This window comes from Peromyscus californicus, unplaced genomic scaffold (genome assembly GCF_007827085.1).
Source record: "Peromyscus californicus insignis strain IS unplaced genomic scaffold, ASM782708v3 Scaffold_14__1_contigs__length_90479793_seg_2, whole genome shotgun sequence".
NCBI classification, from domain to species: Eukaryota; Metazoa; Chordata; class Mammalia; order Rodentia; family Cricetidae; genus Peromyscus; species Peromyscus californicus.
In genome coordinates this window covers 62700515-62844693 of record NW_026294436.1, presented here as the reverse complement: position 1 = coordinate 62844693, position 144179 = coordinate 62700515, and the positions used below count along the sequence as shown (strand labels likewise).

Sequence of the window (144179 nt, the reverse complement as noted above, 5' to 3'; positions counted from 1 at the left end):
GTGTAGCTTTGCGCCTTTCCTGGGACTCACTTGGTAGCCCAGGCTGGCCTCGAACTCACAGAGATCCGCCTGGCTCTGCCTCCCGAGTGCTGGGATTAAAGGCGTGCACCACCACCGCCCGGCTCTATTTCACTTTTAATCAAGAATATTTTGCCAGGCGGTGGTGGTGTACAACTTTAATCCCAGTACTCGCGAGGCAGAGGCAGGGGGATCTCTGTGAGTTTGAGGTCAGCCTGGTCTACAGAGCGAGATCCAGGACAGGCACCAAAACTACACAGAGAAACCCTGTCTCAAAGAACCAACCAACCAACCAACCAACCAAACAAACAAACAAACAAACAAATAACAAAAAAAAAAAAAACAGAAAAGAAAAAGAAATTTTTATTCCTGTGTACCTTCCTCTGTAGTCACCCAGGACAGTGTTTTTTCCCAGATGAGGGATTAACCCCAGAAAGAGTGGGGTGGCCAGAGTCAGGAGAGAAGATGGGACATAAGAAGGGGCAGGGGGGACAGCACCAGTTCAGAAGGAACGGGGCCAGGGTTCTCCTGCAGGGAGCAGAAGAACCAGGTAAAGCCTATTGGTGTTTGCCCATGTAGAAAATCTCCTGCAGAGAGTTCCTCAATCTGGCTGGAGAGTGTGGAAATAAATAGCAACAATGACACAGGAAATTGAGCAGATGAGAAAGAAATTCAGAAGAGTAAGTAGAGTGTGGGGCTGGTGGAGCTGAGGACAGCCTAGCGTGCATGAAGTCCTGGGGCAGTCCACCCCCACAGCACTGCCTTAATTCGGAACTGCTGCTGTGTGCCTGTAATCTCAACACTTGGAAGATACAGGGAGGATGATTAGAAATTCAAGGTCGTCTTTGGCAACACAGTAAGTTTAGGCCAGTCAGCACTCTAAATGAGGACAGAGCTATGGAGCTGGGAAAACACGGCTCTTTCCAGGGGTGCTCAGAAGTAGAAGCAGAAGAGCTAGGTGACTAATCCAAGGTGAGGGGACAGGGAGGTGTTAATAGGAAAGTCAAGGTTCCTAGTATAGGACCTTACTCATTTCTATTATTAGGAAAATGTGGCTTTCTAATGCTGCTGTAACAAGTTACCACAATGTAGTATTTTGGCACAAATATGTAAACTGACAGCTCCAGGGGTCAGAAATCTGCTATCACTTTCCTGGGTTATATCCAAGTCATGGAGTATTCTGCATGTAGTCTTTTGTTTGTTAGTTTGATTTTGTTTGGTTTTGTTGGGGGTTGTTTTGGTTTGGTTTTGGCTTTTTTTTTGTTGTTGTTGTTGTTGTTTGTTTTTCGAGACAGGGTTTCTCTGTGTAGCTTTGGAGCCTGTCTTGGAACTCGCCTTTTAGACTGGGCTAGCCTCAAACTCACAGAGATTCCTTTGCCTCTGCCTCCCGAGTGCTGGGATTAAAGCCATGGGCCACCACTGCACAGTCTGCAAGTAGTTCTTGTTGATGTTTTTTCCAGAGCTGGGGATTATCACCACGCTAGATAATGCTCTACCACTGAGCTACATCTCCAGCCCCAGGACCTTCTGGAACAATCTAAGGACTTTATGGAATAATCTGCTTTCCTGCTTTTTCCAGCTTTTAAAAGACTGCCAGAATCCCTTGGCTCATGGCCTCCTTCCTTCAGATTCAAAGTCAGCAGCAACACACTGAGTCTTTCTCTCTTTTCATTCTTGACTTTTCTTCCACGGTCACACATCATCCCCTGTTCATAGACAGGAAAGTTTCCCTGTTGTTTAGGATTTTATCTAGTTTTGGTTTTTAGACATCTTTATGGTTCTCTATGTTTAAGGACTCAGGATTAGACTCTCAGAGAATCTACACATTCCAAGGACAATACATTCATTTCACCAGTAGAGTCCCTTTTGCCCTGAAAGACGTTAGTACCCACAGGTTCTGGGGGATTTACTCATGGATGTCTTAGGGAGCTTTTTTCCTGTCTATCCAAACTATCTCAGAACAGGGTTGCAAAGATCATCTTAATAGGTTTCAATCCTTTTCTTTAAAAGGGAGATGAAAAGTAAAGAAGTATAAGGCATACAGTAAGGGTGTGAGTACTGGTGAAACTCCTATTATTTTTTTGAAGATTTGTTTTATTATTTTTAATTATATGTATATGTCTTTGTGTACATGAGGGAAGGTGTTGATGGGGTAAGAAGAAGGCTTCAGATTCCCTGGAGCTAAAGTTACAGGCAATTGCAAGCTCCCATGTAGTTGCTGGAAACTGAACCTGGGTCTTCTGCAAGAGCAGCAAGTGCTCTTAACAGCTGAGCCATCTTTCCAGCTCCTACATTTGCTTTTTTATGTACGTGTGTGCTGGACTGTGGTATAAAATGTATTTCTTACTGATCAAAAATGTTTGAAGAGGCCAGGTATGGTAGTACATGCCTTTAATCTCAGCACTTGGGAGGCCGTCAGGCAGATTTCTACATAGAGAGTTTCAGGCCAGCCAGCCAGGGCCACATAGAGAGAGACCCTGTCTCAAAAAAGAAATACACATATAAATAAATAAATAAATATTAAAAAATGAAAGCTGTTGATTTACAGGACTATAGGAGAGGATGATGGGGGTGTTCTACAAAGTAGAACATAATGCTAAACTTATATCTTTTTATTTATTTCTCTTTTTTTCAGGTTCCCCCCACCCCCCCCAGTACTGGGGATTGAATCCAAGGGCCCGGTACATGCTAGGCAGCCATTCTACAATTACTACATCTTTAGGCCTTTTGTTTTCAAGAGGATTTCACTAAGTTGCCCAGATAGGCCTTGAACTTATGATCCTCCTGCCTCAGCCCCTGGTGTATCTGGGACTACAGGCTTGTGCCACTAGGCCTAGCTCACAGAGCTGACGGTTCCTGGATGCTCACTGTGATCCATGCCTGTTCTAATTGCTTTCCATGAATTAGCCCACGCAGTTCTCAACAGCCCCACCAGGTCATTCTCAGCACGTTAAAACCTAGAGTGATTAACTGTCTTGTCTAAAACCACACAGTTAAAAAAAACATGCTGCTGGGATCCAATCCCACAATCTAGCCATCATTCTTAGACCTGGACAGACCTCTCTGCAGCTTCTAGAACCACGGAGGAAGGTGTACTGTTTCACTCACCTAACTTCCCCAACAACCAGGGCTTATGCATAAGATCCTATTCAAAATAGGAAATACCAGGGGCTGGAGAGATGGCTCAGAGGTTAAGAGCATCGGCTACTCTTTCAGAGGTCTTGAGTTCAATTCCCAGCAACCACATGGTGACTCACAACCATTTATAATGAGATCTGGTGCCCTCTCCTGGTGTGCAGGACTACATGTAGGCAAAACACTGTATACATAATAAATAAATAAAAAGGAAGAGATTAAAAAAATAAAATAGGATATACTGCAAAACTGAAAACAAACTGCTTCCTATCTCCTGAGCCGAGAGTGTCAAAAGGTGGGAGAGACTCAATCCAGAGTGCACCCTTAGGTCCACCGCCTGAACTACCCTAGAAGTCACAGTGTTACAGTCACCGTTATGGCTAATAGGTGGGAAACCAAAATTACCTAAAGGTCCTTAATAGGTTGACATCCTTAGAAGAGAAACAAGCATATATACTATATATTATGAACATGTATATACAAACTATATTTTCTTTGGATGGGTGGTATTCTACTTGTTTCCATAGTAACCAAATAACAAGCAGGACTGGAAGTGTCTCAGCAGTTAAGGGCACTGGCCGCTCTTGCAGAGAATCTGGGTTCTATTCCCAGCACCCATGTGTTATCTTACACAAATCTGTAACTCCGGTTGCAGGGAACCTGACACCCTCTCCTGGCCTCAGACACACATGCAGCCAAAACAACCCATACACATAAAATAAAAATAAATCTGTAAGAAACGAGTGACTACCCATCATGCTTTTAGCCATGGAAGCAACAGTTAGCACAGCATTATCCCTCTCCCTCAAAGAAGGCATAGCAATAAATGAAATGATATGAATTGTTCATTTTCCTTTCTGACCAAAGGGCTAGGGCTGTAGTGTGGCCATATATTGTTTGTAATCTAAGAAATAAACTTGCCTGAAGATCAGAGGACAGAGGCAGCCACAGAATTAGCCATCGAGGTCAGGCAGGGGTGGCACACACCTTTAATCCCAGCACTAGGAAGGCTGAGACAGGAAGTGATATGGCTGGGCAGGGAAAGGAGTATAAGGCAGGATGAGACAGGAACTCACTCTCTTTCAGGCTGAGGAGTTGGTGAGATAAGAAGTAGTGGTTGTGGTTTGCTCTGCTTCTCTGATCTTTCAGCTTTCACCCTGATATCTGGCTCTGGGTTTTTATTCTAAGATGTTGTTTGAATCATAGATGGTCTTTCAATAAAAAAAAACAAAAAAACAAAAAAAACAGAACAACCCGGTACCAGATATCAGGCTGAAAGCTGAAAGTTCAGAGAAGCAGAACAGCCAGCCACTACTAGTTCTTACCTCTACGAAATCCTCAGCCTAAAGAGAGTGAGTTCCTGCTTCCTCACACCTTATATAACTTTCTCCGCCCTGCCATATTACTTCCTGGGATTAAAGGTTTGTGCTCTTCCCAAGCAAAGGCATGAGATCTCAAGTGGTGGGATTAAAGGTGTGTGTCAGCACGGCCTGACCTCTGTTTCTCTCCTATACTGGATCAATCTCTTGTAGCCCAGTGTGGCCTTGAACTCAGAGAGATCCAGATGGATCTTGGCCTCCCGAATGATAGGATTAAAGGTGTGTGCCCCCACTGCCTGACCTCTATGTCTAATCTAGTGGCTGGCTCTGTCCTCCGATCCTCAGGCAAGCTTATTAGGGTACACAATAGATTACCACCATACGACAAATTAGGATTCATATAACACTGTAGCTCACTGGAACATAAGGTTAGCATATGTGAGGCCCCGGGTTCAATTCCCAGCAGTGCCAGAAGAATTATAAAGGAAAAGGAAACCTTGATTTCAGGTTGCCTAAATAAATATTCTTTCTGATCAACCTTTCCCCAAAGCCATCAACTCAAAATATTTTTTTTTTTTGTTTTGTTTTTTGAGACAGGGTTTCTCTGTAGTTTTGCGCCTTTCCTGGAACTCACTTTGTAGACCAGGCTGGCCTCGAACTCACAGAGATCCGCCTGCCTCTGCCTCCCAAGTGCTGGGATTAAAGGCGTGCGTCAAAATATTTTATAAAGTTAATGGCTTTGGGGGAAAAGTCAATACAGTGGATTTACTCAAGACCTGTGAGAAACTGAGGAAAAAATGAATGCCAAAGGAAATTTGTACACTTGTATGATGTTAAGACATGAGTCTGTTGTATTTGCCAGTTAGTGATCTGACCCTTCCTAGCTGTGTGCACTGCTTTGCAAGGATTTACTTAATATAAAAACTCTATGTGACCGGGCGGTGGTGGCGCACGCCTTTAATCCCAGCACTTGGGAGGCAGAGACAGGCGGATCTCTGTGAGTTTGAGGCCAGCCTGGGCTACCAAGTGAGTTCCAGGAAAGGCGCAAAGCTACACAGAGAAACCCTGTCTCAAAAAAAACAAAAACAAAACAAAACAAAAAACCAAAACAAACAAACACCAAAAAAACCCCACATTTTTTTTTGTTGCTATTTAAAAAAAAATCACTATCTTTCAGGTGGTGGTGACACACACCTTTAATGCCAGCACTAGAGAGGCAGAGGCAGGTGGATCTCTTGAGTTTGAGGCCATTCTGGATTATAGAGTGAGTTCCACGATGGCCAGGGCTACACAGAGAGAATCCTTGTCTCAAAAATAATAGATAGATGATAGATAGATAGATAGATAGATAGATAGATAGATAGATAGATAGATAGATAGATATTCCAGTTCCAGGAATTCACACTTACTTCTTTCTCCTTTTCTTTTTGTTTCTCTTTGTCTCTCTGTTTCTGTCTGTTTCTCTCTTGTGTTTTTGAAATTGTGTCACGTACAGCATTCAAGAGCCCTTGAACTCTGTGTAGTGGGGCTGATCTTGAATTTCTGATGTTTCTGCCTCTACCTCTCAAGTACTAGCACTATGTCACCGTGCCCAGCCATATTTCATGTCACCATGCCCAGCCATATTTCTTTAAGAAAATAGTCTAGGGGCTGGAGAGATGGCTCAGTGGTTGGGAGCACTGGCTGCTCTTCCAGAGGTCCTGAGTTCAATTCCCAGCAACCACATGGTGGCTCACAACCACCTGTAATGAGATCTGGCACGCAGGCAGAACACTGTATACATAATGAATCAATCAATCAATCAAAACCAACAACAACAAAAAGAGAAAATAGTCCAACCAGCTGCTGAAGACGTGACAAAGGGAAAAAGTGAGAACTGAGTCCCATTTTACAGCCCATCAAATCTCTCCCAGGAAAGGAAGAAATTACAGCTGGTCTCCGAAAGAGTCAAGTCTATGCTTAAAGCTTAACTGGCCTCCATCTCTCAACTTGTTACTTCTTGTCCTCCCCGGAGGCAAGAAGATAAATTCCCTCTGCTCCTCCCAGGCAGGCAGGAATGAAGATGCTGTTTACAAAGTACTTAATTAGATGGTGATATTACTCATCTTAATTTGAGAGAATTAGCTTCAAACTCATCCGCTGTAGGACTACTGGTCTACCCTTGTTAGGCAACACAGGCCAAGTTCAGAGTTCAGTGTCTGATAGGGAAGAATAGATCAACCGAACTCTTCCAAGGTGAAATTTCCTTCTCTGTCCTAATACCTGCCACGCATAGTGCCTTTCTGCTGGCCATTTCACCACCCAAGCAGGAGTGGACAATCATGCCAATTCATTCCCTTTACTAGAAAGAAACGGTCTTATTTGATGGACAGCTAGTGATGTTATCTTCCTATTTTAAAGCATTAGAGTGATGGTAGCAGAGACGACTCAGTGGTTAACAGAACACGCTGTTCTTCCAGAGGACTCAACACCTACCATGGACAGTTCACAACTGTCCGTAACTCCAGCTCTCCACAGGCATCTGCATTTACACACACACACAATTGAAAATAAAATCAGGTTTTTTTTTTTTTTTTTTTTTTCCGAGACAGAGTTTCTCTGTGTAGCTTTGCGCCTTTCCTGGATCTCACTCTGTAGACCAGGCTGGCCTCGAACTCACAAAGATCTGCCTGCCTCTGCCTCCCAAGTGCTGAGATTAAAGGCGTGCGCCACCACCGCCCGGCAAAATCAGTTTTTTTTTTTAAAAAATATTTTATTTGCTGACTTTTGAAACAGGGTCTCTCTACATAGCCCTGGCTATCCTGAAACTTATTTATTACACAGATCAGGCTGGCGTCTTACAGAGATCCTAGTGTCTGTGCCTCCCTGGTCCTGGAACTGAAGGCGTGCGTTGCCACACCTGGCCCACTCCTTTTTATTTAAAACTAAAATTGTATTACATGTCTTGGTGTATATGTTTCCGTGTGTGGTGGAGTGCACTCACCATTGCATATGAGGGGAAGCCAGAAAACAGCTTTCAGGAGTTACCTCGTCCCTTCCATCTAGTATGTCCTGGGAATTGAACTCGGATTATCAGGCTTAGTGGCAAGCAACTTTACCCACTGAGACATCTTGCTGGCCCCAGTTTTAATTTTTTTGTGATCTACAATAATTTCAGTGCTTCTGCAGAACTAACATGAATAAGGAAGCTGGCTATCTATTTTCTTTAGAAAAAAACAGTGCTTGAATCCTATGCAAAAGATAAGCACCCAAGAGTCAAGAACTTCTAGCTGGGCTCAGTGGCACACGCCTTTGATCTCGACACTCAGAAGGCAGAGACAGGCAGCTCTCTGAGTTCAAGGCTAGCCTGGAACACAGAGCAAGTTTCAGGACAGTCAGGGCGACACAGAAAAACCCTGTCTCAAAACAAAAACAAACAAACAAACAAACAAACAAACAAAACCAAAAACCAAAAACCAAGCCAAACCAAACAAAGAATTAAAAAACAAACGAAGACTGAGACGGCTGGAAGCAGGTTTGCCTGAGGTTTCCTGGCAGTGTCGGCTGAATGACCTGGGATCCCTATGGGCTCATTCTCCCCACATCTGGGGTCCTGAGCCCTTCCCTCTGGCAGTTACCCACTATGAGAAGGCCAGTCAGAGAGAAGGACAGACACAGACACAAATAACCGCAAAACTATGGACCAAGGGTATTAGGGAGATCATGGACACTCCCTATGTAGCAAAGGATGACCTTGACTTTCTTCTACAGCTCTTTGTCCTTACCTCCCAAGTGCTGGGATTACAGGTGCTTGTGCCCAGTTTGTTGGGTGCTTGGGATTAAATTTAAGGCTTCATGTGTTTGAAGCAAAGCTGGGTACCAATTGAGCTGCATCCCCAGCCCATGAGTTGATCTTTTTTTTTTTTTGGTTTTTCGAGACAGGGTTTCTCTGTGTAGCTTTGCGCCTCTCCTGGAACTCACTTGGTAGCCCAGGCTGGCCTCAAACTCACAGAGATCCGCCTGGCTCTGCCTCCCGAGTGCTGGGATTAAAGGCGTGCGCCACCACCGCCCAGCGAGTTGATCTTTTTGATATAGGAAATAGAACTTGAGCAGAAGAGTTAGGCGATCTCAGCTTCATCACTGAGGAACCTTGGGCCAGTATTTTCAACACTCTGGTTCGGTTTCCATTTCTGTAGATGGAGGTTAATATTTCCTGTCTTGCAGATTGCCATGAAAATCAGAGCTGTTTTGTATAAAATGCCTGGCACAGTGGCTGGTCCACAGCAGGTCCTCAATTACACCAGGTAATAATCACACATTAATCGACTGGGACAAAGCACTTACGAGTCATTGCTGTAGAGTGTGATTGGTGTGATTGGATGGAGTGCAGGAGAAGAAAGAAGTCCCACAGGTGCAAGGGTACACAGTGCCTTGGCAATTAGGACAGAGTTCCATTTTACCTCCTAAACCCCAGGCAGCTTCTCCGTGTCACTGAACTAGGCATGCTTAACTACTGAGCAACACCAGTAGCCCCTCTCCCCCAGCTTTTGATGAAGCACTTACTTAATGACCAGCTAGCAGAAATCCACATATGGAATAATGAACGTATGATATGATCTTGGCTAATCACTGCTTACAACGGGCTTCATGAGGGTGTTGTGAGGTTTGATCGAGTTTTGGTTTTGAGCATGTGGATGTTCATGTGGGGCGAGCGTGTGTACAAACCTACACCATGGAAACTATGCAGCTGGTCAAGAGGCCTGGCTTCTGTGTGGCTGTCCTCACAGCATCTTTGTTACAGCATGTCTCGAGCTGGCACTGTGTTGTGCACATCTGTTTTGGCTGCATCCAGTACAGTATTGGACACACAGCAAATGTTCAGTCAATATCTGTTACACAGATAAAGTGGAAATTGCAGAGACATATGCTGTTCTTCAGATATATACATATTTGTCTATCTATGTATCTGACACACTTTTCTCCCCGTTCCTGGGACCAGTTTCCCATGTAGCCTATCAATAGAGTCACATCTAACTACTGCTCACCCTTTTGGTTAAAATCAAGTGTTGAGTCACAGCTATGTATAGCTGGATCTTTGGTCTAACTGCTGTTGTGAGGAAGCCTGGGATGGAAATATTCTATATTACACAGTACAAGGCTATTGGTTATGAAGGATATTGAAAAGTGCTTAGAGTGACTGAAGAGTGAATTTTGGCTTGTGTTTCTATTAATTTAGATTAAAATAGCTACATGTGGCTAGTGGCTATTGTATTGGCCAACTCTAGTTAACAGTCTCTTTGAGGAATGGTGAGAGAAGATCTCTTGTAACCCAGGCTAGCCTTAAACTCTCTTATGTATCTGAGGCTGCCTTGAATTTTTGGTCCCAAAGGCTGGAATTATAGATGGTTCTATACTCTCTCATGCTGGCCATCTCTTGTACTTTTCTACACAGTCATCTGGTAGATGACAGACAGTTCTGATGCTGTTTATAATTGGAAGGGCTTCTCTAGTAGTCTTATATCACCTTTTGAAAGAATATTCCTTTTGAAAGACTTATTTTTATTTATGAGCATGTATGTGGGTGTAAGCCACGTATATGAGTGCTTGTAGAAGCCAGAAGAGGATTTCAGATCCCCTAGAGCTGGAGTTATAAGCAGCTGTGAACTATCCAATGTGGGTACTGGGAATTGAACTTGGGTCTTTTGGGAAGAGCAGCAATTGCTCTTAACTGCTGAGCTGTCTCCACCAAGCTATATCTTCAGCACCCGCCTTCTAAGTTCTTTTACTCAGCACTCAGGAGCCAGAGACAGTTGAGTCTGAGGCCAACCCGGGCTACATAGCTAGTCCTGGACCATCGACCACTGTTACACGGTGAGATCCTATCTGAAAAGTAAGCAACCAAGAAAAAACATATATGTTTGAATACACACTTACATATGAATGAAGTGAGGCTAAGATACAGTTCGGGGGGGGGGGGGAGTACAAGGCCCTAGGTTTGCTCTCTCATGTCATATACATCAATTAATATATAATACAAATATATATAATATATAAGCAATATATATGTTTTCATGTGTGTAAATAAACACACATATATAAAGTAAAAACTCACTATAATTAAGTCACCATTTAGAGTTTTTAAGTGGTAAAATAAAATGTGGAGTGGTAACTATGTTTAAAAACGAATGGTCCTCTGAGCACTGAGAAACCTGTTTTCCTTTTCAGTTTAGTCTAGGACAGCACAAAGGAACAGGTAGTGCTGGTGTGGTGTGGGCATGAAGGTCTTAGCTTCTTTGGGCGTAGAGTAAACAGGATGAAGAGGATCTGCTGCCCCATTGAGCTCTACAAGTCTGAAAACCTCTTGGATATAAAACTGTGGATTCAGCCGGGTGATGGTGGTGCACACCTTTAATCCCAGCACTTGGGAGGCAGAGGCAGGTGGATCTCAGTGAGTTCGAGGACAGCCAGGTCTACAAAGCGAGTTCCAGGACAACCAGGAATGTTACACAGAGAAACTCTGCCTCTAAAAACAACAACAACAAAACAAAACCATAAAGAAACAAACAAACAAACAAAAACCCAACCAACCAACCAACCAAAACCCAAAAAACTGTGGTTCCTTCTGTGCATCTAAAATTGTATGTCACATTCATTACTGAAACCAACAATGTTCTAAGAATGGTTGTTATAAAAAACATCTAATATTATTAGCTATATAAACCTTTTTAGCTTAGTGGGGTTTTATAGCTATGAAGCCCCGATGGTCTCAAACTCACTGAGATCCGATGGTCTCAAACTCACTGAGATCTGCTGGCCGCTGTCCCCTAAATACTGGGATTAAATGTATCCACCACCACATCCAGCTACGGTTTAATTTTTACTGAGTTAGAGATTATTTACATGTCATTGATATTTAAAAATGCAAATATCTGAGAGCACATAGAACCATAATAAAAAAATTGTATGCTACCTGATTAAAGGACTAATAATCCAGTTATGAACTTGTAAGCCCCTATAGTTATCTTCCATTTTTGAACAAGAGTTTAAATTCTAGTTTGTGGTTTATTTTGGAGCCATTTTGAAGGTTCCCCACCACCTCCACTAATGAGAATTACCAGACTGTACTATATCATTGATTTCAACTCAAATCATTTTATAGATATTAATATTTCCTATTTACTCACTACTCCAGAGTAAGATAAAATGCCTTTTAAAAATGATTTCATCAGGGTGTGGTGGTGAATGCCTTTAATCCCAGTACTCAGGAGGCAGAGGCAGAGGCAGGAGGATCTCAGCCAGCCTGGTCTATATATTGAGTTCCAGGACAGCCAGGGCTACATAGAGAGACCTGGTCTCAAAAACAAAAACAAACAAAAAACAAAAACAGCCAACCAACCAAATCTTTTTATTAACCAGTTAAATTATATTAGCCAAATAGGGTAGACAATTTCTGTACCTCCAAGTTTCAGATGCACAGGAAAAAGACAGAGCCAACCATAGCTTTACTGCCAGAACACTGAACAATAGGTATAGCTTAACATTTCAGTGTCCTTGGTTTTTGTCTCAGGTAGCCCAGATTGGCTTTGAACTTTTTTTTTTTTTTTTTTTTTTTTTTGAGACAGGGTTTCTCTGTGTAGCTTTGCGCCTTTCCTGGAACTCACTTGGTAGTCCAGGCTGGCCTCGAACTCACAGAGATCCGCCTGCCTCTGCCTCCCGAGTGCTGGGATTAAAGGCGTGCACCACCACCGGTGGCTTTGAACTTCTTAAGTAGCTAAAGATAACACTGCCCCCTCCCCCCTCCCCCAGACAAGGTTTCTTTGTGTAGCTTTGGTGGTCCTGGAAATAGCACTATAGACCAGATTGGCCTGGAACTCGGAGATCCACCTGCCTCTACCTCCCTAGCGCTGTGATTAAAGGCCTGTGCCACCACTGCCTGGCTGACACTCAATTTTTGATCATTTTGCCTGCATCTCCCAAGTGTTGTAATTATAGATATGTACCACCAGGCCTAGCTTAGGCACAATCCGCACAGGATGGCCCCTGTGTAGAAATTAAATTCTATTTCTACCTAAAAGTTTCAAGAACATAATATGTTTTTAATTATAGAGAAAAAGAGCAACACTTTTTCTTTCTTTTTTTTCTTTTTGAGATGCGGTCTGGCTATGTAGCCCAAGGTGGCCTGGACTTTACTGTGTAGCCCTGACTGGCTTTCAACTTTTGATACTTCTGCTTCAGTCTGCCAAGTGACAGGACTAAATCCCAAGCTTTTACTTTTACAAGTTTGTAGACAATTCAGCATGATTAAGTTTAGAGTGTGTTTGACAAAACAGAGAATCAAAGTGCACGATCTAGCTGGGTGTCCCTCTCATGGTTAACTAAGGGATCTCCAAACCGGCGGACTAGATCTGCTGCCGGACAGACTTAAGTCCTGCAAGAGGCCTGTCTTTGCAGTACGTCTAGGGGAAACTTCCATGCAATTCCAAGGGTTACTCAAGGGTCACTGGTAAACACGTTGAGTAGTGTGCAAGGCCCACTCTGTGCGCTGTGCGGCACGGAGCAGTACGGCAAGCCTGTTCCCCAGGCCTTGCACCACTGGATATGGAAGAGACAAAAGAAACGCTCTGGCCTCGCCCTTGCGGAACTTAAAAAGTCCGATTGGCAAAGGCAGGGCGTGTAAAAATTAAACTGCAATTAAGTGGAGGGAAAACCAAACCAAACCATTTCTGTATAACAATCGCTCATTTGTGCTCCACAGAGCAGCAGTGGAAACTTGAAGGACTTTTTAAACCAAGAGCCGGAGGGACAGACAAAAAAAAAAGCCAAACTAAGATGGAAGAAAGGAGGGCGTCCTCGAGTGGGAAATGCCAGGTGAGGACCGAAGGCGGGTGGAGGAGAGCCTCCTCCGGGCGACAGAGGCAGGCCGCCACTGGAGCGCGGCCAGCGAAAACCCGGAAAGGCCGGTGGCCACTGCGGCCGGTCCGTTTAACCGAAAGGCGGCTTCCTGAAGCCTCCATTTGCGCGGCGGGGCCCAGCGCGGAGGTCGCACCGTGGGGGCGGGGCGGGGCGGGGCGGGGCCTGCGCGCGCAGGCGCCCTGGCGGGCGTCGCCTCGGCAGGGGGCGGGGCGCCTATATTACGTGCGCGGCGCCGCCCCTGCGAGAGGACGTTGCGTGCTCGCTCGCGCCAGGCGAGTCTCCGCGTCTTGCCTCGCGAACTCGGTGAAAGGAATTGGCGCCGTTCGACACCAGGCGGGTCCGCTCTGCAGCACTCAGCCATCTCCAGCCGCAGCCGCCGCCCGGGCCGACCAGCAGCCGCCGCCGCCGCCGCCACAGGCCGAGGGAGCCAGCAGTCCGCGGTGAACCGGGGCCCTCACCATGAGTTCTTCGCCTGTTAATGTCAAGAAGCTGAAGGTGTCGGAGCTGAAGGAGGAGCTCAAGAAGCGGCGCCTCTCCGACAAGGGCCTCAAGGCCGATCTCATGGATCGACTCCAGGCCGCGCTGGACAACGAAGCCGGCGGCCGCCCCGCCATGGAGCCCGGGAACGGCAGCCTCGACCTCGGTGGCGATGCGGCCGGGCGCTCGGGGACAGGCCTCGAGCAGGAGGCCGCGACCGGCGCCGAAGACGACGAGGAGGAGGAGGGCATCGCCGCTCTGGACGGCGACCAGATGGAGCTGGGCGAGGAGAACGGGGCGGAGGGGGCTGCTGACGCGGGAGCGATGGAGGAGGAGGAGGCGGCGTCGGAAGACGAGAACGGCGACGACCAGGGCTTCCAGGAGGGGGAGGACGAGCTGGGCGACGAGGAAGAGGGCGCGGGCGACGAGAACGGCCACGGGGAGCAGCAGTCCCAACCGCCGGCGGCGGCGGCGGCGGCGGCGCAGCAGCCCGCCCAGCAGCGCGGGGCTGGCAAGGAGGCCGCGGGGAAGAGCAGCGGCCCCACCTCGCTCTTCGCGGTGACGGTGGCGCCGCCCGGGGCGAGGCAGGGCCAACAACAGGCGGGAGGTAAGAGGAAGGCGGAAGGCGGCGGCGGCGGCGGCGGGTGAGGGCTGCGGGCTGGGTGCGCGCGGCGGGAGGCCCGCGTGGGGACCGTGCCCCCGGCCGGCCGGGGCCCCCCCGCCCCCAGGGGCAGGCGCCGCGGGAGGGGGGGGGCGGGGAAGCCCGGGGCCGCCGAGAGGATCCGCTCGCCATGCCGGCGGCGCCTCCATTATGTATGTCGGGCGCCGGGGGGGGGGGGGGGGGAGCTGCAGCTGCCGCGGTGGGGGGGGAGGAGGAGGCGGGCGGGCGGGAGCGCCGGCCGCTGGAGCGCTGCGTGCGCGCGGTTCAGGCACATGTCTGAGGAGGGGGGGGGAGGGGGAAGGTCCCGGGGCGGGCGGGCGGGCTTTGGCGGCTCAGCGCCGCGGTATTGTGCAAGGGAGCGCAGGGGCTCGGTGTGACGTCACTTCCGGCGGGAGGCGCCCGGCGCGGGGAGTGGGGCGGAAGCTCAGTACAATGCGGCGGCGGGGCACGCGGGCTCGGGAGGGGGGGGAGGGGAGCTGGGCCCACGCTGCCCCTCCCCCCCCCGCTGGAGCGCGGCGCGGCGCACGTGGGCCCCGGGGCCGCACCGCGCGGTTTTTATTCTGTAAACGCTCTCTTAACCTGAGGCTGGCAAAATTAGCGTCTTTCGACTGCGTCACTGTCTCCAGTCCAATTCCGGACTGATGAATATATTTATATGTTTTTAAAATTCCCATTCATTTCGTGGGTTAAAAAGTCACCGAACCAGTCTGGGAGAAAAGCAGTAACAGCTCTTGAGGCTCCAAACAGAAAGGGGTGCTTTTCTCCATTATTTAGTCTGCGGCCTGATGTCTTAGGGCGGTGTTGTGTGTCGTTATAGGAGACGGCAAAACAGAACAGAAAGGAGGAGATAAAAAGAGAGGTGTTAAAAGACCTCGTGAAGATCATGGCCGAGGATATTTTGAGTACATTGAAGAAAACAAGTACAGCAGGTAGAGGATCCTAACCTAGCTTTCATTTGTCACCCATTCTTTATGCATGGTGGGAAAAGCTGTATCAGGAGACAATTCTGTCTTTCAGAGCCAAGTCTCCTCAGCCACCTGTTGAAGAAGAAGACGAACACTTCGATGACACAGTGGTTTGTCTTGATACTTGTAAGTGAAGTGGACTTTCCCGCTCTTTTTTTTTTTTTATCATTTTTAAGTGCAGTGTTATTTTGGTTTTAAGTGTTAGGAAAAGTGTGTGTTTTAAAGTAGAGAAAACCCGTTAGAGATTTGTTTTAAAACAGGAAGGTAATAATAGCTCATGTTCAGGTTACAGTCGTTTAATATTTAGCACCACTTAAGTTGTATTGGTATTTTTTACAAGTTCTACTAATGGGTAACATTTTTATGACTTGGAAGTTCTCAAAACTTAGGGATGTAAAACTAATACCGATTTTTGTTCAGCTTTCAGAAACTTGTTTTTTAAAAACCTGCCTGTAACTTGTCCTTAGATAGGTAATACGATAATTTTTTGTGGAACTTTTAAGTGAGCTATTTGGGCTAGTTGAATAATTACTAATGATTTTCCCATTAGCACACAAGTATATTCCCTATTCTAAGGATTGTAATATTACCTTTTCAATAACTGCTCTTTTGTTCTCAATTCCAGTTCAGTAGCTGCTGCTTTAACCTAAGTTGATTTCTTCCAAAGACCTGGGGCAGCAGCAGTGGGCTATCTGAGCCACTAGCTTTCTTCAGCAGCGATGGTATCAATGGCAGCGCTGTAAATATGCTCCTTTACCCAGTTGGATTGCAATTGAGTATGAGGAAGTATTGCAAACCATGTAATGGGCTTTAGCTGTCAGATTTGTATTTTGATTCTTTGAGGAAGTTCGATATTAGTTTAGTATTTGATAAGGATGTGGAACGTTAGGTGTGAGCAGAGTAAAAAAATAGGTCATTAAATAAAGCATTAAGGTTCCACAGGGTGGAAGGGGTTAAAAACTTGATTCTCATGTTTCCTTATATAAATTGTGTTCAGAGTCCTGAGAGTTAATTAAATGTAAAACTTGGCTGGTTTCTGACTGCATACCTTTTACAGTCAGTTAAGTCTTGAAAGAGAAAGGAGAAAACAGCTGGTTTGGAAGTTTTGTGGTTTACTGAAATGTAAAAAACTTTGGAATTCACAAGGTGTTTTAGCCATGATGGAATGAGTGGTTAACATTGCTACTTAGGAAGTAGAGTTTCTAAATCCAGTCAGCCAGGAATTTTATGAGCAAAGCTTGAGAATTTCAAACTAGATGAATTCAATAAAACCCAACAGCTTTCTAATTTAACATTAGTTGTCAAAGAGTGAGAATTCTGAGAAGCTGTGCATAATGAGCTCTAGTGACCCAGAGACAGCCAGGCTAAAGACTGGATTTGTATAATCCAGGCAGCAGTTAATTCCTAGTTGTGATACTTTACCAGGTTGGGTAAAGCAGACCTAAAAGGCTACATACACATTAACTGTTTAGACCCCAGGTTTGTGGGTTGAGCTGGCTTCCAACTTTTCAGAATTGAGTTAAGGTTCTGGACCCTGGTGTTAGTCTACAAAGCACAGGATCAGCAGCTCTCCTAAAATATTTGGTGGTGGCTTCCCTTCAGTTTTTATTGTCACTGGTAAATTCTACCTGGTTCTGGCATGCTTCACTGCTGTCCTCTACTGCTTGCCTCTAAATCAAGGTAAAGAGCAGAGCAGGTATGTATTGATGTCGCATTGTCTCAATCATTTTACATACTTAAAGCACTTCAAACTTCGGTATTAATTGGCAGTTGACTCTTTAGTACATGATTAAGACTGCCTTGGTGGGAGTGGGGCTCAAAATGAGAGTAGGAACAAAAGCATGATAAAAAACAATTCTCAGCAGTAATAAATGAGAAACATCTAAATTTTGTCTACATAGCTGAAATACTTGGATGTCAAAAAATAATTTGACATTTGATATAATTTCAGATAACTGTGATCTGCATTTTAAAATATCAAGAGACCGCCTCAGTGCTTCTTCCCTTACTATGGAGAGTTTTGCTTTTCTTTGGGCTGGAGGAAGAGCATCTTATGGTGTGTCAAAGGGCAAAGTCTGTTTTGAGATGAAGGTAAATGGAATTTTGTGACTTCTCAAGAACTTTCTGTTGATTGGTTGTACAGGTCAAAGGGACCTCTTAAGTCTTCTCAGGGTCTCAGGAGAAGAAATGTTTTCTATCAAAAAAATTTAATAGAAAACATTTTTGATATCAGAATATAAAGCAGTAACTTACGTTGTTGGGGAATTCCTTTAAATCTACATTCATTCAGTCCTTTGTTAGTGCCATGTATCAACTTAGTTCTGAATGGGGGAAGGAATGTGATTAGCTAAAGATTGGATGCTTTCTCTTTGTATTAATAGTGTGGAAGAAGGTGACCCATAGCCCAAATGAAATAAGTTCAAGGGATTGTCTTGTTTTACAGCTTAATCATGTTATTTCATTTTTAGGTAACAGAGAAGATCCCAGTAAGGCATTTATACACAAAAGATATTGACATCCACGAAGTTCGGATTGGCTGGTCACTAACTACAAGTGGAATGTTGCTTGGTAAAGTTTACATTTCAGTGCCGTGGAAGCATAAATGTTTAGGATCTGGTTACAGTATTAAATGAGACCTAGAAAGTGTTGTAAGCTTTGATTTTTATCCATTTGGTGTTACTATTTTACAGCTAGAAAGTACAGGCAAGGATAGTTTTCCTTTTTCTTTGTTCTTCTGTAATTTTAAAGATGGTTAAAATAGACTACTTTTGACATGTAAACTGTCAATTTAATATACATCCTACCAGACTGTAAATCATTTGGTATAGAGGCAGATCTGTCAGATTGTTAGTTTGTCGGCTCACTAATGATTCTTTTAGCATACATTTTAAATAGGTGAGATGGGTCTTTAGGCTGTTTAGACCCTAATTTTAAGTTTTTGCTTTTCTTTTTAGGTGAAGAAGAGTTTTCTTACGGGTATTCTCTGAAAGGAATAAAAACATGCAACTGTGAGACAGAAGATTATGGAGAGAAGTTTGATGAAAATGATGTGATTACATGTATTGCTGTAAGTTCTCTGTAAATGTCACTAGCTGTGTTTATAAATTAAATTCTATCAGTGTGATTAAATTTATTAGTTCTGGGTTAAAGACAGGAGGGGCTTGGGAAAGGAGGCTCAGTGAGTAAGGTTCTGCTGTGTGAGTATGAGTTTGGATATCTTTCAGCCATGTGAAAAATCTTAGCACAGCAGGAGGCATCTAACTTGAGTTTAGGGTGGGAGTGGATAAGGAGCAGCCTCTAGCTCTAAGGTTAGTGACAGGAATACATGGAACGCTGGCTAAACAAAAGCACTTGAATCGAGGAAAAAGACATTTCAAGGATCACTAACACATTTTGACAGAAAAATAAGAATGGCCTGAAAAACATCCTCTAAGGCCTGAAACATGTTATATTAACTGCATCGTGAATGTGCTTCTGTATATCTTGACAAGTTTAGAAGGCTCTGAAATCAGTTACAAGCTGTTTTTAAAATTCTGTTCAACAGAACTTTGAAACTGATGAAGTTGAACTCTCCTATGCGAAGAATGGACAAGATCTTGGTGTTGCCTTCAAGATCAGTAAGGAAGTTCTTGCTGACCGGCCACTGTTCCCACATGTTCTCTGCCATAACTGTGCAGTTGAGTTTAATTTTGGTCAGAAGGAAAAGCCATACTTTCCAATACCTGAAGACTGTACCTTTATCCAAAATGTCCCCTTAGAGGACCGAGTTAGAGGACCAAAGGGACCTGAAGAGAAGAAGGATTGTGAAGTAAGTTATTTTTAATGTGGTATCTGCTGATGGTTTGATAATAGTGAGCAAGGCTAAATGATGGGTAGATTATAATACTGTTAATACTTAGTGATGAACGATTGAGTAAAAGTATCATCTGTTTGCCCCCTCCCCCACTGTAGGTTGTAATGATGATTGGCTTGCCAGGAGCTGGGAAAACTACCTGGGTTACTAAGCACGCAGCTGAAAATCCTGGGAAATACAACATTCTTGGTACAAATACCATTATGGACAAAATGATGGTAAGTAAAATTGAAATTTAAAGTGTCTAGAAGAGAGTGGGGGGATAATTCTGAGGGAAGGTACTTACTTGACTAGTATACACTCTACTGGCATTAATCTTAGCGCTATAACAAATAAATGGGCTCAGAAAGTAACTGAGGTTAACCATGGCTTGTGTTTCCATTCATTATTAATATCTGTGGGTAGAATTTTTGCTAAAACAAAATAGAATATTAAGTAATCTTATCTGTAAGAAACTATCTTCCAGTGACTGCTCTGCCATAAATTAATTCTTAACAATTTGAAGAGAAAAGCCCCCCCCTTTTTTGTAGCAATGATGAAAGGATGCAATTGAATTACTTGTAAAATGTTACCTGGTATCCTGTATGTAGTTTAAAGCTTTTACTAAATGTGTAACTTGAAGTAAACAAATTAAAACATTTTTGTAGGTGGCAGGTTTTAAGAAGCAAATGGCAGATACTGGAAAACTGAACACGCTGTTGCAGAGAGCCCCACAGTGTCTGGGGAAGTTTATTGAGATTGCTGCCCGCAAGAAGCGGAATTTTATTCTCGATCAGGTAAGCAGCAGTTTTGAAGTTTTTTTTAAAAGGCTAATTGATATGGTATATGATTATCTTTAACTGTTCCCTTTTCCCCTCAAGACAAATGTGTCTGCTGCTGCCCAGAGGAGGAAAATGTGCCTGTTTGCAGGCTTCCAGCGAAAAGCTGTTGTAGTTTGCCCAAAAGATGAAGACTATAAGCAGAGGACACAGAAGAAAGCGGAAGTAGAGGGGAAAGACCTACCAGAACATGCTGTCCTTAAAATGAAAGGCATGGATTTTTTTTCCCTTTGTGTGTGTGTTTGTGTGTGTGTGTGTGTTAGTTGCTTAACCATCAGTACTGTTAGAGATGATATTAATCTTGGTAAATAGAAATGTTTCACATTTGTAATTGGTTGACAGAATTACAGATATTCAGAGATAATAGTAGTTCTATAAGTTTAATCTGACTTTATTCCCTGTAGGAAACTTCACCCTGCCAGAGGTGGCTGAATGCTTTGATGAAATAACCTATGTTGAACTTCAGAAGGAAGAAGCCCAAAAGCTCTTGGAGCAATATAAGGAAGAGAGCAAAAAGGCACTCCCTCCAGAGAAGAAGCAAAACACTGGCTCAAAGAAGAGCAATAAAAATAAGAGTGGCAAGAACCAGTTCAACAGAGGTGGTGGCCACAGAGGACGTGGAGGATTTAATATGCGAGGGGGCAATTTCAGAGGCGGAGGCAAGTTTAATTTTAGTGTTCTGCTTAATTGAAATTTAAAAATGAGCTGAGGATCTTAGAGTTAGGATTGTGATGAAATAGCTACATAGGAAGTTAATTTCTCAGATAATTCTATGCTACCATGTAAAACTAGTATATAATTTTAAACTCATGCTAGGTATACAAGTAGATAAAGTGGCATTAGTTGTTTTTCACTAATGTTATAACTTGACTGTATGAACTCTTTGTATGACAGAACTAAACTAAATTCTGCTTCCATTTAGCTCCTGGGAATCGTGGTGGATATAATAGGAGAGGCAATATGCCACAGAGAGGTGGCGGTGGTGGAAGTGGGGGAATTGGCTATCCATACCCCCGTGGCCCTGTTTTTCCTGGCCGAGGTGGTTACTCAAACAGAGGGAATTACAACAGAGGTGGAATGCCCAACAGAGGGAACTATAACCAGGTAATGACTCCAAAAGATGCTGACATCTATAATCTGTCCTAGAAAGTTGTAGGTGGCATTGACATAGTTGTGAGACAATTTAGTTTACTGATCTTTGCTTTTTAGATGTACTAACAGTAGCAATCAGTGAGCATGGGGTGTAAAGGGTTTGTGCATGCCCCTTAAAAGTGTCCACCTTTGCTTCAGAGCTCTTTATTTACAGATTTCTTTCCCTTTCTTAGAACTTCAGAGGACGAGGAAACAATCGTGGCTACAAGAATCAATCTCAGGGCTACAACCAGTGGCAGCAGGGTGTAAGTAATTTCTTAAGTGATTACATAAATTATAGTGCTTTATGTTTATAAGATTCAGATGGAAGTTCTTAATAGGGATTGAAGTGTTCCATATATATTAAGTAAAACAAGTTGTCTATTACTGTGTTATAAATTGTAACCATGGATAGGCTGGAGTTTAACAGTTTTTAGATAAAGTAATATTTACTACATATGTTTTATTACATGGTTCTTTTTAATAGTTTTAATTACATAAACTAACCCAAGTCTTGTGTTTCTTTTTGTAATGTGTATTGGTAAATAATATGGATAATTGGTAAATTAAAACTAAGTCTCTTTTCTGATAGAAATTAAGTGTGACAAGTATAAATTTGTTTCCAGCAATTACTCTGAATTAGATCATTGTCATTTCCTAAAAACAATTTGAGTGGCTTATTGATGTTTTTTTCTTTAAAAACAAAATTTTCTCTTACAGCAATTCTGGGGTCAGAAGCCATGGAGTCAGCATTATCACCAAGGATATTATTGAATACCCAAATAAAACGAACTGATACATATTTCTCCAAAACCTTCACAAGAAGTCGACTGTTTTCTTTAGTAGGCTAACTTTTTAAACATTCCACAAGAGGAAGTGCCTGCGGGTTCCTTTTTTAGAAGCTTTGTGGGTTGATTTTTTTTTTCTTTTCTTTTTTGTACATTTTTAATTGCAGTTTTAAAGTGAATCGTAAGAGAACCTCAGCATTGTGCACGATAAGAGAATGTGTCAGTATTTCAGGGTTCTACATTTTATCTGTAAAATGTGACTTTTTTTTTTATCACAACAAAAGTAAAATGTTGCTTTGTACCTGGTGTCTTTTATTAAGCATTTACTCCCCCATTTCTCACAGAGAATAACAGTCGGGAGTCATTGTCACAATAAAATAGCAATGTTAGCAACCAGATTCATGGAAGGACTAAGGTCCTCATGAATTGCATAAGATTCTGTACTGCTCATGTTACACTCCATCCTCTCTGTAAACTGGTGGGTAATAGTGGAAGGGAAATTTCTGACAAACCGGGAAGGCTATTCTTTTTTTCTGTTTAGCAATGGAATTGGAAAAATTGGGAATGAAGATAAAATTTGGAACCAAGATTGAGAAGATGGAGTGTATGTAGAAGGGCTGTTAAAAATGTAAACTTGGTTGCATTATATGTGGAGGCTCAAACTTGTGAAGGTTAAATACCATAAAATTTTCCATTTGTTCTGCATTTTGATTCTGAAAAGAAAGCTGGCTTTGCCCATTTCTTATTAAAAAAAACTTGTTGTAAATCCAGTTGTCTAATGGGATCTATATGAAGTTAGCTATGTCTGTATGCCCTTCTCCCACAAAATACTGTATAACTAGTGTGCTTGTAGTAGTTAACTCCACCATCTTTGTAAGCTAATGAAATTGTGAGTCACCCATTTATATCTTTTAATCATGTCAGTTCTTGAATGGGTATCTCCTTAGCCTGCTGATTTCTTTTTCTTTCTAAAGAAAGTGGGTGGAGAAATTAATTTAGACGTTTGTTTGCAATAAAAAGAATTCATTTTACTCTTGTTTGGGATTCTCGCCATCAAGGTTCAAAATCCCTTTATACTACAGCTCCCAAGAGGAGAAGTTAAGTGTGTGCTTTCTGGACAGCTTATTCTTTTACTCTGTACTTTGGAACATTTAGGTTTTAAAAACTTAAATGTATACTGACGATTTATAATATAAAGCTGAATTCTTCCCTTCCCCTCCCCCCCCAAGACGGCTTTTAACATTTATGAGAGGGGCAAAGGTACTGGATGGGAGAAGTTAATGCTCAGTTGATCATGTTTACAAAATGCGAATGGCTGTCCTCACCTGATTATATACATATGAGACATGAAACTTTGGGAACAGATGCTTTTAGAAGCCATCATGCAAGCCGCTAGTCATTGATTTCACTACTACACAATACTGCTAACTTAACTAGCTATGTTGATAACATTAGATCCCCAAATTGTAACTTTATTGGGTTTGCACAGAACACTTAAACCTTCTAAAGGAGCCTCACTATGTGAAGTGAGGAATCAGGAGTCAAACTGTAGAACTAAAACTAGAATTTAGTCTAGCGTGCCAGTGTTTTTTAGCCTGCTTCTGGTAAGTTCAGGTTTCCTATATTACTGGTTGTTTTAGGATTTTGTTGAGGTATTTTGAATCAGATGTTGTTAAAATACGAGTTTATTATACTGTACTTCTGGAAATTGCTACAGCTAGTTTTAGATGAAACAAGTTGCCATAGAAATAATTAACACTAAAAGGTATCTTGGCATCTAGGTATCTAGCAGTAAACTTACTGTTAGCAATCATTAGTATGAGTAACTGCTGTATGTGTGTGTGTGTGTGTGACACACACACACACACACACATACATTATTAGGACTATATTCCTAACCTGAGGTACAATTCAAAAAACTTAAATTTAGATCAATCAGTGTTGATCCTAATATTTTAATTTGTGCCTTTCAAAAACCTTGTATAGGCCTGTTACTAAGAGACTCAACAGGAGAAAAAAGGGTCAACTAACAAATAGGACTTGATGTATATGTGGCCCAAAATATTGGACAGGGAAAAAATAAAATGCTTTGTGGGAGTAGTCTCTACACTAAGAATTAGATCTATGCTTGTAAATTCTCTTAAGTAATTTAGTAAGAGTGAATGCATACAAAATCAGACCTGAAGGAAAGAATTGACTTAAAGTATGCCCAGTTGTAAACAAAATTGAAACATTGGTTTTGAAACAAATGTTGACTAGAAAAAACCAGGAGATTGCTTTTGGTTCAAGATATAATTTCAATCAAGCTGGGCATAGCAGCACAGACTTGTCATGAATTTACAGAGGAGCAGAAAATTTACCACAAGCCTGGGCTATATATTTCATAGTGAGAGCCCTTTAAAGGTACTCCTTTCCCTTCAGTAAAAAGTACTTTTGTAGAAACAGTTAATGAAATCCAATGCCTGCTGAGCAAAAGTGGGGGAGGGGGGAAGGAGACATGGCTACAGTTGTAGATCAGTGGTGTAGAGCACTTGCTTAGCAATACTTGAAGGCAATGGAGTTGGTCAACACTGGTATTTAGGAAAATAGTGTAGATTACTGGCAAGGAAATTAGAACAAACTTGGTGTGGTCTTAGAAGTTTCTGATAGGGAGCACAGTACATATTGAGGGCCTTGGCTGTGACTAAGAAGACTTATTTAGCCTAAAAGCAATTTTTAGATTTATTCTAGGAAACTCGGTATTTTTAACATTTGTGTTTAGATTGTGTTTTGTATTTAAGATTTCCTGTTAATGGGAATTGATGACTTTTTTTAAGCTTGCTCATTAATGTAATTATGAGTCTAATAGACTACACTGCACAAAAATACTCGAATAACTTTTTAGGTAGTATATAGTTGGTTGTAAAAGCCTAGTTGTATGTACATCAGCGTGAATATAATTTTTTTTTTGAAAAAATGTAGAATAAGCTTAAAACTCCTAATATCCTTTTTACATAAATGTAATAATATATATTTTTATTAAAGTAAACAGAATTTGTGGCAGATTACATTCCAGTATTCATTCAGTTGTTTTCCCTAGAAAGATAGGAACAAAAATAATTGAAGTGTTTTTAGTAAAATTCATAAGATGGTTTGAGTCAATTTTTTTTATATTAGAGTATTTAAGGGTACTTTGGAATTGGAAGTAATGTTTGGAAACTGCTAAGTTGTAACTTTTTTGTTGTAATAGTAGCTAAGCCAAGATTGTTAAAGACCCTATGTGGTTAGTGATACCTATCCATTGAGGGTATAGCTAGGCCAAGGTCACTTGAAAGGACTTATTATAAGCCACAGATGATGGAATAATAACTTTGTGGCTTGTTTAAAACACTCAGTAGCTCTCCCTAGGAAGCCTTTTCCTTGCATGATTTGTAGTTTGAATTTGAGCAAAGGGGTAGACACAACTCTCCTCTACTAATTAATATTAATATATAAAGATGGAAAAGCCTAGCCAGTTAGTACTGAGTTTTTAGTACCTAGGTTTTTTTTGTTGTTTGTTTTTTCCCTCCCTTATTTAGTATGGGTACATGCTTGTAAGAGACAAGTATTCAAAGAACTTTGGCTAACTCATGTTGGAGTGGCCTTTGTCTCCTTAATCCTTGTCACTAACCTTTTGTTCCAAAGCCCTTGGGAGTGATCTCTGTATAGTGCTGATTTGAAAGGAGTATGCACCTTTTGAGTTTTGGTGTAGAATAGTGGTTAATACTGGTTAGAACCAAGGATCATCTTTCCCCAAGATTAGTTACTTAGAAAATTAAACATCTTAATTTATAATTACAAGCCCAGTGCCAGTATAGCTAATGGGTGTGGAAGATAAATGTTAGGCCAGTAATCTATTACCAGGACATTGGTTTGTAGTCACCTATCTGCCTAATAGCTTGGGAAAGTTCTGTATGCCACAATTTAGTGTATACTTGTAGCATAGCAAGAGAAGTGGGATGGAGAATCTCCTTTTGAACAGCTGGGCCTGCATATGGGGAGGGTACTGTATTCAGTGTCATAAATGACATTTTAGGGTACTGTGTATTCTGGAAAACTGTCCTAGAAAAGTTCCAGGCATTTCTTTGGACCTTGTGTAGCAGTGGCATAATGCCATATTCAACCTCTGTAAGTTAGTCTGGGATTTAGGTTTGAGTGAGCTAACAGCTGAACTTTGAATTGTTGGCTTGCTTTCCTTTGATCATCCCATTGGGTAAGACTACAGAAAAGAGTTTACCCACTTTAAAAAAAAAATCCTACACTTGGACACCTAAAAGTTGGTACTGACCAAAAATTGAAGCCATAGACCAAAATTTGGTATGAATTCAAGTATTAGAAGCATACTTACATAGACAGCTAAGTAGCTAGCTAGTTGATGGGAGAATGACTCATGGACAAGTAACAAGAATCAAAGGTTCCAGCATACTTCGTTTTCTTGCAGCTTAGTAATAAAAACAATGTGTTGATTTAAATTTCATCTCCTTTTTCTTAGTCTGTCCATGTGACTGTGCTGTGTGAAGAGTAAAAGGGGCCCAACTAAATGTGTTCCAGTGATTCTAATAGGTATTCAAATTAATTGCTGCTTGTATGTTTACCAGTTATGCTAGGTTTCCAGGATCACCTTACACAAAGCTATTGGCAACCAAGTGGACAGGATACATCTTTTAAGATATTTTCAGGAGTGAAATGTTTGGCAACTGACAAATTTTGCATAGGTTTACAGGAATACATTTAAGGACTTGACCCAAGCCTTAAGTTTTTAAGACATTTATTACCCTCAGGCTTATTTATTGCAAAACAGTGACCTTTAGGGTACTTTCTGCCTTTGCTTACCAAATTTCTGTCTTGACACTAGTAATACCAGGTTTAGAGGTCCAAAATTAGATCTGAAGTAAACTGAAACTTAAAAGATGCTAAAATTAATGGGAGACTTGGTATGAACTTTGGTTGCGCCATTCCTGAGGCATTTACTGTAAAATATAAACTATAATAATGTCTAGGTGAAATCAATGGTAGGACTTGCTTTCAACTATGATATGGGTTTATGCAGCAAAAATAGCTGCACTCTCAAGGCAACTTAATGGCTTTCAATGAGTAGGCACCCAAGGGTTTATGACCATGGTTCATTTGAGAAAAAGGTGCAGAAAAACTTGTAAATAGGCATTAAGTTTCACTGGCAATGCATGTTTTCATATGGTATAGAAGCATTTGCTCGGGAAAAGCTATTATAGTACATGTAGATTAGTCTTCCAGTGGTGTGCCATAAACAGGTGGTTTAGAGATAACAGTACTTAAAGGTTACATTGTTCTACACTTAAAGTGAACAACAGAAATCTTGTCTAGCTGGTAGCCTTAAAATTTTTGTCAATGTCTTACTAGAAACTGGAAGGGTATAGTTGAAAAGCCCAAATATTTGCAGCCACATGTGCTTATCCAGTAGTACGTGGAGAGGCTTAGACAGGATTATACAACTTTTTATCTATTAATGCTTATTCTATAAACTTAAACTGTAATTAATGCATTGAAAACTATCTTCCTAATTCTTGTTGCAACAGCTTTGTTTTCTCAAAATATTTAAAAATAGGATTAATGTTAAGATGTATAAAAAATACCAGTATTTGGGTGGTAGTAGTGGATACTGGCTATTATATTGACCTGATATAATTACTAGACCATCAAGCTGCTTCAGAATTGATTCTAGAGGACTGTTATAAGTCAGAATTAAGAAATTGTTTAATTTTCCTACTTACTAAGGTCTGCGTACCCAAAGAATAGTGCATATTTAACATGACTTTTAAAGGGGTGCTTTGACACCTGTCACAGATTTTTATCTAGGAATAGAAGGATTCAAACCCTATTTGATCCTTAGCTCTTTCCTGAAAAGTGCATAAACAGGAATCCTGAATTTATTATATAGACCTCCGCATTATATAATCGAAGCAAAGGGAAACCACCGATGGAGTTAGAGGTACGTAGACTAAAAGGATGCTTGCAAATCAAATACTGGTTTTAGCATAGTTGAGATTATTGTTGCCAAATTCAGTCAATTAAGTCACAAGTCTAGAAAAAAAGCTGTTCTATTAAATTTCCCTGAGGTCCTTTTACTGAGATGGAAAAGCCAAGGAGTCAAAGGGGAGGGGTTGAGGGAGGGGAAAAAGGAATAAAAACAGCCTAGGATTGGTAGATAAAACTAGCAAAAAACTTCAAAACAGTACTAACACTACAATTCTATTTTAACCAGCTATTTAGCTAGTACCTACTGCTATATCACCTAGTATGAAATTCCGGATTATCTGAACAGTGAAGAACCAGTGAGCAGAGAGGTCATTGAAGGTAAGTTGAGTTTTAAATATTTGCAGTGTAAAAGTTTGGATTGGGATGGACATGGTATGGTGTCTTGCTTAGACTTTACCTAGTAAATACACAGCAATGGACCTCAAAACTATGCCTGGGAAATGTAGGTGTGGTGTGGTGCTTAGGCTGTGACCCAGTGAAAGTCACCTATTAGAGGAGATGCACACCCAGTTTCTGAGGAAAATGTAAAGTTACCAAAGGTTTCTGGCAAACCTGGAAATTGTGTGCAGGAGGCTCAGTTGTCAATTGTTTGGATGGGATGACAGTAGGTTTAATTAAGCTGGGCATAGTAATTCATTCCTGTAATACCAACACTGGGATGCTTGCAAAGAGACTGTCAAAGTACAAGATTAGAAACCTTAGTGCTCATGGAAGTATATATAACGGCATATTGCAGGCAAGTCAATAAACTAAAAGCTTTGTGGCTCTTTTTATCCAGTTTCTCCAGTTGTGCTGCTGTGAAACTGCACTTTGTAAGTATCGAAGATACTGGAAATGATAGCAGCCAAGAGAGGTTTCTCTTTCACGGTAAGATACAACTGTAGTATGCTAAAGCTAGGAGAACTTAAATCAGCAGTTGTTAGTAAGTTAAGTCTGAGAGCATAAGAACACTGTGTACACAGCTTTTTAGAATACTAGATTGACCATTTAACCATTGACATGCTGCAAACTCACTTATCAATGGCTAAGTCCTAGGGTGGCTACAGCTGAAAACTTTTAGTAGCACATGTGTACAAGCCATTATTGACTGGTAGTTACACAAGTCTGCACCCTGGCCTTCATGGTGATCAAAAGGAAAACAATCTTTCCTGTTTAAGGATAGATAGAGAACAAAATAGTTTCAGACATTCTTTCTTCAGGTCATCATAACAATCATAGGACCAGTAATGGGCTTGTTCAGGTACAATTCTCCTTCATTCTGGTTTTATTGCATTTGACAGATGTATAACAAGCACACTGTACTGGCGTTCAAGACCAGAAAAGGTTCTCATGCAAGTGACACAATGCAGTTCACACATATTTAAGAGCTTTTTTATTGTATACAATAAGACATTTGTGGTTGATACAAAGGAGTAATTCTCTGGGTTTCTAAGCTCAAGGTTGCTCAGCTGCTGTTATTGCTCTTGATTTTTCTTTCAGGATCAAGGTGGGTGCTTTCATATAAAATCTTATTTTTAATTCCTTCTCTGGCAATTCTTTCTTGGATTCTTTGCTTAGCAAAATTATACCTACAATGGAACCTTGTAAGAAGGAAAAATGAATAAATTACTAGTTCCTATATGAATAACCTAAGGGATTTTAAGTAGTTTCATACAGATTTCCAAAATGACTAACCCAAAGCTGTATTTAAAGGTGTTCTTTCAAAATACAAATGTTTTAAAAAAAAATAAGTACATAAAATGTAAACTTATGTCACCTTAGATTAATTGTATCTGTTGTAGAACATGATTATTCTGCCATTCATCTGTTCAAACATTCAATAGTCATAGGACAGATTTTGATAAATAACTACTTAGCTGAGCGTGGTGGCTCATGCCTTTAATCGCAGGAGCACAGAGAAAACACCTGTCCACCAATGATTTCTGAAGGTGGTGGCGGTGCACACCTTTAATCCTAACACTTGGGAGTTCAAGACCAGCCTGGTTCCAGGACAGCCAGGACACAACCCCTGTCTCAAAAGAAATCTGAATTTCCTGGAATATCCAGCAAACATACCAGCATCCTAAAGTCACCAGGATAAATCCTCCTACTCCAACATCACATGATCTTCTAATTCTACCTGTCAAAAACAAGTGTGGTCAGTATAATTATGTTCTATGGAGAAAATGTTTCACCACAGAAATGTTCTATAGGAGAAATACTTACTGGTCACTAAGAAATGTCCAAGTCCAGCCACAACAGATCCTAATGAGCCATAGAGTATAGATTCTCGTGCACATGGAATGTTCTCAACATCTAAAATTCCTAGGAGCTTAAAGGTCTAGGATAAAATGAAAAAGAACCTAGACTGAACAAGAAAATAGTTTTAAGAGTTAAAAGTACTCTATAAACACCATTAGTTGCCTGACTTAGTGTGCTATATTTATCATTTTGGGAATCCATACATTTGAATATAGTGCTACTTAAAAATCACTCAGTGAACATAGTAATTGCAAGAAATAGTTAATATATATGTATTTGACCTCTAGTATAAGGTAACAAGGATATCTGCCACTCACTAGCTCAAGGATGGGATGAAAAACAGACTTTAGTTTTGATATTTTTAGCCAGACACCTGGTAGTTTGTGATTGTAATCCCAGCAATCTGGGAAACTTGCAGCAAGATGGCTGCTGTTGAGTCAGAGGTTGGTCTGAGCTCCAGGATTAAAAGTCTCAAAAGCACAATTGCAATCAATACCAAGATTGCAATTTAGAAATGTAGCATGTGTTGAAGATACCCTGTGCTGGATCCCAGCACTAGAAAAACAGGTCTGGATAACTGAATGTCTTCTACAATGCCATTCAGTGCAGCTAGAGGATTGCATAAGACATGGTACCTACAATGGGAGTGATGACCGTGGGGGAAAGGAGCAAAAGTAAAAGGCAGGTCAGATCCTTTAAAAATGGGGAGGAAAGAGCTTGAACCTCACCTGTCTTACTCCTTTGGCTCAAGGACCTGCTTGAAGATGAAATGTGACTTGATTCTCATTAAAGTATGCTTTCCCAGATGGCTTCTGTTTTGTCTCTGTTTTTTCCTTGTATCACACACCAAGCTTTGGGCCGTCTTCCCATACAGAGTTGGAAAGTGTCTCACCATTAGATCACATAAAAAGTAGGTCATGACTTAGTGAGGGATTCATTTTCCTAAACTGGAGACACTGAACACCCCTCACCCCTAGAAATGGTTTGCTGTAGCAGAAGAATGATGGGGGTAGTTACAGCATTCCTTTGCATCCAGGACATCATGGAATGGAGTTGGTGCTATTGATGGGAACTCTAGTGTCAAGAAATTGTATCACCAATGTCCTTAACCTAGTCCAGACCTTTTCAATTGGATGCTCTCCTGTGATAAGCACTGCAACTTAGTTTGCTCAGACAGTTCAGATGAGATGTAGATAGTATCAAAGCTCTCAATGCAGTTGAAATATACAGCCCAGGCTGTCTGTCCTTGAGGGAACAGGTTATCCCAAGCTGCCTGAATGGTGTCTCCTTAACTCCAATTTCAGGGGACACTTGGTCACCAGGCATACGCACAAAACATACCCATGTAACTATTAAAGAGAACACCCTAAGTGGTACTGCAAAAGGTCACATCTGGCCTTAAGCTTTTATGACTGTCAGACAAGTCCCCCATGGTTTTCCCAATAACCTTTTGTGTTTACCAGAGTCCTGCCTCCTGAAGGACTGCTGGCATTCTTTGGATGGGTGCTTGGGGAGGGGATGTTACAGGACAGTAGCTGGTGGCAGTCCTGCCCTAAGGTTTCTAGGAGTTGAATTCTTGTCTTACCAGGTGGTGTGCTGAGCCATCTCACTAACACAACTCTTAAGTCAACATCCTCAACCAAATTTATTGGGGGCTATGGGGAGTTCTTACAGGATACCATTCCTGTGGCCTGCAGCACAAATTACCACTTCTCTGTTCCCTTTTATGGCCTCTACTATCAACCGCACCTGCCTGGCAGGGTAATAACTGCTGGCAAGGCCTTGCAAGATACCTACACTTAGATTTCAGTTCAATCTCAACATTCATTTGGGACAATTTACAGTAATGGCTTGGCTTGTTATTCCACAGACCTAGATGTGCCCTCCTTTTATGTAGATTTAACATTTCTTCCTTGTGGCTCAAGTTTTTCAACTAAATGCTACTTACACGCTTCCCTGTTAGTGAAACTTCGTTGTGCTTATTTTGTAAGCTGATAAGTATTTTTGTCATATCCACGTGAAGTTTCAGCAAGCCTGTGTGACATAGTCTAGTCTTGAAGCAAACCACGTTTTACCTTTGTTGTACTACCAAACTATCATTAGAAAAGTAATATTTTAGATTTCTTTAATTCATAAAAATGTATCTGGTGACATCTTTTAGACATTTCACCATGAGCTTTTGATTTTACTTAGACTGCAATCGTAACCACTGCTACCAAGGAAGGCCCATATGCTCTGCTAAGAGCTTTGTATCACATTCTCCACTCCGGGCACACCTATCTATCTGCTCATAGCCATTCTATGAAGTATAGCTGTTCAACTTCATAAAGAGCAAAGGCTGTCCGTTTGGGTAATAAGAGCCCAATACATGCAATACTCAATGGGTTAGGGAATCTACCTGAGTGTGCGCGCTTGCTTGTATGTTATGCAAGGAGACAGACACATTAGCCAAGGTTGGCCTAGAACTCATGCTGCCTCTGCGTCAGCCTCCTAAGTGCTGAGATTACTGGTACGTGTCACCTCACCCAGCTCTTGGGGAAAATTTTCATGACCCCTCTACTACCGAAGTATAATGCGGTGCTAGGTTAGGATTAGTCGCCGTTTTCATTCCGATCCTGCCGGTCTGCTCTTCGCTAACGTGAATCAATTGCAATTCGGACACTCACATGCGGGATGGGAAGACTAGACCGCTGGAATAGCTCACGGTCATGGGGACAGGACTAGAACCGGGGCGCCCTCCCCCGCGAGACCCACGGCGTGCTTTACCTTCTTCTCCGGCTCCTGGGGCTCCCGCGCGGCAGCCATGGTGCCAGCCGTCGGCCCCGCCCCGCCCAGGCCCGCGACGGAAGCCGCAGGCCCCGCCCACCCTCCCGCGCGGCGGCCGCCATCTTAGGGAGCCTTCCCGTGGCCGCGCCGAAGCCCTCCGCGGCCCCCTCCTTTGTTCCGTGGGACCGTCCACAGTTTTTCCAGCCCCGGAACCGGCCGTCAGGAATGAGACGGCAGAGGCGGCGACCTAGAGAAGCGCCACCGGCTCCCGTCTCGCAAGCGGGGTAGCCCGAGACAGGGAGAGCCGAGAAAGTCTGCTCCCCCCAGCCCCGCCTCCGCCTCAACCGCCATTTCCAACCGTTGTGCGCGTCCCCGTGCCGGGCGCCGGGCGCGCGCCGAGGGCGGGGCCGGGGCCGCGCGTTCGGCGCCGCTTTGTCCTCCGAGAGGGCGGGAGTCCGGGGTTGACGGCCCGCGCGCTGCCGGAAGTCGCCTAGCCCTGTTTCCGTAGGCCTCGTCCCCTACGTGTCCTTTGTGTCCTGGCTCTGGTGACCTTGGCAGCCGCCGCCTCCCCAGCCTCAGTCCCTCGCGGCGGCCTCCCGGCGCTGCGGACCCGCGCCCCTCCCCCGCCCGCCCGCCCGCCCGCTCGCCTGCTCGCCCGCCCGCCCTCAGATCGAGGAGGTTAAAAATAGCAGCACGCTGCTGGCGTGGAGGAGAGCCAGGACAAAATGGAGGCGGCCGCCAGCTCAGGGACGTGCGTCAGGCTGCGCGTGTCTTCCGCCGGGAGGCAGGCCGCGGGGTGATGCGACGGCGACACAGCGGGAGGGAGCCCAGGACGTGCGTGTCGGTGGGCCTGGTCCAGCCAGTTCGGCAGCGGCAGCGACGCCGCTTTCGGGCTGAAGTCCTGGGTCCAGCCTGTGGCCGCTCCCTTTGTTTACCTCCGTCCTTCCCGATTTGGCCTCTTACGTTCCGAACGGTCCTCCCCGGAAAATGCTCCAGCCTGTCATTGTGCAGAGTCATGCTGCCTTTGACGCAGCGTGCTGCACAGGCCGTGCCCGATAGTGTTAGCTGGGAGGATGTCACCCGAACCATGACGGCTGCTTACTGTCTCTTCATGCTCTTCAACTGCTTTCCGACAGTCCCAGGGTGGAACAGTGATTTGTTGTATTTCTGTGTCTATGCGTGGTAGAGTTTGTATTTTTAAATTCTTTTTTAAGAAACCACAGTTATAAAGTGTAAAAGGCTCTAGGGAATATAACAGGAACTGCTGTATTGACAGCTTGGAATGCTCTGCTGAAATTCTTGACTAGCCAGGCTTTGAATTCTTGTCTGGAAGGTAATAGTTAAGGCTGTAATATTCCATAAAGGAGAGAGGAATCCTTTTGAATTCCTAATTGCGCTATAGAGGACATAACTGGAAAAGTACCGAGGAAATAACTTTGCCATTTTATTTATGACTGAGAAGTTGCTAGAGTAGACTGACTCGGAGTCCATTGCACTTACGTTGAATGTTCTCGTGGATTCGCTATATTGCAGGTTCTTAATTTAACAAAATTGCATAAAATTCAGTTTCTTTGTTAACAATTGAGAGTGAAAAGTAACACACTTAGCTGTCACCTCTTCCTCTCCCTGAAAGTGTAGATGAAGAAAACCAATTTCACCTCAAAGGGAATAGAGTTTATTCTGGAGCCAAATATGAGTGACCATGACCCAAGAACATGGAATCAGACTGTCCCCAAACCACATTCAACAATAGTTTTATGAGGTTTATATGGTAACAAATGGAAACATCAGGTAGGCCTTTTATGGGATATCTCCTGCTGTCGGCTCTGGATTTTATATGATGACATTCTTAGTCTTTGGAATTGGTGGAAACTAGTGTTCTGTTTGTACATTCCGAAAGGACAGTCACAAGGATGTGTGGCTAAACATAGAAGTGGGCGATGAATGGCTATTAAGGAGGCTAAGGATAGCCTAAGATACTTTGGCTCCAGGCCCGCGGCATTCCAGGTCTCTACTATCACAGTTAAATCAATTGGCCTTGTAGAATTTTTAACTCAGGAGGGAGGTGAGTGTGGGTGTGTGGCTTTTTTCCCTTGGGAACTATAGTTCACAAAGGAAAAGAGCAGTTTGTTGTGTTTTTCCAAACTGTTTTCCTTTTCTTAGTTAAAAATTATTGCACGAATACATAAATTTTTCAGTCCTTTAAAATAACGTGAAGGTATGTTGGATTTGGGTATTTTGGTTCCCACCTGTAATCCCATCACTCAGGTTGAGAGAGTCTGATTTCTGTGATTGTTGTGATTTCAAAGCTAGCTACAGAGTGGGACTCTGTCTCAAGAAACAAATTGATAAATAACTCACTGGAGGGTTTTGACGGTGTAGCTCAGTGGGAGAGTATTTGCCGACCCAGGGCCTGTTTGGAGTTTGATAGCCAGGACTGTTAAAACACATACACAACTTTGAAACCTCACCATCACCTGCCAGAATATATGGGTAAAAAGTACAGCCTCCAACCTATTGTAAACATCTTTTTTACACTCATCGCTGTGTGATCGTAGTGGGCCTCCCCTGTCGGGTTTCTACCTTTGGTCATTCTTGACATTTTTTCCTGTAATGAATGCAGTTGTGATATAGCAGAAAGCAATTATTTACAGAAGCAGAGAGATAAGTTAAATGACAGGGAGTTAGCCTTTAGCTCAGGGTCATATTGTTTAGGAATTTGGGGCTGGTCCAGAGACCAGTTTACCTTAGGAATTTTGTTTGTTTGTTTGTTTGTTTGTTTTTTGTTTTTTCGAGACAGGGTTTCTCTGTGTAGCTTTGCGCCTTTCCTGGAACTCGCTTTGGAGACCAGGCTGGCCTCGAAGTCACAGAGATCCGCCTGCCTCTGCCTCCAGAGTGCTGGGATTAAAGGCGTGCGCCATCATGCCCGGCCTACCTTAGGAATTTATATGGCTGGTCCAGAGACCAGTTTACCAAGATAGTTTTAGTATTCTTAGGAATTTTTTGATGAGATGGCATAACTGTAGTTCAGTAGCCTACTACACTTCTGTCATGTGGGTCGTAGGAATCGACCTCAGGTCTTCAGGCTAGGCAATAAGCTGCTGCGCTGTCTCACCAATCCCTCTACTTACTCCCTTCATAAGAATCAACTTTTCAAAGCTTTTGTGCACTTACATAGAATTGGCTGTAGCTCCATGGTAGAACATGTGCTTAACATGAGTGAAGTCTTGGGTTCCATCTTCAATGGATCAATGGTTGTGATGGTGTTCTTAATTCACAGCTGCTCTATCCAAACTCTGTATGGTTATTCTAGTTCAGTTGCTTTGCTAATCTTGTTTATGGAATTTTTCAGTTTTCAAATATTTAACTTTTCATGAAGGGTCACATCTGCCAACATATTCTCTCGTAGTTCTTTTTAAAAATTTTATTTACTTGCAGGTATGTGCACTTTGTGTATGTTAGTGCATGTCTCATGGTGTGCATGATATCGGGCTTGGCAGCAAGCTCCTTTAGCAACTGAGCCATCTGCATACCCCCCCCCCCCCCATATAGTTTTTTAAAAGATAGTGTTGCTAGATATAGCATTCTGGGTTAGCAGTTATTTATTTAGAGGGCTTGAAATACATCTTTTGCTTTCTTGGATTTGAGAGTCCCTAATAAGAGATTTTTTTTTTTAAGATTTATTTATTTATTATGTATACAACATTCTGCCTCCATGTAACCTTGCACACCAGAAGAGGGCACCAGATCTCATTACAGATGGCAGTGAGCCACCATGTGGGTGCTAGGAATTGAACTCAGGACCTCTGGAAGAGTAGTCAGTGCTCTTAACCTCTGAGCCATCTCTCCAGCCCCCTAATAAGAGATTTGATGTTGTATGTTTCTGCCTTTTTAGCTGAGTTAACATGTCCCCTCCTCCTGCCCCCAGCTCCTCATAATGTTTTTTGCTTTGTATATTGACATCTTGATGATGTGTTGTGGAGAGGTTCTTCTCTGGTCATGTTTATTTAGAGTCCTGAGTGTTCTTGTGTGTGAATGTCTATTATTTCTCTAGAAATAGACATTCACACACAAGAAATTTTGTTGGGAAATTTGTTAAAATTTCATTGAGTAAATTCTCTATGCCTTTAGTATATGTGTGTGAGCTCCTAGCTGCAGATTCTTAGATTTGAGCCGTGTGTGTGTGTGTGTGTGTGTGTGTGTGTGTGTGTGTGTGTGTGAGAGAGAGAGAGAGAGAGAGAGAGAGAGAGAGAGAGAGAGAGAGCGCGAGCGCTCCTAGCTGCAATCTCTCTCTCTCCTCTCTCTCTTTTTTATGTTTTTCTTGACAGGGTTTCTCTGTGTAGCCCTGGCTGGCCTACAGAGATCTGAACTACTCAGAGATCTGAGTGCTGTGATTAAAGGTGTGCTCCACCACTGTGCAGCTTTTAGATTTGATGTCTTGATCATAGCCTAGAATGCTTGAACCATGTGGTCATACTCATTACCTATTTTTCCTTGTTGCTGTTGAATGCAGTATTTAATCAACTTTGTTCTGCTTGGTCGAGTCTATGGATTATGCTTTCCACTGTGTTCAGATCAACTGCCTATTTATGGTTTTTAGGAGACAGAGTCTCACTATGTAGTTTTGGTAGACCAGACTGGCCTTGAACTCATAGAGATTCATGGATTTAAAGGTGTGAACCTCCACAGACAGCTCTTTTCATTCTAGTGTTCCCAGTACCTTTTATTGAAGAGGCTGTCTTATCTCCAGTGTGAAAAAGAGGTAGCTGAGGCTAGAGAGATGACTCAGCAGTGAAGAGCACTTGCTGTTCTCAGGATCTGATGCCCTCCTCTGACACCCTCCTCTGGCCTCCACTAACACCAAAATACAAATAAAGGTAATCTTTTGAAAAAATCAGATGACTGTAGCTGTGTGGGTTTATTTCTAGATCCTCTATTCTCTGTGTGTTTGTTTATATGTAAGCATATGTTTGTGTAGCCAAGACAGGGTTGGATATTCCTATAATACCAACACTCAGGAGATTGAGGCAGGAGGATTATTGAGATTGAGGCAAGTCTGGGCTACAGAGTGAGGTTTAGGCCAATCTGGGCTGTACAGGGAGTCTGTCTTCAAAAGGAGAAGAAAAAGAAAAGAAAAGATTTTAATGTAGATTTAAATGCAGAAGTTAAAAGGGGAATGTTTATTAGGAAAAGGATAGTTACACACACCCAAGAAAAGTAGGTTTAGGCAGAAAGAAAGGGCATGGGCACTCAGCATTTAAGTAACTGAACAAGAGCTGTGTATGATTTTGGTGACTTTTGAAGTTATATTGTCCATATTACTTAAAAGATTGAGTGAAATGTTTTGGTACGCTTAGATTTATCTCAGAAACTTCTTTAGTAAATGAGACCATAAAGTAGTTTATGAAGTACACTGTACAGAGGTACAGACTGGCAAGACCAAAACATGTCACAGAAAGTCAGAGGAGGCCTACTGTGACCGGGTCACCAGGAGGCCAAGGCACATCATTTGCTGCTTGTGAGATTCTCCACCTTAAGCATTATTCATAATATTCTTACTTGAAATCTCTCTCAGAAAGGAATGCTGAGAAAATGTCCATGCAGTCATCTTCATAGCAATTTTTATTAGCTATGTAGAAATGCATGGCTCTCTGCAGGCACAACTTAAGCTAAATTCTGGGATGAGGGGCTGTTTTCCCTTCCCATGCCTCTTAATGCCATGGTGGGGCCCACATATGGTTCCCTGAGATGGCCAGGTAAGCCAGTATCTCAATACACAAAGTATGGTACCTGTTCTTAACTGTTGGGCCTACAGAGTACCAGCTGTGAGGTGTCTTAGCTGTAATGGACAACAAAAGCAGTATTATTTCAGATCTGAGCACAAGTCAGGCATGGTGGTTTATGCCTGCAATCCCAGCATTTAGGAGCCTGTAGGAAGATCACCATACATTTGAGACCAGCCTGGGCTACATAGCAAGATCCTGTCAGAAACAAACAAAAATCTGGATATAATAATAGGTATTTTATTTGCAAATCATTAAAAAATTGCTAATCCAAGAACTGTGCAAAATTACAATAATATAGTCTGTTAAAATGAAACAAGATTATTCTAAAATTAGAAACAGGAACTGTGGGGAGGGAGGGGAGTATAACTTGGGGTAGAGAGCAGGAAGTAACATGGGTAATACCCTGGATTGGATTCCAGAACCTAAATAAGCAGATCGATAAAGGAAAATTAGAAATGTAATTTTAAAAGATAGCCTTCATTTCCAATAGCTGAAATGAATGCTATTTTAATGTGGATTAATTCTGGATACTTTTATTTCAGAAAATTCATGTAAGCTCCAAGTTGATGGAATAACTTAATGCTATATCCTCCATCTAGCTTCGGCCATCAACCTTGGGCCTATTTTATTTCATCTATCTCTGCCTTTAATTTTTTTCTTTCATGTGTATGTGAAAAAGTGTGTGTGTGTGTGTGTGTGTGTGTGTATGTGTATGTGTGTGTGTGGGGGGGGGTTGTCTGTGATCACCATGGCTAGCAGAGTATCGATCTGAGGGAAGGAAAAGGCAGTTTGGTCAACAACGCTAAGTAGCCAGTGTTGATTCAAACTTTGGGAGTCTGACCCCAAGTAGTTTAGGTGTATTAAGCACAGCAGAATTTGATGAAAGGTTTCCTGGTGATAATTAATCCAATCCTGTGCACATGATAAAGTCCAAAGTGAGCTAAGTAAAGATTGGATGTGATGACATTGAAACTCCGTGTAAAGCACACGTGACCACCCCTTCCATAAAGATGGGTTCTAGAGATTGAGAAAAACAGGCTTACATTAAGAGTCTTGGGAAGCTGGTCGGTGATGGTGCAAGCCTTTAGTCTCAGCACTCAAGAGGCAGAGGGACAGATCTCAGAGTTTGAGGTCAGCCTGGTCTACCGAGCGAGTTCCAAGATAGCTGGGGCTACACAGAGAAACCCAGTCTCAAAAACAACAACAAAAAAAAAAAAGAAAGAAAGAAAAAGAAAGAAAGAAAAAGAAAAGAAAACAAACAAATAGAAATTGAAAACAAACCAGTAAGGGCTGGGAAAGGATCCAGTGTGGTCTTTGCCCACAGATAGCACAAAGGTCACCAGGTCATTAACCACATCTGCTCCCAGCCTGTGGGAGCATGGTAACAGGTAACAGGTTATGCATCCCTTCCCTTGAAGGAACACTCTGTGTGTTTAACATTCCAGGTTTCCCCTAGTGCTTATCTGTGAGCACAGAGACCCCAGTGCCTCCTACGTGAGTGCATACACACGTGGAGGCCTAAGGTTTGAATGAGGAGTCTTCATGGATTGCTCCCCACCTTACTCATTGAGCAGTTGTGTAACAATTTTCTCTGCGTTGAAATATTCCATTCTGGAAGGACTGGCCTTAAAACTTGGGAAATAACCGACTCGGAAGTGTCTGGAAGTCCCCTAAGCTAACCTGATTCACAAGGCTCCTCCCTTACCAAGGTTACATAAGCAGTAAGGAGCTCTGAGCAGAGGAGACTCTCCACCTGTCAATCTGCCTGTCCATCATGCAGAACTCCAGGGTTCCAGCTGTCAGTTGTCAGCCAGCTTTCAGTGGTGCAGCCCTCCATATTCCCGTAACAACCCCAGGAAACTCATTGGTGATATCGTTTCTTTGATGAACTTGGTGACATCACTACCTTGGTCTGTCGTCAGTTCCCTATCTGGGGTGGATGGACTTTTGTTCACCCCTCTTCAGGATGGTGTCACACAGCACAGGTTCCCTCGATTGGATCTACAACTTGCTGATAGGGCTAGTTTGTCCAGCCAACTTGCTCTGGGGATCCCATCTCAAGGTTCCTTCTGAGTGCTGGAATTCCAGGTGGATCAGCCACATGCCCACCTGGCATTTGTGTGGGTTATGTGTGTTCTGGGTGCCTGAACTCCAGTCCTTATGTCTGTGCAACAAGTGATTTAACTGCTGAAGCATCTTTCCAGTTCCCCATTTAATTTTTGCTAAAATATTTTTATTTTCCTTTTTCAGGTTACTGCGACAGGGTCTCACTCAGTAGCTTAGGCTGGCTTGGAACTCATTATATAGCCCAGACTGACTTCAGACTTGCAGCTATCCACCTGCCTCAGCCTTCTAGGGTTATAGATGTGGGCCACCATGTGCTAGACGGTAGCATTACAAATAAATAAATGGATTATTCCAACTAATAAATTGCCAATACTGTCAGCTGGACCAGTTTGCATATGCACTTACTTGATCTCTGTGAGTTCGAAGCCAGCTTGGTCTACAGAGTGAGATCCAGGACAGGCACCAAAACTACACAGAGAAACCCTGTCTCGGAAAAAACAAAAAGCAGAACAAAACAAAATTACATTTATTTATTTTCCTTCCAGCCTCCATTTGTTCAATCCTGAGGTTTTGTTACGAAGGCTTATGAGGTTTTGTTGTAATAACTTATTGAATAATTTACAACCCAGGCTGGAGATGTAACTCAGTTGGTAGAGTGCATGCAAGAGGCCATGGGTCCATCTCCAGCACCAGTGAGCAGGGCATGATGGTGCCTGCCTGAAATCCCAGCACTTGAGAGTGGAGGCAAGAGATTCAGAAATCCAAGGTCATCCTCCTCAGCTGCATAGTGAGTTTGAGGCCGGCCTGGACTACATGACACCCTTTCTCAAAAACTAACAACAATCTATTTTGTCTTATGTCTGTCGTGTGGAGGATCAAGCCCAGGGCTGACCATACGCACTATCAGCTGCAACCTCAGACCCCTAAGCTTAAAGGAGGAGAAAGCTACAGAATTTCACTCCTTTGCTGTGTTTACATATTGGGTGCCACCTTCCAGATAAGATTTGCCAGCATCTGCACTGACTTCTGTAGATTATTATCAAAGGGTCATACATAATCTTGCCCTTTTCTGATATGCAGGAGGGATCGCCAAGCATTGAAAATCCCTGGTATGAGCACAGCCGCAATGGGCAACAAATTGCGCACCCTAGTGGCCAATGTTTTTATTACCTTGTTAATTGGGAAAGAAAAACAAAACCAGTTACAAAAACGGCACTGAGTATTTGTGTTACGAAAAGATTCTACAATTAAATGTTTTACTCTGTGTGTGTGTGTGTGTGTGTGTGTGTGTGTGTGTGTGTGTGTGTGTGCATGTGTGCATGTGTGCGCGTGTGAGCGATATAGTATTCGAGTGCCAGGGTGCTAAGGTGGAGGTCAGAGTAAATTTGAGACAGTTCTCTCCTTCCTCCTCGTGGATCCCAAGGCTAAGTTGTCAGACTTGGCAGCCAGGTTGTTTACCCACTTAGATATCCCACTGGCCCTGGACTCTGCAAATTTTTGTCAAGTATGTTTTTTAAGTTTTGTTGTTGTTGGTTTAAAATGAAACACAGGTGCAGATAATTTGCCCAAAACCAAATGTATAGCTTAATGGATCCTCTTCAGGAAAACACCCTTGTAATTACCACCTGGGCCAAGAAATGCAGTTTGCCAGCCTCAGTCTAAGAGGACATGTGCCCCATCCAACAACAGGTAGGCAGCTATGCCATTAATGAGTGTTCTTGAAACTCCTGAACCAGTGGACACCATGCCCTGCAAGCACCTTCCAGAGACTCAGGACAAGATGGCACCAGAGGCTTTGACTTCTGAACTGTCAGGCACGGGAGCTGGGGGTTGGGGTGTGGAGGAGGAGGAGGGCAGTGAGAGCATCCCTTAAGAACCGTTGCAAAACCTCAGGCAACTCCAGAAACACCCAAGGAAATGGCTAACGAGCAAGGGGAGTGACAGCCGTGGTCTAAACTCCCTGGAGGGAACATGTGAATGTTGTCTGGGACTCTGGGAAGAGCTGTTCCTCGGGGTACTTATCCTGCCCGTTCCTTCCCAGGCTTCTGAGAGTCTGGGAGGGTTGGAAGGAGTGATGCTGCCTTGAGTTTGGCGAGTCTCTCTGGCAGACCTCAGACCTCACCCAGACAAGACTGCTTGCCTTGGCTAAACATTTCAGCTCTTTCCATGCATGGAAAGAACTGGCATGATTAGAAATGTGCCAACCCTTCACGATTATCTTAGTTTTCCAAGTAGCAGAAGCTGCTAAGCCTGGGGGACCTGTGGCTTTCGGATACCATTGTTAGTCAGACAATATCGAGCTGCTGAACCTGAGTGTTCTGCATGTTCTGGATTCACCTCGAAGACCCCAAAAAGCAGCTGCTGATTCAGATTGGATGGGCTGAACCTCACCCGGTGCTATGGCTCCGTTGCCGAGTGCCTCCAAGTCGCTGTTGTTCGAGAACATCTCCCAGCTGGATCTCAGTGGCCACTGAAGGCACAGCCAGAATTCAGACGCCTTGGCCTTACTTAGAAGATGTCCCAACTTCGTCCACCTCAACTTAAATGATGAGGTCACACTAAAGATTCTGACTGTGTGGTGATTTGTCCGAGACACCTATAAGCACTTGGTCCCTGGTCGGTGGCAACGTTTGAGCAGGTGGTGTGGTCTTGCTGGAGGAAGTACATCATTGGTGTCAGGCTTTGAAAGTTCATGGCCTTGTTCCACTTCCAGTTCCCTCTCTCTGCTTCCTGCTTGAGGTTGAAGATGTGATCTCTCAGCTGCCTGAGCCAGATGCTTGCTGTAGTGCTGTCCCCACCATTATGGATCTAACCCCACCCCAGAGCCACCGTACAGCAAAATAAACTTTTCTGTAAGTTGCCTTGGTCATGGTCATAGCAACGGAATGGTAACTAATACAGACTGCTTTCTGGAATCCCCCAAGCCCAACCTGCAATGCTCAGCATTCAGCAAATGCTGTAACACAATGCCCAAACTGGACTTGAACTTGGAGAAATTTGCACACTACCAGTTTGGGGTTCATACTAGATGTCCCACTGCTCCTGTTAAACTGTCATGCCCAGGCCAGCTTCGGCACCCAGAAGAACGAGGAGCTTTGGGGTATCAAGTGCAGACTCTGCAAAAGCCTATTGTCTAGGAAGGCCTTATACAGGGTGTGGCTTCCTCTTCCTCAGGAGCAAACGTGGGAAGGGTTACAACTGAGAAAGCACTTGGCTACTTTGATTACTGGCTTTCCCTCAGCCTCATCTTGCAGGTTATTAGGGAACCATCTGAGGGGGAGAGCTGTGTGTGTGTGTGTGTGTGTGTGTGTGTGTGTGTGTGTGCACGTGTGTACCACAGTTTGACACTGGGTGTTTTTCTTGATGGCTTTCTGTCTTGGTTTTTGCCATAGAGCTTCTCACTGATCCTGGAGCTCACCAAGTAGGCTAGGCTGGCCAGCAAGCTCCCAGAACCTTCCTGTCTCTGCACCCCCAGCACTGGATTACCTGCCTGGTGCTGTTGCCTCATGTGAGGGTGGAACCCATGTCTTCATGCTGTGTGGTAAGCACCCTGCTGCCTCAGCCATCTCCTCAGCCCCTGAAGTACTGCTTTCTTTTTTTTTCTTTTTTTTTTTTCAGAGCTGAGGGCCGAACCCAGGGCCTTGCGCTTGCTAGGCAAGCACTCTACCACTGAGCTAAATCCCCAACCCCTTTAGTATTGTTTTCTTAAAAAAAAAAAACAAAACAAAAAACATAACCATTCCTGTCAGTGTTGTGTCCTTAAGAGCCAAATATCGCTAGCTCAGAGGTCCAGCTGCCAAGTTGCACCAGGGTATGCAAAAAAAAAAAAAATCCACGAATACAGTGAGGGCTAGACTTTTTCTATCTGAGGGGTAAATAAGGAAACACACACGCTTTCTGATGGTAACTTTCTCTTTTACTTCATCTTAAAAAATCCTTTCTGAAAATCTCTCTTGCTCTCTCTCCTGCCTAGCTACTCATCCTCTCTCCTCAGCTGCCTCTGCGCACACCCACATACACACTGACACTCACTCACTCTCTTTCAACAGCTAAACTCTGGGAAATTATATGTTACATTTTCAGGGTCCCATCTACTCTTTTTTTTTTTTCCAGAGCTGAGGATCGAACCCAGGGCCTTGCGCTTGCTAGGCAAGCGCTCAACCACTGAGCTAAATCCCCAACCCCCCATGCACTCTTATAACACATGGTAAGTCACACAGTTTTTCTCAAGTTAGGGAGGTCACACTGACTGGCCAGTGAGTAACACTTGGCCAAGCATGTAGCCTGAGTGGTTAGGGTTTCCAGACAGAGAATGACATTGAAATTCAGGACTTAATAATAACAGGTAGTTGGCTGAACCTTCAGTGGTTGGGGTACGTACAGAAAGAAAATTATTGCAGAGGGTTATGTCTACCAAAGTTGCTTCTGTTCTGACCTTGATTCAGCAATGAACACCTAGAACTTTCATTTGTGTATTCTCTGTGGGGCAGCTAGTCTGTATTGAATTTATTCTGAAATTTAAAATTAGCTATCTTTGTGACTGAGAATACTGACACTTTCTTGTGTCAGTTATGAAAAATATTCTAGTTTTTTGTTTGTTGGTTTTTCGAGACAGGGTTTCCCTGTGTAGTTTTGGAGCCTGTTCTGGAACTCGCTCTGTAGACCGGGCTGGCCTTGAACTCACAGAGATCCGCCTGGCCCTGCCTCCTGAGTGCTGGGATTAAAGGCGTGCGCCACCACCAGCTCTAGTATTACTTTTATTCATCAGAATTATACAGCTTTAGCAGAAATCATCTTCCTGACCATCCACAACTATAAGTGTGCCCAATGATGGAATATTTTCATGAAGTAAGCACACAAGCAATGGGGAGAATACACACAATTGTTTTCAGGGAAGAAATGCTGTGGCCTGTGAGAAAAGTTACAGACAGGAGCAACCAGTCATTTCCAGTCAGGGACCCCATGGCCTTGCCAGGTGAGGCTCCCCATCACGTGGCTCTGGTGGGTCGACCTGTTAAATACTAGTTGTCACCTGCTGTATACTCCCTTGGCCCTTGGCAGCCCAAGTTTTAGATCTTTGGAAATTTTAGGTGAGCCTATCATTTCAAAATAATATTTAAGCCAGGAGTGGTGGGATATGCCTTTAATCCCAGAGGGAGGGGGGAGGAAGAAGGAGGAGAGAGAGAGAGAGAGAGAGAGAGAGAGAGAGAGAGAGCGCGCAAGAGAGCACCAGAGGTACAGATTTGGTATAGGATTTGAAGGTTCAAGATGCTGTTTTCTAAACCAGGTTAATCTGAAGTTGCCTTTTAAGCTCTAGGTCCCAGAATTCTGCGTGAGGCGAGGAAGTCTAGTCGTGCTTTTCTGACCTGCTGCTCATCTGTGGCCCCACACACTGGTGTATCCATGAGCTTTCCTAGTGACTTGCTTTGCTTTCGAAAGTTGGCGCTTTGCTGATCGGGATCGTTCTTGGGAAGCTGGAAGGATTCAAGCTAACACTGTCCCTTTGACACTGTGATGTCGTTTATGCTACTCTAGTGTCAAGTGTTTGACATTCTCTTTAAAGTGGCTCTTCACAGCGACCCTGACTGGCCAGGAGGTTGCTAGACCCATAATGCCCGAGGAAGAGCAGCTCATCCTGCAAGTCAGCCACACGCACTGGAAGCTGTAGCCGGTTCCCGAAGCCTCAGAGAGGTTGGCACTGCTTTTGTCCTTAGAAATTTTAAAAGCTCGGGTGTTGCACCTCTCTAATAATACAGTATATGTGTCTGGGTTGCTGGTAAAATAGGCTCTTTCAGTCTTGAAATAGCAGCAAGAAGTCAGAGAAGCTGTGGCCCCGGGTAAATGAAAAGCACGCGGGATCAAAGCGACTGCTGTACTAATAAATAATCAAACACACAAGAGACTTACTTGGGGCCAGCAAGTTGGCTCAGTAGGTAAAGGCCCTTGTCACTAAGTCTGGTGACCTGAGTTCAACCAGCTCCTGTAAATTAGTCTCTGACCTCCACGTGTGCAGCACAGCACACACACACACACACACACACACACACACACACACACACACACACGCACACGCACACACGCACACACACACACACACACACTTCCAGGAGCTGGCTCTCTCCCACCACCTTCACACAGGTTCTAGGGATTGAACTCAGGTTGTCAGGGTTGCTTGCCAAACACCTTTATCTACTGAGCCGTGTCGCTGGACCCTGGGCCTTTTGTCTATTTTATGCTAGTGGAGGTTGGAGGACAGCTTTCAGGAGCCAGTTCTCTTCCACCTTGTGGGTTCTCTTCCCCCTTGTGGGTCCTGTGGTTCAAGTTCAGATCATCGGGTTTGGCAGTGACCCCTCTCACCCCATGAGCCATCTCAGCAGCCAGTCAGGCGTTTCTTTTATTTGTTTATTGTTCATTTTTATGTCTCTCTCTCTCTGTGTCACACACACACACACACACACACACACACACACACACACACACAGTGCCCACAGAGGCCAGAAGAGGGCATCAGATCCTCTGGAACTAGAGTTGTAGATGGTTGTGAGCTGCCGTTGTGGGTGTGGGTGTGGGTGTGGGTGTGGGTGTTGGGAATCAAACCCGGGTCCTCTGCAAAAGCAGCCATCTGTCTTAACTGCCGAGCCACCTCTCCAGCCCCCTAGACATTTCTTTTGGTAGCATGAGTTACTTTAAAAACAAAACGAAACCATAAAAAAAAAGAAAGGTGCATAAAAATGATCAGATTATTTTTCTTAAAAATTGAACATACGGGGCTGGAGAGCTGGCATGGGTTGCTCTTCAAGAAGACCCAGGTTCAATTCCCAACACCCACAAGGCAGCTCACATCTGTCTATAAATCCAGTTCTGGAGGATCTGGCTCCTTCACACAGACATGCAGACAGGCAAAAACAACAGCAGCAGCAAAAAAGCTGCCCACACGCTAAGCTGAAGTTGATGACTTCCTATTAAAAATCAATTAAAAAGTGCAAGCCCGTCGTTTCTCTTGCTGTGGTGTGAGTGAGAATGTCTCCCTGGGCTCGGTGTAATTTGAACGCTTGCTCTCCAGTTGGTGGTGCTGTGTGGGGAGGCTTCGGCTCTGGTCACCTTTCTGGAGGAGGTGTGTCCCAGGCGGTGGCCTCTCCCTGCATATCATTTGCTCTCCCTTTGCTTGAGGTTCAGTGTCCTCCAGCATGTCCACTTCCTGCTTCCTTGAACCATGATGGTGAGGGACTCTTGTCCTCTGGAACCTTCAGGCCAAATAAACCCTTCCTCCTGTAAGCTGCCCTGGTCCTGGCATTTTATCACAGCAACAGAAAAGTACCTGAATCATCTGTTAACCTTTTTTTTCTCAGCAGGTAAAGGCCCTCCTTGCCAGGCCTGATGACCTGAGTTCAATCCCCAGGACCCACACAGTGGAAAAAGAGACCCCAGCAAGTTGTCCTCTGATCCCCACACGTGTGTTATTTAATATTTTAATAACATAGCTCTTATTTATTCTTTGATAATTTCATACATGCAAAAGATGCATTTTGATATGCACACCTCCAACTCCCTCCTCCCAGCCCTGCCTGGGACCCTCAGCTCATCCATGTCTCCCAAGTACCCCCAATGGGTCCCTCCCTTTCTTGTCCTCTCCTTTTTAATTTTTTTTTTTTTTTTTTGGTTTTTTTTGAGAGAGGGTGTCTCTGTGTAGTTTTGCACCTTTTCCTGGAACTCACTTGGTAGCCCAGGCTGGCCTCGAAGTCACAGAGATCCGCCTGGCTCTGCCTCCTGAGTGCTGGGATTGAAGGCGTGCGCCACCACCGCCCGGCTTAATTTTTTAAATAATAGCCCACTGAGTCCAATAGTGCTGCCGGTTGGAATGTTGACTGGTCTTTTCACTATGTCTTGTGTGGGTCACAGCTACAGTAAGTTCATAAGTGCAGTATCTACACCATGACTGGAAGGGAGCACCCCACAGCACTCCAACCTGTTCTCCAGCTCTTTCACGCTTCCTGTCCCCTTTTCTGAGAGGTTTCCAAGCCAGGGGGTGGGGAGGGCATGTGCCTCTTAGCTGCTGAGCCGTCTCTCCAGCCCCAAGCCGTGGGCTTTGACAACGCCAGGTCTGAAGTCCTCTCTGCAGAACAGTCCTCAAGTCCAAACGTCACTAGTTACCCCCGCCCCCCCCCCATAACCTTCACACCACTGTTGCTTAGTGGTCAGTGTGCGCACGCAGCATTGCCTGCAGGTCACCATTGATGTCTTATCCCCCGCAATGGCCTTCCCAGAACCTTCTGGTATCACAAAAACTAATCAGCAGGGAGGATGTTTTCAGGTCAGTCTCAGCTTGATTTCTCTTCGTCCTGCAACCAAAATCTGTTGTGTCTTCAGCAGTGGGGTCTTACCCTCCAGTTCTGATGTAAGAAGAACAGCACCTGTGCGGCGTTAGAGACCTCTGAGGTCTCACTGGCCAGCAACTCACAGGGAGGTATCCCACGCCTGAACTCAGATTTCCTTGAATAATCCCTATCTTATGCTGGGTGGGGTGGTGGCAATGGGGTGTCACTGTCCACACACGCAGGGTATTTATTTTTAAACCCTCTCTCTCTCTCTCTCTCTCTCTCTCTCTCTCTCTCTCTCTCTCTCTCTCTCTCTCTCCAAGGGCTCTCTATGTAGCTCTGGCTATCCAGGAACTTCCTATGTAGCCCAGGCTGGCCTTGAACTCACTGAGGTCTTCCTGCCTCTGCCTCCAGAATGCTGGAATTAAAGGCGTGCGCCACCACCCACACCAAACTCCTTCTATTTTTTAAGTTATATTTTTAAATTATTTTACAAAGTAGTGAGACTCCACAGGGCTTTCACTTGGAGTTCGTTGTCTTGTTTTATTTTGTTTTGATATCGGGTCTCACTATGTAACCCTGGCTGGCCTCAAACTCCCAGAAATCTGCCTGCCTCTGCATCCCGGGGGTATAGGGACTTTTCATCCATCCGTAGCTTTTATTTACTCACCCCACTCCCTCCTCTACTCTTTATATTATTTAACTTTATTCCAGGAAAAAAAAAAGTATCTGAAAGTCACTTCTATTACGGGTGGCTCCTCGGTTTTGACTGTTTTTGCCACCAGGTGTCGCCACAGCACACTTACCCGTGCTCCTTCCATTGGTGAATTCCTAATTGACTAAATGCAGCAAAAAAGTTAAAAAAAAAAGTTCAGTTACTCAAAAACAAACAAATAAAAAACTTGCATTTAGTTGTATTGTGCAACCCAAAATAGCCCAAGACTGTAATGAAGATTAACAAGAAAATAAATAAAAACATTAACCAGGTGAAGAGGGAAATACAAGAAAACCAATAAAATAGGAAGGACAGGGAGGGGGTTCTCCCGCTGCCTGTTCGGTGTGCCAGGAAGATGTGTAGTTTTCTTTACTACAATCCTTCTGCCAGAGGCACCATCCTGATTTTCAAATGTTATTGCTTTGAAATTTTAAGGCCAAGTGTAGTGGCACGAGCCTTTAATCCCAACACTGAAGAGGAAGAGGCAGGAGGATCACTGTGAATTCAATTGAGGCCAGCCTGATCTACTGCATATAGAGTTCCAAGCCAGCCAGGACTACACAGTGAGACATCATCTCAAAAAACAAATTAAGACCTCTTAGACAATGCTTGTGGATTACTAAAATTCGTGGGTTTAATTCTGAAGACAGTCCTGATATAGAGGGTACAGGCAGGTTCTGCCTGTCTTCTGTGGAGATTAAAAAAAAAAATCCTTGTGTGGACAGGTCAAGGGCCGAATGAGTTTCAGGCTGTGAGTGCTGTGCTCCAGGCTCTGGGATGGACGCTGAGCTTCAGGGGCTTACGGAGCATCCTTGGGATCCCTGGCTATGGAAGCCAAGCTGTGGCACAGGCCAGTGACAGCCTCGGCAGAGCCCAGAAGGCTAATTTGAGCCCTTCATTTCCACGGGGCCTCCAGTGAGCATCATGATAGTTGGATACAGGCCCAGCGGCTTTGCTGTGGAATGGCCCACGGGAGCATGGAGGACATGCAGCAAAGACCAGAGTGGGGAAAAGGAAAAGGTTTTCACTGTGAGCACATGACGTGTGGTGTTTTAGCTGCTTGTCTGTGTCTCCCACTGTGTGAGCATGAGGAACCGGTGAATGACTTGAGAGGGTGGATGATCTACTCCAGGACGGGTCCACTGTGGGACTACTGCACCTAGATGCAAATGTGCAAGCTGGAATCCACAGCTGTGCTGGCAACGGGATTGCAGGAGGACTCTGCCTGGTGGCCAAACTTGGCCATTTGGTTTCGTGGGAATTTGTTTAGTGCTACACCATGCAGGTCCAAGGAGAGAGGCGGGTGATTTGCTCCAAGGTAGGCAGGAGAGGTAGGAGGATGTGTGTGCATGTGTACATGTTATGAGGGGGCAGGGATGATAACTAAAACCCCACCTCATCATCTGAGAATGGTTTCTATGTCTACTGGAATCCTTAATTTGCTCTCCAAGGCTGTCCCTCCCTAGAGATCTGCTCAGTTCACACAGCTAGCTTTCAACTGCCTGGGTGGTAGCTGAGCTGTCCCCCTGCATGATGCAAGTAGTGTTTTGCAAGTTTCTGTGTTCTTTGTCTGTTACCACGGTTTCATCTGTCGATTCACTTTCTCAGGGTGACACCCCTGCATGCTGGTGCCCAACAAGCCAGTGTGGGATTCGCTGTCCTTGACTTCTGTCAGCTTGATTACCACCCTGACAGGATTTAGATACCACAGAAACCTACCTCTGGGCATGCCTGTGAGCACACCTCCAGCAAGGTTTAGCTGAGGAGGAAAGATCCGCTCCACAGAGTGGGCAGCATCAGCCGGGCAGCGGCGGCACACGCCTTTGATCCCAGCACTTGGGAGGCAGAGGCAGGCAGATCTCTGAGTTTGGGGACAGCCTGGGCTACAGAGTGAGTTCCAGGACAGCCAGGGCTACACAGAGAAACCCTGTCTCAAAAAGTACTCCCACTCCACCCCCAAAAAAAGAGAAAAAAAAAAAAGAGTGGGCAGTATCATCCCTCGGCCTGGGATGAATAAATGAGATAAACAGGAGAAGGCAGGTGAGCTGAGCACCAGAGTTCATCTCTGCTTCCTGACGGTAGATGGAGTGTGCCCACCTACAGCAGGGCCATGGTGGACTGTGCCCTTAAACTGCCCCCCAAAGTCAACCCTTCCTAAGTTCTTTCCTTCAGGTGTTTCGTCTCAGTGATGAAGAAAGTAACCTACTTGGTATAAAGAGATGTTAGCTCCGGGGAGGTTACCCAACCTCAATAAGAATTATTTCTATCAAACTACCAGACGTTCAAATGAGATATTTATGAGGGCTTTGTAAAGTGTACAGCTCTAAAGGCTGGCATGGCTTTAACAGTGTACAGATACCAGCGGCACAAGAAAAGGAGAGGATGAATTACATCCTGACCGGGAGACTCTAAATAACACATACCAGGCTTCAAGCAGGCAGCCTTCCTAGCCCAGACTCCCAGAACAGCTGAACTGGGAGGAAAGAGATAAAGAAACGAAGTCGAAGTTCACTGCTGGAAAACCATGTGCTTTGTATTGTGCGTGTGCGGGGTGAGCGGAGGGGGTGCCCGTGGGCTCACACAGGCAAGAAAAGGACGGTAACTCAGCTTCCCCCGTGGGCTCACACAGGCAAGAAAAGGACATAACTCAGCTTCCCCCACCCGATCCTTCTGATGTGTTGGTATGATTCATGAGCTGTGACGCACATGTTACAACCCTTACCAGCGCCTTGCTAATAGTAATTCTTTTAAAAGGCGACAAAGTGAGGCTGAGAAGTTACACAATTCTCCTCTTCAGTTTGGACTGCGGGGCACGGGGAACGTGGTCTTGCTGTGTTGCCCTGGCTGGCCTTGACCTCACGGACTTGTTATTCCTCTCAGCATCCTGAGCGGCTCCACAGCAACTGAGTTCGGGATTCCAAAGCTTGAGAATGAGTACAGGATGGTCATGACTTCTGACAGGGAATTTACAAACCTCTAACCAAACCCGAACATCTTCCCACTGTAAGGCCAGGCAACACACCACAGTGGTAAAGTCAGGCCCTGTGATTTCGTCACCAATAGGTGCCAGTCAGCTCTCCACACATGTGCAAGGGTGTGGGTAGCCACATTTATTTATTTATTTTTTCTGAGACAGGATCTTTCGGCGAGCCCGGAGCTCAACAAGTAGGCTAGCTGGCTGGCCAGAGAACCCCAAAGGTCACTTTCCTCTGTCTCCTCAGCTTTGTGATTATAAACATGCAGCACCATGGCTGGCTTTTTAAAACATGGGTTCTGGGTCCTGAACTCGGGTCCTCATGCTTGAGCAGCGGCTCACTGGGCCACCCCACCAGCCCCACCACCGCTGCGTCTGTATCACTCGGCAGTTGTTCAACAGTCCCACACTCACTACTCCTTGATGCTATTGAGAGTTAAATTATTCTACTGACTGTTTAGTCCTGCTATTGGATGGGAATAATCACATATCTAGAAATATTTGAGGGCTAGATAGATGATACAGTGGTGAAGAGTGCATTTTGCTCTTACAGAGGACCTGAGTTCAGGTCCCAGCACGCATATTAGGCGACTCACAACAGACTGTAATTACAGTTCCAGGGGATCCAGTGCCTTCTGCTGGCCTCCAAGAACAATTGCATTCATGTGCATTTACCCCACACAAACAGATATGCAGATGCATAATTTAAAAAAACATGGGCCAGAGAGATGGCTTTGAGGTTAATATAGCTGATACTGCTCTTGTAGAGGACCAGGGTTTGGTTCCCCGCACCCAGTCCAGTGGCTCACAACCACTTGTAACTCCAGCTTCATCAGGGCTTCTGATGCCTCTGTCTTCCATGGACACCTGCACACACATGTACACACAGAGATACATACATATACACATAATTTAAAATCTTTGTTTTGTTTTGTTTTCGAGACACGATCTTACCGTGTAGCTCTGGCTGTCCTGGAACTTGCTCTGTAGACCAGGCTAGCCTCGAATTTACAGAGATCTGCCTGCCTTTTGCCTTAATCCCTGAGTGCTGGGATTAAAGGCATGGGCCATTACACCCAGCTAAAAATAAATCTTCAAAAATAATAAAATAGAACAAAATATTCACAATATTTGATGTGACATGTTTCCTTTATGATTCTAGGTATTTTTCCCCAGGGCTGGGACTGAACTAGGGTTAGTTTCCTGTGGCCTACCACTGAGCTGCTTATAGACCCCTGCATTTATTTTTTAAAAGCATATCAGAGCATTGTTCTGGCCCGGAGAGATGGCTCAGCCCTTCAAAGACTAGGCTCACAACCAAAAGTATCAAAGCGTTGTTCTTATCGGAGGTCCAGAGCTGGTATGGTGACGCACAGTTGTAGTTCCAGCTGTTCAGGAGGCTGGAGCAGGAGGTTGACTTGAGCCCAGGAGCCTGGCACTATGAGGCCATCCCGTCTGAAGACAAATAGATCCATAGATATCACCAGACTGCCAAGGAATGCTAGGCAAGGCATCGAGATACCATCAATTCGTTCCAAAGCTGCGTTTCTTTGCAGGAAGTTTTTGCAACACACTGTTAATATGACTCACACATCAAAGCATTGTCAAAACACTGGAAACTCAATGGGGCGCAGTTGCTGGGAGACTAAAGCCCCGTGAAATGATTACTTCTTCTAAAACAAGGAAAGGAAGCAGGGAATGCCCATAGAAGGCTAAGATGGCTTACTTGCTCTCATCAATACCTTAAAAACATTTAGGGCTAGAGACATGGCTCAGCAGCTAAGAGCACAAGCTGTTCTGTTCTTACAGAGGGCCAGAGTTCAGTTCCCAGTGATTCACAGCCTCCTGTGACTCCAGCTCCAGGGAATCTGGCGCCCTCTTTTGGATTCCATGGGTACCTGAAATCACCTGCACCACCACCACCACCAACAACCACCCCCCCCACTCCCTCCCCCACAACCACCACCAACTACCCACCACCACCACCACCCACCCACCCACCCACCCACCCATCCATCCACCACCACCACCACCAACAACCACCCACTACCACCACCACCCACCCACCCACCCACCCACCCATCCATCCATCACCACCACCACCACCAACCACCCACCACCACCACCATGCCACCACCATTACCAAAACCACCACCAACAACAACCACCCACCACCACCACCACCACGACCACCATCACCACCCACCACCACCACCATCATACACATGTAATTAGAAATGCAAAGTTCTTGCAATGCTGAGGACCAAACCTAGGGCCTTGTGCATTCCAGGTAAGCCTGTCACCTAGCTATGTCTCCCGCCCTCTCCCAACAGAAACTAGAGGGAGGAGGGGAGCAACGCCTTCTGGAGTGATCACACTCACTTCCTGATCCTCAAATGCTCGCTTGCTAAGTCCTTTCTGCATGCTGACCCTCTGCTGGGTTTTAACGTCACACAGCGTCTTAGTCAGGGTCACTACTGCTGCGATGAAAAACCATGGCCAAACAACTTGGGGAGAAAAGGGTTTATTTGGCTTATTCCCATATCATTGTTCATCATCCAGGGAAGTCAGGGCAGGAACCTGGAGGCAGGAGCTGATGCAGAGGCCATGGAGGGGTGCTGCTTACCGGCGTGCTCCTCATGGTTTGCTCAGCCTGCTTTCTTGTAGAACCCAGAACCACCAGCCCAGGGGTGGCACCACCCACCATGGACTGGGCCCTCCCATCAAGCACTAATTAAGAAAATGCCCCACAGCTTGCCTGCAGCCAGATCTCATGGAGGCATTTTCTCAATTAAGGCTCCCTCCTCTTTGATGACTCTAGCTTGTGTCAAGTCGACATAAAACACTAGCCAGCACATGCAGGGTTCCTCACAAATTCACTGGCATCTCACTTTCCACGCAGCACCTACCAAGTTCCTTCATACTTCCCATTTAATCTCTGTGCCTTTGAAGCTGATATTACAATAATCCCAGTTTTATGGCTGAAGAGACTAAAGGCTCAGAAAGGGAGGAATCTTGCCCTTGGCTATGGTTCACAGTAGTTTGTGACTCACAGTACACAAAGGCTTGAAAATGCTACCTAGGAGGCCATTTCTGTGGGCTTGTGTGGTGCTCTGGAGTAGGGAGGACTCCTTCCACCTGCTGCTGGGACTACTCCTCTAACCTGCCCCCCCCCCTCGACCAGAGGTATACCCTGATGAAGTGGTCAGGAGATGGGGATCGCCCGTGGCCTTTGGACCCTGACTCCAGCTTCCCTGAGTGGCCCAGAATCAGAAGTGATAGTGGCAGTCACCATCTGGGGATCTGGAGACACTGATGAGGTCTCATGCTTTTCTGAAAATGGCCTACATTATAATCTCTGCAGAAAGAAAACCTTGGAATGTCCCGTGAAATTTCTGTCCTCGACCAGTGCCCACTGACACCTCAGGGTGTCACACACATTTCTAGCCCCTTGACAAAAGCGATTTCTAGCCCCTTGACATTGGATTTTGAATGTCCTCCAAAGACCTGTGCATTAAAACCTTGGTCCCGCCGGGCGGTGGTGGCACACGCCTTTAATCCCAGCACTCGGGAGGCAGAGCCAGGCAGATCTCTGTGAGTTTGAGGCCAGCCTGGTCTACAGAGTGAGATCCAGGAAAGGCGCAAAGCTACACAGAGAAACCCTGTCTCGAAAAACCAAAAAAAAAAAAAAAAAAAAAACCCAAAAAAAAAACCTTGGTCCCTAGGGTGACCCCACCGGGAGATGGAGGAACCTTTAGGATGTGGGGTTAGTGGAAAGTCTTAGGTCACTTGGAGGCAGGGTGTCTTTGAAGGGAATTATGGGCCTGGTGTCTTGTTCTTTTCCTTTCTGGCCACAAGGCCAAATAACTCTTCTTTATGCTCCCACCATAGGCCCAAAGCAGCAGGACCAGTTGATTGTAGATATTATAATAATCCCAATTTTATTAAAATATTTATTTGGGATCTCCAAAGCTATGAACTGAAATAGACCTTTCCTCTTTGTAAGCTGATTTGTCTTGGGTGTTTTGTTACAGTATAAGAAGCTGACTTAACTCATCTCCTCCTTTTGCTTCCCAGTTAACCTTCTGAGTGGGATTTTCATTTTCCTAAATCTTGACACCTCACAGACTATATCTGTGCTGATATTGCCAGAGTGGAGCCTGGGCCTCCCTGAGTTTAAGGGGAATTGTTTCCTGTAAAAAGGGATCCTATCACTTACATGGAAATAGGAACGCAAATGTCCTGCTTTCCCTGTAGAAATCTAAGCTGCCAACTTAATACTTTGTTGCAAACTTGATCCTCCCGTGCTTTTTAAATTTGGATGTCTAGGAAAACCAAATCCTATTTTTTCAGCATCTTCAGCATTTTCAACAGCTTCATGCTTGATGAAAGACGAAGTGTTAATGACTTAATTCACACACTGTGGAATGTTCCAGTTACAAAGTGTTAAGACATCTACTCTAAAGAAGTCAAGCCTGGGCCGGGCGGTGGTGGCGCACGCCTTTAATCCCAGCACTCGGGAGGCAGAGCCAGGCGGATCTCTGTGAGTTCGAGGCCAGCCTGGGCTACCAAGCGAGTCCCAGGAAAGGCGCAAAGCTACACAGAGAAACCCTGTCTCGAAAAACGAAAAAAAAAAAAAAAAAAGAAGAAGTAAAGCCTGGGGCAGGGATGTGGCTAAATTCACGGAGCACTTGCCTGGCACACAAGTGGCCCTGGGTTCAATATCCAACACCTTGTAAACCAAGCTTGGTGGTGCGCTATCATCCTAGCACTCAGGAGGTGGAGGCAGGCGGGTCATGCAAATTCAAGGTCTTGTTCAAGGTCAGTTTGGATCTACAGGAGACCCCAATCTCAAAATAAACAAATAGATCATTTGAAAATCCATTTGGATTGATTGCTTCCCAGAAATTCTGTATTAAAAAAGGGGCAATCTGAGAAATGACACTGTTTTGTCTCTGACATGCCAGGAGAGTAGGTCACGCTTAATAGATTCTAAGACAATGTGTTTTTCTGTTCTTGAAAATGCTTTTGTAGGAATGTAATGCTAAAAATAGAGATGGAAATAGCATTCATTAGGTGAAAGTACAGTAATTTAGAAGGTCTTTCGGGTACTGTGAGTTCTAGGAAGGGCAATTTTCTGCCGGGTGCTGCTGTTCTGACGACCCACCAAATCTTTCTGGTAGAGGGACGCTTAGCACTTAGCACCATGAGGCATTTTAACTCACGTTGTCTCAGTGACTCACACTAGTCAGTCGTCCCTCGATACCCATGGGGGATTGGTTCCAGGACCCCTCTGCATATCAGCCAGAGTCTGTGAATCCTAAAGTCACGTGTAAAATGGTGTCTCTTATTTGCCTACAATCTATTCAATTCTCCCATGTACTTTAAATCGCTTTTGGGTTATTTATGATACCAGTAAGGTGTTTGCTACCCAAATCATTATAATAATTTATTTAGGGAAGGCTGTGCATATTTAGCACAGACAATATATATATATATGTGTGTGTGTGTGTGTGTGTGTGTGTGTGTGTGTGTGTGTGTGTATAAAATTATATATGATATAGATCAGTCTAGAGTTGGTTGACTCCATAGCAAGGACACCATAGACATAAAGAGCTGACTATGTAACAGACTGAAGAGAGGGAGTGGTTCTCTCTCATCCATAGGTATAAGCTGACTTTGGTTCTGAGAGATTTAAATTTCTGTTAAATTTCCTTGTCCATCACTGTATGACCCTAACAAGCTGTGTTACATTATCTGTTCCACCAAAAAGAATGCATGTTCTTGCCTGAAAGGGATTCAGACATGATGAAGACGAGATGCTATTACAGCGTGATGTGTGTGTGTGTGTGTGTGTGTGTGTGTGTGTGTGTGTGTGTGTGTGTCTGTCTGTCTGTCTGTCTGTCTGTCTCTGCTGAGAAGCTTGCTACTGTTGTCCAGATGGGATCATGTACATATTTATATAAATATGGATATGTTTCTGCTTTCTTCTAAATACCTCCATTTCTGCAAAGCTTGGGTGTAACAGTAGTTACAGTGATGTCCCCTCTCTGAATCAACATGACCTCCCAGGTCTTGTGCCCCCACCTACCTAGCTAGAATCTCTGGTCTAATTCTCGTTTTCTGTAAGAAGACCTTTTCTGTTTCATTTCTTTGGCCTGGGTGGGAGTAGGTCATTTAGTATGACAGCTGATGGGCTGGCAAGATGGCCCAGTGGTGGCACTTTCTGCCAAGCCTGATGACTTGAGCTCAATCCTTGGGACCCACATGGTGGAAGAAGTTGTCCTTTGACCCCTAAGGACACTGCGGTATGTATGTGTGTGGGAAATAAATGCAATGAAAATTATAAATTGCAATGTGACCTCTGAGGCCTGACCCTCCTTGAAGAGGAAGAGTGAGTTGGACATAAGCCAAACTCCATCTCCCTCCCCTGAGGGCTCTGATAGGTCTGTAGAATTTCTTTGCTGCAGACAGAACTGGGCTCCCCAAGGCACAAGAACCTTTAAAGGGAAGGCATGGTGCTGCACACCTTTAATCCCAGCACTGGGGAGACAGAGACAGGCAAATCTCTGTGAGTTCAAGGCCAGCCTGGTCTACATAGTGAGTTCCTGGACAGCCAGAGCTATGTAGAGAGATCTCATATCAAAAATAAATAAAAAGAAAAGCATTTCCAAATACGTATAACAATAGTGACTATGGATATCCTATGCATAGGATATCTACCACTCCACCTCTAACAGTCAACAGTGTGCAGGCTGGTTTCCTGTATTCGTGCCTTCCCTTTCCAGACTTTCCAGGGTTTCCTACTTAAATTCTTCAGCATAGGTTTCAAGAAGACAATGACACACATGGCCTGCCGGAGTCTCCAGGCGAGAATCTGGGACAAGCTGAGAAACAGCTGTCAGAACAGCTATGGACACTCAAAGCAGCTGGGACAAGGCTATACCCAGGGCGGCAGCTGCATTATCAGAAGGGGATGCCAGGAAAAGGGCTTTCTTCTATGCTCAGTGCTGGGCACTGGGAAATCCACAGAGCAGAAGCAGATGCCCCAGCAGTCCAAGACCCCCTGTGAACTGCACACCTGGGAAACAGACCAAGTGTCATGGGACTGTAGGCTGAAACCTGACTAACAAGACTGAGACACTGCATTCAGTAAGCTGAAAACCTAGTAGGAACCAAACAAAATACACAAGGGAACTTTCCCAGAGACTCCAGGTAGTGCGCGGGTCATTGGGAAGGAATGCACAGAGCTGTGACCAGCTCAGAGATTCTTCTGTGAAGTACAGACATGGACTGGACCGGCATCTCTGATCTGACCACACAAAGGAACACAGAGAGGGGAGAACAGAACTGCCCATGAGGGACTCGCAGGGACGAGACAGGCTTCTGGGGAAGGACGTCAAGACACTCAAGACTATATCCAGCAGTCACGTCTGTGTGGTTACTCTTCTGTTGCAGGGGGATCTCTGTGAGTTCAAGGTCAGCCTGGTCTACAGAGTAAGTTCCAGGACAGCCAGGACTACACAGAGGAATCCTGTCCCCCAAAACAAACCAAACCAAAACAAAAAACAGCAAAGAGAGGGAGAGGGAGGGAGGGAGGGAGGGAGGGGGAGAGAGAGAGAGAGAGAGAGAGAGAGAGAGAGAGAGAGAGAGAGAATAATATACACTGCTTTTCTTTCCTTCTTTCCTTCTTTCCTTCTTTCTTTCTTTCTCTCTTTCTCTCTTTCTCTCTTTCTCTCTTTCTTTCTTTCTTTCTTTCTTTCTTTCTTTCTTTCTTTCTTTCTTTCTTTCTTTTTGTTTTTTGAGACAGGGTTTCTCTGTGTAGCTTTGCGCCTTTCCTGGATCTCACTTTGTAGACCAGGCTGGCCTCGAACTCACAAAGATTCGCCTGGCTTTGCCTTCTGAGTGCTGGGATTAAAGGCGTGCACCACCACCGCCACCCGGCGACTGCTTTTCTTTCTTAAAGGAAATTTGCTGTGATTGGTTTTTATAAAGAACTGAATGACCAATAGATAGGCAGGAGGTATAGGTAAGACTTCTGGGCAGAGAGAAAGGAAGTAGAAGAGATAACTGAGGCACAGAGGAGATGCCAAGAGACATAGAGGGAATCAGACATACAGAATAAGCAAAAGGTAAAAAGCCACATAGGCTGGGTGGTGGTGGTGGCGGTGGTGGCGCACGCCTTTAATCCCAGCACTCTGGAGGCAGGGGCAGGTGGATCTCTGTGAGTTTGAGGCCAGCCTGGTCTACAGAGTGAGTTCCAGGACAGGCTCCAAAGCTACACAAAGAAACCCTGTCTTGAAAACAAACAAAAAAAAGAAAGAAAGAAAGAAAGCCACATAGTAAACGTAGATTAATAAAAGCAGGTTAATTTAAATTGTAAGAGCTAGTGGGACAAGCCTAAGCTAAGGCCGAGCTTTCGGTTTTTTTTTTTTGGTTTTTTGAGACAGTTTTTCGAGACAGGTTTCTCTGTGTAGCTTTGCGCCTTTCCTGGAACTCACTTGGTAGTCCAGGCTGGCCTCGAACTCACAGAGATCTGCCTGCCTCTGCCTCCCGAGTGCTGGGATTAAAGGCGTGCGCCACCACCGCCCAGCTGAGCTTTCGTAATTAATAATAAGTCTCCGTGTCGTTTTTTGGGGGCTGGCTGACGGGACAGAGAAAGACTAGTTATACCCATGGTTTGGATGCTCCCCACCCACCTCAACTGCAGTGTTGGGAGGTGGTGGGGCCTGGTGGGAGGTCTTGGGTTTGCTCTTGAAAGGGATGAACAACTCCAGCTTCTTCCTTATCGTCTTAGTTCGTTTTTGGACCATGGGACGACTTCCACAGCATCTGGGGGGGGGGGGGGCAGGTGTGCTGGAAGACGTTAAAGGGGGCGAGAACAGCTGAAGGAGTGGCAGCAAGCACAGAAATGGGGGGTGGAAGTCAGAGCTCCTTCACGCCGAGGAGAAATTGCTTCCAGCCGTGGGGTTCCTAGCCGATCTCTGAGTTAAATTGACACACGACAGACCAACAGGAGAAAAACTATTTTAATTACGTTTGTACCTGAGTCACACAGAAATAGTGACTCCAGGAAGGGCCTGGAGGGCTGGAAGGAACAGGGCGTGGGGCTTTTGGTGGTGGGTGGCATGTCCACCACACCTGCCGCATTTCCAAAGGTGGATGTTTTTACAGTCTATGTTCTCACTTGTTCACACTTAGTTTTCTCCTGTTTTGGGCAGAGTCTTGCTGTGTAGCCCTGGGTGGCTGTGAATTCATGATTCTCCTGCCTTAGCCTCTGGAGCCGGGGATTAGAGATGCGTCTCACCATACACAGTCACTTTTTCACTTTCAAAACCTTAAAGTGCTTTCATTTTGCACTCTGATTTAGGCGGTGTTCATTTTGGTCCTTACAGCAGTGGGTGGGGTCGGGGAGGGTGTCTCTAGGAGGCTTTGCCTGCCTTAGAGAAAGTGGCCTGATTATCAGCTTATGCCACAAAGTGAGAGGTTCATGCTTCATCTCGGGCAACCGAGGCAAAGTTAAAGAGGCTCTCCCGAGTAGCTGGTTCTAAGCATTCAACTCGCCCAAGAGACCGATTTTGGGATGACATGTTCTGAACCCCTTCACCTACAGGTGCTATTATCCCAAGTGGATGGTTTTACCCCTCCTCTGTTTCAGTTTTCTCAATCAGCAAAAACGGGACTCTTCACCTGGGAATCGTTTCCTGTGAGGATTATATAGTAACATTCACATTTGTTTTTTTGCCAAGCATATGCTAGATTATATATGTATTCTATAGTATATCAACAAACCATCCATAAGGCCTAAATCTGCCGGCCAGCGCAGCTTGACACCCAGAACCTTGTCCAGTGTTGCTTAGTTGCGAGGCAGAGTAGGACCTCAGGACCTTCAAGATCCTTTCTCATCCTGTCTGAAGTCACTCCCTAAGGAAAGGGCTCAGTCCCCGCACCCTCCTACCCCTACTTCTTTTGGTTGAGATAGGAGCTCACGATGTCCCAGGCTGACCTCGAACCTCTGAGTGCTGGGATTACACACGGTGCCACTGTGCCTGGCTTTGGCACCCTGACTCCTGGACCTCAGGATGCTTGGGGGGGGGGGGGTGGTCTCTGGACGCTGGGGCATCCTCCAGAGCTAGGCTGGCATTGTGGAGTCACCCTCCACGTTTCCTTGGCAACCTAACCGGAGGGGACGGGCTGCAGGGCACACAGTCCCCCGAAGGCTGCGGAGGGACGCGGGTCCTTTGGTGTCCTGGAGGCCACCGCAGGGCTGCGCCAGCCGGTGACTTCCCCCCAAATCGACGGCTCCGGGCCGGCCCATGGCGGAGGCGCGGGGGCCGCGGCGCGGTGGCGTGCAGCACGAGCTGCTGGAGAAGGTGGCGCGCCTGCAGCGGGGCGCGCGGCACGCGGAGCCGGAGGTGGCGGCGCGCAGGGCGACGGGCGACGGCGGCTCGGGCTCGGGCTTCTGGTGCTGGCGGCGGCTGTTCGCGCGCGGGGCCCGCGGGGCGCGCCGGAGGAAGGGCAAGTTCGCGCGGCCCGGCGCGGCGGCCCCGGAGCGCGGCGTGTGGGGGCCGCCCGGGCTGCAGAGGCTGCTGCAGAGGCTGGCGACGTGGCGCCGCCGCTACCTGCGGCGAGGGGAGCGACCCGAGGGCCTGGAGGAGATCCCGCTGCTGGTGCTGGACCGCAAGCAGCGGGCGGCCGCCGACTAGGGGCGCCCCGGCCGGCCTCGCCAGCGCGCGCAGCGGCCTCGGGTCCCTTAGGCTTTGTAAACGAGAGCAAGAAGTGAAAATAAACCTCGCGCTGTATGAATGAAAGAACGCGGATTTGGGGGGGGTGTCTCTCGGGACCTAAGCGCATCCCAGGCGCACGAGAGGGAGGCATCGGCTTGGCTGAGTGCATCCGTGAAGTCACTTGGAGCCTCCAAGCCGGTCCCCTCCCTGGGCAGCGGATGTAGTGTTGTCTCGACACCTCCCTACCACTGCCCCTGCCCCTGGGGGGTGTGGAATCGCATCGCCATCCTTGATTTCATTGGTTTATAAGGCAGATGTTGAACAAACACTGCTTTTTAAGGTTTATTATTTGGGACCTTAGAGATGGCTCTGTGGGTAAACCTGGGACCCTATGTAAAGGTGGAGAACCAACTCCACAGAGTTGTCCTCTGATTACCACATGCATAATAGTAATACTAGGTAAGAATCATTATTCTTTCACAATTTCATGTCTACACACACACACACACACACATACACACGTGCGCACGCGCGCGCGATTGTATGTTCACCTCATACGTCGATCATATCCCTACCCTTTATCCTCTCCTTCTCCCTCCCACTCTACGGAATCCTTTTCCTCAAGTCCCTCTTTCATCTTTACAGGTTCTGACGAGCATGCAAGCCAATCTTAGAAGCAAGACTTGGGGGGGGGGGGGTGTGCTTAGGAGTGTGAGAATTGCTGTTAGAAATAAAAGCTAGGGAGCGGCCACCAGGAGATTTCCCCGGGGCGGGATGGGGTGTGGGGTGACCTTTAGCTCCTCCTCCTCCTCCTCCTCCTCCTCAATAAAAACTTTGTAATGACACTCTGGCCTAACACACCTGTCAGGATGAAAGTGAAATGTCACCAGTGAGTGCCGGGAGCACTCTCAGGGACTCAGAGGTTAATAAGCTACTGGAACGGTCTTTCCTTGGCTGCTCCCATTCTCCATCCTCATCCTCACTCTTCATCATCCTCACTGCTCCACAGACAGGAGCCGACCCATCTAGCAAGCTGAAGACGATGTGCCCTGGTGTTTCCGTCTCTGCAGAGGCTTTGGAGTTTGCCCCGCCCAAGACCTAGAGAATCCGTCTGGGGGAGAAAAGCCCGGCAAGGATCACGATGTAATTCCACATCATGGGGGGGGGGGGCGGGGGCAGGGGCAGGGGCGGGCAGGCCGAGTCAAGAAGACACAATTACAGCCCATGTAAAGAACTCCATCGTCTCTGAGGTTCTAGAACCAGGCACCACTGTCTTGTATGAAACGGCGGTGTTCTGAGCTGAGCAGAGGTTGGCTTTCAGGTGGAAAAGGGCAGAAGCGCACAGAACATACCAGACTGTCCATTTCAGATCTACTTTCCTGTACTGTGTGGTAGGGGAGGAAAACTGGGTAACACGGTTGTCTGTTGTAAGGGCTGAAACGGGAAGAGGTCACAGTCCTGAGTCAAACAAGAGAGGGATCCTCACACTGAGTGAAACTGGCCTGTTCGGGACGTTTTGTTAGCTCACCAGAGAAGCATCAGCAGGCTTGCAGGCCATGAGGATGGACTCCTCCTTCATGATCAGCGTTGGACCCCACTCCCGTTTCCCTGGTTACACCAGTTTAAAGAAAGGGACGAATCACAGTTGTCCTTCCTTAAAATTTAAAATACCCTAAGACAAAGATGAGGGCAGCAGGTTTTTGTTTAGGCCCCTTGAAGAAGAGCTGCATTCTTTTGATTAAAAGGTTGGAATCTGGAGCCAGGCATGGTGGCACATGCCTTTAATCCCAGCACTCAGGAGACAGAAACAGGTGGATCTCTGAGTTCCAGGACAGCCAGGGCTGCACAGAGAAACCCTTATCTCAAAACACCAAAGGAGGGGGAAAAAAAAAAACGATTGGACTCTGAGTTCTACCTGCGGCCAGAAGTGGAGCCATGGATTTTATTATGCCTTAAAGATTAGAGCATTGCCCATTCCCTTCTTAAACGTTATTCCAACAGGGCCTGCCAATCGCACGGCCTTGGCGATCACCCCTCAGTAAAGCTGACTCATCTGAAGACATGATTAGGAGGTGGGGAGGAGGATTAGCCCCACGCCTAGCAATTTGGCTGTTACTCCAATCTCTCTGTAACTTTAACAATCCCTTTGATGTCACTGAGCGTAGTAAGGGTGGTTCTGTTTCGATCTGCTGGCCCTATGCAGGAGCTGAGTCTCAAACAAGGACCTTCTGTGATTTTCCTTGAACAAGAGTGGTGACGGAGTCCTGGGCAAGAACCTGGGAGACTGAGAATAGCAGGAAAAAAAAGCAGGACACGGGTCAGAACGCTTGGGCCAGGAACAAAGGCTCACAGCGCCGTTTCTCTGCAGTTCTGGGTTTTAGACTTGAACAGTGCTGTGCACTTGGCATTTTTTGTGAGTTTCTTTACCCTGTCATCACCCAGCTAGCTTATAGATCCGTAAGTCTGTGACAGGAGAGACTTTTTTTTTTTTAACCAGAAAAGCTGTGAAACTTTATTCTGAGAAGAAAATCAGTTTTCCTGGATCTTGTCCTGAACTGATTGGGCCTCAAATCCAATGATGCCTGAATTTAAAGGCTGTTCTGTAGGCCCTGTAAAATCCTCTGCATGGAGAGACTGGATAGACCACAGGAATACCAAACTGCTAAACCCTCACACACCATAATGGAAGTGCTGCTGGATAACCAGCAAGAAGTGCCAACTACTTAATGCTTCCTGGACTTACTTCTTTTATAAAGAGCCAAAGGAAACCACAGTTCATTTCCTAACCTTTAATTTGAATGTAGCTGCGCCTTTGTGTTTTGACCATTCTGTGGACTCCACAGTGTTTGCCCCCTTAGACTGAAGTTAGCCAAGATGTAGGCTTGGTCTGTATGGCGCATGCTCTCTCCCTCTATCCTTCCTAGCTCCGCCCCTCTGTTAGCTCTTTGTCTAAGCACACAGCTTGGCGCAGTGCTTGGCTTATGTTCGGATGGTGGTTGTAGTGACTGAATGAACATCTTCAGCCTTCTCTTTTGACACAGGCGCCACACCCAGCCTAGCAGGCTTGGTGTTGCTGCGGCTCCTCCTGGCTACCTCCCTCTCAGAAGGGGCAACTTTTATTAAGTTTGCTTGTTAACTGTCAGGTGTCACCTGCTAGACCCCTAGCTCAGCCGCACTGCTCACGCTGGGTGTTCTCAGTTAAAATTTGGGAATGAGGATCTGGTGGTGTTCCCTTTCCCCCTTGACTAGCTCAAGGCTAGGAATTTTCCATATTTTATAATGGCAGCTTTTAACTGTGACCTTCTGGGCATAAAATAGCACCATACAAGGCTCATTTTCCTAATGCCATCTTCTTCCTAGAAGAAAACCAGGGACATTTTTAATGCAACACCTCATTGTTCAGGCATTATTCTGTTGACTTAAATATTCCAGAAACACATCTCATGGCCCGAGGAAGTAAACCAGCTTAGGTTGTGTGTGTGTGTGTGTGTGTGTGTGTGTGTGTGTGTGTGTGTGTGTTGGCAAAGCTTTATTTATTGTTTACTATTGGTACTGGGAATGGAATCCAAGACCTATTCATTCTAGGCAAGTGCTCTACCACAGAGCTATATCCACAGCCCTTTTGATTTTGACCCAGGCTGTCTTAGTTAGGCTTTCTATTATGATGATAACACACCCTGACCAAAAGCAACTTGGGGAGGAAAGGGTTTATTTCAGCTTACAGTTCCATATCACAGCCCATCACTGCGGGAAGTCAGGGCAGGAACTTGGAGGCAGGAGCTGATGCAGAGGCCGTGAAGGGATGCTGCTTACTGACCTGCTCCTCATGGCTTGCTCAACCTGCTTTCCTATAGCATCCAGGACCACCTGCCCAGGGATAGCATTGCCATAGCAAGCTGGTCCCTCCCACATCAGTCATGAAAATGTGCCAGAGGACTGTCCACAGGTCAGTCTGGTGGGGACATTTCCTCATTGAGGTTTCCTCTTTTAAAAATGACTCTAACTTGTGCCAAGTTGACATAAAACTCACCATTGCATGGGTCCTCACCAGACTTCAGATCCTTATGCCCCGCTTCCCAAACAGAGACAATGAACTTAGGGCCACATTGCTGGTTGGCTTCATCTGTAGAGACATTGTGGAAGCGTCTGGTTCCCCCACACTAACGACTGCAGAAATGTTAGCTGTAAGAAAGGAGCCAGAAGGTCCCTAAGGTAGGGCTGGCTCCTCCCTGTGTGTCTCCTGAGCATCTATCTCTCTGTACCCTGCCTCCAGGCCTCACTGCAGATAGCTTCCCCTGTCTTGACCTAAAGGGCATGGTCTGAGGGACTTACACCACTGTGACAGTGTTTGATGAAGTTAGATGTCTCTTCTAATACTCAAGGCAATCTCTTAGCTATGAGTTTCTGAAAATTAAAAAGAACAGAAAGAAAGAAAGAAAGAAAGAAAGAAAGAAAGAAAGAAAGAAAGAAAAATGATGTATTTCCAACATGCAGTGGCAGAGGAAATATTCCCATTCAGAAAGGGATTGAAGACATGAACAGCTTAGGCCAAAGCCTGCAACTGGTCCTGGATCTGGGGGTGGCATCAGCGGGGCCCCAGCAGCCGGGGGCAGCCTGCCGATCCAGTTTTGACACCTCTGGCATAGGCAGTCTCTCTAGGATCAGCTCCACTCCACGTTCACAGCTCTCCTTACCCTTCAGGAATGAGGTTTATTAGGAGAAAAGGTCTTAAGGCCGGGATCAGGCCTTGAGCTGGCACAGTAGGAAGGGACAAGAAGCCGGGCGGTGGTGGTGCACACTTTCAATCCCAGCACTCAGGAGGCAGAGGCAGGTGGATCTCTGTGAGTTCGATGCCAGCCTGGTCTACAGAGTGAATCCAGGACAGTCAGGGCTATACAGAGAAACCCTGCAGGAATATATCAAAACCAGCATAGAAGGAAGGAAAGGCTTCCCTTTAAGACACGGACAGACACTTCACAGACTGTGAGACTGAGAGAGCCAGGGAGAGGTCAGAGGAGCCTTGGGGATCAATCCTCTGAACAAAGGAAATAGGTGGCTTTCATACATTTTGGGGTGCTGGCAGGAAGTTTTATGCCATGTGATTTAGTCTGGGGTAGGATACCCGACAAACAGCATGGAGGAGCCAGGTATAAATTCCAACTCGAAGAACGGCTTTGAAAAAAGATTTGCTGGGTGATGGTGGCGCACACCTTTGATCCTAGTACTTTGATCCCGAGGAAAAGGCAGGTGGATCTCTCTGAGCTTGAGGCCAGCCCGATCTACAGATTGAGTTCCAGGACAGCCAGAGCTACACTTGAAAAACTAAAAAAAAAAAAAAGACATTTTGTGTGTATATGTGTGTGCGTGCATGCACATGAGAGCAGGTGTCTGCCAAGTCCAGAAGAGGGTGTTGTCCCTGGAGCTGGAGTTACAGGCAGATGTGAACTCTCCAATGTGGGTTTTCAGGAGCTGACCTCAAGTCCTATGCAAGAGCAGTACACAGTCTTTTTGTTTATTTGTTTTTTTGAGACAAAGTTTCTCTGTGAAGTGGTCCTGGCTGTCCTGGAACTCACTCTGTAGACCAGGCTGGACTCAAATTCATAGAGATCCTCCTGCCCCTGCCTTCCAAGTGCTGAGATTAAAGGTGTGCGCCACCACCGCCCAGCACAGTGAACACTCTTAACAGCTCCCAGAACACCTTAATTCTCTGTCTCAGGGTGAAAGCTGAAGGGGGTTTGTGTGTGGCCTGATTTCTTCAGGCTGGGAGATCTCACCTCTTAAGAGTGCCTGGCCTCTTAAAGAGGCAGACCCATGTTCTAACATATCAGTGTAATGGATCTGTGTTGTACATTGTGGAGGAAAGAAGAGATTCAGTTCTCTTTGAACTGAGTTGTGAAACAGGCCTGAAAATTAACATACCCTTAAGGGAGGACAGTGAAGGCGTACTGCTGGACTAGCCAGCTGAGAGCAAATTGCTTCTGGTAGGCATTATAGACGACTGTGGAGAAGAAAGCATTTGCAATATCAGTTGACAGTACTAGAGGCTAGGAGATGTGACAGTTTACAGGACCACATCTGGGGCAGCAGCTGCATCGGAATTGCCACTTGATTAAACTTATGATAATTGACAAGTCTTTCTCCAGATCCATCCATTTTCTGCACAGGCCAAACAGGAGACAGAGTGAAGCAGAGGTCTGGAGGCCACCACAAACCTGCTTCCTCCAAGTCTCTTCCTGGCACTGGTTTCTTCAGGCCCTGCAGGGATTCCACACTGATTTCAGGTCACTGTTTTCCAGGGCAGAGGCAGCTTTAATGGATTCCTTTTGGCCTTTTCAATAATAATAGTCCCCACTCCCTCTACAGACAGGGGAACCAGTGTGGGGATTCTGCCAGCTCTTAAGTATATTTGTCCCAATTGTGCATTTCAGGACTGAGCAAGCCACCACCTCAGGATGAGCTCAGGGCCCCACGGTGTAAGGGAGGGCAGCCCCTCAAGAATAGTACACATTCAGACACCAAATTCTCAGAACAAAGGAGGTTTATTACCCGAGAGGGGCAAGCAGGGTGAGGTGGGGTGGGGTGGGGGAGTCCACAAAGGAAGACAGGAGCAGCAGCAGCAGCAGCAGCAGCAAGCAAGCAGGAGTGGGTTTTTTAAGGAGAAAAAGGGAGAGTTTGTGGTAGGGTGAGTCGGTAATCCCTGACTGGACATGTTAGCTAAATAATGAGTTTTGATTGTTGGGCCTTGGTGTTTTGTCTCAAGACTGAGTCAATGGCCAAATAAGGGAGTGGACCTTGGGGGCTAGCTTTAGGAATGCAATCTAACGGTTTTTGGCGAGGAGAAGGGTAAAAGGCAAAACCCGCCAGGGCCATGTTCGCCATGCTTGGGCCTGCTAGAGCCCTTCATTTTTTAAGTTTATAAAAAGAGATAAATGTTTTAGATACAATAGCATTACCATTGTTTGTTATCTGTCTTGAAATCTATATTGTAGGAAGGGCAGCAGGTTTGTGTTTTTGAGCCATAGTAAATGTTTGGGAGTCCAAACAACAGCATAGAGGGAAAGAAAGGGATCTGAAACAACTCGGCAGCCCCAGATGTTCCCTCGGAATCTGCATCCTAGACGGCTCCAAAGCAACTAGCCCAAGACAGTCCATCCTCACAAACCGCGCCAACACCACCGTACTTCCTTTGCTTCAGATGGTCCCGTAAAATATGGACATCGACTGACACAGCCTGCTCTTCCTGACCCTGAACAACAATCCAGCTCCCTTGAGTCCCTAACACAATGCCCCAAAGTCAGCAGGAAGAAGCTAGAAAGAATGATGCCCATTTACCCAACACTCGGTGACCCAATAATAAAACACATAGGTGGGGATGAAGAGCTCTAGCAGGCCCAAGCATGGCAAACATGGCCTCGGTGGGTTTTGTCTTTTACCCACCTCTCCCTTGCTAACACCGTTAGATTGTATTCCTAAAGCTAGCCCCCAAGGTCCATTCCCTTATTTGGCCACTGACTCAGTCCTGAGACAAAACACCAAGATCCAACAATCCAAATTCATTATTTGGCCAGCATGTCTGTACTTGGTGGTTTTGTGTGTCAACTTGACACAAGCTAGAGTCATCAGAGGAAGGAGCTTTACCTGAGGAAATACCTCCTTGAGATCCAGCTGTAAGGCATTTTCTCATTTAGTGATCAATGGGGGAGGGCCTAGCCCATGGTGGGCCATACCATCCCTGGGCTGCTGGTCCTGGCTTCTATAAGAAGGTAGACTGAACAAGCCATGGGAAGCAAGCCAGTAAGCAGCTCCCCTCCATGGCCTCTGCATCAGCTCCTGCCTCTGGGATCCTGCCCTGTTTGAGTTCCTGTCGTGACTTCCATCAGAGATGAACAGGCAAAAGGTAGATAATGAGAAACATGCTAATTTAAGGGAAAAGAGTTCACAGAAAGGAACCTAAGCTAGGCCGGGCATTCAAAACTAATAAGTCTCTGCATCATGATTTGGGGAGCTGGTTGGTAGCCCAAAAAGAAAAAGCCTGGTACACATCTCTATGAGTTCAAGGCCAGCCTGGTCTATGGAGTGAGTTCCAAGACAGCCAGAGCCAGGGATACATAGTGAAACCCTGTTTCTCCCCCCCCCCAAAAAAAAGGTCTCAGGTCTGGAAATTGGTTGTGGGGCCATGATGCTCCGTTGCTGTGATTCATGGTAGATTTGGTTCATTTGCTCTGGAGTTTTTCTGCCTACACAGGACTAGCATGGATTTAGTAGGTTCCCATCTGTGTCTTTGGGGGCACCATGATCAATCAGCCAGTGCTATAGGTCTACATGAGTCAGACCATTGTGATCACTGAGTGGCCTCGGCTGCTCACCTTACCCTTGGCCATCCAGAGCTGCCACTTGGCCCTGGCTACTCTGGGCTCCATGACACTTACGTTATCTGACTGAGCAGCTGCAGTTCCCGTGGTAAGACCTGGCATACAAGCAAGAGCAATGGCAGAGCTCAAGGGTGCTGGTGCCCGCTCACAGGTCTTCCTTCCTGTGGTAGTGTGTTTTACCCAGAAAGTGCACTCCAGCATTACGATTTCTCTGGCCTTTGCATCCTCCCATGGTTAAGCCAAGGGATACCAGCATTTCCAGCTCATTCACAGTAGGTGTTTGGATCTATATTTCAGATATAGCTGAGCCATCACATAAAGATTATTGGCACTCTGTTTTTTGTTTTGAGACAGAGTCTTTCTACATGGCCCTGCCTGCCCTGGAACTCACTCTGTAGACCAGGCTGGCCTTGAACTCACAGAGATCTGCCCACCTCTGCCTCCCAAGCACTGGCACTAAAGGCGTACACCACCACACCTGGAGGTACCTGTTTTTTTTTTTTTTGAAACTGAGGGACCTTAACATTAAACTCAGACTCTGCTCAATGAAGCAATGATGATAAATCTAGCCTGATATGATTTTATGTTCCTTCCACCATTATCCCACACCCCTAAAATCTATCCCTATGTATATTCCCCAGAGCTTGAAAATTCTTTAGTGGTGTAGTGCACTTCTATATGGGTCACTCTGTACCTCACTTCGAGGGGCCTGCATTAGGGTTCTCTAGAGTCACAGAACTTATGGAATGAATCTCTCTCTCTCTCTCTCTCTCTCTCTCTCTCTCTCTCTCTCTCTCCACACACACACACACACACACATACATGAAATATATATATATTTGTATATGTATTTGTAATATCTATCTATCTATCTATCTATCTATCTATCTATCTATCTATCTATCTATGAATTTATTGGAATGACTTACAGGCTGCAGTCCAACAATGACTAGCTGTGAATGGAAAGTCCAAGAATCTAGAGTTGCTCAGTCCCATGAGGCTGGGTGTCTCGCTGGCCTGGTCTTCTGTATTTGCTGAATATCAGTGAAGGAACGGATGTGCAGACAAGGCAAGGACAAGCAGGTGAAAAACCCTTCATTCTTCCACTGTCCTTACGTAGGCCTCTGGCAGAAAGTGTGGCCCAGGTTAAAGGTGTGCCTTCCTGCCTTAAGATCTGGATTAGAGGTATGTGTCATCCCGCCTCAATATCCAGATCAAAATCCTATGTCTTCCAGCCTCAAGATCCAGATCACAAGTGTGCCCTCCATTTCTGGATTGTAGTTCATTCCAGTTATAGTCAAGTTGACATCTAAGAACAGCCATCACAGGGCCTGTTTAGCCTTGAGTCTGGTTATAAATCTAGAGGCAAAGATAGATGGGCAAGAAGGTCATTGAAATTATATATTTCAGTATTATTACCCCAAGCAATGTCTGAGGGTGATTCTGCAGCAGATAGGAGCAGGACTGGGATGCATCTGCTTCTGAGGGTGGGGATGGACATTACTTCTTCGGGTAAAGTAAACGCATCAACCACTGAGTGTTCAATGGCATCAGCCTTTCCCCAGTTACAGGACCCCAGTTTTCCAGATCTTCACTTTATGTGCATACTTTGAGCCCAGACTTAACTCACTTTGTAGGTCAGCCAGCTACACGATGAGGGTTTCTGACTGCTTTTCAGCAGCTTCAGTTTGTGGCTGCGGGAGAGAAGGTTCTCTTTAAGACACACTTAGAAGGCATGTCCAACCTTTTGACACTGTCACAAGATCTCACCTACAAAGTTCATCCTGGAAAATCACATTTTAAAAAAATCACAGAAATATCTCATAATGTTTTAAGTAAGTTTATGGTTTTGTATTGGATTGTGTTTATAGCTCTTGTTGGCCACCTGAGGCCCATGAACTATGGTTGGTCATGTCTTCATCTGGAGCTGGGAAACTTGCCTCTCTAAGCTTATTTCCTTCATTTCTTTGGTCTTTTAGCAATCAGCCAGCATCATTCTATTCCTTATTTTTCCCGAAGTGTTCCAAAAGATTATGTGGAGTCATTAAATTCCTTGCCTCTCACAAATGGTGAATCAGGAGCCAACAATGTGTAATCCCTTTAACTGTATGTAACCCTTTAACTCTATACCACGAGGAGGACTTGGGCAAGGTTGGCTGTAGCAGAATTAGAGACCCACCAACCCTGTTAGAGAAAGCCACCCTTACTATTCTTTCTAGAAGGGCTGGAGAGGTGGCTCAGTGGTTAAGAGCACTGGCTGTCCTACCAGAGGACCTGGGTTCAATTCCCAGCACCCACAATTCTTTCTAGAGCCAGTCATGATGATACATAGATGTTATAAAGTGCTATTCCAAGAGTAACACAGACACATCTTCATCAGGTCATCCATGCCTGCTTGCAAGAGACCACCACCCCTGGGCCTGCTGACTGTTGATGGTCCTCTAGAGAAGGAAGGGGTGGGATCATTAGACACCCCCCCACCCACCCCCCCACCCCCCACCCACCCCCGCCAGACTCCAGCCACTCTCAGGCATTTGTATGCAGTTCTGATTTTGCAAACCCTGATTGCATGGTATCTGGGGAGGTGCTAGGGTATCTAGGTTGAGGAAAGTTAACCGAGAAGGGACTCCATCTTTTCAGCTACAGAGAAACCATCATACATGCTTAAGACTTCCCAGTGGAGCTGCTTTGGGCTTCCCATGCGCCTGTAAGCAGCCTTTCACCCATGTTCTGTGAGCAAGCCCAATGAGTTCATGTGGAGCTGTACTTTACTCTTGGGACAGTGTAAGGAGGGGTAGACGTTTACACCTCCCCAGAGCAGGACTTCTCACAAGAGTACAGACCTCCAGTTTCCTCTGCTCTGGACTCTATCTAAAGTATCTTTTCTTATGTTCTTGAAAGGGAAGAATTCCCACCGTCAATCAAGAGTTTAACTGGGGCAGGCTGGCAGGCTGGCTCAGCAGGTAGAGGTGCTTGTGTGTAGGCCTGGCAATCTACGTTCAATCCCTGGATCCCAAAAGGTGGGGGAAAGCACAGACCCCTGAGAGATGTCTTCTGACCTCTTTATGTATGCATGCCATGACATGTGTGTGACACACACACACACCTTTTCAAGTTTATTTAATGATATTAAATAAGGAAGCAAAAACATACTCTAGCTTGATCCTGGCAGACATGGGGGCTTACATTTCTCCTCTCTGCTAAACCATCCCCCATGCCTCCTCCAGGGCAGACACTTCCAGGAAAGGGGTGTACTCTCTTTGGATGCCCATTTACCCAGAATTCTAATTTACCCAGAATTCTAAAGCAGATGCAGAGGGTGCAAGAATAGGTAGAAGGGTTTAAGTTATCCTAAAATTGAAAAACTTGATAGGGGAGAAAGCTAACAGAGTTCCATCTGCTCCCCAGTGAGGAATTCCTGAAGTTGGTTTGATCTGACCTGGACTCAGCCACCACCATCCTGTTTTAGGGTCCCGAGCTGGCCCATTTAGAGTGTCCACTACCACTCATTCTTCTTTTGAGGCTTCTTTTTTTTTTTTTGTTTTGTTTTTTTCAAGACAGGGTTTCTCTGTGTAGCTCTGCGCCTTTCCTGGAACTCACTTTGTAGCCCAGGCTGGCCTCGAACTCACAGAGATCCGCCTGCCTCTGCCTCCTGAGTGCTGGGATTAAAGGCGAGTGCCACCGCTGCCTGGCCCCTGGTCCTCTTTTTTTTTTTTTTTTTTTTTTTTTGGTTTTTCGAGACAGGGTTTCTCTGTGTAGTTTTGCGCCTTTTCCTGGAACTCACTTGGTAGCCCAGGCTGGCCTCGAACTCACAGAGATCCGCCTGGCTCTGCCTCCCGAGTGCTGGGATTAAAGGCGTGCGCCACCACCACCCGGCCCCTGGTCCTCTTTTTAATGTCCTGAATTGGGGAACCCACTGGCCAGTCCTTCTCAGAGCTAACCTCCTGTCTACTACCAGTACCCAAATTTGCGTTAAGGAGGGTTCTTCAGAGGAGCAGGACTAGCGTAATGTAGATATAAGATTTACTAGAGTAGCTTGCACTTAAGGGCTGTGTGTAGCCCTACAGTGGTCACTTGCATAATGAAGAAGGCAGCAACCTGGTAGCTCACAGCCCATGTAGCTAGATGCCTCTAGTCCCAGTCCAATGCCAGGGCCTGGAGCTCCCAGGAGAGCTGAGGATACAATTCACTATAGGTTAAGGAGCTGGGATCTGAGGGCAGGGACAAACTGCCTTCCCTCAGACCCTTGTATCTGGCTGCCCCTTGGAAGCTATGTGAGGGCGGGCCTTCATCTGTTAATCTTCTCTGGAAGCATCTTCATAGACACACCCAGATCATGTCTTCTGGGTGATTACAAAGTTAGTCAAGCTGACAACTGATAGCGACCATCACAGCTATGAAGCGTCTCCCAGTGACTTGCAACTGCCTCCTTGGCCCACAGCTGGTGGTATTGTTCAGGGAGGTTCTGGCAATGTGGAGGCAGAGCCTAGCTGCCGGAAGTAATAGCTGCTGGGGTGTATCTTGTCTATAAGAAAAGTAACACACTCATGAATGATCATGACCGTATACATCAAAAGCTGGAAGAGGTCTGCCTACACTCAGCAGACATGGGCAGTGTCACTTAACAAAGATACAAGTAACAGGAACTAAAGCCCGGTGGTGGGAATGGCAAAGCCCCATGACAAAGCATTTACTACCTCGGGTGGCTTGGACAAAGTATGGACTCTGATGTTATGATAAACCATATATTCTGTGGGGTATCAAGTGCTTTGATCTTTCAAGCCTGTTTGTGGAAGAAAAATAGCCAGTCTTCAACCGACCTGTCAGAGAAACTTTCCAAGTTTGTGCAAGTTTTCGGACTACTAGGTGCCATGTCCAACTCTGCAGCCAAGCCTGCATGTTATCACAGAGGACACACGAGGTCCCAGGTTTCTCTGGAGTTAAGAGACTTTTGAAAACATTCGTGTGTATGTGTGTGAGGGATGTATGTGTGCCACAGTGTGCACGTGGAGGTCAGAGGACAACTTGTGAGAGTCAGTTCTCTCCTCCTGTCATGTGGGTCCAGTGGATTGAAGTAAGGGTGTCAGCCTGGGCAGTAAGGACCTTTATCCGCTGAGCCATCTCACGGGCCCAACAGACACTTCTATTTTTAATTTGCTCAGTCTTGAATCATACTATTCCTAAGTGTCATTCTACAGAGAACAAGGCATACATTTTTAAGTTTTTTGAGACACGAATCTCACAATCCTGCTTTGGTCTCCCAAACCTGGGATTACAGCCATGCACCCTGTGCCCAGCTTGACTAGACTTCTTTAAAACTACTTTTTCAATGTTCAGGGTTATCTTTCCCATTGGCTGTGTGGGAGGTTAGTATGATTTTCATTTGTCTGATTCCTTTAGGTATGAAAAATATTTTTAAGGCAAAGCTCTGAGAAATTTCATTATGTGATATTCTAAGAGAATAATTGGACCATGGAGTTCTGTTTGATTAGCAGATGGATAAAGGGCTGAACAGGATTTTATTTAATAAAAGTGTAATAAGAGTATATTGTTTTTCTACATCAATAAGTTTGAACACATACATTCCTAGCAGCTCCTGGAGAGATCCTCACAACCGCAGACATGCCTTAGAGAATTCACAAAGTATTGCTCATCAAACATCCATCAAAGGGAGAATATATAAACAGAATCATGGTGTGTTTGTATAATACAGCAGAATACAATACAGCAGTGGAGACGAGTTAGAACTATACATATTAATATGCATGAATTATAAAAATAGAGAATTTAAAAACCATGGGATATATATGATTTCATTTATACAAAGCTCAAAAATAGGCATATGCAGGTAATAAAACCATAAAGAAAAAAACCAAAGGGACAATGTATATGAACTTCAAGATGGTGGTTCCCCTTCTGGTGGAAGGAAGAGGTAGTAATGGGGGAGGGGCCTAGACATGTTCTCCAGGCCTGTTATTTAAGCTGAGTGGTAGGTACAGAGCGTGTTATTCATTTTATTACCCTTTAAATTGTACATACAATTACATATATCTCTCCCCTCTACTTTTCAGGGCTTTGCAAATACTAGGCAAGTGTTCTCCCACCTGATACACTGGGAGCTCCACTCCCAGACCTAAGTTCTATTAGATTATACATCATTCGAAATTAAGGTGATTTTCAAAATAGTGACTGGGACATGGAGCTGGCATATTTTGGTTGTGGCGATGGAGAAGTTTCACTTTGTCATAGCAGGACTCCAGGGGACATTGTAGAGGAGATCCCCTGCGCTACCTGCTGATAGGAAAGAGGAAATTCGATGTTGAGGCATGGGAGTAAAATCGTTAGAGACCAAGTCTGGAAAGTCGATGGTGGGGGACATTTGACAAAAGTAGGGAGCACCTCCCACGGTAGCAGTGTCTCTGGAGACACATTCTGTGAGCCTGGAGATTGAGAGATGAGAGGCCAATTGACCCGACATCTTTGTACTGAGGCATCAAGTGAGGGTCTCAACTGAGCTTCCAAGGGGAGGCTGACTTCCAAGGGACCAAGAGTAGGCCATGGTGCAGTGGTGAGTGCCCGCTGCTTTGTGGACAGAGACATCAGGCCAAGCCAACCCACACAGAGGCAGCTAGACTCTGGCAGAATCTATATCCCAATCGGGCTAGCCAGCCAGATGATTTTAATAAAGGAGAACTGAAGTGGCAGAGGGCCCTGAGGAGGAAATGACTTAGTTGCTGGCCATAGGATTTGGTTTGGGTGAGAGGAGAAAGAGGTGGGTTTAGAGGGGAGACATTAGTAATTGCTAGGTTTAATGCTTTGGGTTCTTGAAAAGGCCAATGACTTCTTGTAGTGCAGTGGACCAGGGTAAGCCTAAAGTTAATGGTCAGAAATGCTTGGAACGAAGATTCCAGAAGTGACCAGGCATGGCTCATGCCTTTAATCCCAGCACTTGGGAGGCAGAGGCAGGTGGATCTCTGAGTTCAAGGCCATCCTGGTCTACAAGGTTCCAAGACAGCCAGGGCTATACAGAGAAAACCTGTCTTGAAAAAAACAAAAGATCCCAGAAGTGGTTTAGAACGTTCCTAGTGTTCAGGGTTAAAGTGATAGAGACTGGGACAATGACAGTGATTATTACCTGGGAATGGATGATGAAACGTGTGGGCGTAGAATGATGAACATGACTGAGGAGGGGGCTGGCAACTAGGGGGTCAGGGTGCCAAGATGACATAGGCAAATACATGGGCCATCTGTGGGGATGTAATCACTGGGAATGAGGACAGGGAAAGGCTGGAGAAGAAGACAGCATGAGCAGAAGAGTGGGAAGCAGCAGGCAGCATCTGATGAAACTGGACAGCTCAGGTTCAGTTGGCTAGAGGCTCTGCAGTGGGAAGGACAGAAGCAGAAATGGAGAACACAAAGGTTTCCAGGGCTTCTCAAGGGCTAGGGTGTGGCCGAGAGATGCTTCTTAAAACACCCCAAGTATCACCTACTAAAGCATTTTTGCCTGCCACACTGGAAGAGGGGATAGTAAGGATGGACAGCTGGCCGATGAGGCGATGTGCAGGCTCCCTGGGGTCTGAGCAGTTTGGGTCTTTGGTGATGAGACATAAGCATGGATGGCTGATTGATGGAGGTGGCCCTTGGATAAAACAGCCCAGCCTTAGCCTATGGACTAGGGGCTTCTAGACAGTTTTCTCTAAAGTGCTCAGGTTCAAGTTTTATTTTGTGGTTACTTTTTGAATGATTTGTATAGGTTGACTCAAACCCATCAAAAACGTGGGAAATCCTGCCTCCATCTCTACTGAATTTTGTAGGGGAACCAACGACTAAGTCCTCCAATGGTTCACCTATCTAGGCTGCTGGACAGTCACTTTAACCAGAAAATCTGTGTGATTTTAGGCTAATAACCTCTCAACTGTGTTTGTGACACACAGGATGTTGTGATAAATGAAATGTATTTAAGTGACCTAGCACATCCCCAAACACGTCAGAGGTAGAACAAAAGGATTTTGCTTTTTCTTTTGTCTTCAGTCTAAGGTAGTAATTTGTTTTTTAAATATTTGTGGGGGCAATGCTAGGGTATTCCTGTGGTGTCTGTTCACTGATGCTGGCAGAAGAGGAAGGTATATGTTTCTTATACTTGCTTTGGCCAAGTCTGGCAGCCTCTGCTCACTCAGGCCATATTCCAGTTTTGTCACTGGAAAGTTCCAGCTCATATTTGAGGGGATAAGGACAGGCCACCTACACTGAGCCCCCAACCCCAGGTGGACCAAACTACCTTAAATTTTTTTTTAAAAAATGAGTGTTTTGCCTGCATGTATGTCTGTGCACCATGTGAGGTCAAAGAGCCAGAAGAGGACTTCAGATGCCCCAGGGACTAGTTACAGGAACCCAGGTTCTCTGGAGGAACGGCCAGTGCTCCTAACTGCTGAGGCACCACTCCAGCTCCAAACTGCCTTTCTTAATTTGTTATTCACCTCACACGTGTATCTGAAACAGTCAAGCAAGCTGCATTCAAGCTGCTTTGAGGAGTCTGGTTTAGCAACCTGGGTAACTGTACCCAAGTCCTCCAACTCATGTAGTTTCTATGGGTAGCCTGAGATCTGAGATACGGTTAGGGCGTCAGAAGTGGATGGAGGCTGTCCCAGCACTAAATCCACTGCCTGCCTGTGAGTTTGGGATAGAAGACAAGGTGATAGCCAATGTCCTCCTCAACCTGGAGGCCCATTTCGAGTGAGTGCTCTCCAGTGTGAGGGGCCAGGGCAAGGCTTTGAAATGGCAGCCCTCAACAGCATGGGAGGGGTCACTCTCAAGTGGGACTATGAATTCTTCCCAGCCAGGGCAGGGCTGTAGAGCACATCAAGGCTCATCTGGTCTCTGGAAATAAATAGGTCCTTGAGCCAGTGGAGAGGTGTTCTAACATTTCTTTAGTGTTCCCTTGGTTTGGACAGGAAGGAAATTGTTCAAATGTGCAGTTTGAGTCAAGGTGTGTTGAGAGGAACTAGACAGGTTTGAGAATGCTTAGCAGTTCTCTGTTGTGGAATATTTGTTGCATTTGTGTTAATAAACTTAACCTGGGCTCCGAGAGGCGGTTAGCAACTAGCTGACAGGAAGCAGCAGGGAGGAGAGGAGCACGGGTTTTTTAGTTGGGGCGGTGTGGGAGGAGAGAGACTTCCTGGACCCCAGCAAAGACAGGAAATGAGCCAGTTGCTACTCTCCTAGCCTTTGAATCTGGAGTTTTATTAGAACTACAGAGATTTAGGTAAAGCTGTCACTGGGGGAACAGAATTCCCCCCAGGCTACAGCCTGAGCAGCAGGGCTGCTAGCAGCTTAAAGTGCAGCCCCCGTGACACAGGTAAGAGAGAAGCTCTGTTTGCTATCAAAAGAAAGTAAGTAGCTGTTGGCTACTAATTGACCTTTTAGAAAGTATAGGAAGTCATTAATCTTCCTTAGCACAGACTTCCAGAAAATTAGAGCAAGGCCAATACACGGGTAAATTTAGGGACAATTAAAAAAAAAGTGAACTGTTCCCTAGTATTACTGGCATTCTTTTTGGAGGGAGTACCTTTAAGTTGTTTTAGCAGATCTGAGTCTATTAGGAAATTATGGGAAGTGTCCCATTGAGTGTCCCTGAGGTGAGAAGAGCCTAGTTAGAGTAGATCACTCTTTTTTGGCAGAGTGGACAAATCTTGGTAGACCATAAAAACTACTATTCATTTACTTGATAAGACTTAATTCGAGGGGAAGAGTTTAAACCAAGGGAGGAAACCATTGAGCAAGGTACAAAAAGGCCAATGGAGGTGAAGGCCAAGGTTCAGGTTGGAGTACCAAGCAGAAGAGGCTAACGGCAGCCAAGGAGCACAGGCACCCGGGCTCCTACTTCACTGCTGAAGGGGTTGGGAAAGCCTTCCAGTCGGCCCACTCTGCCTCCATTCTCCAGAAATCGGCGCTGCTACCTGCTGCCTGTGCCCAAGAGTAATCACCATTTGAGTGAGGGAAGCTGTGACTACAAGAAAGACATGTCACAGAGGGGCTGGCCACATTCCTGCAGAGCAGATGGGACTCCTGGATTGTACAAACAACCCCTTCCCAGCACAAGTACGGAACAGCATTGTCTCTTAGAGGTCAGAAAGAACTGTAAAACATTTCTTATAAAAGTAGTTTTTAATAAATCGATGTATTTCAATGTTGTAACATGATAGATAACCCAATGCTATATCAAGGTAGCAAAAGTGAAGGTTCCTGGTGTTTATAAACACTGTGAAGGACAGCACACTTGCATTCAACTTCACAAGAATCTCTCTTCAGGTCCACGAGGAGTCATTGACAGCTGCCCACCTGTTGACAGTGGAGATGGGTGTGGATAGACTGAGCAGACAATGACAGTCTAACAGTGAGCTACACTATCAAACCAGACTGACAAGAATGGGACGTCATGGCAGGATGGCCAACTGCTGACAAAGCTAACTTTGAAAATCAGTCATTTGAAGCAGACATAGCATACAGCAAAGCTACAGGAAATATCTAATGGAGCAAGAAAACAACACATGGCTTGGAGCCCTGAAGCAGTGAACGTGTTTCTACCCGTCTTGTGATAGAAGCAGCCATGGAAACAGAGTTCTGCAGCTGTCCGTGGTGCCTAATCTCCACACACACACACACAAGGCTATCAATGGACTAACCCTGGAATTCCCTGCTCTGTAAGATGCTGGTGATGGGTAAGTATGCTATTGCTGTGAGTCAGAGCAATAGTTGGCTGGAGTTCAGGCCTGGAGGTGCTCTAGAACAATCACCACCTTCTATAGCCCCATGTTACACTTCTAAAGCTGATGCCCTCAGTCGTATTTAAACGAGTACAAGAAACGAGCTGTCTGATCTTTTACCACTATTACTGTTCAACCTACCAGTAGAAATGGTCTCACTTGGTTACACTACAGAAGCTGTATTTGACTCCATGGATCACATGGAAATTCATGACCAGAGTTTTGACTTGGGATTTTTTCTTATAAGTTCTGGTTGAGAACAAGATTGCTTTCCTCCAAGGGCAAGAAAAGCGAAATTAATTTAACCTACTCTTAACTTGCACTGTAGAGAAGGTCCTCACTAACTGAGATTTTCTTTCTCTTTCAACCTCAGGTACACTAGACTGCAAGGAATCTCATGTCCAGAATTTGACCTGCTGATTTTCAGGTAACTGGAGCAGGCACTGTTTATTTCCCAGAAGACCTTTATACCCCTTCAAACTTCAAATGCTACAGACAGATGTGAGGACAGAAAGTTACTTGTGTGCTGAGCTGCTGAAATATGGGTGAGCACTGAGGAGCTGTTCCTGGCTTTTTACCCAGAAATGTCTGAGGGGCCATTCCCTTCAGTCAACAGCAGAGTCAAAACAAAACATTTATATTTCAATGGGTTACAAAACACCATGATCCACATGATTAATAAATAAAAAAACCCCAAGTCAACTGTACCAAGCATTTCCTACTAACCTGGGCTTGAGGGCTAGGGCTCTTCTTTTAGTGAACAACCTCCTGGAGAGCATTAGTGTTTTGTCCTAAGTCTCATTTTCAGACCTGACCCAAGTCAACTCTTCATAAAGACCGCATATTCTGTCCTGCTGCATGGTTCCTGAAACGCATGCTCTGCCCCTCATGGAGCAGAGTGACTTGCAACGGCTTTCTTCTCTGGAAACAGAACAGTCAAACAGCACAAAGTGGCTTCTTCTTCCTTAGGCCAGAGTTTATAACCCAAGGTTTACTTTCCCTAAAGAGGGTGTGCTTACGTTAAGTGTCAATCAAAATCAGCTCATGGAAAAGTTAAAGATGTAATTTACTCAAAGATATGTATCCTCACATAGAGAAATGTTCATTTTCAAATAATGAAGTATCTAAAGCTGCAGTCAGTGCCTTGGATGTTTCTATGCTGCATCCACTACTTTACACAGGACACTCACTCTTAAGGCAGAACATTGATTGTGACATGTAATGATTGGTTCTTACATCCAAGGGTCAACTGAGGGTAGACTCTAGCAGACAACTTCCTTACTAAAGAAGACTTAGCTGTAGCGACAACTTCATTCCTAAGATTATGTTATGTATGAGACACACATTTGAGAGAACATAAAAGATGAATTTAAGACACACAAAAATATGATTTTTCAACAAGAGAGCAATGAAAATAGAATTTCTATCAGGAGGCGAAACTATTCTCATCATGAACTAATAAATTCCAACAAGCCATTTCTGACATGGTGTACACAAAGTATTAAATATTAAAGAATTACCTTTGGGGTGTGTGTTTCTTTAGACTCTAGTTTTCAATGTCTAGTATAAAAGGTAGCCTGACTAGTTAAAAAGCAGTTTAATGTCAGTTTGTACTGCTGCTCAGGAAGCTAGGTAAGGATACTCCCATCCCACCAAAACATCCTGTGCAGGGAGTTTAGTATGTATTAAAATAAAAATGAAGCCCCTCCCCCAACACATGTGCAAAAACACTTGTCAGTTAATAAGAGTGTCTTCCATGAAAACATCTTCATTATAGAATTGAGGCATCAAGCCAGCAGATACAAGAATGCCACCCTGCTGAGGTGGGCATATTTGGGATGAAGACCAGCTGCTCCACGGGCACCTTGGGAAATGTGCTACTCAGAACAGGAAGGGGGTGGAGAGGGACTGACCCAGGGCCCCAAACCCTTGGGTTATGTGTGTGCTCCTTCATGTCAGGCCAGTTTGGATTCCTGTATCTGGGTGCCAAAAATGGTAACAAAACAAATACAAGTCTAACACACAGCTCTTAAGAAAGTGATGGGAACTAACCATGTAGGTACTTCTTCATGTGCCTACTTTTTATGCTGTAGCTCTGGCAATTTTCAGGATGTGTACAAAGATGACCTGCCTAATATTTGAAGATGAAGATTTTCTTCTTTCACGGTGGCAGAAGTCCATGCAAGATTTGTAAACAGTGATACAAAATACTGTAAACGTAATTTAACAGAGCTTGTAGAAAACAGAGGAAGTGAATCCAAATTTACAAGTGGATTAAAAAAAAAAAAAAAAGAGGGCAGCTTCATATAAAGTTTTCCCTCTGCGCCAAGTGATTTTTCTTCTTTTTTTTTTTGTTTTTGTTTTTGATTACAAATATAATCCTGAGCTGAAAAACTGGGATTTGGGGGAGAGCCATCTTTGCATACAAAATATCCAAAGGACATTTACTCTGTTTTCTTTTCTCTAGTGATATTCAACTGCCAGAGATAGTTCTGAGGGTGTGACTTTGGAGATGCTCATAGTTTAGTGTGACGCTGCCCAGTTCTGGCACCAGCTGCAGCACTTGCCATGGCAGCGGAAGCGGCTGCATCCTCTGCTTCTTCCAGTTCATCCTGGAGCTCCTGGCTGACACTGGACTGCAGTGCAGCAGGAGTGAGCCACTCCTTCGGGAGGCAACTCTGTAGAAAGGGGATACAGGAGCTGAAGTAGGCCAGTCGATTGATCCAGCGAGGAATCTCTTTCCCACAAAGTATCTAAGGAAGAGAGAGCCTGGGTTAGGGAGGAGAGATTAATCTGACTATCCTGCTAAGGGGTGGGTGGCTGCAGAGAAAACATACTGCAGACCAGCTTGTGGGGCTGCCACTGCAGGCTGCTGACAAGCAGCACCTTAACTCAGGAGCTGGCACCCTTCCCGAACCCCCTTCCTTTCTTGCAGCTGTGTATTTTTTTACAATTGTGACGTCAAGCTAATTCAGTCTGGTTTCTGTCTTGAGTCCTTGAACTACTTTGAAACATGTAAAATTACTTTGAACAGTATACAGAAGAAAAAGGCTTGTTAGTACAAAATGCTATTAGACTAAGGGAAGCCCCAGGCTGTTAGAAGAGCCAGTCCTGGGTATTCCTGCCAAATCTTTTTCCAGGTTCTTTTCTATTCTCTTCCAGTTTCTACCATCCCACTTTTCCCTGGGCTGCATTCTATGCTTGTGCTTTCAACCCTGACCCATCTGTTTCAAGGACACTCAGATGGTCCAGAAAGAAGTATCCCCAAATGAAGACTAGCTCCATGATGCCCTGGCAGAGGGACTATAGTCAGAACAAGGCACAGAGGCCTAGGTAGGCTTCAGCCTGGGGACTTTCGGGGGTAGAAGTGGGTGTCAGCTGATAACCTGCTGAATTTTCTCTGCCCACTTCTCATTCTTATAATCCTTAGGACTGGGAGTCTTCTCCCTCCTATTTCAGATAGTGAGAAGCAGCTCAAATCAATGCTGACTTCACCCTATATCATCTTGGCTCTCACAAAAAACTGGGCTCAACTGAATTCATGTTTCACTGCCACTTTGAAGGTTTGCCTCTAGTCATGCTAAAGACTATGATCACATGATCTGAAACTAGTATCTTAAAATACCTGCAAATATTAGGTTAATGACTTTGGAAGAAGGTTTCGAAGTTTCTTACACCAAAGAGGTAGTTACCATTTCGAAAGCTGGCAACTGCAACACTTTCCCGTCAGGATTCAGCAGCACTCCTTAATCCCTTTTCTATCTCAGCTAAAAGGAAAATGAGGCGGCTTCACCTACGGATAGTGGTGTGTTCTGACCATTTTTGATTACCCAGCATCTATCACAGTGCCTAAGAGTGGAGTAAGGCAGATGGGTACTTAGATATGTTTAAAGAATATTTATGTGGGCAAGATGTGGGAGACAGCTGAGCAATGAACTTATTTGATACTGTTCCCATCTGTCTACTCCTAAAGGCACTAGCAAACACCGCCTCGTGTTTGAGTAGACCTCAGCGTTACCTGCATGGAGATTAACTACATGAGAAGTACTTATGAAAACTTAGGTTGAACTGACAGCCACTGCTGCCCATTTCACACTCGCCTCAAATTTTCATTCTATTCAGCGATCTGTTCTCCACATACCTTTGTGTTTCAGGGAAGCTGACTTGACCCCAGCTCTTGGGGTTGGGGAGACTGACCAATCTAAAACAGTCTGTAATATCCAGCCATGTCTATTTAAGTACAGCCTATGGCTCTTGGTTACAATGAGAAGAGGCAGAGAGCTAAGGTCATGAATGGTTGGTTCACAAGCCTAAAACATCCAGTAGCTGTCTCTCTCATAAAAAGTTTGCCCATTATGGGTTGATGTTGGATTTTTTTTTAAATTTCCATTTTAAAGAAAGTATTTTATGTATAAGTGTTTTACTTGCATGTATTCCATGTGTGTAGAAGAGGGCTTCAGACCCCTAAAACTAGAGTGTAAATTACCATGTGGGTGCTGGGAATTGAACCTGGGTCCCCAAGAAGAGCAGCTAGTGCTTTTAACTGCTAAATCATCTCTCCAACAACCTTGGGTCTATGTTTTGAAAACTCTTGAGTCAAAGTCCATTAGCAGGTTATTTAGCATTGTAACCTTTTTTTTTTTAAGTGAAATAGACTGTTAATAGTGAGGTAATTGTGATACTTGTCTTCTATGCATTTGTACAAACAGGGGCATAATATTTTTTACTATGGCTATTCATCAAATAGTATTTGGTTTATACTGTGTGAAGGGTAACATTGTCAACTGGACTAATGACCAAACAGATAAGTCTCTGGGCAGGTCTGTGAGGGATTATCTAGGCTAGATCATTGAGGTAAGGAGACATACCCTAAATGAGGACAGTACCGTTCATGGGCTGATGACCTAGATACTGTACAAAAAGGAGAAAGTAAACACAGCACCAGACTTATCACTTTGTGTTGGGAACATTATTATTATTTTATTTTATTTTTTTTTGGTTTTTTCGAGACAGGGTTTCTCTGTGTAGCTTTGCGCCTTTTCCTGGAACTCACTTGGTAGCCCAGGCTGGCCTCGAACTCACAGAGATCCGCCTGGCTCTGCCTCCCGAGTGCTGGGATTAAAGGCGTGCGCCACCACCGCCCGGCGGGAACATTATTTTAAGGTGCATTACTTTTGCTTATTTTGCATTTGTTCAACTGTGAAGTTGTGTTACTGTGCCTGTCTAAAACACCTGATGGTCTAATAAAGAGCTGAGCTGCCAATATCGAGGCAGGAGAAAGGATAGGCGGGGCTGGCAGGCAGAGAGAATTAATAGAAGGAGAAATCTGGGAGACCAGAGAGAGCTAGGTCGAGAGGAGGAGGACATCAGGGGCCAGCCACTCAGCTACACAACCAGCTACAGAGTAAGAAGGAAAGGTATACAAAAAATAGAGAAAGGTAAAAGCCCACAGGCAAAAGACAGATGGGTTAATTTACAGTTAGGAAAAGCTGGCAAGAAACAAGCCAAGGTCGGGCATTCATAAGAAATAATAAGACTCCTTGTGTGTGATTTATTTGGGAGTGGCAGGTCCCCCAAAGAGTAAAGAACAACAACTCTGTTTCCTACTGTAGACGATGGAGTCATGCCTTCTCTGTCATGATGGACTTCCCTTTAACTACATGCCACAATAAACTCTCTTGTTTTGTTATAATGTCCCCTCTTGTTTTATGTTGTAAATAAAAAAAAATTGTGTGTGTGTTGTACATATGTATGTAAGTACACATATGCCATGATATGTGTGGTTAGAGGAAACTTTCTGGAGTCAGTTCTCTCCTTTACCATGTGAGTCCTGGGGATCAAGCTCAAGCTGCCAGACTTTGCAGCAAGTCCCTTTACCGGCTGAGCCATCTTGCTGGTCCTTAATAGGACAAGCAATGAATAAAAACAGTACCAGGAGTGGGGCTGCTGCTCTAAGAAACCACTGGATGAGCCACTGGAACCGGTTTATGGGAGGAATGTTGAAGACTTTTGGAATTTCAGGCTAGAAAAGCCCTTGAACTCTGTAAGCAAATCTTACTGGGCCATTCCTGTGAGAGCTTGGAAGAATGTTGAAAGAAATGTAGATGGTGGAGTCCCAGCTTATGAGGTTTCAGAGGGGACCACAGACTCATCAATAACTGGGCTAGAAGCCATCCACATGATATTCTGGCAAAGGATTTGGCTGCATTTTACCCATGTCATGAGAACTTGAGTGAAGTTAAATACAGGAGTAATGGGCTAATTAATCTGACAGGAGAAATTTCAGGGCAGGATAGCATTTAGGCTATGGTGTGGCCACTGATTTCTGCTGTCATCTAGATCTATAGCCAGAGAGACCAAAAGTGAAGCAAAGACATTAAAAATGTGCAGTTTGTGCAGGAAAGAGCATGAGCAAAGTTTGTTTTTGTTTTGTTTTGTTTTTTGTTTTTTGAGACAGGGTTTCTCTGTGTAGCTTTGGAACCTGTCCTGGAACTTACTCTGTAGACCAGGTTGGCCTTGAACTCACAGAGCTCCATCTGCCTCTGCCTCCCAAGTGCTGGGATTAAAGGTCTGCACCACTTAGGCCGGGCAGTGGTGGTGCACGCCTTTAATCCCAGCACTCAGGAGGCAGAGTCAGAGTCTGTGAGTTCGAGGCCAGCCTGGGCTACCAAGTGAGTTCCAGGAAAGGTGTAAAGCTACACAGAGAAACCCTGTCTCGAAAAACCAAAAAAAAAAAAAAAAAAGGTCTGCACCACCAGTGCCTGGCGAGCATGAGCAAGTTTAAAGTTGCAATTGAGGCCCTTGTTGAAAAGAGGCTATAATTATTAAAGAGAAACCTATTCGGCACTGGGACAATGGGAAAGGGGCCCTGAGGACAAGACCCTACCCATCAAAGCTCAGACTTGTGAAAATGCAAATTCATCTGACAGGAGGAAGTCTAAACCAAGAATGTAACTGAAAGGGTTCCTTGTTCCTGAAAAGCAATGGCCAGGGAAGTGTCTGACCAGGACTGACACACTGAAGTTGCTACACTGTGGTCCAAGGAGGATACATCCTGAGCTGGCAGCAGAACTTGGTAGTATCATCCACACAGAACTGGTTTCTGAGGCATAAAAGACAACACTGTGTGAATCGTGGAATCTTATACTATGGTTTCAGAAGCTGCTGAGGACAGGCGATGTATGGCAGGATTGGAGTTCCTGAGAGGCCAGCCTGTGTAAAGCTGTGAAGGTAAACCCTAGTTCAAAATGGAGACCTCTGTTAGTTGGAGATGCCAGAATCACGTCGTCTGCCAAGGAAAGCTGCAGGTACGAAGTGGAACTGGCACAAGAGAGTGTACGTGCTAAGGCAACAGAGCTTGGGGAGTGGTGCTATCCAAGCCCTTTAGTGCTGTGGGATATTCTGTATGGCAAATGTGTTGCTCTGATTGGTTGGTAAATAAATCACTGATTGGCCAGTGGCCAGGCAGGAAGTACAGGAGGAGAATAAAGCTGGGAAGTGGAAGGCTGAGTCAGAGAGACACTGCCAGCCGCCATGATAACAAACAGCATATGAAGATGCCAGTAAGCCACGAGACACGTGGCAAGGTATAGATTAATGGAAATGGATTAATTTAAGCTGTAAGAACAGTTAGCAAGAAGACTGCCACGGCCATACAGTTTGTAACCAATATAAGTCTCTGTGTTTACTTGGTCGGGTCTGAGCAGCTGTGGGACTGGCAGGTGATAGAGATTTGTCCTGACTGTGGGCCAGGCAGGAAAACTCTAGCTACACTTTAGGTCACAAATGCGTCCAACAGGAGCCCCAAATGCCAATATGGAGCTATGGGTTTTGGTGTTTTCCTTGTTGGTTTTTGGTCTTGCTTTGGTTTGATCATTCTTTGCTATGCCCCATTTCTTCCTTTTAAAATAGAATATTTACTTTGAGCCACTGTATGCTGGAAGTAGGTAACTTGGTTTTATGTGAGAAGGGCTTACAGTTAAGAGATTACAGTTATACTTTTCCCCCACCTTGAGACAGCCCAGGCTGTCCTGGAACTGAATTCGTAGACCAGGCTGGCCTCAAATTCACAGAGATCCACCTGCCTCTGCCTCCCGAGTGCTGGGATTAAGGTATGAGCAACCTCTGTCTGGCTACAGTTACACTTTTACGTTGTGGTGCTGGAACTGCTAAAGACTATAGGGACTTTTGAAACTGGACTGAATGCATTCTGCATTATGAAATGCTACAAGCTTCTTGGAATAAGGAGAAGTTATGACTTACAAGTGTTAAGTTTGAGTATCAACTAGACAAGGAGTGAACATATGACAGTTAATAAATATTGTCAACTTTATAAGATTGAAGATAAGCAAACAGATAAACCTCTGGGCATGTCTGTGAGGGATTATCTAGGTTAGGTTATTGAGGTCGGAAGACCCACCCTAAATGTGAACAGCATGACTCATGAGCTGGAGTCCTGGGCTGTTTCTCTCTGTTCCTGACTGTGGATGCAATGTAATCAGCAGCTCCAGGCTCCTACTGTCATGCCTTCCCTGCAGTGATGGACTTCCTGTACATCAAAAATAAACTCTCATTTTTTTTCCCCCTTCTCTTTGAGATAGGGTTTCTCTACACAGACCTGGAACTTACTATGTAGACCAGGCTGGCCTCAAATGCACAGATATACTTGCCTCTGCCTCCTGAAACTCTTACTTTTTAAAGTTACTTCTGTCATAGCAACAAATAACTAATGCCTACAGAAGAATCATCTTGCTTTTAAACACAAATTTAGCAATCCTAGGAAGCTCAATGATACACTGATGAAAATATGAAGAGGTATGCCCAAGAGTATTCATTACAACACTCTGCGTGACATCAGAAAGACTAGGCTAACTCAAGCACCAGCAATAAGAAACTAGTTTAATATAATACTGTCATATGAAGACTGTTTAGCTGAGAAAAGAAATGAGAATGAAATGAAAAGAAAAGCATCTCTATGTAGCTATACATAACTACAGAATGAACTCTAGGCCCCCTTATCTGTGATTTTACTGCTGCAATTTCAGTTATAATCTGTCAACTTTAGTGTAAAAAACACTTTTAAGAAAGACTACATCAGCCGGGTGATGGTGGCACACGCCTTTAATCCCAGCACTTGGGAGGCAGAGGCAGGCGATTTCTATGAGTTCAAGGCCAGCCTGGGCTACAACACAAGTTCCATGACAACCAGGACTGTTACACAGTGCTGTGGGATGCAGAAACATGAAGTAGGAATTCAGCTGACTATGACAAAGCTATACCTGGAAGAAGCCAAGGGTCCTTCCAGAGGATAAAGCCAAAACTTAAGGAGTCTTAGCAATACTGGCTTTTGAATATTAGCCATTTCCTGCTATGAATTTCTCATGTGCTATTGTAGCTTTTCCATTCCTAGAATGGTATGTTTGATCATTCATTGGGCACAATTTCCCCTATACAATTAGAGTATTTGGATAACATTTCCCAACTGTGCTAACAGCAGTCACACATCCAGACTCCTAACTTCAGGCTTTTTTGTAATCATCATCATTAGCAACACCCAGTCAGGACCTTCTCTGGACAAAAGTATCTTATCTGAGATACTCCCCAGACTTTCTAAGAACAGACTGCAGATAGATAGCATCCAGACTATCTGTTAGAGAAGGCCAGGTGGGTGTGCTAATTAAGCTTAACCTTCTTCTTCCAAGTGCTATCTCTAACAATTAACTCAGAACTAAAGGGCTTTTACATACCAGGTACATCAAGCTGTGACACAGGTTGCCTAGTTACCTAGCTACACTTCCCCTACCCTGCAGAGTTAAGCTGAGAAAGATATGGCTCCAAAGGAATAAAAGGCAGTTTTATTTTCACTCAATGACTTATAGAATCCTAACATTTTACCTAACCACTTCTAATCATATAGTTTGAGGACATATATCCCCCTTTTTAGATCTATTAACTGAATTTAGCCTTTGGATGATTCATTCCCCATTAGCCACTTCCCTTTTGGGTTGTTATGATAGCTGACAATTACTGCTCTTTGTGTAGATCTTATCGTTCCTCCTTTTGACTCTGAGGAATTCAAGCCTGGTGACCTTGCCTTAGCCAGAGCATGGGTATATAACTGTAAACCTCAGCGACTAGAGAATACTACTCTGAGGAATGACAAGAACAAGATGGAAGATGAGGAAGAGCTAGATGGGGAAGAACAAGATGGGAAAGAACGAGATGGAAAAGAACTAGATTAAGATAGAACTGGATGGGAGAATTAAGACAGAACTTAAAGAGAACCAGAAAAGTGTAGCGAGAAATCAGGCAAGAAAGGACTAAGTATGAGAGCAGAAAAGAAGCTGTGTGGAGAGAGAACTGACTCAGAAGAATGAAGCAAATGGACTAAAGTTTCATGTTTATAGATTTATTTGATATCGTCAAAGATTAGATCCCTCAGCTGGTTGCAGATTCTTCCACGGACCCTGGGAAAAGACTATTGAGGGGCTGGACCTCAACAGTCTTTGTTAACAGAGAAACCCTGTCACGGCGGCGGGGGCAAAGGCAGGGGGCAGGGGAGGGAAAAACCTTTAACACCTGCATTTGTAAGGCAGAGGCAGAGAGCCAGGCAGATCTCTGTGAGTTCAAAGCCAGCCTGCTCTACATAATGAGTTCCAGGCTAACCAATCTATATAGAGAGACTCTGCCTCAAAAAAAAAAAAAAAAAAGACTACATCTGTATAACTTTGTTACAGTACAGTGTGATGTTTTTGTTGTTAAATTTCACTGCAGGTATTTATGTGTAGTGGTTTGAATAAGAAATGTTCCTTAAAGTCTCAGGTATTTGAATACTTAGTCCTGTCAGTGGCACTGTTTGGCAAGGCTCAAGGCTCAGAAGGTGTGGCCTTGATGGAGGAAATATGCCACTGGGGCTTAGAACTTAAGACCTCACCTACTCCCAGTGTGCTCTTTCTTAGAACTTAAGACCTCACCTACTCCCAGTGTGCTCTTTCTTAGAACTTAAGACCTCACCTACTCCCAGTGTGCTCTTTCTTAGAACTTAAGACCTCACCTACTCCCAGTGTGCTCTTTCACCACTTGCAGTTTGTGGTTCAAGATGTGAGCTCGCAGCATCCAGCTCCTGTCATCATGCCTGCTACTTGCTGCCCTGCTTCCCCACCACAATGGACTCTTACCCTCTGGAACCGTAAGCCAAGTAAGCCCTTCCTTCTAGGTTGCCTTGAACATGGTGTTTTATCACATAAATAGAAAAGTAATACATCATGTATACAAAAACTATAGTATAAGTTAGGTATGGTGGCACATGCCTTTAATCTCAACATTCGGGAGGCAGAGGCAAGTGAATCTCTATGAGTTCCAGGACAGACTGGTCTACAGAGTGAGTTCCAGGGATACCCAGAGAAAACCTGTCTGAAAAAGAACAAATAAGTTATCTATTAACAAGAGCCAGGAATATTCAAAATTCAGGTAGGCAATTAAAATATACCAAACAAAAAGTTTCAGTAGACTTTGTGAGTTTGAGGCCAGCCTGGTCTACAAAGCGAGTTCCAGGACAAGCTCCAAAGCTACACAGAGAAACCCTGTCTCAAAAAAACAAAATGAAACAAAACAAAGTTTCAGCAGCTAAGAAGTTGCTGTGGGATGGTCTGTATGTCAAATGTGTTGCTGATTGGTCAATAAATAAATCACTGATTGGCCAGTGGCCAGGCAGGAAGTATAGGCGGGACAAGGAGGAGAATAAAGCTGGGAAGTGGAAGGCTGAGTCAGAGAGACACTGCCAGCCGCCACGATGACAAACAGCATGTGAAGATGCCGGTAAGCCACGAGCCATGTGGCAAGGTATAGATTAATGGAAATGGATTAATTTAAGCTGTAAGAACAGTTAGCAAGAAGCCTGCCACGGCCATACAGTTAGTAACCAATATAAGTCTCTGTGTTTACTTGGTTGGGTCTGAGCGGCTGTGGGACTGGCAGGTGGTAGAGATTTGTCCTGACTGTGGGCCAGGCAGGAAAACTTAAGCTACACACACACACCACCACCAGACAGGGTTTCTCTGTGTAGCCTGAGCTGTCCTTGAACTCACAGAGATCCACCCGCCTTTGCCTTCCCAGTACCGGGAATAAAGGCATGCGCCACCACTGCCCAGCGCTAACAGTTTTTTATTTTATTTTATTTTATTTTATTTTATTTTATTTTATTTTATTTTATGTGTATGAGTGTTTACCTGCATGAATATCTTGTAATACATATATGCAGTGTCCAAAGACCAGAAGAGATTTTCAGGTCTTTTTTTGTTTTTTGTTTTTTGAGACAGGGTTTCTCTGTGTAGTTTTGGTGCCTGTCCTGGAACTCACTCTGTAGACCAGGCTGGCCTTGAACTCACAGAGATCCGTCTGCCTTTGCCTCCCGAGTGCTGGGATTAAAGGCGTGCGCCACCACCGCCCGCAGTTTTTTAACCTTTATTTATTTATTTTTTTAAAGTTAAGAGTTTCAGTGTGTTATGGTTTGAATCTTAAACATTACCTCAAGGTTCATGTACTAAGTGTGGTTGCTAGCTTAGGGCACTACTGGAAAGTACAGAACTTGGAAGGGGTAGGGTCTAGTGGAAGAAGTGTGGCTGGAGTAGCAGGACTGCCCTTGAAGGGATACTGGGTACCAGTTCCTTCTCTCTTGCTAGGATAAGCTGCTTTGCTCTTCTGTATAGTTCCCACCAAGGCATACTGTGCACAGGCCCCAACCAATGGCAATCCAGTATGAATGGAAAATGTCTTTTTTTCATGTATTTGTCACGGTTATAAAATTTGAACATATGGATACAATCAAGTGAGTAAGAGGCAATTATCTGTAGTCATTCTACCCACTATAAAAGAATGAGCACAATCACCACTTAAAACATTGCTGACTCTAAAACTGCCAACTCGAGGGGGTGGAGGAATGATGGCTCAGAGGTTAAGAACACTGGCTGCTCTTCCAGAGGTCCTGAATCCAATTCCCAGCAATCACATGGTGGCTCTGGAAAGACCAGCCATATTGGATACAGAAATACAGTAATTTTATGCACATGAAGAATCAGGGAAAAAATACCAAGGTTGAATATAGTGACACAGAAAGTACACCAGGAAAGTGTTATCTGCAGAACCTTTAGGATGAAACTGGATTTACCTCTGATAAAGCTGAAGAAAAGTGATTGCAGTTTTTGTGCATCAAATGGTAGGCATTGCCTTTATACTCTTTCCCCAGCTCTTCTACAATTTTTTCTATATCGTCTTCTAGAAAGTCCGTACTCCCTAAAACAACAGCTTCTCTTAAAGAACAAAAAACAAGATAAAGCAGTTTCGATCAAGTTATTTATAATAAGCATTATTAAATACTTGCTTATTTCCAAGTATATTGCAATAAATAAACCAAAGCTAACATATTCAGACTAAAGGTGAATGAGATATTTAGTAATTTCAATGACTTTAATTTCTATTTTGCTTTATGAAACATTTATTATTAGAGAATCAGATTCAAGCTAAAAAACACTCCTGTTATACACTCATAGCAAAGAGTTGGCCATATTTTCATTAAGGAAAAAACTTGGTATTAACCACTCTTGTGTTGCATTGAGACAAGCCATGAAACCTGGCTAAATTTTAAAATTATTATTATTCAAAACATCAAATAAAAACACTTAAATATATATCCTGGAAATGTAACAGATATTACTCAATGAAAGGCAGAATTTTAGATATAAGCTAGTTGTAAAAGACAGCTAATAATTATTAGAAAATCATTTTATCAGGCACAAATGGAGACTTAGGGGCATCAGTGTTGGGTTATAAGAGCTATGCACTCAGAAGTAAGGAATAAAAAAACTAACAAAGGTATGTCCACAGATACCTGCTTGGTTTAGGTTTAAACATCTGCACTGATGTTATCAACAACAGTTTCCAGGTTAATCAGTTTAGTTATTTTGAATTTACAAGTGTTTCTTACATTGGGAAAATGAAGAGATTTTTATAGTAGGTTATAATAAAAAAAATTCCACCCTGTCCACTTTCTCTCTGTAATAGGGAGACTAGGCAGGAGATCATTAGGTGAGTTTCCTGAGGCAGAATGTAAGATAAACAAAGACAACTATATTTGAGAAGCAGACAGAAAACAACTTAGAGAGAGCCTGAACAAAAAGCAAAGACAGGTTATTTCACACATTATTTGATTTTCCATCCTTACATAACAACTTAATTCAATTTAATTTAAATATAAAGTGTTAGCCTCTAAGCCAAAATTTCCAACTATTTTAACTTTTTAATCTACAGGATAAATTCTTTATACCTGAAAAACAAGCTCTGACACCTACAATAGTGTAATAGAAATTCCCCTCCCTACTTACTTAAATTTAAATGTTTCTCCTAATTCAGAAGCATTTCCTGGGGAAATTTCAAATATTCCAGAAAAAGGATAAGGATGGCCACCATAAGCAAATTCTGAAAAGATAAAAGTCAAAATTTTTAGTATATATTGCATGAAATGTAATCAGAATGCTAAATCAGCTTTAAGATACCACAAAGATAGCCGGGCGGTGGTGGCGCACGCCTTTAATCCCAGCACTCGGGAGGCAGAGCCAGGTGGATCTCTGTGAGTTTGAGGCCAGCCTGGTCTCCAAAGCGAGTTCCAGGAAAGGCGCAAAGCTACACAGAGAAACCATGTCTCGAAAAAAAAAAAAAAAAAAAACAAAACAAAACAAAGATACCACAAAGATAATGCCATTTGAGTATTTTTCAGCTTATAAAGTGCCCTTTGCAAGGTCCTGTTTGGCTATTACCAGTAGAGAATACCTGTCTATAAAAGCTCTGAAATGTAACAGTCACAGACATTCCAAAATGCTTGTGACTGCTCTGTACACTGCTCTGCACCTACTCCAGCAGAATGAGCAGTATTCAAAAGTGATCGGTCTTTGGCACCACCACACCATGAGGCCAGCAGCTCAGAACTTGGCCACTTTTCAAGCTTGCACGTCCCTGGAGAAACTGTCCAATGAGTGAGTTTTCACGGTTGTTTCTTGAGATGAGCTGTCTTGTTTGGTGTGCTTTGCCATGTGCTGCGTGGATCTACTCCCTGCCTGGAATACTCCTGATTTACACTGGATCAGGAGTGAAAACACCATGACACCATGCATGGGGGTATACGTCTGTAATCTTTGCACAGGATGCAGGTGGATCATGAGTTCCAGGCAGGTCTGAACTATATATAAATAGAAACCCTGTCTGAAACAAATATCAAACCTGAAACACAGTAAAATGCCAACATTAAATACACAGCCACCCTCATTTTCCTCACAGCAAGTCTTGTAGCCAGGAGGCACTGTAGGTATGTTCTCCTACACATGTATTTCCAGCTATATGCTCTCACCTACAACAAAATGCAGATAACTTCAGTCAGGGAGAACCAGAACTTCTGGCTTCAATTCTGGCATTTCATTTAGATATTAGGTGGTGAAGTCTTAGTAGATATAAGCAATTTCAAATAAATGCTTAAGTAAGTTAGACTTATCACTTAAGATTTACTAAATAACTGGGCATGGTGGTACATGCCTATAATCTCAGTGCTAGAGAGGTAGAGGCAGGAGAATCACTCTAAGTTTGAGGACAGCTTGGTCTACAATGTGAGTTCCAGATCAGCCAGGGCTATGTAGCAAGACTGTCTCAAGATGCTTAAATAAATGAACATATTTGTTAAATAGACAGTCTTAAGTTTTGAGACAAAGCACAGGAAAGAACAAGGCAGATGACGTTTAGTTTTTCTCATTTAAATTTTATTTGCATGTATGTGTATCTAGGTGTATATGCTACCACGTACTTGCCCAGAGGCCAGAAGAAGACAATGGATACTCTGGAGCTCGATTCACAGTTATTAACTCTAGGCTGTTACATTCATACCAAACAGAGTTGAAATCTTGAGGAAGTACTTTTAACCACTGAGCTCCAAAGTTATCTTTTCATTCAAGACTGCAGAAATTTTTAAAAAATGATGTGGATGAGGGTGCTTAACACTTAATTTTGAAATACATTAACTACTTTTTTTTTTTTTTTTTTTTTTTTTTTAAGGATTTGGTTACTTACCCTAAACTGACCTGATAAACTATGCAGCCCAGGCTAGCTCTGAACTCTTAATTCCCCAGTCTCTGCTTCCTAATTGCTGAGATTATGGGTGTCCACCTCTATGCCTGTCTTAAATTTTGTTTGTTTATCTGGTCTTGAGGTAGGGTCTCATTCTAGCCTCAAACCCACAACCCTCTTACTTTAGCTTCCGAAGCACTGGGATACAGCCATATACTACCATGCCCTGCTCCTCTTTAGGATTCAGTAAATCATTCTATATCATTTTTATTAAAATATTGTATATACTGAGATTGGATTTGGTAAAAATCATTGTGTTTTTGTTTTTGTTTTTTTGAGACAGAGTTTCTCTGTGTAGCCGTGGCTGTCCTGGAACTTGCTCTGTAGACCAGGCTGGCCTTGAACTCAGAGATCCACCTGCCTCTGCTTCCCAAGTGCTGGGACTAAAGGCGTGTGCTGCCATCACCACCTGGCTTCATACTTGGGATTTTTTTTTTTTTTTTTTTTTCAAGACAGGATTTCTCTGTAGCTTTGGAGCCTGCCCTGGAACTCACTCTGTGACCAGGCTGGCCTTCAACTCACAGAGAGATCCACCTGCCCCTACCTCCTAAGTGCTGGGATTAAAGGTATGTGACACCACCACCCAGCTCATACTTGGGTTTTTAAAAAATTATTTATTTATATGTTATGTATGAGTGCTCTGCATGTATGCCTGCAGGCCAGAAGAGGGCATCAGATCCTATTATAGATGGTTGTGAGCCACCACGTGGGTGCTGGGAATTGAACTCAGGACTTCTGGAGCAGCCAGTGCTCTTAACCGCTGAGCCACCTCTTCAGCCCCACATGGATTTTAACCTTCTTAAGTATAGTAAGGGAAGACACGGGTCCTTTTAGTTTTTATTTTTTGTACAAGAAACATTTAATTACAATTTCTCTGAGTTTCCATGAACATGTTTTGAATCATCTTTTTGTTTTTAAATTATTTTATGAAGGAGAGTAAAAAGTGTGCAGGTAATAGAGCACTGGACTAGCATATAAGAGTATCTGGGCTCAAAAAAATTAAAAGTAAAAAAAAAAGAATATTTGGGCTCAAATTCTAGTTCTGTTAGTTATTAGCAGTATGAATGGTGACAGGTTAGAGCCTTAATTTCTTTTTATTAATAAAAATGCCACATTCTCTTACCTTACAGCATGATCATATGGTTCCAAAGTTCACAGCACTATGGAAACCATAACACACTATTCAAATTTAACCAAAAAGGAGTAATACAACTTAGGCAAAAGGCCAGAGAGGAAACCCACAGCCTATAATCCCACCTACTGCAATACTTTAATCACTGACAATTTCAGCTGAAGCCCCTCCTTGTTTCTTGAGGTTAGCAAGTGTACTCATTTCAAGTGAAAGTAAAGCTTAAATGACAAATCTTTACAGCCAAGACTGAATATGCTAAACTGCAGCTAGAAGCTACTATGACAGAAAAATAGATAGGGGCTAGGGACATATCCCAGCACCTGCTTAGCAAGTCAGAGGCCTTGGGTTCAATTATCAGCACCTCTCCACCCAAACACAAAGACAGCAGAAACATCATATGGAAATATTTAAGTAAGTGGAGTTTTTCTTTTAAATTAATGAATAAGTAGGTAGGGAATTAGAATATTCTAGGAAGTTATAAAGACTGCCTAGCTTTCGCAAATATAGGAACTTCTGCTAAAAGGCAAGCTTCTAATTCATGCTAGATGTTACTAAAGGCAAGACTGCTTAGCATAGACTTTATTGATACTAACAAGCCTGCAAATCCAATGTTCTACTAAAACTCCCTAAGGAAACTGGTATTTCAAATTTGACACTAGCCAAATGATTACTTTGTTATGCAGTTTTTCAAAGTGTAAAAGTTTCTCAGAAACTCTTATACATATTAGAGAAAAACAATCATGGTTTAACAGCTTCGGAAAGAAGGACTTTGGTTTTTGAGACAGGGTCTCACTTGTAGTTCTGGCTGTCCCAGAACTCACTCTATAAACCAGGTTGGCCTTGAACTCACAGAAATCTGCCTGCCTCTGTCTCTTGAGTACTGGGATAAAAGGTACTGGCCACCAAACCTGGCTAAGAAAATGTTTAGAAGACACAGTAATTAGGAAAAAAAAAAAAAAGATAATGAAATGAATGTACCCTCTTGTATTCTACTACAGACATATTTTTTCTAAGCACAGTATAAAACAAATGTGCAAGTTTTATTCTACTTTCTGCAATAACATATGTAAGTCACTTAAAAGAAAAGAAACAAAGAAAAACCCCCAACATTATAAATCTGCATTTTAACTGGCAGAATCCTCAGAAAGCACATTTAAAAAGTGTACACACATACCTCTGCCATACACTTCAATTCCAGAATGAAAAACTCCAATTCCAATAGATGAGGTGTATTCATTCATCCAGTACTAAGGAGAGAAAAAAAACAACCTCTAAATATCCATTCATTTATAGTCCAACTCTACAGGACAGGTAGAGTATAAACCCAATTCTTCTTATTTTCCCTTACAAGGCTGAAACTCTACTGAGAGAAACCTAGTCTGCTCTCCCACATTTAACCTGGAAGGCTTTCCTGTGTCTAGACAAATGTGTCAACTTAAGTCCAGCACATTTATTTAAGATTTAGCACATAATAAATAAAATTTAAATGAAGTGAAATCTAAATTTGGATCAGGTTGGTAGCAAAAATTGACATAAAAGTGCCATTAGTGATTAAAATAGCACACACAGAGTGAGTCATGGTGACACATGCCTTTCATCCCAGCACTTGAGAGGCAGAGGCAGGTGGGTCTCTATGAGCTCAAGACTAGCCTGGTCTTTAGAGTGGGTTCCAGATTAGCCAGAGCTACACAGTGAAACCCTATCCCAAAAAACCAAAACCAAACAACCAAACAAAAAGCACCACATATAGACATGCGTATCTAGTTTCCTAACTATTTTTCTTCTACCCTAAACTTTTTCTTTTATACTCTAGAGAGTTCTTTGAAAGTGGGAAGACTCTATTCTTTGTCAACATGTATGGCTTGTTTCCTATCCCAATTCAGCCTAAAGTTTGAAACTAGGAATAGGCAGTATGAACACAATAGAGAAAATAGATTCGTCAGAAAAAGAAAACACTAAAGCCAAAAAAGTTGTCACACAAAACGTCCAAGAAATTTGGGACATCATGAAAAGAAGGAGAAGAATACCAACTCAAAGGTACAGAAAATATATTCAACAAAATCATAGACGAAAACTTTCCTAACCTAAAGAAAGAAATACCTATGAAGATACAAGAACCTTACAGAACACCGAATAGACTGGATCCAAAAAATAGAGTCCCCTCGCCACATAATAATCAAAACACTAAACATACAGAACAAAGAAAAAATATTAAGAGCCGCAAAGGAAAAAGACAAGTAACATATTAAAGGCAGACCCATCATAATAACACCAGACTTCTCAATAGAGACTATGAAAGCTAGAAGGTTCTGGACAAATGTTATGCAGACACTAAGAGACCACGGATGCCAACCCAGACTATTATACCCAGCAAAACTCTCAATCACCATAGACGTAGTAAACAAAATATTCCATGATAAAACCAGATTTAAACAATACCTATCCACAAATCCAGCCCTAGAAAAAACTAGAAGGAAAAATCCAACCTAAGGAAGTTAAACACATCCATGAAAACTCAGGCAATAGATAATCCCACACCAACAAATACCAAAGAAGGGAATACAACACTACCACAAAATAAATAAATAAATAAATAAATAAATAAATAAATAAATAAATAAATAAATAAATAAATAACAGGAATTAACAATCACTGGTCATTAATATCCATCAATATCAATGGTCTCAACTCACCTATAAAAAGACACAGGCTAACAGAATGGATAAGAAAACAGGATCCATCCTCCTGCTGCATACAAGAAACACACCTAAACGTCAAAGACAGAGTAAAGAGCTGGGAAAAGGCTTTCCAATCAAATGGATTTAAGAAGCAAGCTGGTGTAGCTATCCTAATAACTAAATAAAATAGACTTTAAACTAAAATCAATCGAAAGAGATAGGGATGGACATTACATATTTATCACAGGAAAAATTCAACAAGATGAAGTCTCGATTCTGAACATTTATGCCCCAAATACAAAGGCCCACATTTATAAAAGAAACACTACTAAAGCTTAAATTGCATATCAAACCCCACACACTAGTAGTGGGAGATTTCAACACACCACTCTTACCAAAAGACAGATCTACCAGACTGAAACTTAACAAAGAAATAAAGGACCTAACAGATGTTATGACTCAAAGGGACTTAATAGATAGCTACAGAACATTCCACCCTAACACAAAAGAATATACCTTCTTCTCAGCACCCCATGGAACCTTCTCGAAAACTGACCACATGCTTGGTTACAAAGCAAATCTTAACAGATACAAAAACATTGGAATAACCTCCTGTATTTTATCGGACCACCATGCCTTAAAGTTAGATCTCAACAACAAAAACTATAGAAAGCCTACAATCTCATGGAGACTGAATAATGCTCACCTGAAGCACCAATGGGTCAAGGAAGAAAAAAAAAAGAAAAGAAAAGAAATTAAAGATTTCCTAGAATTCAATGAAAATGAAAGTACAACATACCCAAACTTATGGGACACCATGAAAGCAGTGCTAAGAGGAAAGTTCATAGCACTAAATGCACACATAAAGAAGATGGAGAAATCTTATACCAATGACTTAACAGCACAACTGAAAGTTCTAGAACAAAAAGAAACAAACTCACCCAGGAGGAATAGACGCCAGGAAATAATCAAATTGAGGGCTGAAATCAATGAAATAGAAACCAAGAAAACAATACAAAGAATCAATGAAACAAAGAGTTGGTTCTTTGAAAAAAAAAAATCAACAAGATAGACAAACCACTAGCCAAATTAACCAAAAGGCAAAGAGAGAGCACCCAGATTAACAAAATCAGAAATGAATAGGGAGACATAACAACAGACAATGAGAAAATCATCAGGTCTTATTTCAAAAACCTGACTCCACAAAATTGGAAAATATGGAAGAAATGGACAGTTTTCTGGATAGATACCACATACCAAAGTTAAATCAAGACCAGACAAACTATTTAAATAGACCAATAACCCTTAAAGAAATAGAAACAGTCATTAAAAGTCTCCCAGCCAAAAAAAGCCCAGGAACAACAGATGGTTTCAGTGCAGAATTCTACCAGATTTTCAAAGAAGAACTAATTCCAATACTCTTCAAATTGTTCCACACAATAGAAACAGAAGGAACATTACCAAATTCTTTATGAGGCTACAATTACCCTGATATCCAAACCACACAAAGATGCAACAAAGAACGAGAATTGCAGACCAATCTCCCTCATGAACATTGATGCAAAAATTCTCAACAAAATATTGGCAAACCAAATGCAAGAACACATCAAAAAAATTACTCACCATGATCAAGTAGCATCCCAGGGATGCAAGGATGGTTCAACATACGAAAATCTGACAATGTAATACACCATATAAACAAACTGAAAGAAAAAAAAAAACCACATGATCATCTCATTAGATGCTGAAAAAGCCTTTGACAAAATCCAACACCCCTTCATGATAAAGGTCTTAGAGATCAGGAATACAAGGAACATTCCTAAACATAATAAAGGCAATTTATAGCAAGCCAACAGCCACCATCAAATTAAACGAATAGAAACTCAAAGCGATTTCACTATAATCAGGAACAAGACAAGGCTGTCCACTCTCTCCATATTTATTCAATATAGTACTTGAAGTTCTAGCTAGAGCAATAAGACAACAAAAGGAGATCAAGGAGATACAAATTGGAAAGGAAGAAGCCAAACTTTCACTATTTGCAGATGATATGATAGTATACATAAGTGACCCCAAAAATTCTACCAGGGAACTTCTACAGCTGATAAACTCCTTCAGTAAAGTGGCAGGACACAAGATCAACTCAAAAAAATCAGTAGCCCCCCTATACACAAATGATAAAAGGGATGAGAAAGAAATCAAAGAAACATCACCCTTTACAATAGCCACAAATAATATAAAACACCTTGGGATAACACTAACTAAACAAGTGAAGGACCTGTTTGATAAGAACTTTAAGTCTCTAAAGAAAGAAATTGAAGAAGATATCAGACAATGGAAGGATCTCTCATGCTCATGGATAGGTAGGATTAACATAGTAAAAATGGCAATCTTACCAAAAGCAATCTACAGATTCAATGCAATCCCCATCAAAATTCCAACACAATTCTTCACAGACTTGGAAAGAACAATACTCAACTTCATATGGAAAAACAAAAAACCCAGGATAGCTAAAAGAATCCTGTATAATAAAGCAACCTCTGGAGGCATCACCATACCTGACCTCAAGCTCTACTATAGAGCTATAGTAATAAAAACAGCTTGGTACTGGCATAAAAACCGACATACAGACCAATGGAATCGAATTGAAGACCCTGACTTCAATCCCTGAATTAATCCATACACATATGAACACCTGATTTTTGATAAAGAAGCCAAAACTATACAATGGAAAAAAGAAAGCATCTTCAACAAATGGTGCTGGCATAACTGGATGTCAACATGTAAAAGATTACAAATACATCCATATCTGTCACCATGCACAAAACTCAAGTCCAAGTGGATCAAAGACCTCAACATAAATCCAGTTACACTGAACTTGATAGAAGAGAAAGTAGGAAGGCGCCCAGAATGCATTGGCACAGGAGATCACTTCCTAAATATAACACCAGTAGCACTGACACTGAGAAGAACAATTAATAAACGGGACCTCTTGAAACTGAGAAGCTTTTGTAGGGCAAAAGACACGGTCAATAAGACAAAAAGATAGCCTACAGAATGGGAAAAGACCTTCACCAACACCACATCTGACAGAGGGCTGATATCCAGAAATTCGATATCAAAATATTGAACAATCCAATTAAAAAATGGGCTAAAGAGCTAAACAGAGAATTTATAAAAGAAGAATCTCTAATGGCTGAAAGACATTTAAGGAAATGCTCAACATCCTTAGTCATCAGGGAAATACAAATCAAAATGACTCTGAGATACTACCTTACATCTGTCAGAATGGCTATGACCCAAAACACTAATGACAGTCTATGTTGGAGAGGATGTGGAGCAAAGGGAACACTCCTCCACTGTTGGTGGGAATGCAAACTTGTACAACCACTGTGGAAATCAGTATGGTGGTTTCGTAGAAAATTGGGAATCGATCTACCTCAAGACACAGCCCTACCACTCCTGGGCATATACCCAAGGAATGCTCAATCATACCACAATGATACATGCTCAACTATGTTCACAGCAGCATTATTCGTAATAGCCAGAACCTGGAAACAACCTAGATGCCCCTCAACTGAAGAATGGATTAAGAAAATGTGGTACATATACACAATGGAGTACTACTTAGCAGAGAAAAACAATGACAGCATGAAATTTGCAGGCAAATGGATGGAACTAGAAAATATCATCCTAAGTGAGGTAACCCAGACCCAGAAGGACAAACATGGTATGTTCTCACTCATAAGTGGATACCGGATATAAAGCAAAGAACAATAAGACTGCAACCCACAGCTCCAGGGAGGCTACATAGCAGGGGGGACCCTAGGATGACTGTGGCTTATAATAAGTTTTGGGTTTACTTAATCACTGGGCAAGCTTCATTGAAACATTTCACTATTAGGATAAGAAGCTGATAATAGGAAAAAGAAGAAAGAAAGAAAGAAAGAAAGAAAGAAAGAAAGAAAGAAAGATTTGGCAACAAGCAAGGTATCTTCTTGTGGTGGTTTCAATGAGAAGTCCACCCCCCCCCCCCACAATTGGTGGAACTACTTGAGAAGGATTAGGAGGTGTTGCTTGTTAGAAGAGGTGCACTGTAGGCGGGCTTTCAGGTTTTAAAAGGCTGGTGGGATTCCCAGTGCTCTCTCTCTGCTTCCTACTTGTGGATTAAGATGTGAGCTCTTAGCTACTCCAGCCAGCATGCTTCTAAAACTGTAAGTTCAATTAAATGTTTTCTTTTATAAGTTGCCTTTGTCATGGTATTTCTTTTTTTTTCTTTTTTTTCTTTTTTTGTTTTGTTTTTTGGTTTGTCAAGACAGGGTTTCTCTGTGCAGCTTTGGAGCCTGTCCTGGAATTTGTCCTGTAGATCAGGCTGAAGTTCGCCTGCCTCTGCCTCCCGAGTGCTGGGATAAAGGCGTGTGCCACCACTGCCCAGCTTGTCATGGTGTTTTATCACAGCAACAAAGAAAACTAGGACACTTCCCAATTAGATATCAAAAACATTCACTACAGCTGAGAAGGTAGCTGAGTTACAGAATCCCAGCTCATGTACAGGCCCTGTGTTTGGTTCCCAACTCTGAAAAATTAATCACAACCATACAGGATATAGCAAGAATATCCTGAAACAGACGTTTATATACACATATAAAAAGTTGCTGTTTGACAAAGGTAGTATTTAGAACCATTTATTAACAATGGATAAATTAGGGGTTGAGGATTTACTCAGTGGTTGGCAAGCGCAAGGCCCTGGGTTCCGGCCTTAGCTTTGGAAAAAAAAAAAAAAAAAAGAAAAAGAGAAAAAAAAAAAAACAATGGATAAATTATTAAACTAGGTATGATGGTGCCAGTAATCCCAGCATTTGGGAGGTTGAGGCAGAGGGTGGTGAATTTAAAATCAGAATGGGTGACACAGCAAAACCCTCTCAAAAAAGGAAAAAGGAGGGTAAGAATGTACCCATAGGGGTGGGCAGGAGACAGAGGTGAGGGCAGTGTGGAAGGCAATGAATGAGAAGCAAGTATAATGAAACATATGAAGATACCAGATGAAACTCATTACTTTATATGCTAATCAAAAAAAAGAAAAAGAAAAAAGAAAACTCTAAAAAGCAAAGAACACCCCCACCCCATCTCTGTTCTTTTTCAAGACAGGTTTTCTCTGTGTAGCCCTAGCTGGCCTCAAACTCAAAGATCAGCCTACCTCTGCCTCCTGAGTGCTGGGATTAAAAGTGTGCATCTTTTAAGAGGATTAAATTACTAAAATGTATTGGCAAAAACCTGACAAAAATAACTTCTATGTATCCAAAAATTCTAGTGTGTGGTGGTATTTTACTTGTACTGAAATGTGATTTTAATTGTATGTTAATAAATAAAGTTGCCTGGGGGTCAGAGCTATTAGAGCCACAGCAAGAGCGTGGCGGTGGTGGCTCACGCCTTTAATCCCAGCACTTGGTAGACAGAGCTAGGTAGATCTCTGTGTGTTCAAGGATACAGCCAACATTGGAGACACACGCCTTTAATCTCAATACCATAGAGGACCTGGAGGGCTGTACATACAGGCAGTGACGAAGCAGTCATGTGTTTGGGTTTACAACCAATAAGAAGGCAGAACAGACAGTCTTATATAAAGATGAACAGACAGGAAGTAGGCCCCTTGCGGAGAGCTCTCTTGGCTGAAGCAGGAAGGGTAAGGCTCTTAGCTCTGACCTCTTGGCTTTCTTCTCTGAATCGGCTCTGTGTTTCTTATTTAATAAGACGGTTGGGTACATCTACAAGTGTGTCTAAGATCAGAAGCCAGGAATGGTGATGTATGCCTGTAATGCTAGTAAAAAGGAGGCTGACACCAGAGGACTGCAAATTTGAGACCAGCCTGGGCTACACAGTAAGTCTGATGTCAGCACTGGCTATAAGACAAGACCTTGTCTTTAAAAAATATTTTTTAGCTGAGAAAAGTGAAGTTAAGTAAAGCAAAACATCTTGGTTGAACCTATGCTTGAACTTACAGAAGGAGAAAAATCAATATATATATATGATATATATACACATATACATATACACATTTAAAAAATTTTTAACTTTCAGTCAGTGAGCTGCCTTAGAGGGTAAAGGTGCTTGTTGCCAAGTCTCATGAGTTCAATACCCAGGAGCCACATGGCAGGAAGAAAACTGGCTCCTGCAAGCTGTCCTCTGACCGTGACATGAGCACCATGGCTGGCGCGCGCGCACACACACACACACACACACACACACACACACACACACACACACACACACACACACACACATACACACACAAATGTAGTAGAATAATTTTGTCATTAAAGAATTGTGTATACTTAAGTAATACCGAAACATTAAAAAAACACATAGGGAAAAAAAATGCAATAAATATAACAAAGTTAAATAAGAGATTTTGAATATCCTCTCTACTCAAATCTACTGGGTTCCCATTTTCAACAACCAGAAGTTGGAAGGCAAGAACATGAGGGGTACAAGTTACTGAATAAATATAATTTGGGAAGAAGGGGAGCATAAGTGCATGCAGTAAAAACCATTTTATGTGTAAACAACCACAGAAACAATTTGTAGTCAACCAACATGAACTAATAATAATAACCTCACTAGTAAACAGGAAAATACTTATAATCTATCCCTTTTTTGACTATAACTGTCAATACTTTGTGTTAGGAAAAGGATGAGGTAGACTACACATTTGTGAACAAATCTAGGTAGTTACTTAACTACTCTGCCTCTTGGAATCTACTTTATAGTAATACTTGTACACATACAAAGGCATGTTCTAAAATCTTATTATTGTCTATAATATCAAAAAACCTGAAATAAGAAGTATCAGTAAAGGAATGGTGTATTAAGTTAGTTTTTTTTTTGTCAACTTCACACAAGCTATAGTCATCTGGGAAGAGGTAGGCCCTCAACTGAGAAAATGCTTCCATAAAACTAGTCTGTGGGGGCATTTTTCAAGTAAAGATTGACGTGGGAGGGCCCAGTTCTCTCTGGTTGATGTCATACCTGGCTGGTAGTACTGAGTTGTATAAGAAAGTAGGCAAGCAAGCTGTGGGAAGCAAGTCAGCAAGCATCAGCATTCCTCAGTAGTCTCTGCTTCAGTTCCTGCCTCCAGGTCTCTTCCCTGAGTTCCTGCTCTGACATCCCTCACTGACGGACAGTTATGGAAGAGTACGTCAGAAAAACCCTTTCCTCACTAAGTTGCTTTTGTCATGGTTGTTTTAGCAAAGCAACAGAAACCTACCTAATACAAATGGTTAAAGAAACTAAAAATCCATATTATGAATTATCACACAATCACTAAAAAGGAACAAGGTAATGACTTATATAGGATATATAGTTACAGATTGTTGCTTGTTTGCATGCCTGTCAGGGAGCTTTGTTCCAACACTTTGAATCAAAATTTAGAAAGTAATATAAAGTGAAAAGAAAAACCAAGTTATAATATCTGTAGCATGACTAACCAACTATAGCAAAAGGAAGGGCTGGAGACTGAGGATGTAGCTTAGGTGGTAGAGTCTGGCATGTGCACAAAGCCCTGGGTTTAATCCCCAGCACCACTGGGCATGGTGGCACATGCATGAAGTGCCAGTAATGGTAAGTAGAGGCAGAAGAATCAGAAGTTCATGGTCATCTCTGGCTACATAGTAAATCTGAGGCTACCCAGGGCTATGTGAGACCCTATCTCAAAAATAAATAAGATCTGAAATACATCAAATTGTTAGCAGTTCGGTGATAGACACAGGGCAGGAATGATATTTAGAGGGATCTTTTCATTTTTTTTTTTTTTTCGAGACAGGGTTTCTCTGTGTAGTTTTGGTGCCTGTCCTGTATCTTGCTCTGTAGACTAGGCTGGCCTTGAACTCACAGAGATCCTCCTGGATCTGCCTCTCGAGTGCTGGGATTAAAGGCGTGTACCACTGCTGCCCGGCGATCTTTTTACTTTTAATTATATTTCAGGACTGTTTTTCTAGGTGTTATGTATTACTTTAACAATTAGAAAAAGGGCTGGATATAGTGGTTCATGCCTTTAATCCCAGCACTTTGGAGGCAGAGGCAGGTGGATCTCTGTGAGTTTAAGGCCAGGCTGGTCTACAAAGTGAATTCCAGGTCAACCAAGGCTGTTGTTACACAGGGAAACCCTGTCTTTGAAAGCGGGAAATTTTTTGGAAAGGGTTCTAAACTTTAGAATCTAAAGTAAGTATTTTAAAGTAGAATATTACAAATGCTCAGTTTTTGATAATTTAATAATGCATTGAATAATCCTACCTTCCAGAACATCACAGATTGGCTGTGGCTCATTTGAATGGTTGGAGCTTTGGCTCACTATAATTGTTGTCCAACATGCTGAAATCAAAATTCAAAATTTCAAGTCTAGTTTCTACTGACTGCACATTGCTTTTGTACCACTGTGAACTCAACTCACTGATGAAGCAGCCCAACTGGGGCACTGTCTGACGGAGACATGTCAAAATGATACAGAAGTTGACCACAAGTGGCTTCTACTGCCCAACTGTGGGAAAATTTGAACATCAGAAACTTTTTTTTGAGACAGGGTCTCACTATGTCATGCTGGTTGTCCTGGAACTCACTCTGTAGACCAGGCTGGCCTTGAACTCAGAGATCCACTTGCCTCTGCCTCCTGAGTGCTGGGATTAAAGGCGGGCACCACTACCTCCAGACTTGAACACTGAGGAAACTCTTAATAATGAACTATAGAGTTGTGTTGGTTTGAATAAAAATGGCTCTCATAGGCTCATGTAATCGAATGGTTAGTCATCAAAGAGTGGCACTGCTTGAAAAGGATTAAAATGTGTGGCCTTGTTAGCGTTCATGTGGTCCTGTTGGAGGAAATGTCACTGGGGATTGTTTTGAGGTTTTAAAAGCCCAAGTCAGGCCCAGTTTCTTTCTCTTCTTGCTGCCTGCTCTCTGAATGTAGAACTCTCAGCTACTTCTCCAGCACCATGTCTGCCTGCATGTTGCCATGCTCTCAGCCATGATGAAAATGGTCTAAACCTCTGAAACTGTAAGCAAGTCCCAATTAAATGCTTTCTTTTATAAGAGTTGTAGTCATGGTGTCTCTTCACAGCAATAGAACAGTAACTAAGAGTATTCAATAAAAGGATACTCTCTGAATCTAGAGTAATTTGTTTTTTAAAGGGAAGGAGGAAAAGCTTTAAAAAAAAAAAAGAAAATTAGGCAGTAAAATGTAGATGCAAGGCAGAATTGGGTCATCACCACTTTGCAGCCCTCATTTGAGTCAGGCAACAAATGGGTGATAAAATCACTGGAAGAGAGATGAATGAAAACTGATGATCACATAGTATCAAGGTATTCCCCCTCTTCTCCTACATCCCTTTAAGTTACAAAGAGAAAAGATACTTCTGAAATGGAAAAGTATGGTAAATATCACCTTACTCAAGTGACTAAACTACTGAGAGTTGGGTTAGCTGCTGTCATGTGTCATATAGTACAAAGGCTACATCCCCTTTGGGTTTTCTTGAGAATGTATTAAACAGAATAATAACAAAGAAGAATCACCTAAGTCTGGACATAGTAGCACTATGAGGAGAGAGACCTTGTCTTTTAAATATGACAGGAAAAGGCAAATGACTATTCTTAGGAAAACCAAATGTAATGAATGAACCCTGACTGAGACCTACACTAAAAAAATATTAAAGCTAAAAAGAACACTATTGGGATAGCTGGGGGAAATATGAATAGAAACTAGATTAGCTGTAGTAATTAAAATTTTCCTGGGTACGATAGAGATATTGCAATTAGGTAGAATGTCTTCTTTATACTTACACATACAAGTATTTAGATATTAATTGCTATGTTTTCATTTGTTTCCAATGAAAGACAGAGAACAGGAAATAGAAATGAAATGTGGTAAATGTTAAAAATTGGTCAATTTAGGCAAAGGGTATATATGCAGACTATACTCTTCTTTCAACTCTTCTGACGATCTAGACAAAACAAAACAAAGGGTAGGGGGAAGGCTAGGCATGGTGGCACATAATGTAATCCTAGCACTCAGGAGACTCAGGCAGAAGGATTGGGAGAAATTCAAGACCTTGCTGAAAACAAAACAAGAAGGGAGAGGATAGGTAGGAAGCAACTAATAAGAATGATTAGTTCTTTGCTTCCTTGCAGCAAGAGATGCCTTCCTAAATTTCTCCCTATTCTCTTTTTGCTCCCTTTTCATATTAAGAAAGCAGAAACACTGTAAAGTCTCAGGATTATCTGTAGGCAGAGTTTCTCTGTGTCTTGGTAGCTGCTCCCAAATAACCATTCAGAGACTTATTATTAATCATAAATGCTTGGTCAATAGCTCAGGCTTGTTATTAGCTAACTCTTCATTTTAAATTAACCCGTATTTCTTATCTACCCTCTGCCATGTGGCTGTACCTTCTTTCAACACAGCACGGTCATCTTGCTTCTCTGGAGGTTTCCCACAATTCCTGAGACTCTGCCCTTCTTCCTCCCAGCATCCTCTGGCTGTCTTGCTTATACCTCCTGCCTAGCTACTGGCCAGTCAGCTCTTTTATTAAACCAATCAGAAGGTACCTTGGCAAAGACACATCTTCACAGTGTACAAAAAAGGTTATTCCATAACAATTATCTGCTAGTCATTTCCAGTTGAGCAACTAATTGTTTATACAGCTTGGAACCAATGCTTTGGTCAATGTACTACTGCTATCCTTAACAACAGTACCAATAGGCTTTATTCTGGGTATAGATAGCTCTACTTTAAAGTTACCTCTCTTCATGTGCACTTCTTTCAAAATACAGAACATTTTCCAAAAAGAGATATATGTATAGTGTTTTACTCCCATCTAATGTTCACTATTAATTATAACTTTTCTTTTAGGTAGACAGTAAATAGTCTTTCAAAAGTGCTTTGTAACACATTTCCAGAATGGGAATCTAAGTGTTTTATTAAAAAGGGACACAATTTTATGAAAAAGGTTATACTTAAATGGTGACTTCTGACAAGAGAGTAAGACCAGAAGGCACTTGGCCGAATGAGGTCCTTGAACTCAAAAAATCTTTTATTCTCTTTTCACAAATGAAAGTAATTTCTCTCATACTTATAGATTCCATGCTTAGAACTAATAAATATTGTGGATTCTATTATTTCAGTCTAAACTTCAAGTCTTTATATTCTAGAAATAAATGGCTATGCTTTGATACATTTTTCCATAAAATGAGACTCTTAAAAAGGAGAAACATAGCCGGGCGGTGGTGGCGCACGCCTTTAATCCCAGCACTCGGGAGGCAGAGCCAGGAGGATCTCTGTGAGTTCGAGGCCAGCCTGGGCTACCAAGTGAGTTCCAGGACAGGCGCAAAGCTACACAGAGAAACCCTGTCTCGAAAAACCAAAAAAAAAAAAAAAAAAAGGAGAAACATATATCACCTCAAAATCTGGTCAGAACTTTGGAATTCACAATAATGACATGTGGCCTATAGAAAGTGTTTGAAGAAATGCTGAGGCTACACGATGATAAACAAATACCAGACAGCTTTCTTTGTAAGTGGTAGTTTCTTTCAAATGGGAAGTTGGACAATCAGGTTGCTTTTGCTCAAGGTTCTAGAAAGCCACAAGTTCCTGCAAACAGTTTTGTTTTGTTTTTTAACAAAAATATTCCTTTGGACAGAATTAAACAACTTAAGTACAATTCTCATTCTCAACATCTTTTTCTTTGAAGGCTTTTAATACTGTGTAAGGCACAATAATATTGTTGTTGCTTAAAAACTACTTACAGGAACAACACATAACACATTACATGACTTACATGAACAGCCCATAATAGGCAAATCTATACAGATACAAAGTAGAAAGTAGGTCACACACTGCTTATGACCGCAGAGTTTGGGGTATGAGGAGTGACTGCTGAGGAGGATGAGTTTTCTGTTTATGGCAATGAAAATTTTGTATAGTCCTCAATGTAGTAAAGGCTCCACTAATTTGTAACAAATGGCAAAAGAACGCATGTACAAGCACATTTTGAGACAAGGGTTTTGCTCTGTAACCCAGGCTAGTTGGAACTCACAATGTTCCTCAGTCAGCCTATTGAATAGAGAGGTTACAGACGTGCTATAACACTACACTTGGCAGAGTATATTGTCTTATTAATAAAAATTATAGTTATCTGTTTTGACTAAACAAGATCTATTTTATGCATGTCGTGAATCCCTCAGCAGTAATTTTTCCAAGTATAATACAGATTTTATTCTTTTAATTGGCAATGCCAATTTTTTCCTTGTTAGCAATCTGAGAACGAAGAAATTCATAAGAAAATAAATTTCTTTTTCTTACTTTGAGATATTATACAGTAAAACTTTATAATGAGAGGAACATCTCATCATGTAGAACTCACGTGCCACAATGATTCTTTAGTCAGTGACAGTTCTCATATATGATGATACCATAAGATTATAACAGTGCTGAAAAGTTCCAATTCTTAACGACACATAATTAAAGTAACAGTGCAACACTATTTATATGTTTGTGGTGATGCTGGTATAAACAAACCTATAAGTATATATAAAATATAACATTTTATATAAGTATAGTACATATAATTATAGTACAAAGGACTTGATAATAAAAATGTTACTGGTTTAAGTATTACTACACTTTTTGCTTTATTTTACAATGTACTTCTCATACTTATTAAAGGGGGGAAAAAACTCCCTGTAGAGCTAGATGCTGTGTTATGTGGACAGAAGTCTCAGCATCTCATGTTTACCTCACCTTTTATTGTATCCATAGGTGATGCATACTATGTGCATTGAGTTTCAACCGCAGCACCAGGCCATGGTGAGGTGAGTGGACTATATCATGTAGATTTGTGTAAGTACACTCTAGGAAGTATGTACCTGATAACACAAATAGGTAACTGATGTCCTGCTTAATCAATACTTGCCTCCATATAGATTATGAATATGACTCTCAATGAAAACAAATACAAAATGCGAACTACAGAAACTCTAAAATTTTTTCTAGCAACACTAAAGGAAATAGTTCTTAAACTTTCTATTCCTAGCCAAACTTTAAATAGATTTCTTCTTAAATTACAGTCTGCATTTCTAATTCAAAGCTGCCTTCTAAACATGTGCTTTTAGTTACAAGGAAAACAGGACATAAAAAATAGCACTTCAACAGCAGCAGAAAAATTAAGTGTGTATTCTAGGCACCACCTCTTCATAGGCAGCAGCAGCACATTTCAGAAGAAACTGAATTTTCATTACCAAATGAGTAAACAGATGCTTTTTTTTGGTGTGAGCATTTTCCTGAATACATTTACCACCGAAGGGTAAGCCTTTCCTTGGAGAGTTGGTCAGAGAGAGATGCCCCCCAAATGTTTCTGCTCCTGTTCAGGCTTCCTAAATCTATTATTAGAGAACAGGCCTGGAAGGCTCACTCTTTACATAAATGGCAGGCTGCCTGGGAAGACAGGAATTTAATTCAAGGTCAGCGTGCCTTATCAAGTCCTGTCTCTGCTCTGCAGACAGTATGGATGAGGCCCTGTTTTGAGATTTAATGAGATAAGTCTCCTACAGTGATTTATCACTGCTAATTATTCATGCTGAAGTAACTAATATCCTTTCACAGGTAAAATTTGTAACATTAGTAGTAGTGATTTCCAGTGCTTCTCTAACTTGGTGTTTATTCTGTGTCATCACTGTTTTGGTCCTTTGGGTTTTTTTTTTTTTTTTGAGTCACAGTCTTGTTATAGACTCAAGGTAGGACTTGAATTCCTTGGATACACTAGGTAGCCTCTGGAGTTAGGATTACAAGTATGTACCACCAGGCCCAGCTCTTTTAATTACTTTTATCTTTTTTTGTTTTGTTTTTGTTTTTGTTTTTGTTTTTTGAGACAGGGTTTCTCTGTGTGGCTCTGGCTATCCTGAAACTCAGTCTAGACCAGCCTGGCCTCGAACTCAGAGATCCATCTGCCTCTGCCTCCCAAATGGTGGAGTAAAGGCACACACCAAGACTGCTTGGCTGCTTTTATTATTCTTATTATTTTATGTATGCAAGTGTCTCTGTGTGATTTTTTTTTCTTTTATGGCTTGTGTGTGGGTACATGGTATATGAAGGTTGTGTGTTAAGATAGGAACTGTCACTGAATCTGGAACTCACAAATGTGGCTAGGTTGGTAGAGAGTGAGTTTCGGAGACTCGCTTGTCTCTGAGCCCTGACCCCCAGAGCTGGGGCTACAGAGCATGCCTGGCTTTTACATGGGTGCTGGAGATCTAAAGTCAGGTCCTCAGGCAAGCAGTGTCCCAACGGAGGCACAGCTTCCCCCCCCCCCCCCCCCCCCCCCCCCCCCCCGCTCCTTTTTGTTTTTTAAAACAGGGTTTCCCTGTGTATGTATATGTAGCCCTGGCTGGTCTGGAACTCAAGAGACCTACCTGGTTCTGTCTCCCGAGTGCTGGGATTAAAGGTGTGCACCACCACTGCCAAGCTTCACAGTTCTTCTTACCATTACTTTTAAAGAATTATTTAGCTACCACCAAAACTTATTTTACATAGCATCTAGAGCAGAATCTCCCTACAAAGCTCAGAGCTTTTTAAACTTGCAATATGGAAATTCATGCTTTTGTAGAACATCAAGTATAATGTATCTGTTTAATTCCATTTTATAAACTAGAAACATTTTTTTTCTAACAGGAAATATTATAAATATGCAAAAATGAAAACACAGCCAAGAACAAGCATCTATGAAAAACAAAACAAGCTGCTGAACTAGATTATGACTGGATGTTAGCAAGATTTCTGTTAATTTGTGTTGAATATGTCTTTATTGATTTTGTTGTCTAAATAGTAACAGATGTCAAAAGTTTAAACAACGTACTTGAGAAAAAAATGGATTATCCAGGATATTTTATTCAAACAAAGTCTCAGAAACTGGCTTTTTATTTGAACCAGGGGCAGGGCACCTCTGTTCCCAGAGTGTGGTCCAACCAGAGTTGAGTGGGTTAAGAACACTTGCCAGAGTGGAATGAAGAGTTACATATGACACCAGGGCCTGGTCCTGCAGACAAAACCCATCACACAGAGGTGGTGCTGTACAAAGGAGGGATGGAGCAGAACTCGGGGGCAGATCCACTAACCGAGGCTCCATAGCCAAGTGTTTGCAGTGCTGGCGTCACAATATGATCCCTCAGGAATTGTATGGGGGGAAAACGGCAAACATTTTCATTTGAAACTTAAAATTTCCCTAGACTCAAGGGGCCACAATCTTCTAGTCTGGAGCACAAGGGAATTTCTTCAACTGTATTTGAACTAATCAAGTTAGAAAATGTACCCAAATATTACCACTACAGAAATAGCATAGAAGACACTGGATTCAGTGAACATCCAGCTGTTCGGCCTTGGTTTTGTTAGTGGATTTGGTAACTTTTTAAGGTACTCAATCTGTCTCCAAAAAAACAAACAAACAAAAAACCCCAAAAAACTGGGCAGTGGTAGCACACGTCTTTAATCCCAGCACTTGGGAGGCAAAGGCAGGTGGATCTCAGTGAGTTGAGGACAGCCTGGTCTACAGAGTGAGTTCCAGGATAGCCAGGACTGTTACACAGAAAAAACCCTGTCTTGAAAAACAACAACAAACCAACAAGAAAGAAAGAAAGAAAAAGTTAATGTGATGTTAATTCAAAATTTTGGAGCTTTGGTGTAAATATTGGTTTAGTTATTTACTAATTCAAATTGGGAGATGTCTAAATTCTGACCCTTGATGTCCATTTGTACATGATGAGGTACTAAACAGAATCCATCTTAGAGGGCTTCTGTGAGGGTTAAACGAATCAACACCATGTGTTTTTAGAAGAGTGTGTGATCCCTAGTAAACACTAAGTGTCAGAAATAGCAATCTTGGCTCAAACTTGTAATACCAATACTCAGGAGAGTATTGAGGCTACAAAGCCTGTCACAAACAGAAGAAAAAAAAAAGATTACGGGGGAAAAAAAAGAAAAAGGAATAGGGATGTACTTTCTATACTGAAAAAAAAAGGTATCAAATGCATATATTTACTGAAGATTATGGATTATTATTTTTCAGTACACTAGGAAAGGCTGGTGTGTGTGTGTAAACAAGTAGATCAGTTCTAGTTATCTGCCAATTGTGAATTCTTAACAATTTTCATGATTCTTTCAGACCTGAAGTCAAATTACCAAGGGTGGTGACTCACTAAATTGAAGAGCAAACAATGTTAGAGTTAATCTGACTCTACTTTAAGACTCCTACAAGATTTATTTATATTCTGGAGAAGTACAGGGTTGAGTGCAAGGTTTCTTGAAATAAGACTGTATTTTATAGGCTGTTTATATTTGTGAGGGCCATGAGAGAGCTAGAGAACCAAATCTCATTTTGGTACAAGATCTTTACTTCCTAATTTCCAGGGAAAAGGTAAGCATACGGACAAGAGTCACTGATGTACATTTTACCTCCTCTGATACCATTTAGTCTTATTTATTCACTCACATCTAGAAAACTAAGCATCCCACAGTATTAACAAAAGGAAAGGAAACAACAGGAAAGATATGTAGAAAGGCAATATACATTATTACTTTGGGCTCAATTTTGCTTCAATACAAAAACTGGCTTAAATACTTCTATTTATTATTTTAAACTACTGTATAATCAAATGAATTGAGTTATTGCCCTTCATCTGACAGAGACCTTTCATTAAACTTCACTTTAGTCAATGACTTGCCTTATCAATTTAATAAATCCTGATGCTTCCAGTTTGAGATCGACAATGACAAATGCTGTTTCCCTGGTCTGGAACCCGAAATACTTAATTCAGCCACTTAGGACTTGGAACCACCTTCTGTATACAACAGTGTTAAGCAATCTGAGTAAGTGTAAAGTATGGCTGTTTTCCTCCAAATCTAGAGCAAGTGTTTACATAAGATGTTGAGTGGAATGTTTGACTTGCTTCCCCCCCAAAAAGAGTGCTCAGTAAATAGGAAGTATTTCATTTACTAAATTAAAAGCCTCAAATAAACCATGAATAATTTAAAGTGTAGGCTATTTAATCACCACAGTACTGTCTCCTATTAACTGTCCTTGGTGATCAAAGCATTATTTTACAAAGTTATTATATAAAATCATTTCATTACATTATTTATATAGCGGTCAGTACTTAAAAGCCTTGAAGTTTAAAATTATTATATTCTTTTTTTTTTTTTTTTTTTTTTTTTTGGTTTTTCGAGACAGGGTTTCTCTGTGTAGCTTTGCGCCTTTCCTGGAACTCGCTTTGGAGACCAGGCTGGCCTCGAACTCACAGAGATCCGCCTGGCTCTGCCTCCCGAGTGCTGGGATTAAAGCGTGCGCCACCACCGCCCGGCTTATTATATTCTTAATTATAAAGGATTAGCTAGCAACTTTTTTGTAGTATTTTAAGTTTTTGAAAAAGTTCTATAAAATTTCTTTCTGATTTTGAGAATATATCTTAAACTGAAGATGACTAGTCATTAGTGAATTCCTGAATTGTTTCACTGGGTTACACCAGCATTGTAAATAAACACCACATAGTAGTATTCATTGACAACACGTGATAAGGTCCTTCCTAAATATGTGGTTTTAGTTACATGTGTACATAGGGGTTATTGTATAAAATGTATTACTTAGTTGATTCCAGATAAATTTGAGAAACACTGTTTCAGAAGAGACTTCTAAATTGCACCTCAGTTTAAACTTTATTTTACATTGTTTGTGTTGTTTTGAGATAGGGTCTCAACTCTGTAGCCCAGTCTAGCTCAGAATGTAGTAAAGGTTGGCTTCGAATTCATGTGAGCCATAGCCTCTCGAGAATTGACCACAGTATGAGCCATCATATCTAGCTTACTTTAAATGCATACCTACCTGCAGAGTTATAAAAAAAGGGGCAACTTTGATTCAAGAAAACATATGCTAAGGACTGTGCTAGACAGTGAGACAGGAAGATGAATTTGATCTCTGACCATAAGAACTCATTAAGAATGCAAATCAGGCCCAGCAAGGGTGGCGCACACCTATAATCCCAGCACTTGGGAGGCAGAGGCAGGAGGATCTCTGTGAGTTCAAGGCCAGCCTGGTCTACAAAGCAAGTTCCAGGACAGCCAGGACGACAGAGAAACGCTGTCTCAAAAAAACCAAAACAAACAAACAAACAAAAGGAATGTAAATCAGTTACAATTTGGTGTTAACAGAAGCATAAAAGAACAATTTTTTGAGCGGTCTTTCTAAAGTGTATCTTCACTTACTCTATGTGAAATATGTAAACTATAACCAGGTGTGGTGGCGCACGCCTTTAACCCCAGCACTCAGGAGGCAGAGGCAGGTGGGTCTCTGAGTTTGATATCAGCCTGGTCTAGAGTTCTAGGACAGCCAGGGATACCTAGAGAAATCCTGTGTAGCCATGGCTGGCCTGGAGCTTGATATGTAGAAACCCCCATTTCAAAAAACAAACAACCAAAAGAAAGAGAAGAAGAAAAAAGAAAAAAAAGAAAGAAATGGAAACGAATGTTAGGGAAATGAGTGGCTGTCAATACAGACCACAGTTGCTAGCCTTCTGTCACACAACTTTACTTCCTAATAACTATCTTTATTGGCCCTAATTTTTCTATATGATCTTGAAATGTGTTTAACAACTTCAGAATAAGGAGGAGGTTAATTTATCACTTCTCCTAAAACATGAAATGATGGTGCCCCTTCAGGTACTACCACAAATAAAAAAGCAGAAACTGCTATGGCCTTCTACTGCTTGAACATCACACAATGTGCTTGCTCACTTTGCCATTAACTCAGTACAGAGAAACACTATTTTAAATACTGTATCTAAATTCCAATTTGAAAAGCAGGCAAAACCAAGAAGATATCTTTTTGCAAACTAGAATTTCAAATTACATGAACCACACAACTTCCACACAATTCAGCCACACCAAGAGCTGCTATAGACAATAAACATGCTAGATCCTTCTTAATAGTTCTTTTCACATTGTTGGACAAGCTAGAAATTCTAATTACTATTTGGTATTATGAATTTTTCTCATGCTAAGTTCCTCCTTTAAAAAATATTTATTATCATGTGTATGATGTGTAAAGGTGTACATGGAAAACAGTGCATGTGGAGACCAGAGGACAATTTTTGGAAGTCAGTTCTCTTCCTCTATGGGTTCTGGAGATTGAACTCAGGTTACCATGTGCATAGCACATTTAAGTGCATAGCAAGCACTTTTACTGATGTCTTAGAAACTGGTTTCTATTGCTGTGAAAAGACACCATGACCATGGCAACTTTAAACAAACAAACAAACAAACAAACATTATTTATTTATTCCTATTTTATGTGCATTGGTGTTTGAATGCATGTATGTCTGTGTGACGGTGTCAGATTCCCTGGAACTGGAGTTACAGACAGCTGTAAAATGCCGTGCAGGTGCTGGGAATTGAACCCAGGTCCTTTAGAAGAACAGCTAGTTCCCCTTACCACTGAGCCATCTCTCTAGCTCCAGCAGCAACTCTTATAAAGGAAAACATTTAATTGAGGCTGGCTTACAGTTTCAGAGAGTCCATTATCATAATGGCGGGAAGTATGGCATCGTGCAAGCAGACATGGTGCTGGAGACGTAGCTGGAAGTTCTGTATCAGATTGGCAAGCAGCAGAAAGTGAACATCACACTAGACCTGGCTTGAGCATCTGAGACCTCAAAGTGCATCCTCTAGTGATGAACTTCTTCCAGCAAAAGCCACATCTACTCCAACAAGGCCACACATCTTAATAGTGTCACTCCTTATGAATCTATTGGGGGTTATTTTCTTTCAAACCACCACATTTGCTGAACTATTTTACTCACTGAAAAAATTTGCTAATCCTCCTCTCTTTTTTTTAAACAACGTCTACAACATTGAGAGCATTATAATGCTCAATTAACCCTAATTTTGTACATGTATTACGGAGACTTCGAAGCTAGTGTCCAACAAAACAATCATGCTTTTAGTACTTTAATTTGGTTAGCACTGTTTTTTCTCTATAGTGTAACATTTCTTTAAATAAAGTGAGGAAAGTTGAACTGCACTTTAAGGTTTTTTTTTTTTCCTAGGCAGTACTAGAGATTGAACATAGGGCCTCATGTTCTGGGCGAATGCTTTATCACTGAGCTACAGATAAACTACAGTTACTAAGTAACTACTGAAGCAGGTAAATGGTGGCTCACTTAGCTTATACAGTCCTGCAAATGATAACACTACAAATAACAGCTAGCACTTTCTAATGCTTATTGGGTACCAACTATCATTCTAAGCATTTTAATTGACTCATGATCCTTGCAATAACTCCATGATATGGACCCTGCTGTAATTCCCATTTTAGAGGAACACAGCCACAGAAGTTAAGTTGACTTCCCCAAGGCCACACAACCATAAAACCTAAGGATATAAATCATGTTCCCTGATTCTAGGCTATCTTACAAACATTTGTATTTTACCACCCCTGCTAACAGATTCCAGGCAGCAAGCGTGACTAAGAAGGAGATCAAATATAGCCACCTGTTGCTCCCTCCTCAATCCTACCTCTTTACACTGAGTCGACAGAGAAGGTTGAGGGCTTTCAGCATCCCATTTGACAGATTGGGAAGACCCATCAAAACAACAGATAGCTGAGATAGTAGAATGACAGCACCACTGCCTGTCTCCATCAGCATGCCTCTACCTTTGCCTTCTGTGAGCTTCAGGAGAAAGCCCAACAGGCCCCCCCCGCCTGGTTTTTGAGACAGAGTTTCTCTGTGTTTGGAGACTGTCCTGGAACTCACTCTGTAGATCAGGCTAGCCTTGAACCTTCAGAGATCTGCCTGGCTCTGCCTCCCAAGTGCTGGGATTAAAGGCATGTGCCACCACCATCTGGCCCAACAAACCTTTTTAAGGAAGAAAAAAATCAGCTAAGAACTGGCCTCTGCCCTCAAGTTCACTGCCTGTGGTAGTCTGAATGTAATTGGCCCCCATAAGCTCATAGGAAGTGGCACTATTAAGAAGTGTGGCCATGCCGGGCAGTGGTGGCGCACGCCTTTAATCCCAGCACTCGGGAGGCAGAGCCAGGCGGATCTCTGTGAGTTCGAGGCCAGCCTGGTCTCCAAAGTGAGTTCCAGGAAAGGCGCAAAGCTACACAGAGAAACCCTGTCTGAAAAAAAAAACCAAAAAAAAAAAAACCAAAAAAAAAAAAAAAAAAAAAAAAAAAAAAGAAGTGTGGCCTTGTTGGAAGAAGTGTGTCATTGTGGGGGTGGGCTTTGAGGTCTTATATACGCTTAAGCCACTCCCAGTGTCTCAGACCACTTCCTGTTGTCTGCACAAGATATAGAACTCTCAGTTACCTCTCCTGTACCACGTCTGCGTGCACACCAACATGTCTCACCATAATGATAATGGACTTGGAACTGTAAACCACTCAAATGTTTTCCTTTATAAGAGTTGCCATGGTCATGGTGTCTTTTCACAGCAATAGAACCCCTACCTAAGACACTTCCTTGTTGTGAGAAGCTTGAAATCTATGCTGTTGCATTACTGTTTGGTACCCACAAATAAAAAATAAACAAGTCAGTTCTCATTGTTATTAGTCTTAGCAATACAGAGACAGCAGGAAAATGATAGCAAATTGAAGGCCAGGCTAGGGTACATAGCAAGACCCTACCTAGAAAAGGAGAAACACTTTTATAAATAAAAGTAATAAAGTTCTGGAGAAGTTGATTTTAAAAGACCAATCTCCAGAGCTAGAGACTCTGCTGTTAAGAGCCATGGTACTGCTCTTTCAGAGGACCACATTTCAGTTCCCAACACCGACACTGGGCAGTTCACAACCACCTGTAACTCCAGCTCCAGAACTGATGCCCTCATTTAACCTCCATGGATCCCTGAATGCACATGGCACACATTCTTCTCTCTCTCTCTCTCTCTCTCTCTCTCTCTCTCTCTCTCTCTCTCTCTCTCTCTCTCTCTCTCGCGCGCGCGCGCGCGCGCGCGCGCGCACACACACTTAAAAATAAATAAATCTTTTTGAAAAAGGAAAAAAATCTCCATCTTGAGATTGTGGTACAATGCAGTGGATGATATATAAAGGTCATGGTAAATTCCTCTGCATTTCAATGGCCCTGCACTGGAAAAACATTTAGTAGATATACTTGTTAACTGGAATAATGCAGTAGAGGGAGCAAAGTGATGAAACAGAGTGACAACCATTCTGAGGGAAATGTGCTCACACTGGCAGGCTAAAAGAGAGAGGGCTCTAGAGCAACACGGTCAGAAGTCTGACCACGGCATGGGCAGTTGTCACTCCATGCAACAGGAGGAAAGAGGGTAATAATAGGCCAGGGGTGGTGGAAAGAGGAGAAAACACTTCCATTTTTTAAAATCCACACTTTGGTGACATAAGCTGTGAGGTCATCTTGGAATGTGAGCTGAGAATAAGGAGTAGGAGAGAGGGTATGAAATACTGTGGCTGTCTTGGAGACTAGAAAAGTCGATTGACCAGAGGAATAAGGAAGCACTGCCAGATAGCATTTAAGGGCTCTTTTGGGATATGTGGTCACAATTTCTAAGTGAGATCAGTCAGAGTGGTTATGTGTTTTCCTCTAACCACATTCAGCTGCTGAGGTGTGGAGTAGATAGAGTTGTTTGAATTGGAGCAGCTACAAGTGTGGCAGAGTGACTAATGGAAGGAAGACTGTGGAATCTAACCCCAGACTATGGGGGAGTATGAATGATTAAGGAACTAGCTCATGAGACTGTGGAGACCAGTAAATCAAGACCTAGGGCAGCAACATTAACTTCAACCATGGCCTAGCCAGGCTGACAACATTAACTATCACAGAAATATCACAGTTTAGGTATTATCATTTTTTATTTTATCGTCATTATTATTATTATTATTATTGGTTACTGTCCATCCATGAGTTACACAGAGGGAGTGTGAAAGTAGGACAACAGAGAAACACAGCTCTTTCCTTTTCTCAGTGCAAGGGATGGAATCAAGGCCTGGTACACGCTGGCCAAACGCCCTAAGCCAGTGGTTCTCAACCTGTGGATCACAACCCCTTTGGGGGTTGCATATCAGACATTTATATTACAACTTATAACAGTAGCAAAACTACAATTATGAAGTAGCAATGAAATAATTGTGTGGTTGGGGGTCACCACAACACGAGGAACTGCATTAAAGGGTCATAGCACTAGGAAGGTGAGAACCACTGCTAAGGCCACCCCAGCCTTATGGGGAGAAAACATGCTGGATAAGAATATAGTTTAAGTGTTAAGGGCGCTTAACATCTGTGTTCTACCACTTACATAGTAGGCAGGTTTTTCTCCTCTCTCTCTCTCTCTCTCTCTCTCTCTCTCTCTCTCTCTCTCTCTCTCTCCCCTTCCCCTTTCTTTGATTTCCTTTCTTTTTGATATTAGCTTTACTTTAACTTAAAGAGGTATCACGTGGCTTCCTTTCTCCTTATAATGGCTGGTAAACAAAAACCCTTAAATGTTAGCTCTTTAATAGGAATAACCAAGGTCTTATATCTATCATCTCCCTCCTCAAATTATTAAACATTATTACACTTAAAATTTCATTTTTTACAAACTTCTTCAGTTAGCTTTGGCCGAGTTAATATGGGAAGTATAGATTATTTCATAAATGGTTTGAAACACATGGTCCCTACTTGGGACCAAACATACAGATTATTTTTAAAATTTATTGTGAGGATGTTCTACTCTCATTTCTGTTGCTGTGACAAATACCCTGACATGAAGCAACTTAGTAGAGGAAAGGGTTTATTTGGCTTCCAATCCCAGGTTACTGTTCATCATTGCAGGAAGTCAAGGCAGGAACTCACGCATATCTACAGTCAAGAGCAGAGAGAAACAAATGGATCACTTGCTTGCTCTCATCTAGCTTTATCTTATATAGTTAAGGACCACCAGAATAGGGAATGGTGCCGCCTACAATTGTATCTTCCAAATTCAATTGACAAACAAGATAATCCCCACAGACATGCCCACAAGACAATCTGATCTAGAAAATTAATTCCTAGTTAAGGCTCTCTTCTCGGGTGACTCCAGGTTATGGCAAGCTAAAAAATTTTAATTAAAACATTAAATCAAAATAAAAAAGCTGAGCATGGTGGCACATGCCTTTAATTCTAGCACTTGGGAGGCAGAGGCAGACAGATCTCTGAGTTTGAAGACAGCCTGATCTACATAGTGAGTTCAAGAATAGCTAGGGCTATGTAGAGACTCTGCCTCAAAACAAACAAACAAACAAACAAACAAACGAACGAACAAACGAACAAACAAACAAACAAAAAATAAATGCTGTCCTGTGGATGACATGAAGCTATGTAGAGGGACTCTGTCCCAAAATAAATAAATAAATGAATAAATAACTCTCCTATGGATGACATGAAGCTGAAAGGTCATTGCTGTGGAATAATACTTCTGTACACTGTGGATATGTATTATTCTCATTGGTTAATAAAAAGCTGACAGGCCGGTAGCCAGACAGGAAATATAGGTGGGACAGCCAGACACAGAGGACTCTGGGAAGAGGAAGGGTGGAGTCAGAGGAGACACCAGCCAGCCAGCTGCCAAGGACGTGTAGAAAATGAAATAACATTCCATGAGCCACGTGGCAGAGCGTAAAATAGAAATACGGGTTAATTTAAACATAAGAGTTAGCTAATAATAAGACTGAGCTATTGGCTGAGCATTTATAAGTAATATTAAGCCTCTGAGTGGTTAGTTGGGACTGGGCGGTTGGTACAGGAAAACTCCAACTACAGGTCATAAAAGACCAACAGATTTTAAATTTTCAATAAGGCAAATGACACTATAACTGCAACTGATAAAGTTATTAGGAGATTTTACTATTATTTCATATCATTTGTGATGGCTGTTCTTGGTTAGCTACTTGACTACATCTGAAACTAACTAAAACCCAAATGGCTTGGCACACGTGTGAAGGGATTTTTCTTAATTAAATCATTTGAAGTGGGAAGACCCACTTCTAATCTGGATCTTTGAAGTGGAAAGACATAACTTTAATACAGATCTTTTGAGGTGGGAAGATCCACCTTCAATCTGGACCATACCTTCTGCTGGCAGCCTATACAAAGGACATGGAAGGAAGCTTGCTCTCTCCTTAGCAAGTCCATTCCTTCCCTGGCATTAGAGCCTATTTCTCTGGGATTCTGGATTATACTTGCTGTGGGATGGTCTGAATGTCAAGTGTGTTGCTGATTGGTCAATAAATAAATCACTGATTGGCCAGTGGCCAGGCAGGAAGTATAGGCGGGATAAGGAGGAGAGTAAAGCTGGGAAGTGAAAGGCTGAGTCAGAGACACTGCCAGCCGCCACGAAGACAAACAGCATGTGAAGATGCCGGTAAGCCATGAGCCACGTAGCAAGGTATAGATTTATAGAAATAGATTAATTTAAGCTGTAAGAAAAGTTAGCAAGAAGCCTGTCACGGCCATACAGTTTGTAACCAACATAAGTCTCTGTGTTTACTTGGTCGGGTCTGAGTGGCTGTGGGACTGGCAGGTGAGAGAGATTTGTCCTGACTGTGGGCCAGGCAGGAAAACTCTAGCTACAATACTGAAGACCAGTTGAGACACCCAGTCTTGTGGACTGAACAACTACTAGATTCTTGGATTTCCTGTTGGTGGACAGTCATTGTTGGACTAGTTGGACCACAGCCTGTAGACATTCTAATAAATCCCATATATATGCAGATATATATACCTATATATGTATATGTATTCTATAAATTATGCCTCTTGAGAGACCCCTAACACAGCATGTCTGTTTTATCTTCATCCCCCATCCCCCATTTTGCTTTCTTTCTTATGTAGCATAGTTATGTTTTGTTTTCTCTCCCTGACCATGTCTGTTAGCTTCCAAAATAGTATATATATAGAGATATCTATATCTCTATATAGATAGATTTATTTATTTATTTGTTTGTTTGTTTATTTATTTATTATGTATACAGTGCTCTGCCTGCATGTCTGTCTGCAGGTCAGAAGAGGGCACCAGATCTCATTACAGATGGTTGTGAGCCACCATGTGGGTTCTGGGAACCGAACTCAGGTCCTCTGGAAGAGCAGTCAGTGCTGTTAACCTCTGAGCCATCTCTCCAGCCCAAAATAGTTATATTTTAATGAAAAAATTTACACATATATTCAAGTATAATTTTTCCAATACCAGCAAGATTCACTTCTATCTACTAACTAATCTCTGCAAAGCTGCTCAATGCTTTTTATCTTTTCTCTAACCCAAGTGATTAATATAACTTGAGAATTTAGTCAGGCCATGAAAAAGCATAAAATTAGCTTGACTTTTGTTTCTTGTAGTAACATTTTCTTGCCTTTATAAACCATTTTAATTTTACAGTTTAAGGTAGACCAGGCTTTGACTGACTTTTCCTGACTTTTATTTTTGCCCAGTACTTGATCCTTTTTAACTTTAACTCACTACTCAAATGTTCCATTTTTTAAACAGCTCTTCACCAGCTACCACTGTCCTTCTGTTAGGCAAAGGTGCTTTCTCATATTTGTAGAGTCTACCCCAATCTGACTGCTTCTCTTTGGTACTGCTTGGTTTATTTTCAAAGATCTTCACGAGTCTACTTGAGAACATAAGTCAGAAATATTCCTAAAATGTATTTCTTGCTATATATTTACTTAGAGGCAGCATGTGACTCAACCTAGGGTCCTTGTACTTGCTCACCTTTTGGAACACTTTCTCTAGATAACCAAAGTGTATGCCTCTCGATCACTCTATTTGAAACTCTAGTATAAATTACAATACACCACCCTGACTTCACTGTCCCTTTGTTTCTGATTTGTTTTCTTCTTTAGCACTTACTGCTATTCAATATGCCATGCATTTTGCTTATTTAGTTTCATTCTAAGATGGCTCAGATATAGGAGCTGGGCATTTACTTATTACATTTTTTGTATGAATTTTCTGGATAAAAATTTAAAAGAAAAAATCCCTACTTTTATCAATAAGGAGGAAAAAGATTGATAAAAAATGTCCATTCTTCTCAAGCTTATGGTTTTGGTGAACATCCAATTAAAAAAGCAGCAAACTATATAGACTTTCTGGGCATATATTAAAAAATAATTAAAAGCTAGGATTCAGGGATCTCAACAGTTGTTTCTGCAGTATTACTAATCATAGCCACAAAGCAGAAGTAATCATCAACAGGTGACTAGAAAAACAAACTGAGGTACATAAGTACAGTGACTACTATTCAGCCTTCAAGGGGAAATGCTCGTACATAAATGGACAGACACTGAGGAGGGTGTGCTGAGTAACATAAGCTAGAGACAAAAGGGCAAACCTTACAGGACGTGTTCAGTCAAAACGACAGGGCAGAAAGCACAACAGATGGTTTCTGTTTTACAGGATGAAAAGGTTCTGGAGGTTGACTGGGAAATGATGGGAGAACACTTAATATTACTAACTTCACACAGTTAAAATGTTTAAGATGGTAAATTTTACACTGTATTTTAACACAAAAAATCTGTAAGACTGCTTTTCAAAGATTAAAAAATACTTCTAGAAAAGAAAATAAAGCCAAGAAAACTTAGGTGTAATAATGAAGGGAAACTGGTCCAGCCAGATATTAATATGAAATTGCAATAATTAAAATAATATGGTAATGAAATTAGAATTAATAATTGTGTATTGGTAAAAACTCAGTTTTGTAATGATAACACCAGAATTTAGCGAGGAAAGACCATTCTGGTGGAGTTTAGAGGAACAGGATTATTACGCTGCTGCTTAGTTTTTATTGTTAACCTAATCTACAACCTAGAGTCACCTGGGAAGAGGGAACCTCAACTGAAAAAATGCCTTGATCAGATTGGCCCATGGGTATGTCTGGAGCATTATCTTGATTGCTAATTGATGTTGAGAGCCCCGCCCACCGTGGGAGGTACTATCCTGAGTCAGGTCTGTATAAGAAAGGCAGCTAGCTGCTCATGGGCCACAGAGTGAGCCAATAAGTGGTCTTCCTCCACAATTTCTGCCCTGACTTCCTTCAATGATGGACTGTGACCTGGAAGTGGAAGCCAAACAAACCCTTTCTTCCCCTAAGTTGCTTCTGGTCAGAGTGTTGTCTTACAGCAACAGAAAAGTAGCTAATACAAATGCCAAGAGAAATGCAAACTGCAGGAGGCCCAGAGACCCTCCTGAGATCTGGGTTAGAAGCCATTAGTATTGTAGCCTGGAAAGGATTTAGCTGCACACTACCTCTGTCCTGAAAATATAACTGAAGGTGATTCAAAAGTAGTTGACTACTAGGTTGTTTGGCAGGGAAATTTCAGGACAGCATAACATCCAGGCGTTGGCCTACTTACTACTACTCAGTCCTCTTAGATGTATAGTTAGAGAAGAGAGCAGGAAAATATGAGAAAGGTACCCACTGGCAAGAAAAGGATTGTGAGTTTAAAGATACAGAAAAGGGGCCAGGAAGACTGCTATGTGGTAAATGTGCTTGCGGAAATCTGAGTTTGGTCCCATAACCCATGAAAGATGAAAGGAGAGAACTGACTCCACAAGTTGTCCTCTGACCTCCACGTGTGCCATGGCATGATCCCATGACAGCCCCCCATCATGCAACACACATAAAATAAAAATAAAGATGCAGAAAAGGCACGTGTGAAGACAGCAGCTGCAGTTGTTAGAGCCTAGTGCCTTTAAAGAGGAACCTTGTACTCTGTAATAACATAACAGGAAAGGTGTCCCTGATTATAACAACAATAAACCTCCGCCTATTGAAGACTATTGTGAAAAATGCAAATTCAATAGAAGAGAGCCTGAACTGAGAATGAGGAAGAGGTTCCCTGATCAAAATCAAGAAAATAACTGCCTAGCAAAGTATGTTCTCAGGGCTAAGGTACATGGAGGCCACAGCTGTGGTAGAAGGGGACCAGACTACATCTGAAACTGGCAGAACTTGGCATCATTATTTAAACAGTACTAGTTTTGCAGGCATGCAAAAATAAAGCATCATGAGGCTAGCATCATAGTTCCAGAAAGCCACTGAGGCCTGGCAATTGTCTGGCAGGGTTGGAGTCTCTGCAAGGTGGCCCTGAGATGACACAGTATAAAAGCTGTGAAGGTGGAGTCACTTACAACAGAGATCCCCAGGACAATAGGATGCCCACCAAAGAAAGCTACAGGCACTGAGTATAGCTGGCCCAAGAGAAAAGTCATATAAGCTGCAGGCAGAACTGGAGGGAAGAGACTACTCAAGGCTGTTAAAACCAGATTATTTTAGTTACTTCTCTATTGTGATAAAACACCATGACCAAGGCAATTTATAGAAGAAAGTGTTTATTTTGGGCTTATGGTTCCAGGGGGATAAGACTCCATCTCCATCACAGCGGAGAAGAGTGGTAGCAGGCAGGCATGGTGACGGGAGCTGCTGAGAACTCACATCTTGAACCTTAAGCTGGAAACAGAGAAAGCAAATGACATGTGGCTTTTCTAACTTTAAAGCTTGCACCAGGTGACATACTTCCTCCAGCAAAACCACCTTCTAATCCTACCCAAACAGTGCCATAAACTGGGAACCAAGTATTCAAATGCCTAAGATTATGGAGGGGCATCTATCCTTGAAAGCACCACATTCCACACCCTGGGCCCCTACAGGCTCATAGCCATATCATAATGCACAAGATATTTAGTCAAACTTCAAAAGTCCCCATAGTCGTTTAGTCTCAACACTGCTTAAAAGTCCAGTCTCATCTCAGACTCCAGGCAATCTCTTAATTGTAAAATCAGAAACAAATTACATACTTTCAAAAATACAATGGCACAGAATATACATTACTATTCCAAAAGGGAGGAATCATGACCTAGTGAGAAATACTGAACCAAAGGAAGACCAACCGAAAGCCAGCAGGACAAACTCCAAACTCTGTAGCTCCATGCCTGATGTCAAAGGGCTTAGATAGATCACTTTGCCCTTCCAGGTTTGCTGCTTGTAATATGGTTTTCTCTCCTGGGATGGTTCCACTCCCTGTATACAGCTCTAAGAAGAGATGTCCATGGCTCTCTGCTCCAAAATCTTGGATCTCCAACACAACACAACTTCACTTCCACAGCTTCAAACAATGGCCTCTACGGAAGAATACCCTTGCCACTTACTGTCTGGCCTCACTAGCTCTCGAAACTGCGGAGGAAGAAGATTCCAGTATCCTTTCACTTATCCTTCATGACTCTAAAGACAGTACCACATGGATGACACTGCCAAGTATGGCATTGGTTTGGGACAGATACTTTGTTCCTTAAAACACAGAAGCTTTTGTTTATCCTTTCTAGGAGCAGAAAACTGCTTACACATTTTTCCTTTCACAAGTTGGTACCCCTCCATTTCAGTACAGATCAGGGATTAATCTCCTTATCTCTTTCATCACAAACGAAAACATTAAGTCTCCCTGGTGTTTTTTTCCCTTTTCAAAAACTACGTTTTGTATTTCTTTTTACCCAGGTTGTTCTTTTTCACTGTAGATTTGCTTAAGAGTAATTACTATTACCTACACGACAAAGTCAATATTAGGCTATCTTGAATTCTTCTCTGCCAAAGAAATTAGTCCATTACTTTTAAATTTAGCCTCAGGTAAGTTCTTAGGACATGGGCAGAACGCAGCCACATCTCCCCACTCCCCAAAAAATAGCACAGGAATGATTTCTAGCCCAGTTGTTAACATTGTTCCCTTCTGAAACCTCTTGAGCTGGACCTCCACAGTCTGCATAGTTCTCTGCACTACCTTCCAGGCTCCTACTAAGATGACCCGGTAAGCCTTGCTTACAGCACTCTATGCTTATCTAGTATAATATCCTGAAGTCTTCCATATTCCACCCAGACCCCACATGGTCAAGTTCTTCACAGCATGAGCCCACCCTCTGGTGCCAAATTCTGTTCTGTATTAGATACTTCTCTACTGCTGTGATAGAATACTATGACCAAGGCAATTTACAGAAAGAAGCGTTTATTTGGGCTTATGGTTGTAGAAGGATAAGAATCTATCACCATCACAGGGGGAAGCTTGGCAGCAGGCAGGAAGGATGGCAGGAAGAGCTGAAAGTTTATATCGAACTATAAACAGCAAGCAAACTCAAACTGCCATGAGTTTTAAAACTCTTGAAGCCCACCTCCACTGACATACTTCTTCCAACTAGACCACACCTCCTATATTATATACTTCCCAAAGAACATCAACTGGGGACCAAAATATGGGGGGTAGGCATCTCAATCAAATCACTATACACATGATGCCACTAAGATCTCCAGACACCGAACAGAGCTTCAGGGCTGGGTGTTTGGTTTCAGTCTTCCTTTAGCCTGACCTTTCCTTGCTGTGTTCCCATTCTTTCCTTTTGGAAAGGGATTTTTCTATTCTGTACCACTGTTCATTGGAAGTACAAAATTTGGTCTTTTATTTTGTGGGGGTTCACAGAATACTCAAGAGTCTCAGAAGAGACTCTGGAATTTTTTGTTTTGTTTTTTAGATAGGGTTTCTCTGTGTAACAACAGTCTTAGCTGTCCTGTAACTCAATCTGTAGACCAGGATGGCCTTGAACTCACAAAGATCAGTCAGCCTCTGCCTTCCAAGAGCTGATATTAAAGGCAGGCACTACCACGCCCGGCCCAAGACTTTAGAATTTTTTTTTTTTTTTTTTTGGTTTTGGTTTTTCGAGACAGGGTTTCTCTGTGTAGCTTTGCGCCTTTCCTGGATCTCACTCTGTAGACCAGGCTGGCCTCGAACTCACAGAGATCCGCCTGGCTCTGCCTCCCGAGTGCTGGGATTAAAGGCGTGCGCCACCACCGCCCGGCGACTTTAGAATTTTTAACAGTATTGAAACTGTTAAAACTATGGGACATATGAAATTGAAATGAATGCATTTTGCATTAAGGTGGGCATGGGCCTGTGGGGTCCAGAGGCAGAAAGTTATGGCTTAAAAATATGTTTGGGTGTCATGCTGACAAAAGGTAGACTTGTGTATTAGTTAATCTTGATTATCAGCTTGACAGTATTTAGAATCAGCTAGGAGATACACCTCTGGGCACATTTTTTAGGGCATTTTGAGAGAGGCTGAACTGAGGGAAGACTCTCTCTGAAGTGGGCAGAATCATTCCCTGGGCTGAGCTCCTGGACCAAATCAAAAGAAGAAAGCAAGTGGAGCACAGTATTCATCACTCTCTACTTTCTGAAAATGAAATGTGACCAGACACTCACATATTTGCCACTATGCCAGGGACTGTACCTTCAAACAGTGAACCAAAATAAATCCTTCTCTCAAACTGCTTGTCAGGAATCTTACTACTGCAATGAGAAAAGGAATTAACACAACATCCTACACCTTTGGTCACTAATATGCTTGCATCTAATTGACATCTGAGTATTTCCCTATCATAAAAGATTTCTACACTTAATTGTTTTGTATGCTTCAAATTTTCTATTTTAGTTACTAGGTGAACAGTTACTCTATGCAAAGTCTAGGAACTGCTAAGAGGGAACACTGACTATTGGCGGAAGGTTATAATTATATCTTTTACTGATGGTGTGGTAAGTGGAATGACTCCCCCAAATAACCACAACCTAATGCCTAGAATCTGTCAATATATAATACGGCAGAAGACTATAGGTGTAATTAAGTCTTTAAAAGAGTTAAGTGACTGAAGTATCTGCATGGGTTCCCATTTAGTGAGATGAGCCTTTAAAAGACATACCAACTTAACGAGGGAAGGCCCAGGAGACAAAGGCATGAAGATCAGGAATTCAGGGCAGGCATGGTCACCATAAGATTCTGTCTCAAAATCAACTAACTAACCGGAACAACCAAACAACAACAAAATTACATACATGCAGGTAAAACACACAAAGAAAAATCAATCTGATTTGAAAAATTTAAAAACATTCAAAAAGTTGGGGACAGCAAGGTGGCTCAGGTGATTAAGTGCTTGCCTTGCTAGCATGAGGGTCTGAGTTCAATCTCCCATACTTACGTTCTGGGAAAAAAAAAATGGCCAAAAAACGAAAGCCACTGGGCATGGCAGCAGCACATATCTTTTAATCCTAGCACTCTTGAGGCAGAGGCAGGAGGATCTCTGTGAGTTCCAGGCCAGCCTGGTCTACATAGTAAGCTCCAGAATAGCCAACGCTACGTAGTGAGAGACTGTCTTACCCACCCCCAACCCCTAAAAAAGCCAAGCACAATAGTATTTGTAGTTTTTTTGTTTCATTTTTAAAATATTTATTCATTTTTGTGTGCACTGGTGTTTTGTTTGCATGTATGGGTGTGTGAGGGTGTTAGATCTCCTGCAAGTGAAGTTACAGTTGTGAGCTGCCATGTGGGTGCTGGGAATTGAACCTGGATCCTCCAGAAGAGCAACCAATGCTCTTAACCGATAAGCCATTTTTCTAGCCCCAAGCATGATAGTATTTGTAATATCTGTATAGGACAGGTAGAAACAGGTGGATCCCTGGGGCTCACTAGCCAATTAGCCAACTGGATGAGTTCTAGGCCAGTTAGACAGCCATCAAAGAAAAAAAAAATAAAAATAAGAGGTGGCCAGCACCCAAGGAACACTTGAGGTTGTTTGACTTCCAAATGTGCATGCATGTGAACACACAATTCAGAAAGTCAAATGTGTGACAGACACCTTAATTAAGTTCCAAGCTAGTACCTACAACTTGCATACAAAGGCTAGAAAGCCAGGGATCCACTTATTCAGGTTCAGCATAGTTACATATGAGCCAATTCTGAGCAATCTCTAGAGGTTAAGAGGGTAGCTCTGTTAAAGTAAGGGTACAGGTAGAACCCTCCTCAGATCCCATTACATCTTACTTCCACATTCTGTTATATGATGACACCAAATTAGTGCCATGGCAGTAATTTTGCAACTCTGAGGACACAAAGACAAATGCCAGCAAGCTGAGCACAGAGAGTAGGAGGTTGCAAAATCGTAATGACATGACTGCGCTGCTGAACTATCTCAGGGGCTTTTAATCTCTGGATTTAAGACATCGTTCCAATTTAAGCTGCTGATTGTCAAGTTCTGTTATTTCACACAGAACAACCAAAACTAAGAGGTAGACCAGGCCAGGTGACCAACAGAAGGGTTTATAATAAAGAGGGATTTAGGTTTACTTCCAAGTTTTTAATTTGAGATACTGAGTAGAGTGTTGGCTATTAAAAGTGGCAGAGGTGGGATTTGGGGCATGGGGTACATAGAGGGAGAGGCACAGAAAGGAGGGACAAAGTCTGCAGCTAGACATGTGCATTCAGACTGTATGGAGCTGGTTAGGTGAGGAGTGTACCTAGTATATGATACATGAGCACATGGACGTCATTTACAAAAGCTAATCAAATCTACAGGTGTATAAAGGAAAGTCAGGTCTTATCATACTTGCTAACTTCATACCCTCTTGGAGAAGTCTGAGGAGCAGGACAAAACAATGCAGTCCAGATAAAAACGCCCTAACCGGGAGAGTTCTAGGGTGTTTCTTTCCTATTTTCTGTTGTTGTTTTGTTTGGATTTTGGTTTTTTTGTTTTTATTTTTGCAGACAGGGTTTCTCTGTCCTGGAATTCACTCTGCAGACCAGGCTGGCCTCGAACTCAGAGATCCACCTGCTTCTGCCTCCAAGAGCTAGGATTAAAGGTGAATGCCACCACCACTCAGTTTCTTTCTTATTTTTTTTAAAGACTCTGAAAATACATAGGCACTATTTTTTTTTTTTTTCCAGAGCTGAGGACTGAACCCAGGGCCTTGTGCTTGCTAGGCAAGCGCTCTACCACTGAGCTAAATCCCCAACCCTGGCACTATTTTTAAAAAGGAAGAAACTTGTTTCTCGTATGGATTGATAAACATAAACACTTGCATATTTAAATTTTTAAGAAATTCATTAGTAGCTAAGATAGCCTGACGTATACAAATTCTGGATCTATGAAAAATAAAGACTATGTTAAAGTAACTATAACAGAGATTTATTCCAGTAACTGCAAGAAATCTAAACTGTTCAACTTTCTATACATACAGGTAAATTAGGAATATATGAACAATCCATTCCCAAGTTTCAGAGAATTACTCCTGGCCATATTTTATTGGTAGTAGGTTGCCCCAAAGTATACAGAGAACTATAATCACCAAAAAGAAAGTAATAATTTAGCACAATCTTTTGAAGACTTTATTAGTCCTCCACAAAAAGGAAGGTAACACAGACAACCATGCTCATTCTTTACATATACATGGTAGGTGTAGAAGAGGAATGATCTACAGCCATCTAATCTAGTGAACAGGAAAAACACAGTCATAGCGGAAGCAGGTGACAAAGAGACACAAGGATACATGACAACTGATCAATGATTCCAACAGGAAAAACTAATGGTTGAGTTTGGACCAGTTGATGTACCAGGCTCATAAACAAAAGCAATTATCATCAAAGGCATCTACAAAGAACAGAAATTATAACCAAAGATAAAAGGAATTTACCCTGGGCATCAAGCAAAAAACATCAAAAAGGAAAACAGATTTCAGAAAATGGGTGGAACAGAGAAAAATGTCTACCTTAATCCCCTTGGCTTTGTCCTAAAGACTGTGATCACATCGTTCCCCTTGAGGTAAACAAGTGTCTTCCCCTGGCTCACAGAGTCCTCACAATCCTTCACTCACTCTACTATCAAGTTATGAGAGAGATTTCAGTTGTTACCTTCCAGGTTAACTGGACCAGTTCAAAGTTCCCAGTCCCGCCTGGGCTTCCCTGTTCTTGTCCTTCTCCACGCTGACTGATCTCTGCCCATGACGACCCTACCAATGCTTCCAGTTCACCCCCTTTTCTCTTTCAGCATTTCCTAATCCTACAACCACAAAACAGTCTCCTTTGGGGCCTCTCCTGCTCTTATTAAAATAATGCTATTCTACTCTAAATTATAACTCTTCTTGTGTCTTCCTTATGATATCTCAAATTCCTTAAAGCAGAGAGGTAAAGATCCTATCTGTGGTTTCTACAGCCAAAATTAAATAAGTAATGGTACGTCTTTGAATTAGTGATATCAGCATTCACAGACCAAAAGCCCTCAAAAGAACTTACAAGGGCAAGTTTCTTAAACGTTTTTATTCAAATGCTTTTCTTCCTCTTGATGAAATAAAGCAATATGTAAGAAATAATTATGGGATTCATTCAATAGAGACAATACTGAATCAAGATTGTCATCTGGAAATTCTAGATCCCTCCTTTAGTCACCTAGGAAGGTCACTTACCCTTTTTTCTGTCTGCTTTTTCTACAACTATCTACTAGAATGACAGGGGAATATATTCTTTCTAAATACTTCATATTTTAACATCATTTAAAACAATCTTCCCCTAAAAAAATGGTCTGAATATCCCTAGCCCTACCAATGCTTCAAAATTAGTAATGATTTTCCCTACTCACAGAACACATACTACATGTCATGTAATGCATTTTCAATTTAATATAAAAAGCAAAACTCTATTTTACAGATTTCTTTGGGGTTCTGAAACCATGGCCACTGGTCACTGCATAATCCTAATTTATTAAAAATATAGATGATATCTCAATATATATTCTCCAGAGTAAAACATATCCAGAGGGATAGTTTATAAGTCTTCATCAATTAAAAACAAAAAACAAAACAAAAAAAACAACCCAAAGTCTGGTGGGCAGGAGGCACTAAACTAATAAAAGGGTAATATTAAGTCTGAAGAAAGGATTCCCATGTAATGCAACGCAAAGAGTTTAAACCCAAAGAATAATTTCTTAACCAGTAGTGCAGGCTGTTAGTCATATGCTCTTCTAGAATCTCTTGTTATTCAACTTTTTCTCTCCTGATTCACTTTTCCTAGTCTGTTAACCCACCTCCTTTCATCTCCAGGCTTACACTGGAACCTACTAGAAGCCTCACTTCTAGTTTCAGGCAGACCATATGCCCTGTCAACGTCAACTCCAATATACGGCATGAGGAATCCCTGTCTATCAACAGTTCCCTGTTCATTTAAAAACTTAAACACAATACGAAGAAAGAGCTTAGAGCTGTAAATCAGAGTCAAGACTCCCTACTGTTGAATTTCTCCTAAGTATTTTTAAGCCAACAGAAATAATGACAGAGAATTTTTCATCTGTCAAGGCACATACAAGAAATTTCAGGCTTTTCAGGCGAAGGTAATAATCCTTTACAAAACAAAACAACAACAACAACAAATAAGTACCCCAAGGCAAGGGCACAAACTTGCATCTCACTGTGGCGGTCATTCTCTACACGGTGCTTCTTCTAAGGGTATTGCAACTGCAAACACAGGGGAACCCGTCTTTGAACCCTAGTCTGTGTCTGCAGTTCTTCAAAGTTAGATGACATAATAAACAAGGCTTCCCTTCCCTCTCTAGTGGTCACGTCATCCACCTGTTGCATCACCTGGAAAATGGTCTTCAGAATCTAGGAAAGGAGCACCTCTGTGATCTCTTAAATAATTCAACGGGGGCTATTTTCTAGATAAATTTTAGCTTCATTCATTTTAATGAGGCTGCCTTGGAGGCGAGGGTGTGTTGGCTCCCGCTCCCCTTTGGGGAGACTCTAGCATCCGCCTCGCAGCTGTGACTTTCTAGACTTGAGGGGCTTGGGAGTTGTTGGAAGACTTGCGCCTTTGGAGACAGGCAAGGGGCCGCAGGAGCGGGGCAGAGACGGGAGCCGGGCAGCTCGGAGGCCAGGTGGCGGCGGGGGGGTCGCACGGGCGACAGAAGCCTCCTCGGAGAGGGAGGGCACGGCTCATCCGCCCAGGGGTCGGGCCCACAGTCGGGGGAGCTGAGGGCTCGGCGGAGGGAGGCTCAAGCCCCAGCCCTCCCGCGGGCTGACTGGGCATCTCCAGGAGGCGCGCCGGCCAGTCTGGAGATTAGAAGACAGCGCGACTGTCCCCTCCCCCCACCCCGGAGAACTAAGCTGGAGGCGGGGACGCCAGGCAGGAAGCAGCGGGCCGGGGTCCCGGGCCGGCGGGCTCGGGCCGCCAGGGGCCGCCGCACTCACCATGTCGTACACGTTGAGCACCACTAACTGGTTAGCCCCCATCCTCCTCCCCGCGGCCGCCGCCTCGTCCTCCAGCCGCTCGGTCTCCGCGGGGCGGAGGCCGCTGCCACCCCCGCGGGCGCTTCGGGCAGGGCACGAGCCGGGCACTAAGCGTCCAGCCCGGCCCGCCGCAGCCGGGGCGGAAGCATCCGGCAGCCGGGGCCGCTCCCGGGAGCCGCGGACAGACGCCTGTGCGAGCACCGGGCCAGACCGGTGGAGAGCCCGCTCCGGCTCAGGCGCCTCCCCTCGGCCGCAGACACGTGGGGGAAGGCGGAGCCTGGGCGCGGGGCGGGCTCCAGGCACCCCGGAGGCGGGGCCCGCCCCGCGCCAGGGCTGAGCCCGCCTGCGCGCTAACTCTCTTAGGCGCCGCACCTCGAGACCTAAAATGGCGGCAGGCTGGGCGCCTCTTCACCCCGAAGGCTCGAGGTCGCAGAAAGACTACAGTTCCCAGAATGCAGTGCGAAACGCCCCGTTTCCTATTGGGCGTACGGGCAGCCTGACTACATCTCCCAGCATGCTCTAGGATTCCCCCCCCCCCCCCGCCCCGCCTCACGTTTCCCTGGGAGACTACAGCTCCCAGCGTGCCGTTTTAAGGATCTGTCCGCGGAACCTTGACGGTTCGTCCTTGGCGAGCGGAGAAGTCGTACACCTTCTATCTTCAGCGCTGTTTCTGGTGCTGGTAGCGTGAGACGTGAATCCAACGGCATGTGAAGAAGTGAAGATTAAGTTTTCCAAAGCCCTTCTTTCTTTATTCTTTTTTCTTTGCAAGTGTAGGAGTGAGGAAATAAAGGAAGTAAGGTTACTGTTGAAAGGTAGGGTGTAACAAACACCCAGCTTACCTTCAGTATGGAATTCACATTTCGTGTGAGTGTCCTGCTCACGTGGGAAGAGTGTAGAAAGGTAGGGTGTAACAAACACCCAGCTCACCTTCAGTGTGGAATTCACATTTCGTGTGAGTGTCCTGCTCACGTGGGAAGAGTGTAGAAAGGTAGGGTGTAACAAACACCCAGCTTACCTTCAGTGTGGAATTCACATTTCGTGTGAGTGTCCTGCTCACGTGGGAAGAATGTAGCAACTCATAGATTAGCTCAGTCCTAGGACACAGAAAGCGTTTGTGCACCCATTCAACAAATATTTTTGTGTGTGTGTTCCTGCCATATGCCATGCAGTGTGGTAGACTGAAGAACGTGAGATCCTGAGTTTCCAGTTTATGCTTGAAATTGGACAGACAGACAGAAAGAAAGTGTGCAGGTGCCCAAGGAAGCCATAAGAAGGCTTTGATGCAGTTGTAAGTTGCTTGACCCAGGTGCTGGGAACCAAACTCAGGTCCTAAGAGCTCCACTAAGCAAATGCTCTTAGTGGGTGATCCATCGCTCCAGACCCCGAGGTTGGATTTTAATTTTTTTAAAATTTTTTTATTTTTTTGTTTTTTTTTTTCGAGACAGGGTTTCTCTATGTAGCTTTGGCACCTTTCCTGGAACTCACTTTGTAGCTCAGGCTGGCCTCGAACTCACAGAGATCCGCCTGACTTGGCCTCCCAAGTGCTGGGATTAAAGGCATGCGCCACCACTGCCCGGAGGTTGGATTTTAAATGAAGACTTGGTAGGGTTTGGGCCAAAGAGTGACAAGAGTGTGTGCATAAGTCTTTTTAAAAGATTGCTTGAATTTCTGTGTGGAATTTTAAGAGGCAAAGAAAATGGAAACATGACGGTTAATATGGTAGACTGTAAAAGTAGCGTCTCAAATTATAAATAACCTTTGATGTTTCTCTCTACTGACTCTAGCAAGCCTTGACTCGCTTTGGTCAGCGAGACATTAACAGATGTAATGCAAGAGAGTTGAAAAGCACTTTGGGTTTGAGGCTTGGCTTCTTCCCGATCTTGGGAGTCTAGCATTATATGAACAAGGTTGGACATTGAATTTGTTGCAGGCACTGTGGGTGGTTTCAAGACCAGGTTCCAGACTTTTGACAGAGATTTGGGTAGATAATATGCTATTTAATAATATATGAAACTTTGGAGCGAGAAGCAGGTTGGGAAGAGGATAATCGAGTTATTGTTAGGTCATGTTATATTTTAAGTGCTTTTTACAGGCACTTGAGAAATTGAGTAGGCATTTGCATAAATGAAATGGAGTCATAACCATTAAACTGACTAAAATAGATATTTAAGGAGAATTTAAAGCCTAGAGACTGGTTGGATAGCCTAGTATTCTACTTAATATTTCCTTTGCTGTGATAACACTGGCCAAAAGCAGCTTAGGAGAAGAAAGGGTTTGTGGGCCACACAGTCCATCACTGAGGGAAGTCAAGGTAAGACAGGAACTTAAAGCAGAAACCTTGGAGGAACACTGCTTGCTGGCTCATTCACAGGCTTATGCTTGTCTAGCTTTTTCACACAGCTGAAGAACCTGCCCAGGGAATAGTACTACACATAGTGGGCAGGGCCCTCTTATATCAATCAATTAAGGCAATCAAGACAATGCCCACAGGCCAATCTGGTCAAGGTAATCCTTTAATTGGGACTCCTTTCCCATATGACTCTAGGCTATGTCAAGTTAAAAGTTGAAGCACTGGGAAGCATAGAAAAAGGTGCAGTTGGAAAGAAGTATTAAATGGGGAGGGGAAATGGGAGGACGGGATAAAGGAGGGAATATCGAGAGGGACAACTAACATTATGGCCTTTTGAAAAGCCATATGGAAATTTACTATTGTAGAAGCTTCCTAAAATATGTACACATGTGAAAGGAATTTAAATAGTCACCATAAAATGAGAGAGAGAATGCCCCAACTAGCTATCTTAAGCCACCAAGTAAAACCTCCAATGCCCCAAATGGGTTACATCTTGTTACATTGTCGGCCAAAAGAGTCCTATGTGGACACCTTCCCCCAACATCACAGTATTGCCAAAGCTATTGGTTACTCTCCATAACCTGACAGTAAGGCCTTATTGCTTAAGGTCCCACTTCTGTCATCAAACGTGGAAAAATGGGTCTGTTGCCCCACCAGAAGCTCCACTCCTACTGACTAGTGTTCATGGTACTGGAGGTATTTTTCATGATACCCGAGGAAAAGATAATCATCAGTATCACCCAGCTGCAAACCCAGTTGCTGCAACAACAACTTGCCTGCAAAATATATGAGGCAATAGTGGCACAAACGTTATAGGAGTATCCAACCTCTTTTTTTCTTTTTTTCATAAATTGGGTTTAAGGCCCACTCTGTGACCTGGAACTCAAACC

At 43.2% G+C, this 144179-nt stretch overlaps 4 protein-coding genes across 6 annotated transcripts; 2 read left to right on the top strand and 2 right to left on the bottom strand.

Moving 5' to 3' along the window:
• The first annotated feature begins 13680 nt into the window (after window positions 1-13680).
• On the top strand, window positions 13681-23088 carry Hnrnpu (heterogeneous nuclear ribonucleoprotein U). The gene is made up of 14 exons (XM_052737770.1): window positions 13681-14448; window positions 15320-15431; window positions 15520-15593; window positions 17419-17558; window positions 17936-18035; window positions 18422-18534; window positions 19012-19275; window positions 19419-19538; window positions 19968-20096; window positions 20181-20349; window positions 20543-20797; window positions 21061-21242; window positions 21464-21535; window positions 21990-23088. Exons 1-14 carry the CDS (start codon window positions 13824-13826, stop codon window positions 22041-22043), a joined length of 2409 nt encoding a protein of 802 aa, XP_052593730.1. The 5' UTR covers window positions 13681-13823; the 3' UTR covers window positions 22044-23088.
• Window positions 23089-29331: 6243 nt separating this feature from the next.
• Window positions 29332-33708, bottom strand: LOC128110044 (cytochrome c oxidase assembly protein COX20, mitochondrial). 3 transcript variants are annotated; one of them, XM_052737772.1, is made up of 4 exons: window positions 33098-33700; window positions 30296-30410; window positions 30146-30209; window positions 29332-29670 (listed from the first exon to the last, which is right to left on the bottom strand). In XM_052737772.1, exons 1-4 carry the CDS (start codon window positions 33134-33136, stop codon window positions 29535-29537), a joined length of 354 nt encoding a protein of 117 aa, XP_052593732.1. In that variant the 5' UTR covers window positions 33137-33700; the 3' UTR covers window positions 29332-29534. The 3 variants fall into 3 exon arrangements, 2 of the variants coding, with proteins under 2 accessions (XP_052593732.1, XP_052593731.1); XM_052737771.1 differs by lacking the exon at window positions 29332-29670 and having other exon boundaries at window positions 29677-30209; window positions 33098-33708; XR_008218007.1 differs by lacking the exons at window positions 29332-29670; window positions 33098-33700 and adding an exon at window positions 31060-33091 and having other exon boundaries at window positions 29677-30410.
• Window positions 33709-61922: 28214 nt separating this feature from the next.
• On the top strand, window positions 61923-64363 carry LOC128109501 (uncharacterized). Its single transcript, XM_052736669.1, has one exon. It carries the CDS (start codon window positions 63271-63273, stop codon window positions 63658-63660), a length of 390 nt encoding a protein of 129 aa, XP_052592629.1. The 5' UTR covers window positions 61923-63270; the 3' UTR covers window positions 63661-64363.
• A 13190-nt stretch (window positions 64364-77553) lies between these two features.
• On the bottom strand, window positions 77554-141328 carry Desi2 (desumoylating isopeptidase 2). The gene is made up of 5 exons (XM_052737769.1): window positions 140901-141328; window positions 101287-101359; window positions 97195-97288; window positions 95982-96123; window positions 77554-85569 (listed from the first exon to the last, which is right to left on the bottom strand). The coding sequence occupies exons 1-5, from the start codon at window positions 140940-140942 to the stop codon at window positions 85333-85335; spliced, it is 588 nt and encodes a 195-aa protein (XP_052593729.1). The 5' UTR covers window positions 140943-141328; the 3' UTR covers window positions 77554-85332.
• Between the last annotated feature and the right edge of the window lie 2851 nt (window positions 141329-144179).

Bases quoted from the DNA above. Each gene is read 5' to 3' on its own strand.
- Desi2 (XM_052737769.1), bottom strand. From the start codon at position 140,942: ATGGGGGCTAACCAGTTAGTGGTGCTCAACGTGTACGACATG. The intron at 96,124-97,194 runs GTAAGTAGGGAG...TTGTTCTTTAAG, and splicing joins GGAGAAACATTTAAATTTAA to AGAAGCTGTTGTTTTAGGGA. The intron at 85,570-95,981 runs GTAAATCCAGTT...TCTCTTCCTTAG, and splicing joins TTTCTTCAGCTTTATCAGAG to ATACTTTGTGGGAAAGAGAT.
- LOC128110044 (XM_052737771.1), bottom strand. From the start codon at position 33,136: ATGGCTGCCGCGCGGGAGCCCCAGGAGCCGGAGAAGAAG. The intron at 30,411-33,097 runs GTAAAGCACGCC...ATTTTATCCTAG, and splicing joins CCCAGGAGCCGGAGAAGAAG to ACCTTTAAGCTCCTAGGAAT. The intron at 30,210-30,295 runs GTAAGTATTTCT...TGTTTTTGACAG, and splicing joins TGGACATTTCTTAGTGACCA to GTAGAATTAGAAGATCATGT.
- Hnrnpu (XM_052737770.1), top strand. From the start codon at position 13,824: ATGAGTTCTTCGCCTGTTAATGTCAAGAAGCTGAAGGTGTCGGAGCTG. The intron at 15,432-15,519 runs GTAGAGGATCCT...TCTGTCTTTCAG, and splicing joins GAAGAAAACAAGTACAGCAG to AGCCAAGTCTCCTCAGCCAC. The intron at 15,594-17,418 runs GTAAGTGAAGTG...ATATAATTTCAG, and splicing joins AGTGGTTTGTCTTGATACTT to ATAACTGTGATCTGCATTTT.
- LOC128109501 (XM_052736669.1), top strand. From the start codon at position 63,271: ATGGCGGAGGCGCGGGGGCCGCGGCGCGGTGGCGTGCAGCACGAGCTG.